At 59.7% G+C, this 113,360-nt stretch overlaps 6 protein-coding genes across 23 annotated transcripts; 2 read left to right on the top strand and 4 right to left on the bottom strand.

Moving 5' to 3' along the window:
- Window positions 1-13,256: 13,256 nt before the first annotated feature.
- On the bottom strand, window positions 13,257-19,197 carry CD40 (CD40 molecule). 3 transcript variants are annotated; one of them, XM_075108791.1, is made up of 9 exons: window positions 19,083-19,197; window positions 17,586-17,667; window positions 16,820-16,945; window positions 16,575-16,718; window positions 16,250-16,349; window positions 15,198-15,259; window positions 14,825-14,926; window positions 14,370-14,395; window positions 13,257-14,048 (listed from the first exon to the last, which is right to left on the bottom strand). In XM_075108791.1, the coding sequence occupies exons 1-9, from the start codon at window positions 19,128-19,130 to the stop codon at window positions 13,893-13,895; spliced, it is 846 nt and encodes a 281-aa protein (XP_074964892.1). In that variant the 5' UTR covers window positions 19,131-19,197; the 3' UTR covers window positions 13,257-13,892. The 3 variants fall into 3 exon arrangements, with proteins under 3 accessions (XP_074964892.1, XP_074964889.1, XP_074964890.1); XM_075108788.1 differs by having other exon boundaries at window positions 14,825-14,923; window positions 19,083-19,185; XM_075108789.1 differs by lacking the exon at window positions 19,083-19,197 and adding an exon at window positions 18,753-18,953.
- Window positions 19,198-21,599: 2,402 nt separating this feature from the next.
- On the top strand, window positions 21,600-41,712 carry NCOA5 (nuclear receptor coactivator 5). 4 transcript variants are annotated; one of them, XM_075109119.1, is made up of 10 exons: window positions 21,652-21,771; window positions 25,115-25,301; window positions 25,836-25,943; window positions 29,942-30,008; window positions 33,504-33,881; window positions 34,146-34,261; window positions 34,409-34,535; window positions 36,753-36,952; window positions 38,890-39,213; window positions 39,640-41,712. In XM_075109119.1, exons 2-10 carry the CDS (start codon window positions 25,139-25,141, stop codon window positions 40,293-40,295), a joined length of 2,139 nt encoding a protein of 712 aa, XP_074965220.1. In that variant the 5' UTR covers window positions 21,652-21,771; window positions 25,115-25,138; the 3' UTR covers window positions 40,296-41,712. The 4 variants fall into 4 exon arrangements, with proteins under 4 accessions (XP_074965219.1, XP_074965221.1, XP_074965220.1 ...); XM_075109118.1 differs by lacking the exons at window positions 25,115-25,301; window positions 25,836-25,943 and having other exon boundaries at window positions 21,600-21,771; XM_075109120.1 differs by lacking the exons at window positions 25,115-25,301; window positions 25,836-25,943; window positions 29,942-30,008 and having other exon boundaries at window positions 21,602-21,771.
- Window positions 41,713-46,726: 5,014 nt separating this feature from the next.
- Window positions 46,727-76,956, bottom strand: SLC12A5 (solute carrier family 12 member 5). Of its 4 annotated transcripts, XM_075109114.1 has the most exons (27): window positions 76,821-76,956; window positions 62,023-62,117; window positions 61,640-61,771; window positions 61,281-61,427; window positions 60,563-60,617; window positions 59,413-59,543; window positions 58,973-59,214; window positions 58,682-58,893; window positions 56,228-56,395; window positions 55,129-55,227; window positions 54,885-54,942; window positions 53,946-54,120; window positions 52,932-53,050; window positions 52,486-52,584; window positions 52,230-52,349; window positions 51,950-52,054; window positions 51,707-51,875; window positions 50,575-50,770; window positions 50,323-50,492; window positions 50,114-50,245; window positions 49,685-49,792; window positions 49,387-49,509; window positions 49,119-49,306; window positions 48,781-48,795; window positions 48,058-48,191; window positions 47,415-47,525; window positions 46,727-47,280 (listed from the first exon to the last, which is right to left on the bottom strand). In XM_075109114.1, exons 1-26 carry the CDS (start codon window positions 76,927-76,929, stop codon window positions 47,434-47,436), a joined length of 3,393 nt encoding a protein of 1,130 aa, XP_074965215.1. In that variant the 5' UTR covers window positions 76,930-76,956; the 3' UTR covers window positions 46,727-47,280; window positions 47,415-47,433. The 4 variants fall into 4 exon arrangements, with proteins under 4 accessions (XP_074965215.1, XP_074965214.1, XP_074965218.1 ...); XM_075109113.1 differs by having other exon boundaries at window positions 46,727-47,525; XM_075109117.1 differs by lacking the exon at window positions 76,821-76,956 and adding an exon at window positions 69,525-69,615 and having other exon boundaries at window positions 46,727-47,525.
- An 817-nt stretch (window positions 76,957-77,773) lies between these two features.
- Window positions 77,774-82,399, bottom strand: MMP9 (matrix metallopeptidase 9). The gene is made up of 13 exons (XM_075108829.1): window positions 82,140-82,399; window positions 81,680-81,918; window positions 81,154-81,302; window positions 80,760-80,888; window positions 80,504-80,677; window positions 80,254-80,427; window positions 79,943-80,116; window positions 79,664-79,819; window positions 79,349-79,574; window positions 79,092-79,231; window positions 78,828-78,978; window positions 78,619-78,722; window positions 77,774-78,350 (listed from the first exon to the last, which is right to left on the bottom strand). The coding sequence occupies exons 1-13, from the start codon at window positions 82,281-82,283 to the stop codon at window positions 78,241-78,243; spliced, it is 2,070 nt and encodes a 689-aa protein (XP_074964930.1). The 5' UTR covers window positions 82,284-82,399; the 3' UTR covers window positions 77,774-78,240.
- An 11,160-nt stretch (window positions 82,400-93,559) lies between these two features.
- On the top strand, window positions 93,560-104,154 carry ZNF335 (zinc finger protein 335). 10 transcript variants are annotated; one of them, XM_075108392.1, is made up of 28 exons: window positions 93,560-93,694; window positions 94,222-94,453; window positions 94,830-95,103; window positions 95,526-95,603; window positions 95,850-96,179; window positions 96,323-96,457; window positions 96,539-96,697; window positions 96,835-97,093; window positions 97,200-97,377; window positions 97,462-97,574; window positions 97,780-97,798; window positions 98,006-98,122; window positions 98,212-98,288; window positions 98,407-98,567; window positions 98,704-98,933; window positions 99,014-99,122; window positions 99,207-99,301; window positions 99,463-99,740; window positions 99,850-99,991; window positions 100,063-100,452; window positions 100,543-100,685; window positions 101,046-101,185; window positions 101,702-101,805; window positions 101,923-102,000; window positions 102,166-102,249; window positions 102,426-102,491; window positions 102,687-102,768; window positions 103,342-104,154. In XM_075108392.1, the coding sequence occupies exons 2-28, from the start codon at window positions 94,253-94,255 to the stop codon at window positions 103,458-103,460; spliced, it is 4,161 nt and encodes a 1,386-aa protein (XP_074964493.1). In that variant the 5' UTR covers window positions 93,560-93,694; window positions 94,222-94,252; the 3' UTR covers window positions 103,461-104,154. The 10 variants fall into 10 exon arrangements, with proteins under 10 accessions (XP_074964493.1, XP_074964494.1, XP_074964487.1 ...); XM_075108393.1 differs by lacking the exon at window positions 93,560-93,694 and adding an exon at window positions 93,712-93,815; XM_075108386.1 differs by lacking the exon at window positions 93,560-93,694 and having other exon boundaries at window positions 94,040-94,453; window positions 103,345-104,154.
- Window positions 104,155-108,464: 4,310 nt separating this feature from the next.
- Window positions 108,465-110,996, bottom strand: LOC142063955 (E3 ubiquitin-protein ligase RNF182-like). Its single transcript, XM_075108410.1, has 2 exons — window positions 110,536-110,996; window positions 108,465-110,033 (listed from the first exon to the last, which is right to left on the bottom strand). The coding sequence occupies exon 2, from the start codon at window positions 109,999-110,001 to the stop codon at window positions 109,276-109,278; it is 726 nt and encodes a 241-aa protein (XP_074964511.1). The 5' UTR covers window positions 110,002-110,033; window positions 110,536-110,996; the 3' UTR covers window positions 108,465-109,275.
- Between the last annotated feature and the right edge of the window lie 2,364 nt (window positions 110,997-113,360).

Genomic DNA, 113,360 nt, shown 5'->3' on the forward strand with positions numbered 1-113,360 from the left:
TGAAAGCAGGAGGCCCATCAGGCCTTTGCTCTGCACCCACATCCCCCCTGCCCTCACGCTGCCCTTCCTTCCCCCTCTGCAGGCAGGGCTGCATCTCCGCAGGTGAGCTGGCAGCACCCGCACCTGCTGCTCTCCACAATCAGGAGATCGTTTTGCACAAGAGGCATCTGACGTGTCTCTTCCTCAATCAGCTGCTCTTCACACCCAGCTCCGTGCCACTCGCCGCTGATTGCCCTTTGTCTCCTGCAAGGCCATGCTCTGCGGCGGCGCAGGCAGCAGGCCGTGGTGCTCCCACAGCAGGCACAGCGCTGCTCCCAGAGTGGCTCTGCCCTGCTCTCCCCATGTTCCCGCAGCTCCTGGTGGCGGAAGATGCTGGTGGTCTCCCACCTCTGGGGGCTTATCCCAATGCGGGCTGGATGGGAGCCCCTGAGACAGGGTCTCTGCCAGGTGCTGCCTTTGGCTCCACGTGGGTGCTGCTTCTGCCCCAGCCCCTGCCCACAGGAAGGTGGCTGGAGAGCACGCAGCCAGCTGGGTCTCTGGGTCTGTATGGAGACCCAGTGTAAGTGGCCAGTCCTGCAGCTGGCAGGGCAGGAGGAGACTTTTCCTTTTCAGACAAGATGATCTCCAGAGGTCCCTTCCAACCCCTACCATTCTGTGGGCGAACAGAGGGCTGGCTGGGTGCAGGGCAGAGCACCCGTGCCCTGGGGCTGAGCTTGCAGCAGGGCAGGAGGGGGCATGGCTGCCCCAAGCATTGCTCCTGAGCCGTGCCACTGGAATGTGTCCAAGGTGCCAGGGAGCAAAGCACCTAAATCTCTCCTATCAGGCCCTCCAGAGATGTCCCCCTTTATTCACAACTGCTTTTTAATTGCCTTTTGTCAATTACAGCGAGATGGATAGGGTTCCTCTGGGAGGCAGTAATTAGTGTGGGGATGAATGCCAAGGCAGCCAAGCTCCCTCTTCACACAGCAATGGTGATTTGTAAACCTGTCACCGAGACACTGAACTCGGCTCCCTCTTGCCGCCACATGGCCTCACAGGGGCTGTGGGAGCACCATGCACGGTGCAGGGAGGCACCCACATCTGCCTGACCCTCCTGGAGTGAGCAGGACCCAGGCACTCATCCCAGCTTCTCCCTGCAAAGAGCCTCACCATACCCCTGTGGCACACAGGGCCCAGAGCACAGCTCCCCAGATGGGGGGCTCGTCAGCCAGCATCTAGGCAGCACGTACCCTGCCGATGGGGAATGGCCACGCATGCGGGGCAGGGGGGGTGAGGACTGGGGCACAGCACCAGGGCAGGCAGGGCCTCTATGGACAGCTGTGGAGAAGAGCTGCTCTGGGCAGGCTGAAGTGCAGGAGCCCCTCTGGACAGGGCACCATTCCCACCAGAAAGAATTAACACTTTACAGTTTCCATCTGGCTGTGGCCAGCCTCCTAATTAGGTATGGTGACAAAGGCAATTAGTCATCCAGGTTCCCAGTGCGGTGCCTGGGACCTGCAGGGAGCTCTGACCAAGTCATTGCCCTCCGTGCCGCAACTCCAGGCATCCTGCCCACAGATCAGCCTGCGCGCATGCTCTGCCTGCCACTGCCTGGCCTCCATGGCTGACTGTCCTTGAGCTCAGGATGGTCTCGCTCATGTTGCCAAAATTCGTCCCTCCAGACAACCTGGTGAGCCATGGGACAACTTGGGCAGTGGTTGGCTTGGCTGCACCCAGAGCCACAGCCTGCCAGGAGCTTGGTCCTGCTTAGCCCTGTCTCCTCCTGGCACTCACTGACGTCTTCCACGTGCATGGGCAGCACAGTCCTGGTCCCAGCTCTGCAGGGCTTTGGGCACCAGGGGGATGTGGCCCCTAGTCATGGGCCATGGCCAGTCTGCAAGGACAAGCCAGCGTGCCAGCCTGGCTTGGCTCGGATGAGCCCAGAGGATGCTGCAGACAGCAGCATCACCTGGCCAGCACTGGGATGGGTCCAGCCTGTGGCCGTGGTCCCAGCAAGAGGGAGCTGCATGACCCCCGCCATGCTTGGTGGCACCGCAACCACAGTGCTTCAGCCTCAGCAAGTACAAGTCACATCCCCAACCCCATCTTCCTGGAGGGATGTCAGGGCAGCATGGATAAGTGTCCTGAAGCTCTTTCAGGTGACAGGTGAAAAGACGGGGGGACAGCCGTGAACACTGTCTGCCCCACTGACCATGGAGCTGGGGAGAGCAATGGCAGCTCATGGCACAGCAGAGGCTTCCTGCAGAGGCAGCACAGGACTGGAGCAGGAGGAGGCGCAGGATGCACGGTACTGACTCTGGGAGGGTGGAGGCCACTGGAAGGTCCAGCTGGGGTGGGGCACAGCTGAGTCCTTCCCACCATGGGGCTCTGCCCTGCCCCGGCTGCAGCATCAGCCATGCCCGTGCTGGGGATGCCGTTGGCCACCACCTGCTCTCTCCGACTACCCACCCCCCCATCCCTCTCTGCTTTTGTCTAATTCCCTATGCCCCTTTCCTATTTTTCTTCTTGACAGAAGAAGCAGGCTCGTGCATCTAGAGACTCCACAGCCCTTTCTTGCAGCTGTGGATTAAATTTCCCGGTGCAGTGTCCGCTGGCCTCTGGCTGAGTCGGTGTGCATGTGTGTCTACCCCATCCCTGGGAGCAGAGTGCAGTCCTGGAAGTGCTGGGTCCTTGGGAGAGGGTCTGTGCAGAGACACACGGCGATGCCTGACAGCTGAGCCGAGCCAAGTCAAGCTGAGCCAAGCTGAGCCAAGCTGAGCCCTGCCAGCTCCCTGGGCCATGGCTGTGAGCAAAGAGAAGTAGTAAATCTTGTGTGAGCCCAGCAGCCAAACTCTGCCGAGCATCCCCCAGCTCCTGCTTCCTTTGCTCTGCTCTGCCCTTGACCCCAGGGAGGGTGCAGTGTGTGGAGGGAGCCTGGCTGCTCTAATTAAACCATGTTTGCAAACTCCCATGGTAAGCATCACTAATTATAATTAGGGAGAGCAGATCTGCCTTTCCTGCCTCTTGGAGACATGAACAAGCTCCCTGCATGCCGACCAGGCTTGGAGGGCACTGAGGGCTGGCACGCGGCGCTGCTCGGCCTCCCGTGGGCCAGGCACGTGCCCCAGAACAGCCCCTGTGAGGCAACAGCCCCATCGGGGGCCCTTGGGGCAGGGGGTGCCAGGTCAGGGTGTCCTGGTGCAGCTGGCATCGACCCCCCCATCTGCGCATGGCGTGACTGCCATCCCGCTCCCTCAGCACACTGGCTTCATGCTTGAACCATTGGCCTAACTATTTCAGGTTTTTCCCCATTTTCCTGTATTATTATTTGTCGTTGCTCCTGTTGCAGTTCAGTGACCATGAATTATTGAACGTCTGCTTGCTCAGTAACTCTTTACTTCCACCTCGGCACACTGCTGCCTCACAGCCTGTGCGGGACAGCCGCCAGCTCCTGCCCCCAGCCTCACCGCCTGCTGCTGCAGGACCCCTTGCCGTGCTGAGACATGCGTGGCCAGGCTCCGCTCACTGGCAAGGCTGCGGGCAAGGGGCTGCGCAGGTTCTGGGTCCAGCAAAGTGCCTTTCCCCACTTCTGGTTCGCTGGCCACAGGGGCTGGGGAAGGCCGGGAGCTGCTCAGCCGTGGGAGCCCCGAGTGAAACAGAGGATGCGCTAGGATGCACTGGGGGGCCATGCAAGCAGCAGGGGCAGGCGGCTGGAGGTCACTTGTGCCCTGAGGGGGTGTAACCCAGGCCATTAGGTGCACATGGAGCTGATTTAGGGCAGTGCTGAACTCATCCTTGACAGGTGGTAAGAGGAGAAGGGGTTACTACCTCCCTGCTAGGGAGGGGAGGAAGCTCAGCCTGTTTCTCCAGGGAAGCTAATGGTGCTCTACAGGCTAGGCAGAATAGGTAGACAAGCATGGAGGGAGGGTACAGATACGGTCTGGCCCTGGGATGTGATGGGTCTGCGCTGCTGCTGAGGACTGCTGTGGGTGCCTGGACCACCAGCTCCCTGCAGCTGCCTGTGTGTTTGCCGTGCTGATGCCATGTGCTGCAGCTGCCGTACCTGTGCAGGTGCATCTGCTCTTGCTGGGCTCCAGTTCTGCTTGCTTGGGGCCAGCAGGGCTGGATTCCCCAGGGGCCTTGCAGCACTTACTTTTGCCTCTCCATCCCGTTTCTCCTAGGGCTGTGCGGTGGAAGGGGCTGGTTGTTGTGGCTGCTGCAAATACAGCACCTCTTGCTGAGCCCCAGAGATCCTAGGTGCTGGGAGGCTCCTTCCCAACAGCCTTGGTAGCTTGCTCTGGCAGGGGCTTTGCAGCAAGTGCTTGCTGGGCAGCGTGGGCAGGCATGAGGGGAGCTTGCCCAGCATCCTGTCCCCACTCTCAGGAGCTCTGTGCCCATCAGTGGATAGAAACATGCTGGTGCTTACTGAGCTGCCCCAGTGCTGGTGGCAGGACAGGGCTGGAGCTGGGGCTGCGCTGTGGCATTTGCAGGAGTGAGGAGGCTCTTGGCAGGTGATAGTGTCTGGCCAGACCATCAAAACACGGGGAAGGCTCAGGCAGAGCCTTCTGGTGCCCCAGGGCCATGGCACCAGTGGCTGGGATGAGCAAGGGTGGCTGTTGCCAATGCCTGGGACGACAGGTCTTTCCTGGGGCATGGGAAACTTCCCTCCCCTGTGCCATGCTCAGCATGCATTTGCTGGGGGCAGAGGGAAGCCCCTGGGTTTAACAGGCCCCACAAGCAGCCCTGGGTGAGAGGGAGCAAGGACAGGGGTATGCCCAGTGCCAGTCTGAGCTGTGCCAGTGGGAGCTGGTCCCACCAGCACTGGTGGGGGGCGGGACGTGCTGTGGCTGGAAGCTGGCTGGCACCTCAGCCCTGCAAAGCTGCTGCTTTCTCCAGGCTGCTTTTGTGCTTAGGGCAGAGCTGAGAAATCTCTACTGGTATTGTGGGATTTCACAGAAGTGAAGAATAAGTCTCTGAACTCCCTACAGCTGCATTTTTTGAGCACTGCAACACTCTGATACCTCTGAAATGCTATTAAGCACCTGGTGCTGGGTTGTCTTTGCAACTGTGTGTCCTAAATAAATCCCTTTCCCATGCTGAGCTGTGCTAATGGCCTATTGTTAAGTGGCCAGCCAACACAGTATAAGATGAAGTCATTATTTTTTTTCCAGTCACTGCAGAAAAAACCCAAAATCTCTCCAGCATCTTTCTTGTAGGGTGAGACTGAAATGGTGAAGCTGCAAATCCCTGTGCAGTGTAATTGCTCAGCTGTGCCCCCTTGCCCCTAAGGCATCAGATGTGTGGGGTGCTGGTTGTTTGGGGCCCTCCTCACAGAGCTCATCATGGGAAGTATTTGTTGGTATTGAGCTGGGCCAGGCACCCTCCGCTGTGGGGCAGGGCAGCCCCTGGCAGTGCCGGGGCACCAGGGCTGGGGAGCAGCATGTGCCCCACTGGCTGCTGGCGGCATCAGCTCTTGTGTCAGGGTGGGCCAGTGGCACCCACAGGGACTCCCAGCCTCCTTGGGCTGTCCCAGACCCACAGGCGCTGCCAGCCTCCCCTGTTGTGAGCCAGGGTAATCACCGCCCACTCTGCCAGGACCATGCCTAGCTGGGCATCCTGCGGGGCCAGCAAGCGCCCATCCTTGCCCACATCCATAGCCCACTCCTGCCTTGACCCTGAGCCAGCAGTGAAGCTCGGTACAGAGCCTCGGCAGCCCGGCATGAGCTGCACCCTGCGCCGGCAGGCTGGGGCCATGCTGCTGGCACATGCTTGACCCTGGCCCTTTGCACTCACATGTGCAAGGCGCTGCCTCCAGCCTGTGTCCCAGCCTGGCTGCTCTCCAGCACCTGCGCGCTTGTCTATCTGCTGCCGTCTTGCACATAAGCGGGCTCTCTGGGAGACTCACTCCATTTTTTTCCTTTAACCTTGAAATGCAATTTCCTCCCCAAAATACCCTTTTTCCTGTAAACAACATCTCTTTAGTGAGATTACAGCAAAAATCCCTGAGCTACTGGGTCTGGGCGCTTTATCACCCGGTGAGCCCCATCCGTCACGGCTGCGCATGTGTTCCCGGTGCCCCGCCCTTGCCGCCGGGTGATGGTCTTTTCATCATTTTTACAGATTTATTTTACAATAATTTAATTTCATCCTCAGCCCTGGGAAGACGAATTGGCCCCTGATGTGACTGGGGATTTGGAGCCAGTCTCATAAATTTGCTGCCGCTACACAAAGCTCTTTCTGGAGTCCCAACCGCAGCCATGAACGAGTCTTTAAACAACAAGGGATGGGCTGTAAATCTCACGCAGTGGCAGAGGGGTGCTGCGGTGCCACCACTTCGCCCCAAGCCTTGGCTGGTCTCGGTGGCTCCAGGCGGCTGGCAGGGCCTGGGCGGGGTGCAGGGCAGGCAGGGCTCCATGGTCTGCCTCAGCAGCTTCCCTGTGGGACTGGGCACTGTTGGTGGCTCCACAGGGAGCCATGCAAGGGCTCTCACTGCACTGCCAGGACGCAGCCTGCCTGCTTGGGCACCTGCTGCTGGGAGCCCAGGAGCAGCCAGTGCCCAGCACCCACCTCTGCAGCCATCCAGCTCACTTTCCTGGCTCGGTGGAGCCGGTGCTGTTGGGTATGGGCTTTGGGGTGGTGCTGCAAGCCCTGCTGTGGAGCTGTGCCCACTCCTGCCCGTGCTCGCTGCATGTGGGACTCGCCGCTCTTTCGTTGTGAGAGGCTTGCCAATGTAATTAAACTCAAGTGACTCCCCTGCCCCCAGGCACAGCCCCTCATTTCCTTTTGATTTATTATGTCTTCTTAATTTATTTAAATGAGTCTCGGTGTTTGCACAGGCTGGGAGGGTGCTGGCTGGAGCTCTAATTGCTGAAGCGAAGGGAAGGCAGCAGGAGGGGCTCTGTGGGAGCTCATCCTGGGCTAGGCAGCCATGTCCACCCACCCCTGGGCACAGCTGGGCCTGCAGGGCCGGAGCTGCAGGAAGGAGCTTCCCTGCCTGCAGCCACTGTACCCCGCAGATGTGCTGCTGAGCGGGGCATGGCTGCCTGCAAGGGTGTGCTCTGTGGGGTAGGGGGGCTGTGGCCGGACACCCAGCTGGGCCCTGGGCATGGGAAGCACCTTCAGAGCAAAGCTCCCTGTGCTGGAGGGGCCTGCTTGGCTCCTGGTGTTGGGCTGCACCGGTGCCTGGGGCCTGGGAAAGGCTGAGCAGCTTTTGGGGTCAGTTTAGGGGCATCTCCCTGGGTCACCATAGGGCAGCAGCTCTGGCTCTGAGCTGGCAAAGGCAGAGGGACAGCAGAGCCTGGGGGGGCACCCCTGCTCAGCCCTGCTCCCAGCATGTGCAGTGGCTGGGGTCCAGCTGGACCTCACTATGGTTTCTGGCTGGCATGAGAGGCATGCAGGACCCCGGGAGAGCCTGTGGCACAGCTCCAAGGGGTCAGTCTGTGCTCAAGGCCAGAAGAGGTTCCTCTTCTCTCTGCAGAGCCTCTCCCTCCCTCCATCCGTTCCTCCTGCCTCCCAATGGGCTCTGCTCCTCTGATTCCCAAAGGACCACCAGGCTGAGCAGGCAGCGTGCCTCCTGCCTGCCCTGTTCCTGCCCGAGCGCCTGCGTGGTCTCATGCCTGGCTGGGCTGCGTGCCGCCAGCCTTGCCATCCCCAGCCTGTGTTTGCACAGCTGATTGTTCCCGGCTCAGCATCCTGCCTTGCACTTGTCCCTGTTGAATTTCATCCTATTTTTTCCAGTCCATTTCTCCAATTTGTCAAGATCATTTTGAATTCTAATCCTGTCCTCGAAGATACTTGTAGTCCCTCCCAGCTTTGTGTCATCTGCAAATTTAATAAGTGCTTTCTCTATTCCATCATCCAGGTCCTTAATGAAAACATTGAGCAAACCAGAACCAGGGCAAGCCCTTGGCCATCCAAGCAGTGCCACACTTGCCATGCTTGCTGCCCAGATGTGATGGGAGATGGTGCCAGAGCTTTGCCACGTTGGTCGGCATCCCCCAGTTCACACGGGACCTCTCTGCTTTGTTGCCCCAGAGCGGTGGTGGGACCACGGTGTGCTGCCAGCTCTGAGGTCCCCAGTCCCTGCTGGGGGATGGGGGTGCCAGAGCCAGGGTAAGGCTGGGAGGGGGCATAGGTTTGTCTGGAGTAGGACTCCAACTCAAACTGCTGCTGGCTGGTGTGGTGCCAACGCTTGGGGCCAGCCCATGGGTCTGCATGACATCCCGTGTAGCAGGGAGGCCAGCGTGGCCTTGCCCAGCAGCTGTGTGATAAATGCCACGGGGCCATGGCCTGCAAACCCCTGCTGCAGCGATGCCAGCGGCGTGAGGAGGGTGTGTGGAGCAGTAGTGAGACACGGCTCTGCCAGTGGCTGCTCCATCCTGGGCTGGGGCGCAGCACTGACCGCAGTGACAAGTGGGGTGCAGAGGGGAGCAGGTGTTCAGCAGTGGGAGGGCAAGAGCCCCTCACCGAGGTAATTGGTGCGGGTGTGGGGGCAGCAGAGCAGCCCCTTATGGGGCCATCCTCCCCCCTCATGGCACAGAAGCAGAGGGCAGCAGCCCATGTCCTTTTCTGCCAGGTGCAGGTTCTCCCCAGCCCTGCAGTCTCCCCGTGCCAAGGCTGCTCCCTTGGGGGCCAGGACTGCTCCTCTGGGCTGCACAGCAGGGACCTGGACCCAGCCCAAAGAGGAGCCACCCTGTGTGCTCCCCCTCCCAGGCCACCAGCCACCTCTTTTCTTTAATTGATTGTAGAAAGCAATTTACAAAATACAAACTGCTGCCTATGCCAAGCTCTGTGTGTCCAGACATAGCTTAATTTCACAGTAAAATTTCAAACGCAATGAATGGCTTTTCCCAGCACCAGTCCATGTCCAAGCCAAGAGCTTTGCTAGCTGCATGGGCTGCGCTGAGCAGCCTAGAAATGGCTCTTGCACTGCCCTGCAGAGCATGCAGCTCCCAGGCCAGCTGTCATGATGGCCGTGGCAGCCCTGCCAGCGCTCACATGGCTGATGCTGCCTAGGTTGACTTGGCTGTGTGGTACCCACCAGGGCTGCAGCCCAGTCTTCAAAGAGCCATGCACTCTGACTCTCAGTGCAGTGAGCTGGATGCAGACCTTGCTGCAGGTATCCCATGCAATGCCGCTTCTCTGCATGGCTCTCGGGGAGGTGTCACAGCAGGGCTGGCTGATGCTGTGGTGGCAGGGGCTCAGCTGAGAGCTGGTGCTCCTGCTCTGGCTCCTTTCATGTCAGAGTTATAATTTCGTGGTCAGGGTCTAGGAGGCTTGTACACACAGATGCATTAGTTCTGCATTTAGTGATACTTGAATAATTGGTGTCACATCAGCTAGATCAGTTCTTGGATGCTGCAGCGATAAGTGCTGTGCAAAAGCCTCTGGGCTGCAGGATATGAGGAATCCCAATGGTGAGCGAGGCTGGTGGGGTTGGTGGGGATGTTGAGTGCTGAGAGAGCAGCAGGGGTATGCAGTGCATTTGTCCTTTGCAGGTGAGTGGCAAGGCCTGGAACTCTTCAGGTGGTTGCTGCCTGGGGCTGCTGTGCTGCATGGGGGTGCAGGTGTGCGCTTGGGGAGGTTTGCCAATATAGCAAAACTTTGAGCTCCTCAATGACCCAGTTGTCTCATCACAGTGCTCCTCCATGTCAAGCCACTTGCTGGGTACCTAGTTCAGCATCATTTGCTGCTTTCCTCATCGCTTTGGGCTGCCATTGCAGCCCATGGGGTGGATTTGCATGCACAGTGGATTCCCTGACACAGTGCTGCCTGCCCTGCCAGCTAACTGGGAGGAGGCTCAGGTGGGTCTGGGACAGCATGGAGAACCCCAGGGCTCACGTGCCTGCAATACAGATCAGCACTGTCAGTTCTATCCCCACTGCAGATTGTAGGCAGAGGTAATTTGCAGATGACAAATATCCCCGACAGTAAATATTTTTCCCACCCTCATCTTTCTACAAGCAGATAAGGTGGCAGCACTGTGGCAATACGGTTGTTGGAAGGAGACAAACTCTTTGGCGGTCTTAAAAGTCTATTGTGTCCCCACAATTATTTATAGATAAACAGAAGAAAGCCAATAAGCACAGAATGGAGCTGCACAGCTGCATTTGTTATGATCATGATGATGTTATCTCCCTCACACCCACACACACACATCTCCAACGCTTGGAGACTTACTGCTGGCAAGAATTAAATCCCCACCCCATACGAGGCAGGACAGGCTGGAGGTTTTGCCCTCTCCTTGCTGACTTGCTGCCAGTCTGTTTTCCCTGCCAGTGACCTAACTGCACAACTCCTCCAGTGGCTTCTCACTCCCAGCTGAGCTGGGGAGCTGCAGGACCCAGAGTGCCGCAGGGTCCTGGTGTCATGGGCACCCTGGGGCTGCTGCATCTCTGTTCCTGGTGGCAGCAAGATGTGGAGACCAGCTGGCCTTCATCCTGGTAAACCAGCACCCAGGGTGCTGGATGCCTTGTGGTGAGGGGTGGTCCTGGTGTTGTTTGCAGGGAGTGTGGGACTGGCTGGGTCCTCACCAGCTTGTGCAGCAGGTCTACCGGGTGCAGGTACTCCCCAGCACTGGGAAGAGCCTGTTGGCTTTCCTTGCTCCGCATGGCCAGGACCTCTTCTCCAAGCCCTCACCACTGCCAGGGACAGAAGTGGGTGTGTTTGGAGGAAACCATGCGAAGGATCTGGCATTAAACAATGTGGCAGGGAAGAGCAATGGAGATTGCAGCTAATGAGCGTGTTTCTCCAGCCTGTGGAGCAGAGATGCTGGGGAGTGAGAAACGCTGATTCCAGCATGGGAAGGGGTTGGGAAGTGCCATGCTCTCCCCAGTCACTGAGCATTTGGAAAGGTCTCTGAGCTCTGTGGGAGCCTGCAGAGTGGGGCCAGGGGCCTGGCAGGGCTGGACCCACTAAAGGAGAGGACAGGAATGATGCAGGCACAGGGTGCCTCTACATCATGTACCAGGGTCCCTGGGTGAGCTGCCGTTCATGTGGCATTGGGGTCCTTGACCAGCCTGTCTTCCCATCTCCTGGGGTGCTACATGGCATTGCCTGGTTCCCACTGGAGCAGGAGCTCTGCAACTCCCTGGGGCAGTCGCTGCTCCTTCCCAGGGCCAGGGGTGCAGGAGTGGTGTGTATCCCTGCTAAGCACTTGGCCTTGTCTCTGTAGAACCTCTGCCCAGGGAAAGCACCAGGATGAACTCTCCAGCTGCAGACAGCATCTGAGGCAGCGACTGGGAGCCCTTAACTGGACTGGAGAGTGGGATGATTTTTCATTGCTTCCTCATAATATGAGGACAGGAGTAAGTGACTAGTACAGTTAGTTCACTCCGTAAAGATTTATACAATCACTTCATCCAGTAATTGGTATTCTGGGGAGAGAGGGAGCTGCAGCTCCAGCATCCGCCTCTGTTTTTTCCTCTGTCTTTCTCTCCCCTTTTCAGAATGAGTAATTCTGTCCCTCACAATCCCATTTAAACAGAGCATTTGCAGAGTGAATAATTAGTTACATTCAATTAGGTCTCATGCGCTCTCCCTTCTCACTTTGGGGGACCGATGCACTAATGAGATGGCACATGTCTGACATGAGGGAGCAGGCGTTAAACACACTGTGTGCCAGCAGGGAGAGGTCAGCATGGAGGGAACCAGAGGGGCCAGCCCGCTGCTGTGGGGCAGCTTTGGGGAGACGGTCCTTTAGGGGCCATTTGGGGCCAAAGGCTCCATGTCTGTGGCCCATGTGATGCTAGCCCTCTCCGCCGGCAGGACTGGCACGGCCAGCAGAAATCAGGGTCACATCTGTCTCCAGGGCAGGTTGCTCACCGGGCTGGTGCCAAGGGGACACTGTCCAGCCCTGGGACTGTGTCCCCAGCACTGCTGGGAGCACCGAGCCCTGAGAGGGAGAGCTGCTGACATACTATTACCTCCCTTATTAAACCTAACATTAGGTTTTAAGAGGAGCCTTAAATAATGTGCCACTGCCTTTACTGTAAAAGTTGCTCTGTGTTCCAGCTGCTCCTGGCTCTGGGATTTATGGCCTTTCTTACGCCATGCTGCATGCGTTCAGGTGGTGGCAGGTCACGGGCTGCAGCTGGCCTCTGTACCCAGAGCCTGTGCTGGGCTTGGTGCCGCTGCAGTCCAGCCCCATGCCAGTGAGTGAGGGCCCATGGCGGCTCTGCTGCAGCCCTCCCTCCCATCACCCCACAGCGCTGCCCTGCAGGGAGACGGGCCCCACACGGTGCATGGTGAGGTGCACTGAGCCTGCTTGCTGCAGGCAGCCCTGCCTGTACACTCAGTCCCCTGCGCTGCAGGGTTGAGGTCAGGGCACCGGTGGTGGGGCTGTGTTGGACTGGAGCCTGTGTGCTCATTCCTCGCAGGCAGTGGTCAGTGGGTGGGAGCTGTCACGTTGTGTGGCAGCCTTGGGGGATGCTGACTGCAGATGCAGGGGGAGCGCAAGGGTGTGCTGGAGGCTGGGGGACAGCATTGGGAGGGTCTGGGGCCACAGCGAGGATCAAGCACCGCTGATGGCGTCTCCTCACTTCCCTCCTCTGGTGGGAGCATCTGTCGTGGGAGCGCCGTCCCGAGCATCCCGCCCAGGAGCATCGGTCCCAGGAGTGCCGGTAGGCATCAGCGAAGCGGGGAGGCCTGAGGCGGGGCTGGCAGGGGCTGTGGGCTGTGCAGTTCGTACACGTTAGGAGAATAATGAAGTTTAATTACAGCTTTTTGTCAGCCGTGCGGCGGCGAATAATCCAGTCCCGTCGTTCCTCCCGCCCCCACCCCCCGCCCGCAGCACCGTGGCGGGGCCGGGCGTGGAGCAGCGCGGCCGCGAGTGCAGCAGCTCCCCCCACGGGTGGCTGCAGGCAGCGGAGCCGCGCTGCAGACGCGTGGGCTGCGTGGCACGTGGCGAGCAGCGTATGCCCCCGCCTGCGCACGTGCCGCTGGGTGCGTGGGTGCACGCGTGGGTGGCGGGTGGGGGGGCGCGGCAGAGGGAGGCAGCGCTGGGCAGCCCCGGCTGAGCCGCCCCACGGGCTCGGCCGGCGGAGGGACCCCGGACATACACACACGCGCACACCCGCCACGCGGGACGAGGTCACGCTCCGCCGCTGCCCGCACGCGCTGGAGGCGGTCGCGGACGGTCCCGCCACGCCACGCGCAGACCCACGCCGGTCCCGCAGCACCATCTCCCGGCCACCGCGCGTCAGTGTCCGGCGGCCACGTCCCCGCTACTGCTCCGTCCCCTCCCCGTGCCCCGGCCGAGAGAGGAGGGCTGCGGGCACTGCCGGGGCAGCGTGTCCTGCCTTTATTTGTCCCCACGGAGCCCACCTGTGCCAGGGCGACACGGGGCTGCTGCCCTGCCCCGGGCTGCCACAGCACCAGCACCCGCCGCAGCCAGCCCCAGCACAGCGCCCTTGTGGAGGGGTCCCAGCTGAGCACTGTAGCTTTCCTGCACGGGTGGCTGAAAGGTGCTCGGCCAGGGTGGTCCCACACCAGCAGCGAGCACTCTCCACTGTGGCACCCCCGGTGGTCAGGCAGATCTCTGCCACGGGCTCTCCAGGTGAGAAGCTGTGCTCTGCTCCACCACGGCAGCCCCGGCCTGGTGGCTGCAGCAGGCTCTGCCAGGGTGGCCAGCACATAATCAGCCACACTCAGCTCTGCTGCGGCACCCCGGGTGGGCGGTGGGACCAAGCTCTGTTCTTGCATCCCCACGCAGGCAGCTGAGCTTTGCTCTGCCATGGCAGCCCCGTGCAGGCAGCCAGACCAGGTGCTGCTGTGGTATTCCCATTGGGGTGGTTATGCCATGGTACACTCGGCATCACATCATTTGCAGCCAGGCCAGCTGCTAGACTTCCTCCCCAGCTGGAGAGGGGACAGAGATGGTCCATGCTCCTGTCAAGAGTCAATGCCCTGCACCCTTACAGCCTCTCCTGCTCCGAGATGCGGCTCTCCTTGCCATCCTCCTGGGCCACGGGCTGGCCCCCGAGCAGGGTCTCCTGCACAGGGAAGACATCCTCCCCGTCCTCCATGGGCTGCCGATCCTCCAGGGTCTCTCTGGGCCTCCCATCCTCTATCTGCACAGGGGCAGGGGTTAGGGGCAGGCAGTATCATCCCCCACCTCTGCAGCCATGTCCTTCCACAGGCTCCTGCTACGCTCCAGTGCAAGGCAGGGCCTTGCTCTCTGCGGGTCCCTCCTGTCTCATCATTTGCCAGCAGCATCCCAGGGTTGCCCAGCCCTTGTCCTGTCCCAGCCAGGCAGCCCTCGGACAGTCCCCACCCCTCCTGCCCTGCAGCGCCACAGCCCCTGTTCTGTGCTCTCTGGGGCTGGCACATCCCCAGCTGTGCCCAGAAGGGGCCTGAACCCACTGCTGGAAAAGGGCTGTGGGCAGACTCACCTGCTTCTGCATCTGTCTCCTGGGATCTGGATGGAAAGAACGACAGAGAAGGCAACAGTCGGAGGAGTGCTCCTGCCCTGCAGTGAGCTCTCAGGGGTCAGAGCCAGGGCTGGTGCTGCTGCACCACAGGTCCTGCAGCTCACATTGTGCCTACTGCTGCTGCCAGGCTGGAGGAGCTGGGGCCCATGGCAGGGGAGCCAGGCTGGACCCCCGGGGCACCAGCACTTTCCTCTAAGAGCTGGCCCAGCTAGAGCTGCAGCAGTGCAAACACACCTGCTCCCAAGAACAGAGCCCACTGACCCAGCAGGGCAATGGGCTCAGGGAGCCATGCCCTGGCGGTGTCCCCAGAAGGGCTGCCCCACTCTCAGCAGAGCACACCGTCCTCCCTGCTCAGCTCCATGGCCCCATATGGCCCCTCTGGCCAAGGCATCGCTTCCCGCGTCCCAGCCCCTTACCTCTGTGGACCAGGCAGTAGATGCAGATGCCCACGATGCATGTGACAATCACGGCAGTGATGGGGATCAGCACTGACAGTGAGGAGCGCCTGCCCGACTCTGCTGAGGGAGATGGGGTCAGTAAGGCAACCTGCATGACACTCCCGCAAAGATGCCAAGTGCCCCAAGCTGCCTCTGCTGGTCCAAGCCTAGTCCTGTGGGGATCCCTCACAGGGACAGAGTGGAGCAGGAAGGCATCATACCAGTAGTGCAGTCAGACCCTCCTCTCCCCAAAACACCTATGGGCCAGGCCAGCTCCTCCAAGTGCTGTGGGAGCTGCAGCACCTGGAGATCTCTGCGCGGCACCGGCCCAGCCAGGGCACAAGGCACTTACCACAGATCACATCCGAAGTGTTTGTCCCTTTTGCCTTCACCACCAGCCCCATTTTCTCACAGCTGCAGGGAAGAATGAGACCATGTAAACATAGCAAGCAGCCTAAGCATGCAGAAAGCCCCTGAGGAGGACTGGCCAGGGCTGGGCAGCCATTAGAGCTGTGCAAGAAAGCATGTGCATTGGGCCTGCCAGGCTTGGGGGGGACAAGTGGCCAGGGCTCCCTGGCTAATGCCAGGGCCTATGCTGTGTGACAGGGACACCAGGTACATAGCAGGGCCAGACCCCGGGGGTCCTGGTCTGGATGCTGAAACTGCTGAAGATGAAGACAAGTCTGGGGACAAGGCACAGGAGGGAGCAGGTATTTGAGACCTGCCCGGTCAGGAAGACCCTGGGGCTTGTGCACTGCAGCTATTGCAGAACAGCTTGGAGATGACTCGATGACAGGCTACAAGTGGCTCCATGGGGAGGTAATTTCTGGGCACAGATAAAAGCAAAGTGAAATCCAATGGCTGGCAGCTGAAGCGAGACTAATTCAGCCTGGAAATAAGGCTCACGTTTCTACCAGGGAATGCAATTAACCCTCAAGCAGCTTTCTAAAGACAGGGATGACCTGCCAGCCCATGGCATCCTCAAAGCCAGACTCCCCACGGAGAGGGCTAGTGCCTTGGCTGATGACTATAGCCAAGGAGCATGCTGGGAGGGAGAGCCTGGACAGGGCATGGGAGGTCCCTGTAGCCCCTCATCCCTTGCTCCCCAGTGCAGACAACAGTGTGGACGTCCCTAGAGGAGCCAGCACTCTGTACATGCTGAGGGACAGTCACAAGGGCATGGATGTCTGCCTCGAGCTCAGCCACACTGCCCTGGACCTCAACGCCCTCATAGTTCTGCTGTGCTCACTCCTGCCCTATGCCAGCCTGATGCTGTGTCCCCCAGAGACCATCCCAGCTGCTGGGCCCCAACGCCCCTAAGGAGGCTGGCAGCAGAGGATGTGCTCACAGAGCCTGGGCACAGCTGGGGATGGGTGAAGGATGTGGTCAGTACTCAGACAATACCTTGTCCAGGGATAGCATGGCTCTGTTTTGGAAGAGACATTGGAGAAGGTGCCTTCTGCACAGGGCTCGCAGGGGGATGACATCCGGACCACAGCCTTGGCTGGAGAGGAGCAGAGGTTGCAGGAAGGTCAATGTGGACTGCAGGAGATGAGGGGCTGTGGGGGTCAGGCAAGCAGCTCTCCCCATGGCAATGCTGCCAGTCACAGCTCTCCTGAAGCCTTGCTAGGGGCACTTTTCTGGGGGGGTCCCCCTTTCCCTGGAGGACCTGAGGTCAGTGCTGCCAGGGCATTGGTGCCACTGAGAGGGAGGATCTAGCTGGACTCACCTGCCACAAAGCCAAAGCCAAGCTGGCAGGGCTGGTTCTCCACGCAGGTCTGGCAGCTGGTGTCTGAGCAGTGCATGCCAGTCTGGCACTGACACACTGTGTTGTGTGTTGCATTTCCTTGCGTCTTCACGATAAGACCAGTGTCTGGGCAAAGGGAGCATGGGCGAGGTGAGGCACCGGACTGGTGAGCCTGGGGGGACACCAGCCCCTGCAGTCTGGGGCTGGCGGGCGCAGGGAGCACTTACTATCTTCACAGGTATCATGGGGGGTACAGTGCCTCTCCCTAGTCCAGCCCTGCTGATAGTGTCCACTCTCACAGTGGGTGCAGACGGATTCTTCTGTGCCATTGCATTCAGAGACCAGCTTTTGCCCTGTAACAGAGGCTGGTGAGGAGGGGTCGAGGGGCCTTCCCCCTCTCCAGGCAGCAGCTCTCCCAGCAGGACAGGGGAGCACTGGCAGCTGTGGATGCCAGGGCTTCTGCAGGATGCTGCTTGGTGGCCTGATGCTGCTCCAGCATGGAGGGCTGCAGGGGCCACCTCGCCTGGTGGCTGCATACAGTGCACAGGACCAGGTCGGGAGGGCTGCTGGGCACTGGGGCAGGAGAGCAGGGGGGCCGTTCACTGCCTCCACCACTCCAAGGACTGGGAAACGATCTGGCAGTGACAGCGGGAGCTGGCAAATACCATCATGATCCAGTAGTGACAGTGGCAGCACTCTCCCTGCAAGCTGCGTGCCATGGAGTCCTGCGGCTGCAGGAGCACAGTCAGTCCCTAAGAGAGCTCTGGCAGATTCAGTGAGGTCCAGGGGGTCTCCCAAGGCACCCAGGAGGTCCCCAGTTGCTCTAGCAGTGAGGTGACAAAGGGAGGTAAAGCTGTCGGTCCTGCCACCAATGGGGCGGGGGGGGGGCTCGGTCACAGGGAACTGGGCTTGCTCTGCTGTGGCTGGGCAGTGGGTTCTGGCACAGCTGGGCCCTGGGGCCCCAGGAAGGGGAAGGGGTAGGGATCTCCGTACCTGGCTGACACCGGTTGCAGCACCTGCCCTTGTGTTCATACTGCTTATCAAAGCATCTTACAGCGTCACCAGGCTCCCAGCACTGGAAGAAACAAGACCTGCAAATTCACGCTGCTCCCCAGCACCCTGGAACCGCCTCACTTCTGCAAGCATGTGTGTGCTAACCTGTGCACTAAACCCACGTCCCAAGGTCAGGGCTCCTTCGCAACACTCTTCCAATGCCTGTGCTAACCACAGACCACAAAGCCGCCTGCGCTGCCTGATGCCACCAGTGCTCTTCTCTTTGAAGTGGGGTGGCAGTGATTCTGGTGGGGTGGCCCCATGTTTCCCGAGATTTCTGAACGGATGCTGATCTCTCATCGCCCCGTGCCCATGCCAACAGTGCTGGGGTCCTGGGCAGCACTGTTTACTGAGCCTCCCACACCCAGAGCACTGCCAGCCCCTCCCCAAGGCTGATGCACTGGCTCTGATGGGCAGGAAAGCCCTGGGCAAGTATATATTGTCCATGAAGTGTCAGCCAGGGCCCTTCTTTGCCCCTCCTAGCAGGGGGCTCTGTGCACGGGGAAGGGTCGGGAAGAGGCAGGGGGAAGCCAGCGGGAGTGCAGGAGGGCACCCGCAGCACCATACCCTCGCACAGAGCAAGCCCCTCAGTGCCCATGCCCAGCAGCCTGGCAGTTCTGGACAGACCCACCCGAGCCTGCCTGTGCCAGGGGGAGGGATGGGGGCTCCAGCAGAGCCCTGGCATGAGGTGACTGCAGGGCTGTGGGCCAGCAGGTGAGGGTCGGGCAGCCCTGGCTCGACACGGCCACAATGGGGCTGTGGGGCACTGCCAGTTCCAACACGGGTATGCCTGACTTAGCAGAGGGGAACTGGCCCCATCGTCATGTACATCTGACACTGGGCAGAAAGGGAAGTGAAAGGGGTGCAGGCGGGCCTGTCCCCGCACCCCTGCAACCTCCCAGGCCCGACCTGTGCCCAGGGCTGGGGGGACCCCGGTCGAGGACCCAGGCTGTGCCTAGGGCTGCGGAGCCCCAGGGCTCGACGCCGCCCGTCCCTGCCGGCGGGGACCCCCGCCCCGGGCTGTGGAGGCTGCAGACCCCGCCGGGCCCTGCTCCCTCGGGCAGAAAGCGAAAGTGAAGTCGGACTGGGGGACCCGCGAGCAGAGACCTGCCTGCCCCGTCCTGCCTTCTCCTCCTCCTCCCACATCCACGCCCGGGCGCCAGCGGGGGGTCCCGGGGGAGACCGGACCCGCACGGCTCCGCACGGCTCGGGCTGTGCGGGACCGGCAGCGCTGCCGCGGCTTCCTCCGCCGCCGCCGCCACCGCCCCTGGCACGGACCCGGCCGGGGGCCTTCCTCCCGCGGGGGCGGGCCGCACCGAGGGGACGGGCCGGATCGGCCGGACCGTGCCCCTTCCCGGAAAGCCCGGCGGCTACGGCCGGTGCTCAGCCCCGAGGGAGCGCCCCAGCCCCCAGCCCCCAGCCCCCAGCCCCACTCACGCCCAGCAGCACCACGCCGAGGAACCCCAACAGCACAAGTCGTTTCATGGCGCTACACCCCGCACAACGATCGCCCGTCCTATAACCTCGCCTCGGCCCGTTCCCGCCCAGGAAGGGGGCGTTGGGCCGCCCTCTGCCGCCCCCGGGGCTTCCCCACGCCTCGCAGGGCGCGGAGAGCCCCGCCAGCGCCCGGCTTTGCGGGGAGGTGCTGCCGCAGCCCCGGGCCCCATCCTGGCCCATCCGCGATGCTCGACCGGGGGCACCGCGGTTGCAGGCTCCGGTCTCTCCCGCTGTCGTCCCGGCGGGGAAACAGGCATCGCTGCTGGGACACCCAGGCGCAGTCCCCCCGCCGGCCACCCAGAGTGTCAGCAGAGCCCCTGGGGCTGGGGGTCCCTGCACGGTGGCTCTGTGCGAAGGACTTGCTGCCGCTGGAGGTGGGAAGCTGGCTCCTGCCAGCTCCTGGCCAGCCCCATAGAGCCGCTGCCCTGCCTGCGCCTTCCCTGGGTGAACGAGGTGCGGGAAGGGGCAGGAGTCAGCTGTGGGCCACGGTGAGGAAAGCATTTGTTCTGGCCCCTCAGCTCATTCCTGAGGCAGAAGTTCAAGGTTTCACTTCATTTTCCCAACGGTAACTCAGAGCTGTGGTCCTGGAGAGCCCCTCGTCACTGCTTGCAGGCCTGCACAGAATCCCCACAAATACGTCAGCCCAGAAACGGGAAGGGACAAAAGCACTGGGGGCCTGGCTGTGCCTCTGGCCAGACACCTGCCTCTGGCTCAGTTCCCTCAGAGGAGTCCCCAGGGGGTCCCCAAGGAAGTTCCACGCTCCTTTGCCCATGCTGGAGACTTTCCTGGGCTCCCCTTTCCAGCACGGTGCATGGCCACACAGGGAGCTGTGTCTTCTCAGCATCCCTCTGCACCCCGGTCACACGCTGTGCTGCCACCCTGTCCCCCCACAGCCACGCTGTGCCCACGCTGCAGCGATGCCTTCGTGGCTGCACTGCAGCAACGGCCTTCCTGGCCACGATCGCTGCCTCAGCCCCAGCTCGGAGGCTGCCAGCTGCCTGCTGCTGGCCTTTGCCAGGTCATGCCTGCTCCTGCGCGCAGCCAGCGGGAGCAGCAGGCAGCGTGCTTCCCCGAGGGCGACAGTGGGGTGGGCAGCGCGGGAACCGCGTGCTCTGGATTCCCCAGCCTGTTGTCACTTCCCAAAACTGACTCACTCGAGAGCATGAAGGGTCCCAGGGGAGTCTTGGGGTCAGAGACGTGGAGGCAAAGGTGGGGAGGGGATTTCTGGGCCTGGCTCCCACAGGCCCAGCCTGGGAAGTCCCCACAGCCCTGAGCACCAGTTGTGCAGAAGGATGTGCTGTGGCTCTGGGCTGCGAGTGAGCCCTGCTCCAAGAGAGCCCTGAGTGGCAGGGGGTGGCGGGACCCCGGTGCTCTGTGCCCGGCAGGAGCCGCTCAGGTGGGAGCAGCCTGCCCCACTCCCAGTGCCCGCCCGGCGGGTCCCTCCAGTGCTGCCTGCTGCTCAGTGCGGCCCCCGTGGACTGGAGGGGACGGCAGCTTGGGTGTTATCCCGAAAAGCAGGTTTATTTACCCGGTGTGCAAAACACCAAACTCTACACAGAGCGGAGGTATCTCACTCAATTCATTTTTGCACAAAGATGGGCGTGAGATGGTAACTCCACAAAGCTAGCACCCTGCACTGAGAAACTACAAGTTATTTATACAGTTAAATGTGTCAGTAACAGCTAGTATTCACACCTCCCAGCTAAGAATTGGTTGGTTTATTTCTCATTTCAACTTAAAGGTACAGCTCCCTTTAAATTTACCATGCATGCTCAGAGAGTGAGGGGTTTTATTTGAGGGAGGGGGCGGTTCTGGCCTATGAGCGTGATTTTTAGTATTATAATGAGGACAGTTCACCTAAAGGACGCTTAGTTTTAGTCCTTATCAACATCCCAATTAGTTGTTCTCTCTGACTGTACGCTTTATCACCCAGTTCTCAGCGTCTTCTGAGGAGGGACGTTCTCCTCTATCAGTCTCTCAGCTCTCTTCAAGGATATAGTCGTAAAACAGATGCTTCCCTATCTCTCAGCTCCCCTCTCTGGCCGCCACATTCCGTTTCGCCAGGCTCACATGGGTCATCGTTATTACTTAGAGAAAAATTCTCTTTCCTTCGGGATATCACGGGGACCCACTCACCACCGGCAGCAGGCCGCTGGCACCACCGCGGAGCCTGACCCCTGCATTGGGCAGGGGTGCGACGGCAGCGGCGGGGACCCGCCCCGGCCCCGGCCCCGATCCCGATCCCGATCCCGATCCCGATCCCGATCCCGATCCCGATCCCGATCCCGATCCCGATCCCGGCCACCTCCCGCTCCGCCTCGCGCCGGGTCTCGTGGCGCCACCCAGCGGCCCCGCCCGGCCGCCCCCCGCGGGACTACAAATCCCAGCCTGCCTTGCGGCGGCGCCTCCCGGGGCATGCCGGTAGCCGGGGCAAGGCGTGCCGCTCCGTTTGCCTCGGTAGGCATGGCGGCGGGCGGTACGTCAGCGGGTCGCGCCGTAAAGCGTGACGCGTCGCCTTACCAGCGGCGCTTCCCTCTCTGCTTTGCGACGGCGCCGTGCGGCGGTAGAGGCGTTTGGCGCCTTTGTCCTGGCGGGCGGCGGCCTGTGGCGGAGCGGGCCCGGCGCGGCGGTGAGTCTGCGGGCGGCGGCGGCGGGGCGGCGGCGGCTTCGCGGGGAGCGCTCGAATAAAATACGTACCACAGCAAACCTCGTGGAGGGCTGAGTCCTTCCCGGCCGCCGCGCCGGGCTGGGGCCGGGCCGGGCGTGCCCCGCGGCCTGCGGGCCTTCCGCCTCACCGGCTGGGGAAGCGGCAGCGGGGAGGGCCGGGCCCGCCGGGCCTGCTCCGCTCCCCTCGGGCGGGGGCACGGTGCTTCCCGCGGTGGGGCCAGGGGGGTGCGGAGAGTTAAAGCGCCTCTTCCCCAGTCACGGTGTGTAGCGGGTGATGTCGCTGTGGCGGCGTCCACCGGGAGCACCCGCGGCCTGCTGCGGGAACCGCGGCCCCGGTGAAGCGACAGGCGGCCGGTTGTCCCTCACCGCTGCTGGAGAAGGCTGGGAGTAGCGAGCAGGGCGAGGGCGCCGGCCGGAGCAGCGAGGAGGGCCTTGGGCAGCCGTGGTTTGCGAAGCCCGGCTCGCCTTCTCGCGGCGCGGCGGGGTCGTGGGGAAGGAAGGGGAAACCGTTCTTCGTGCTAACGTTTTCCCTGTGGGCAGCTCTGCCCGGGTGCAGAGGGCCAAGGCGGGTGGGTGCTAGTGCTTCCCCAGAACAGCTCTCCTGGCCTTTAGGGGTGTGGCTGCCCGGCCAGCCTTGGCTCCGAGGTGCTGGGTGGGAAGCTTACAGCTCCTCAGCACCGTTCCTTACGGCGCTGGCTGCCTTTATGTTTGGTTTGGGTTTTTTTTTTTTGCCTTGCCCAGGAACTTGCAGACTTCTGTCTTCAGTGTTTCACTTGTGTCAAATTAATTTCAGCATCCTGCTTCAGCTATCTCTAACTTTCTGAAAGCTGTAGGCCTACTAGTAAATAACTTTGGTTTTAAATGTAAGATTCTTAGGGAAATGTGGCTTTAATTAAATTCCAGAGGATTTATTGGCACATGGGCTGTCCTGTTGTAGGAACCTGCTCGGCCTGGTGCCCGTTTTCTGCAGGGGGGGATTGGCACCTTTAAGCTGCCCAGGTGTGTAGTTGGCTTTCCTGGCTGTGTTTGTAGAAACAGACTTAACGTGGAAATTAGCTGTTCACGTGGTGTGCTTAAAGCTGGGATGACATTCACTTATTCTGGTCTTATGGCTGTGAAGTGGTCTTTAACTATGCAAGGAACCAAATGGTAAGAGGCAGTAAATGCTCTTATATGAAAGCTCTTTGTAATTCAACCTGTCGAAGTGTTTGGGATTTTCTCTTTTGTTTTGAAAGCAACATGAAGCGGAAAAATAACTCCGTTTTTCTTTGTGGAAAGCTCTTGCACCCTCTTCCCCAGCTGTCCCCTACTATCTTCACTCTTAAGAAAAAGAAAAGGGAATTTCTTCCTGCTTTTTAATCTGAAAGTGAAACGTCCTGCCAGCAACACTTACGGGTCTTGTTGACACCTGTTTGCTGTGTGTATACATCCTGTTTGCTATGCATATACGTGATGTCCTGAGACTGCATGTATGGGCTGTGCTGCCTCAGCAGCTGATCGCAGAGGCTCTAAGCCCCCATTCCTGGTGGTGCTCAGAGCCTGGCTAGAAAAGGCTGTGATAACTGGATCCAGCTTGGATGTCACCCTGCTCCGCATGGGAACTTGGCCTAGATGGGTCTTTCCGTGTTTTATAGCCTCTTAATAATTTTGGGAGAAATTTGGAAACTTCTTTTCCATCAGCTGATGAGAACTTGAGCTGCAGTAGTAGAATAGAAGGGAAGCCTAGTCCTTCCATACAGATAAATAGGACAAGATTTGGTACTTCTGACAGGGAAGGTAAAGCTCTGTGTGTATGTGGACAAAGTTACAGGAGCATTGAGGCAAATGTGTTTGAAGAAATTACTTTTTTTTTTGGTTTTGCTTTCTTTTTTCCTTCCTCCCTGTTCTGTCAGTTCAGTTCATTTTCAAAAGTTTATTAGACTGGGATGTGTTGTCTGCTTCCTGCCCCTGCAGGGTTTCCTAAAGGAAGGAGAAAAGTGATATGAGTGTAAAGTTGATTTATCTTAAAAAAGACCCCAAATTTTATGCCTCAGGTCTGGAGTAGATGGATTTTTCATGCCAATTAAGTGTAGTAGAAGCAAGGCTATTTTATATTTTTGGATATTTGACTTGTTTATTTACAGGCTACTTTTAAATTGTAACAAATATAGGTTACTGTTAGGGAGTGTGTTGGTTGTAGGAACCTCATGATTAACAGTAGATGTTTCTGTTGATACACTCATTTTCATCAGCTTTCTTTTTCCAGGTTTCTTGCATGTTATAAAGTCCCATCCTGCATTCCTGTAGGTGAATGTTTAGGAAGTATGACAACTTTACTAAATAGTTTTCAGCCTTTCAAGTTGATCTTGAAAGTTTCAGTGTGTTTTTATTTTTTTTTTAAGCTTTATGTAACAGTTACTTTTAAGCCAGAAAGCGTGAGTCCTGGGTGGGGTTTGATGGCAGTTTTTTGTTGGCTTGGTAGAGTTCGTTATGTTGGCTTTTTGTTTGGTTGGTTGCAGTTTGGGGTGGTGTTTTTTTTGTTGTAGTTCTTTGGGTAAGTTTGTGCAATGAATGTGGCTGGCTGCCCCAGCTTTGTCTGTGATGGTGTGGGTTAATGAAGTGCTTTTTTGCTGTACTGGGGGAGATGAGGTGGTGGTACAGCATTTATGTGGGGGTGGTTAAATTCCCAGCTGTGGACCCGCCTTCTGTGGGAGCTGACATCTGTGTGGTGACAAGGATGTGCTGTTTAGCAGGGAGGGGTATGAATGAGAAACTGGGTTTTCCTGGTATTGGAAAGCTAAGATTTCACATTTAGTGAAGCGATCCAAACATGGTCACTTGAGCATTTAAACAATACTTCCTAATTCAAAGCCTGTATTGAAACATTTGAGTCCTCTTATGCAATGTTGAGATGAGTGTCTCTGCTTATTAAAATATTGCATAAATTTCAACACTTACTACCGGTGGACTGAAGAAATAGCTATGACAACAATGAGTGTATTGAAAAGCTTAAAAATTAAGATGTTTTAGTGGAAAACAAGTTTTATTGGTATCTTAGTTTGGAGTTAAACCATTAAAACTTATCCGCAAAATAACTAGGTTTACTACCTTTCAGTATTACAGAAAAGCTCAACCAAAACGCTGCGGTATACTTTTTTGCCAGACCTCTGTATCCCTTGCCTTGAGATTTCTCTGGAGTGAAGTTTGCATCAAGCAGACCCAGTTGGCTTCTAGTCTGCAAAGCTGTTAAGTTTAATCTTGTTCCAGTGTAATTTTAATGTCATGGATTGAAATTATATGCATGGCCATTTTTCTTTTTTGCGAAGAGTTGGATTTGGAACGAAAGCAAAATGGCTCGAGGACGCAAGAGCAATAGCATCAAACAGAGCGACTTCACTAACAGCACCAATCCTCAGGATTTAGAAAGAAGACTTTTTATCGGCAATTTGCCCACAGACCACATGACTCGTGAAGAAATGGAAGAGATATTTTCAAAATATGGCAAGATCAGGGGTTAGTATATTATCTTATGCCTTTTTGTGGCTGGGAATTCAGTGAGAAATATAACTTTCATGCTTGTCAAATGCTATTTGATGATGGTGATAGGAGTGACTAATGTTGTTCCTAAAAAGTGACCTTCTAATGATAATTTTCTCTGCCTGCATTTTCTCTGAAAAAGTGATTCCCCAGTACAGCTGAAATGTAATGCGTGTGTATCAGCTGTGTTATAGCTTTTGGAGTTGCAGTGTGATGTAACAATCCTCTTCCAAGTGACTCCATAGTCTCTTAATCGAATCTTGGTCACTTCACAGGCTATATTTTGGTCACTGTGTTGTCAGAAGGAAGTTGATCTATGAAATATATTTCAGAGTCTTTAAGCTCTGCATTTTGATCCTGGTAGATTTAGTTTTCCCAGGAGATTTGCATAGTCGTTTCTGGGTAGGGCCTCTTTACTTGTTCATCTGGTGGGGTTACGTGATGGCCTGGGTGTGGGTTAGTACTGTCCCTTAGTTGTAACTGGTCTTGCCCTGCTGTTAACTTTTCCAGCCCTCAGCATGTACCATGGCTATGGGTTCGTGCAGTATGACCGTCTAGAAGATGTCCAGGCCGCTCTGGACGGTGAGAAGGGTCGCCTTTATAAAGGGTATAGATTAGGTAAGGAAAACTGATCCGTGCTCTCCTACTGACCCTAGCATGTGTTCTGGTAGAAAGAGTGCTTTTTTTTTTTTAAAGCTCTCTTGAAAGATCATTATGTGACACTTGCCTGGTGCTAGTATAAAATCCCTTTTACTAGGTATGTATTTGCCTTCTGAGTTATTTGCTGTAAGTGCAATGTGGTTCATCTGCAGCGTTTTGTCTTGCCACGTAGGTCTTACTCTGAACTTATTTTTAAGTATTAGTATTTGAAAAGCTCTGTTACCCTGTGTAAGAAACTGTTCAACATGTAAGCCCTGGAACGCAATCACTGAAACCTCATACAGTTTTAGAGACATTTGTAAACCAATATCGGGCTTCATCTTGACAGGTTCAGAGGAACTGGTCACAGCACTTTGCAGCTCCTTAGATAAGTAATCTTAATTTGGATTTTTTTGCACATGTGAATTCAATCTGTAAGTAGTGCTATAAATACTGGGTGCTTTAAAAAGGCCATTTTCATAAAGATGAAAATAATCCTAAATATGCTGGGAGCAAACAAACAGAAATGAATGCTAAGAAGTCTAAGAGTAATCTACTAAATGCAAGCAAAAAAAATTCGCTTTCAGGGTAAACCTCTACTAATTTAAAGAAAAAGTTTGACGTAGGAAGAAATGAAAGGAGTAATAAATAATGACTTGTGGGAAGGTGTGTGTACAAGAGCAAATATGAGCCTGAAGGTGGAAATGGAGACAAATAGACAAGGAGGCTAGAAGGATACAAGAAGAAGTAATGGCCAGCTTTGCTAGAAGCTTAAACAGGAACAACTGCGGCTTTTTTAGAAGCTGAGGTGTAACTGTCTGGAAATTATAAAATTTCTCACTGGAAAGGACCACCTAGTCTTCGGTTAATGTTTCTGCTGTCTATTTTTGAAGAGGCAGAAGGTGTTGGTTTCGATTTAGTTTCCATTTCAGTAGCAAGCTAAGAAAGGTAAAACAGCAGCTACCAAAACTAGACCTTTCAAAAAATTAAATCAACGTCTTTGAGGCTCAGTGAAATGAAGACCTGCCTAAGCTATTAGTGTTGTTTTTCCACAAACGTCGGAAAACTAGGGAATTTCCAGGGACCTAGCAGAATACTGCAGATGTGCCAGTAGGCAGTGTAAATGGGATGAGCCTGGCATCAACCCCTGATAACGAAGGGATTCTTTCACCTGACTCTCAGTGAGAAGTGAATTAATGCCCATAAAAATAATCCTGTCAAGCTAACTTATTCTTATTATACTGCAAGTTTTATGGTGGGAAGTAGCAGTGTTGATGCAAGAGTTCTGTAAGATGTTTGATTTGATTAAGGAACTAGAACAATTAAAACAACATAAGGCTGAATGGATTTCAAATGAATCTCTGTGTAACATAGATGAAATTCCTCAGTGCTTTGAATGGTGTGCTGGAAAAAATTGATTCCTGGCCAGACAGTGCTTTTATAAGTGACTTGGAAAGAAAACTCACAGTCATGTTTTAAAAAGAGAAAATGAAATAATGAAGATTAAGTCACTGATGGTGAAATGACTTGGACTTCTTCCTAAGCTGGTTGCAGGCAGAACTGAGCTATCAGTAAAGCCAAAAGAGAAGATCTGCACCTAGCAGCAGTGCTTTTGTCATTCTTAGCTGTACAAAACACAGATTTGTAAGTAGAGAGGTTTTGGTACCTGTGGGGTTTTGCTGCTGGAATACTGTGTTCAGTTCTGGTATGTCTGGTTCAAAAAGGATAATGCTAAATTGGAGAAGCCTCAAAAATCTGAAGAAGGCTTAAAGAATCGAAGAACAAGCCCTAGAAAAAGCCTCAAGATAAAGGAGAGGTGTGATCTGTGTGTTACAGACAGACCTGGAGACAAGTGAGTTTTAATCTAATAGGCATAGGTCTGACAAGTCCCTAAATGGAAGTAAATGGTTTTCTTTAACAGCAAAGTAATTTACTTCTGGAATAACTTATTGGAACTTTGGTGGCTTCTGTGCTCTGAAGACTTTTAAATTGGAATTGGATGTTTTGCTAAAAGTTAAGCTCTAGCTCAATGCCGCTGCTGCACTTGAGATAGGAATGTGATTCAGGAAACTCTTGTCACCTGTGTTTATTGAGAAGGTTATGCTGTATGATTACAGTGGCCCTGTCATCTCAAAATCCTACAAAACATAAGACTATTTTTTTTCTCAGTTTTGTCGATGTTCAAATATTTAACCTGTAAATGCTGTTGGCATTAAATAAAATGTTATTAAATCTCTTCGTTTTGCACAAGAGAAGGATCCCTGTCAAAGGTGTTTTTTCTTCTAGTAAAGTATTTTTGTTCAGATTTAAATACTTTTTTTTTAATTTGAAATAAATGTATGGTATTGAGTGTAAAAAAATCACAGGTTTCTGCAATGGCATCTTAAAACAGAAAATAAAAATAATCTTAAACCAAAGAAAGCAGATAGTGTCTTGCTTAAAGGTAACACTTGACTTTGGGGTGGGGGGAATTCTCAACTAAAAAAAATAAATGCAAGGAGAACAGTTGCTTCAGTTATGCAGTCTGACTATTAAATATAATTGCGAATAACACAACAAGGTAAAAGGCTTTGGGAGAGTTTAACTCCAGTATTGCATTATACTAAGGCTTCCACAAATGCGTAGAAGTGTTTTCAGATCTTTAATGAGAAAATATGTAGGGAATAGATGTCCATCAAATTTGGTTTGTGACAGTAGACAGTACAGCTGTACTTGATCCTGGAGAGACTGCTTTGTGGTCCTGTGAATGTTGTTATGCTGCATTTGTAGCTAATGTTCTGATGGCACTTGCTTCTCTCCTCCCACAAAAAGAGAACATGCTGCTTCTTGACAAATTTAGCAAAATTAGAACTAATCCCTTAATTCTAATTTTAATCTTGAAAGTAATGAAGGATGGTTTGGGAAGTTACAGAAGATTTTAAAACTGAGTCTGCCTAAAGACATTGTAGCATGTTTATTCTCTTGCAAGAGCTTTGAAAGTAGTTAATGTAAACAACTAATAAGAAATTTTAATTGTTGATAGATTCTCAGGGGGCAGATAGGACCTAGATTGGTTTTGTTCTTTTCCTTAAAAGGCTCTCTGAGTAAAACACCTGAAGTCATTTCTGTTTGTTCTTGCCCCCCCCGCCCCCCCCCTCCCCCTCGTACATTATTTCATCTTCAAACATCAGTTATGGAAGGCTTTGTTTCTTCATGGTAGAACAGTACGGACCCCTGCCAGTTCTGGGCAGCTTCACTTTTTCTGGTTAAGGACAAGACTGTTTCTTCAGTTTTCTTACTTCTTTGTATTTCATTTCATGGTGTTTATCATGGAGATGCTCAGAAGCCAACCAGTTTTCAAATTTCTGATCTGTTGCATCAGTTTGCATCATGTTAACAGTAGTGTTTTGAATGCACCATGCTGACTTCATAAGGAGCTTGTGCTTGAGGCTCCTTGGATCCCGTTTCCTCAGTGGTGGAGGCTGTGCAACTTAATGCTGCAGCAGTCCCTTGGAAGGCAGTTGCATGTGCCACTTGAGAACCCTTGGATTATATTCAACAAGGGTAGCGGCATGTTCCATTGAACAGGACTGGCTGTGAACTTAAGACTGTGCTGGCCATCAGCTTCCTTTCCTGGAGGTTTTCAGACTCTGCTTTTTCTCCTAGAGTCCATGAGTCGCTTTCTGCTCGCTCATAGACTGCAGAAGAAAGAGGGTTCTCTTATGGAATGAAGAGTCTGGATGTAGGCCTGAATGTAAAGGGTTAAAATTTCACCCAGGCTGTCCACCCTATTTTGAACTCAGAAATCCATGAAAATTTCATTACATTGTACTATCTAAACTTAATAAAAAATTGTCAAAGTGACAATGTCTCTCTGCTGAATGGACTTTCTTGCACCATCTGGATGTTGTTGAGCTTAAGTTGCTTTCATTTGAATTGTGCTGATGATCTTTTTTTGTTCCATAGCATTGAACAGATGGGTTGATTATTCTTTACAGATATTAATAAAGCAGTGGAAAGAAGAAATATGAATAAGGCTTCATCAAGGTCCAGTCCGGCACGAAGGTAAAGTACCTGGAAGCAGTGAGTTATACTAGGAAGGTCAGGCTTTTAGGGCATGAGCCCAGCGGCCTGTGCTAAATGTCTGTGTCTCTTCCCTACCACCACCTCCCCAGTCAAACAGAGATGCTCAAGCGAGGCAGTTGGGACGTGGCCGCTCCACCTCTAAGAGCCCTTCTGGTGCTGACACCTCAGGAGGCACAAGGGAAACCTCGTGTCTGCTGCTGTTACTACAGCTAAGCACTGTGTTTTGCAGCACAGGTTGTAAGAGACTTGTGAGGAAGAATACACTTGATGTTTGCTCCTGCCTCAAGTGTCAGAGAAGCCAAGGCATATATAGACAACGCCGAGGGGCTGTAGTATTCCCAGTGCCATGCTGCAGAGGACTTCAGGATCTTGCCTCTTCTGATGTTGAAAGCTTCACTTGCTGAAATGAGACTGGAAAAGACACGTGAGCAAATCACAAGACAGAGCAAACATCTCTATTGCACTGTCCTGTCTGCATGTGTGCTTGTATTCTCAGTACCTGGAACCAATCCCCTCTGTCCAGTTAGTGATGTGTACCTGCAGCTTCTCCTGGTTTCCCATCCCTCGGTAGGCACAGTGTGCGCAGCTCCTGCACATCCTCTGTGTGTGAAGTTACAGGCAGGTGGAGAAGACAGACTGTCCTGTCGCAGGAAGACTACTTCAGTTCCTTTCCGTGGCATTACTAGGGAGAACACAAAGACGTGCTGTGGTTACAGTTTGGTATAAGGTGTGCATCTTCTATGCCTATACTGTAAAGCTTTCCACACAAAGGAGTGTTACATGTTGGACTTGAAGGTAATCAAGCTCTCCCGTGTCTGGTGTGCTCTACTAACTTGATCTGTTAAATTACCAAAAATGGGGAAAAAGTGCAACTAGCAAGACATCTACCACCAAAAAACAGCGACTGAGTAGCTTCAGTTCTTGGCATCATCTGGGTCTTTTGTATGTTGTGCACTTACCCTGCACAGGGCCAAATGTGCTTGCAGAGACAAGCACGTGGGCATCACCCAGGAAGTGCTTCGGACACACATCTGGGGGTTCCCATTACAGATGCAGCAAGCCTTGGGCCTGGGCAGTGTCAGGTGTGCTCAGTGCTGGTGTGAGGCCCCCAAAAACACTGCAAGTACAGGAACAGCAGGCAGTGATGGCACACCTTCTGCCTTAGTGGCACTGCAGGTGTGTAGTGGAGGTTACAGACCACATTGCAGAGGGTCAAGCGGCAGACACTGATGCCTTGGGACCTGTGTTATCCTGCATGTATGCAAGAGCAGATGCCCATGTCGTGGACCCTGAGGAGCACTGAAGGTGTGTGAGCCATGGGCAGTGGTGCTGTGGGCACTTGGCTGTGGACTGGACTACTGCCACAGCTGCTGAAGTGCTTGTCACAGTGGCACCAAAGCCTGGATTCCAGCTGACACTGCAGGCACCATGGCCATCCCCTGTTGCTAGCGCCAGGTCCCAAGCAGCACCATGGGCATGGGTGGCAATGAGGTCACGGGCACACAGACAGTGGATGATGGAGCCTGGACCACGCTGCGGGCATGTGAACAACAGCCGCTGATGCTGGGGTGCAGAGTCCCATGCTGTACCACAGGCAGTGGTGCTAAGCCAGTGGTACCGAGTCCTGAGCAAGTGTGGGCAGCAGTGCTGATGCTGCTGAGGAGTTGGACTATGGTGACAGAGGCGTGGAAGCAGAAGGCTGCTGTCCCTTTGTGCCGCTGCCTCTGCAAGCGGCAGGGCAGCAATGCAGGTGCAAGAGCAGAAGACACCCGCACCACGTCTGTACTTCTGTTGCAGTTATGCATTGTTCATTCTGGATCTTTTTGTCTCTGCAGATAATGAATGTGGCCTGTTCTGGTCACCCCCCACTCCAGCTGGAATAAATGTCATATGCCAAACAATTACACTGCATCTGGCTGTTTTGCTATGTAGTCTTACAGCTACAGAAAGATCAGTTACTCAATATCCATTAGAGCAAATCAGAGGTTTCCCCAGAGCTTCTGCCATCATTCGCTGTAGGCTGGGGGGAAGGGGACAATGATGTGTTTTTCCCATGGGATGTGTTTTCAACGCCGATCACAAACAAAAGTGGATTTGTGTGTCCAAAAAGCTGAAGGAGTTTACACTTGTTTGTGTGCAAATACAGCATTTCTTTTACAGGAGGAGGTTATATATGCTCTTGGTGGCAACACTGTAGTTTGTCCTAAGATCTGTTTTGTGTCTGACACAAAAATAGAGAACGCCAGCACTCCTGCGTATCCCCCAGCACAGCTGGGTGTCTAACCACCAACGTCCATGCACAGACTGCACATCCATCACATTACTGTCCGCTCTGTCTGACAGTGAACTTGGGCACATCTGTCTTGCTGCTTCCGCTGTTCTCTCCAGCTGACTGCTACGTTAATGCACTGTACTGCAAGCAGGCTTATATTCTGCTTACCATTCATAAACTAGATCAGGCTGGTAGAGGGCTCTAAAAATCTGTCAAGTTTTGGAAATAAAAAATTCAAAAAACTGGGGTTTTTTTTTTAATGGTTGTCAGTATCTTGGGGAAAGAATATTCCAAACACGAAGCTCAATAGTTTCTCTGCAAGACTTTTTTTATGTTTGGCTTAGACTACAGTGAAAGTTATGATTTTTTCTGGAAAACAAAATATGACCTTGGAAAAAACCCTACTGTTTTGGGAAGAGATGAAGACTGGAATGTTATTCTTCCTTGACTTCGAAGACAGTGCAGTACAAAGTCTGAATGACGTGGATCATTCAGATGTGACAAAGAAGCCTGTTCCTGCTGAGGATGCCATTCTCGTTGGGTTTAGTACCCTCTTAACATGGGGCATTGTAAACATAAGACTGGCTTTCTACAGAAACTATCCCTTCAAATCCAGGACGCAGTGGTAGCTATCATTGTTTTCTGCTAGCAGCACAAACCCAACTGCAACATGGAACCTACAGTGTCTTTGGTCACAGCAAGCTCCTTTTTTAATCATATGCCAGTAATGAATGAATTCAGGTATTCTGCTGTCATTAACTAGTGAATTTAATGGATCCCTTGAATGTTCCTGGCTATTGAATATTTGTGGGTATTGGGATCCAGCACCTTAAATTCTCTCAAATTTGCAAAAATTTGTTGAGTAGATGACCTGTGGTTGATGTTAGAGGCCAGAGGCCTTGAAACAGTAGTTTCTGAGGTGCTGGTTCTCTTCTTCCACAGGTGCTCTGCACTTCTAGTGATGGTCCATTAAGGAGCTTTCTGGGTCTTGTTTGGCTATGATAAATATTGGGATTAAGAAGCTTCTCTAGGCTCCTTCTTCAACAAATATATTTTTTTTTTGGCAATTCTTGCTATAGTGGGATAGGAGGGAGGATTCAGCTGCTGAGAAGGGTTGCTTTGGCACCTCAGGTAAGAGATCTAGGGGTAGCAGTACTCGTGTCATTAGCAGTCTAATGGAATTTCCCTGGTGTTTTCCTCAGAGAGCCATATGCCTACGGGGATGGCCGAGATGCCAGACGCGACCGCTCCCCTCTTCGGGGGAGCCCACGGAGAGACCCCAGAGATGGCAGGGATGGTAGAAACGGGCGAGATTCCAGAGACACTCGAGACATTCGAGCTAGAGACATGCGTGATGCCAGAGACCACAGGGACCCACGGGACCTGCGAGACCCACGGGATATCAGGGATCCAAGAGACTTGCGGGACCCTCGTGATGTTAGAGATCTTCGTGACCCACGGGAGCCACTGTATGATCGATACAGGGATCCACGGGATATGAGGAATCCACGAGATGTGAGGGATCCACGGGATATGAGGGATCCACGGGATATGAGAGACCCTCGGGACCCTTTGTACAGGTAATTTCCACGGGATCGTATTTGCCAACACGTTTTTATGGTGATCCTGCCTCAATGGCTGCACTAGTTTGAGTGGTGTCAGGCATTTAAGATCAGGGAATTGCTTTGGCTGGGGACAGTTGGGTGCCTGCTTTGTGTCTTGCGAGGAGCAGGTGGGTACTTCAGAAATTAAACTTGAGGAAGGTCTGTGTGTGCTGTATTGGCAAAAGTTACTGCCTCAGACTGTGTGGAGCATGGAAATCCTTGGTTCTTTAAATGTTGCAGACGAGATGAAGCTTATGACCGTTACCTTCGCCTTGAAGACTACTATCGGCGGAAGGATGACTCTTACTACGACCGTTACAAAGAGCATTTTGATAGAGCACCAGTGAATTCAGAAGGTGAGTACCTTTAACATTATAGTGGGCAGACTGATGTTCTCCCTCTGGGAGGATGCAGGAGATGCCTGCAGTGCCAAGTGCGTTGCGTTCTGTGACGCTCCAAGCAGCTCCAAAAGGCATTGTTCTGTCCCTGTGGCTCGCTTTCAGACCGTCTGAAGCGTGAGGAGCGGCGCCGAGAGGAGCTGTACCGTCAGTACTATGAGGAAATCAAGAGGCGATTTGATGCAGAGAGACCTGTGGATTGTTCTGTGATAGTGGTGAATAAACAGACAAAGTAAGAAAATAGTTATGACCCATTTTATGTTTGCATGGTAGAAGAACATGGAATTAAACTTAGTCCTGCCTTGAGACTGTTTGTCTTACAGGTTGCTTTTGAGGAGTGTGGCTTTAGAGCCCTCAGAAAGCTACAGCTCTTGCTGCTGTTCTGAGAAGATATGTTGATGAGACGGAGAAATGTTGTATCTTGTGCTTTACTTTTATTTCCTTCTTGTCACCTATCACTATACCTTCTCCTGATACTTTTCTACCTACTTTTCATATCAGCCTACTGTCGCGACAGGTTATAGTGGCCTGTACTTGTTATTCATGGGTTGAATGATGTGGAACTTATTAATATACGCCAACCAGCAGATAGTACAGAGCAGTTGTCAGGGTGGAGTTGCGGGGGTGTTCGTTTCAGAGCTCCTCTCAGATCAGTGATTAGGTTAGACACCAGTCAATACTGTTAATCCAATGTGCAAGAAGCATAAAATCACTGCTGGAAGTAGTCATGAACGATATCAAGAGCATGTGTAAGTAGTAACCAGGGTGATCTCATGCAGCAGTGCGAACACTTACTGGGGTTTCCCCACACAAACACAGTGTGTCTTTTTATTGTGCTAAATGCAAGATTGTTTATCTAGAAGCAAAATTCAGGCCATCCTTGTAGAAAGGTGTGCTTTCTCTTGGAATATAAGGACTTAAAACAATTTTAGGAGTCAAAGGGACTTGTATCAAAAATGTTAGTATATCCTTAGTTTGGAGAGCAGGCACTGTGTTGGGAAGAGAGGGGTACACCTATGCCTGGTACAGTGGGAGGAGGGCTGTAATGATGGCACCAGTCTGATGTCTTTATCTCTACAAATAAATATATTAAAGAACAGCAAAGATGTAAATAAATCATAGATCTGGGTTAGGCTCTGAGGAAAATGTCTGCCAAGGGGAAATTTAAAGCTCTGTCTCCTCAGCCCTTCAGAAAAAAACATCATGAGTTGGTTTTATTTAACTTTGCTGTGTCTGTGAGGCAGGAAGAGAGAGCTGTGCTTGCCTGATCTGGTGGTAGAAGACAGAACAGGAAATCGGAACAAAGGAAGCAGTGAAACTAGAAGTATACTTCTGTGGTTTGCTTTTAATGGGGTTGATTACCTATTGGAACAAATCTTGAAATTTTACATTCTTTATCTCTTGGTGGCTAAAAGTCTTGGAAGGTATTTTAATAGACCACAAGTTATTGTACTCGATACAGGGAGAATTTTTTGTGCAAGAGGGTCAGCTTAATATCCTAAAGATCTTTTTGGTCTGTAACATCTACAAACCTTAAGAGCTGGAGTATGTTAACAAGTCTTGGGTGTTGAAGCATTAATGTCACCTACTATAGACCTGTTGAAAGATGACTCCCAAATAACTTAGATACACAGTTGGTGTGACTTAGAAATCCTTAAAAAGACAGTTGGTGGGGGGAACAGTTTTAGTCACCGTTATAATGTTTGCATCCAAAGATGATAAACTGAACCTCTTTCAAAAGATGTTGGTGCACGCAGACTAAATTTCTCAGAATGCACATGCAGTCAGTATTGCAGTTTTGGTACTTAGTATAGTAAGCTTAGAGAAAGGCTTGAAAACTTTAAGCTCAGCTGTATGAGCCATGGTTTGTTGTTTGGAATGGGAAGTTTGTAGGCTAGTGGACACAGGAACAGTGGCTCCAAGTGAATGTTTATGGATGGGTAGCTATCCTCTGAAAATTAATCTTCTAAGTCCAGAAGTTGGTCTGTGCTACAGTGAGTTAGGATAAGGCGCATTTGAAAGGTTAAGATACTGAATGTAGCACAAGTAGCTGACTTCTGTAGGTTAGCTGCTCTGCTGTGTACTCCTGAGATCTCTGCAGGCATAAATTACCTCACATAATGAATCCAGTTTAAACACATTTATACATAAGCAAATTTATAATAGTGTCAATCCCTTTGCAAACACTCTGTTTCCCAGCTAAGCTGAGGCTTGGTTTGTAATCTATTTCAGTTAAACTGAAATGACTGATCAGATCAAAATAAAGGTAGGTTATGGGCTTTTATGTTATTGTAATGAGATTGATTTAATACTGTCCTGTCAAACATTATGAAGTTTGGCAAGCCATCAAAAAAGTGAATCTGAGATGATGGAGAGGGTGGATGTGCCCGGATTTCTCTTTCTGTATGTGACTGACTTGTTAAACTCTGCTGGCTTTGCTTTGTGGTAGGGAGTACGCGGAGTCAGTGGGGCGGAAGGTGCGGGATCTGGGCATGGTAGTGGACCTGATCTTCCTCAACACAGAGATGTCACTGACGCAAGCCCTGGACGATGTGAGCAGAGGAGGGTCTCCTTTTGCCATTGTCATCACCCAGCAGCATCAAGTTCACCGCTCTTGCACTGTTAACATCATGTTTGGCACCCCACAAGGTACTGAGGTCTCAGTAGGCTGTTTAGCTCTGTGGTCGCTGAACAGCTCTAAATGCTGCTTTAGAACACTTTCAAGCAGAATCATGCAGGACAAAGCTCAATCTTGCTGTGACATAAGTAGTTATTAAGGCTTGACACCATGTCATAAATGTAAATGTCATTATTTACAAGTTTCCATAATACTTTATTTGTCCCATGTCAAAAGGACTGTCTAATTTCTGCCAAGAGGGAATCTTAGCTGCATTCTTAGCACCTAACATCACCAGCCTTTGCATCTTAGGGCAAGTCATGAACCCCGGCTCTAGAAATGACTGCATTGCATTGGTAGATTTCTGAGTAATACCAGTCCAACCTCAGTTTATCACTTGTTGCTCTCAAAGAGAGCCTGTTTGGAATGTGATGAATTACAGAACAGATTTTAAAACCAAATGTGAATTAAGGAGAACGGAATAAGGATAGCGTATTCGGTCAAGGTAAAGATCTGATCGTGAAACTGGGAAGATACACATACAAAGTGATTTGGTGTACGTGCACCACTTTCATGGAGCTAAAATGGCATTTTAGCACCATTTACACTCATCGCATCACTTTCCATCTCAGGGTGTGACTTAGTTGTTGCGAGTGTGAGGGTGGGTGTAGGTATTAAAAAAAAGTCTTGTCAGAATGTGATTCTGGAAAGCTGCCTTTTGCTCTGATCAGGTTCTCTCTCCCTTATTGTGTTCTCAAGTGATGTTTTGTGAGGTTCGTCTGGGAGAGTAAGCTTCTGAATGCACAGTCACTGGTTTTTGTGTGCTTACTGACTGAAGAAGCCCGGTTTCTTTTAACATTGGATGCAGATGTGAGGGGAGGGTTCTCTCATTTCCTGCACAAATACAGCTCATGGAGAATTTCACTGGGCTTTCCACTGCCCTTGGTTTTAACTCCAGCTCCTTTGGTTTAACACCCGTCCTCCCAGCAAAGCTTCTCTTCTTCTTTACTGGATCTAACGGTGTATCAAATCTGATAAGAACCTCAGTCATTTGCTCATATCCACAGCTCTTTCTAGAGAGTAAATATGCTCACTTGAACGGCCGCAGCCACCTTTCCATTCACATTAGTTTCATGGAACTCTTTCATAACTTGTGCACAGCGTAATGTTAAAATGAACCCCAGTTTTCTGTTCTGAGGAAAAGGGTGGTAGGATTTGATGATTTGCAGGTGATCAGAAGGTAAAGGCCTTCCCTTCACCCTTGGGTCTCCCTGCTTAAATCTGTCTCCAGGGAAGTATTTGCATGTGTGCGTTGTGAGGTGGAAATAATGACCTCAAAAACTTTAAAAGGCAAGTGCAAAAATTGGAATTGACCATTATTCATTGTATTACAGAAGAACTTGATTGCTGCTTATTGCGCCAAATCAGTAAACATGAGCAGCAAAGTGACATTGAATCAGTGCTGCTTCCCTCCCCATCTCCTGCAGGCGCACGTGCTGTATTAAGGCATTGGCAACACAGAACCAAAAAGCATTCCCATCGCTGACCTGCTCTGGGAAGCTTTAGCAGCCTTCAGAGGGCAAGTTCTGGATCTGTCCATGACTTTAGCAGTAGAATGGCTGGAACTGTCTCCTCTTGGAGCACAGAGAATTTATGTGAGAGGTAGAGGGAGCTGCTTTCCCTTTTAATCGGGTGAGAGGCAAGAAAGACATTTCTTGGGCTGATACGATATCTTCTCAGAGCCTTCAGCTGTGGAAGTAAAGGATGGCCTTGCTGGGTGATAGCCTTGAGCCTTTTGTTGGGTTAGGAAATTGAGTGTTACTGCGTGCCTGGGAAGCTTCCCAAGTCTACGCTTGCAATCCCAAAGTAGCGCCTGCCTGCTGAATGAGATGTGCTGGTGTGTGTGAGGCAAGGCACCTCCTGTTAACATCACTTTGGTTTACTTAAGACATCTATTTCCCTTGTGCAGAACACCGCAACATGCCCCAGGCTGATGCCATGGTGCTGGTGGCAAGGAATTACGAGCGCTACAAAACAGAGTCACGGGAGAAGGAACGCGAGGAGATTGCCCGGCAGGCTGCCAAGATGGCAGATGAAGCAGTTCTGCAGGAGCGGGAGCGCCCACCCCCCATGGAGGAGGGTGTCAGAGGAGGTCACCCTCCAGGGATTCAGACTCTCTTGAACCTGCTGGCAGACAATCGCTATCTAACTGCTGAGGAGACTGATAAAGTAATTAATTACTTGAGAGACCGGAAGGAACGGTTACTGAGGGGAAGCACTGATTCTCTCCAGGGTAAGTTTCTCAGCCCCAGACAAGGCTATTAATGGTATAGTTTGTGGACCCTTTGGGCTGGGACCCGAAAACAGTCCTGGTACTGCAGAGGAGTCTTAGTGTTGTAACTTCCTCACACACTGCCTCATTTTATTGAGGTGGATGTGTCCTTGGGAGTCCTGAGACAATTCAGATCTTTCATGTGAAAGACCTTTTCTATTGGATTCTCTCAGGGAAACCACGGGACTGTCATAACTGGCTTGGCCGCTACACAAAGGGCAACAGTTGTGCTGAATGGCTTGGATTCCCCAAGCTGTGCAGCTCTCCTGTTCAGAGGGTGGCTATTCATAGATGCTTGTGTCTTTGGTAGCTGTTTCGCTGGTTTTCTTTAGGTGCCCCTTCAAGGGCATTTGCAAGAGTTTTAACCCTTGTTTCTTTCTTTCCCAGCATCCATGTCAAGACAGTCTTTGGGGGCACCTTCAGGATCGTCTCTGGGTAGTCAGTCCAGCCTTCCAAGCTCTCAGTCTCATCAGGGTTCACAGCCTCTGGTCTCTGCTCCTTCTGTTCCAGTGTCCTCTTCTAACCCTCAGCAGGAGCTTCAAGCAAAAATCCTCAGTCTCTTCAACAGTGGGGCGGCGGCAGCAGCAGCTGCTGTAGCAAACAGCAGTTCTGCAGCCTCTGCAGGCACTTCAGGTGGCACTCCGAACCAGAACTTTGCTAACATGGCCAGCGGTCAGGCCCGGTCAGCACAAATGAGTGCTGGAAATTTAAACCAGGCTCAGCAGAGATTGCAGACTCCAAGCACACAGCTTCCTGCTCTCCAAGGCCCTTCAAGAAATGCAGGTCCAAGACCTGGAGCTCCTCCACAAGCTCAGCCGCTCTATGGTCAGCACCAAAATCGCCTCCCTGCACCTGGCAATGTACCTGCTCAAAGGCCAGTATCTTCTGGTATCAACTTTGACAACCCTAGTGTACAGAAAGCCTTGGACACCCTTATCCAGAGCGGTCCTGCACTCTCCCACCTAGTGAGCCAAACCGTGGCTCAGGGGAGAGCAGGGTCCTCAGCCCAGCAACCTATGGGTTCCTTCCAGCGACACTATTAAAGCTGAGCTGTCAGGCCCTTTCCCCTTCCCTTTGCCATTCCATACTTGTAGCCGTTTAAAGTGTCTCCTGTCCTTGACATGGGACAAATGCCCCTGGATATGCATGTCCTCTCCACTTTGGCGAGAGTGTACCCCCAGTGGCATTGCTGCTGACTGTTGCTAGCGCTACCTTTCCTCACCTTGGTCTGGTTAGCAGTTTTGGGAGAAGAATGCTTTATTTTCTCAGCGGCACAATGTGTTAAGAGCCGCTTTGGATAATCGGTTGTTTTGTCCAGTCCCAGAAGCTGCTGCAATGACAGTCCTGCATTTTCCTCACTCCCAGTAGCTGGTGTACCTTCACATTGCAGTGCAGTCTGGTCTCGCTAGATGGTCTTGGTAGTTTTGCATCAGTGGTTTTGAGGAAATAGGGACTGAACAGAGCGGTACGCTGACTGGGCCTTCTTGGAGACCCACCTTTTTGGAATGGGCACTATTTTTCTTTGGATTTCTTTTTTTATTTCTTTTTTTTAATGACATATAAGCCAGTTGGAAAGTACAGTGGTAGCGCTAGCAGCTGAAATCATGAAGCACATGCCTGACCGCTACTTGGTAACCCAGGACCGTGCCATTTGGTCCTTCTGTAGCTGGACTGTCATGTCCTGGCACAGCGAGGGCAGAGGAAGCCTCCTCACCTCGCCCAGCTCACGGAAACTGGCAGCTTTGGTCTGAGTACTGTGGCAGATCTGAAACACAAGAGCTTCCAGCCAAGGCAGAGATTTCAAATGGTCTGTCAATTTTCCTACACCAAGTGTTAAGATCAATCTGTTAAATTTGGCCTATAAATTTCCTTTTCTTATAATCTTGTTTTGGGACAGGTGGTTACTGTAGCCCAACAGCTCAGCCACAGCCACACCGATGTGCTGCTGGCCCTCCCTTGGGAATACCTGCAGCCAGTTAGTAGTGGTGAATGTCTGCTCTCTGAAACTTCATCTCACGTTGGTGGGTGTTTTGTCCATCTAAGGTGCAGAGGCAGTGCCAAGATGCAATACCATGATTTTATACATTTTTCTCAACACTTTGGTAGCTGCAGCGGACAGTTGAGTGGAAAATCGGGCAGTGATTTCACCGTGTTTTTAACCAGTAACTTTGATACCAGAAAACATCCCTTAACTATGTGGTCCTCCCCGTCACGGCCTTCTTAGAGTCTGTAGGTGTCCTTCAGAGAACCAAAAGAAACTAAGAAAGCAGTGTTCTTGGAGCAGAGGATTTTCTTTGTCCCAGGTGGTTTGTGTTGTAGCATTTTTTCTTTCCTCTCTGTGCTGTTAACAAGAGGACATTACTTTTTAATAAAAAGGCAGGAAAAACGTTTTGTTGTTTTTTTGACACTTGACAGCCCAAGTATTACTGGAATACAATATTCCACTGCGTTTGCCATTACTGTCTTCTTCCAGATGAGTTGTGTCAGACGCTCCCTGGCACGGGATGCTAAGCAGAAAGCATACGAACCTTACTGTGACCCACTGCGAGAATATTGTAGTCTCAGTTTATAACGCTTTGGTTTTAAAGTACCTCACAGGTACTTATTCTGGCACAGTGGACTTGGACGATATCGGGCAGAGCAGCCCACATGTCCATTGAGGGACCTGCGTTCTGGAGCAGAGCATGGCAGGGGTTGGTGGGAGAGGTCCGGAGCGACTCCGGCGGCTGCTGGTGGTGGGAGGGGAGGGTGCACGCTTGGGCCAGCGGTGAGCTGGTCCGGTGTCTGTGCCGCAGCTGCTGTTCATTGTATGGCTGCTGCATGAAGCTAGGGCTACAAGTCCCCGTGCATTTAGCACTGGCCTTCCTTGACTTTGTGCTGCCGTCACTACACAACCTAAAATTGGATCAACATATGTGTGTCTTCCATCTTTATTCCTTCCAGTCTCTTTTTATCAGATCCCTTTCTCCATCCCTGCAGCCCTGCAGACAGGTAAAGCATCTTTTCTGGGGTGATGAGAAATTTGATTTAGCTTAAACATGGGAACTGTGGTATGTGGGAGAGGCTGTTCCTCTCCTGATGTTTTGCTTCCTCTGCCATCTGCTGCTCCTTGTCGGGCCTTGGTCCTTGTTATGGAAATGGTAGCAGCCAAGTGCAAAATAGCTGTGGAGACTCTGGAAGCAAGTGAAAACTCCCTGTGCAAGTAGTGAAGGGTGTAATAAAATCATTTATTGCATTTTGTGCAGACTGGAGTCTAGAAAAATGAATACAGGAAAGCAGTAAAGCATTAACAGGGAGCATTCAACAGCTGAGGAGCCACTCCTCCATTAATACCTGCACAGAGAACACAGGGTCTGTACTGAGGCGGCCGAATGCACAATACTGAAACACTCACAGAAATTAAATGCAAGCCTAATACTCTTTTTTTTTTTTTTTTTTTTTTGGTTTGCAACCTGTTTTATTTACAAGGTTTTAAACTTCATTGCATTGCTCTGCACACAGATTCTCTAAAACACAAAGCATACTGGTCACTACATGTCTATTGAAATATTGCACTCGAATAAAAGTCACTTGAATGGACGCAGAACATCTAGCTACAGTGATTAAAAGATTATTGAATGAACTGACTTTGTGATAACATTCATAACAAATATATTGCACATGTAGCACAGAAAGTGTTGTAACCAGCAAATCTCAGACCTTTTGGTCTTTGCCAGTTTTTAGTCCTGCTACACAGAGGAGGGTCTTGACTCTTGTAGTGCAACTCTTACCCTCGTGCAGTACCTTGTCCTTCCTCTCGTCCAGCCACGGACCAACACCGGCCCAGGCTGGACGCTGCCTGTGCCTCCTGTAAGTGCCGTCTTGTGGCTTGTTGCCTGTACCGTGTGGTGGCTGCAGCCGTGTGAGCCGCCTGCTGCTGCTGCTGCGTGCGGGGGCCTGCGCCTGCCCCCTGACAGCGATAGGACAGCTCAACGCTCGCACAGCAGGAACCAGAGCGTGCACCGTCGCCGGCCCAGTGCTGTGTGCTGGCCGAACGCAGCTGTGGGTACGCGTGGTCCCCACCTGCTGCGGGCCACGCTGCCGTCCCACCGTCCTGGTGGGTCACGTCTGCTCAGCGCTGCTCCCGGCAGCAGCCTGCCTCTGAAACTAACCTGGGGGTCAAGACCTTCCTGTCTGGAACAAAAACTGAAATGTGTCTGCACATGTGCCAAGGAGGAACTTGCATGTCTACCAGAGGAGGACACTGTCTTCACCAAGGTGGAATGGCAGAAGGGTGCTCCATGGGGAAACTGAACACTCACAGAGGCCAAACGTGCAGGGCTGGGTTTGTAAACTAACATGCAGTGCTGTCTGCTAAAACTGGCCCTCTCCAGCCAACGGCGAGTGAGAACTCGCTGTGGAAACCAGCACCTTTCTTGCCACAGCCAAATTTTGCCTGGCAGGGGTGTTGAGGCAGCCCTGGCTCTGTCTAGAGCTGTGCTCCTGCTCTTGCTGGAGGATGAGGAAGGGGAAAGCCTTTTTTCAGCAGTAGTGATGGAAAGGGCTGACCTTCCTGCTCCCTGGGGGAGCTGGGACTGCGCCTTTACCATGGGGGGTTGAAGTGGTGCTGAGGGGGAATGGGATCTGCTGGTGCTGCTGGAGAGGCAATGGAGCAAACCTCTCAGCAGAGAAGCATGCCCTGCCCCGCTGTCTCACCACTGTTCTGCAGAAAATGTCATTCCCTGGTGCCCTGTACCTGTGGCCGAAGGAAGAGCTCTTTACCCTGATGCTGCCAAGGGTGGATGCTGCCTGCGACCTCAGCAGAGGCCAGGCACTGGTGGCTGCAGCTGCTGCTGGTGCTGCAGGTAACCTGCCTCTGCACTTGGCCTTCGGTGCTGACCTGCTCCGTGCGCCAGGGCAGGAGGGGACCCGGCTTGCTGCTGCAGGACAGCAGTTGCAGCTGCAGGCCCAGCGATGCAGCAGGGCAATAGCCAAGCTGTAATTAGAAGGTGACTGTAGGGAGCGGATGGGATCTTTTGAAGAGGCAGAGCAGCTGGCAAGCATCCTAGGCCCAACAAGCATGGCATTAGCACATGAGATGAGTGGGCAGGTTGCTGTATGCGCCTCCCCCATGGCTGCAGAAGTGCCTCAAATAATTTTGGGAAGCTGGGAACAGCACGTGAGCTTGTGTGTGGTGGTGTAGGGCCAGCTCCAAGGGGCAGAGCAGCTAGACACCGGCAAACCCTCATTCCTGTGGGGCTGCCCATCCCTACGTTAAAGGAACTTTTCACTTGCGGACACCTGCCTGGTCTTTCTGCTGAGCCAGTAGCAGGACCAGAGAGTGGTACCCTGTGCATCTGCACCATTCATCAGCCTGGAGCTCCTGCACGGAAACCAGGTCTCAGCTCACCCTGACGGACACCTCCTGTAAACACTGAGCTCGCCATGCCCTTGGGACTAGCTTCCACATCAGAGTCTACAACGCAGGCTGATGCAGCCGTGCAGATAGCTGAGCTACCGCGGCAGAAAGTCTGGCTGCAGGTGGGGCTGCTGCTGGAGAGAAGGGAGGCACTTTGGGAGTGATGGAAATGTAGGAGCAAGGTATGAGCAGGCACAGATGTGCAGCTGGGGCTTGGTTTTGGTCTGGGAGTGTGTCCAAGTACTATCTTAAAGCAAAAAATAACCCCAACATCAAAAAAACCCATTTTTTTATCCAAGCAGCCCTAAATAGCTTTGGCCTGGACCTGGAAGAGTAGAGGAGCTCTGCAGAGGGAGTGGGTCCCGGAGACTTCCAGTGCAGAGGGAGTTTCCTACCCTCAGTGAGGCAGGAGCCGAGGGCTGCAGCCGCTCTCAGCAGCAGGAAGGACAGCCAGGCAGGGGGCTGGACACTGGGACCAGCCATGCTGGGCAGGAGGCAGCCACTGCCAGGCCATCCGTGGGGACACTGGCAGCACCCGCTCCCTCTGCGCCATCCGGGAGGCCGCTGGGGTGCGGGGTGGCACTGGGGAGCAGTCTGGGGGGGCCGAGGAGGTGAGCACTCCAGCACAGGGGCTCAGCTCTGGCCAGGGGACAAAGCGCTGCCACTTCAGGCCAGGCTGGTGCAAAGCAGCCAGCACTGCCAGGAGAGGGCAACTCTTAGCGGGCTGCACTTTGAGTGGAAGCTCAAATCTGCTGTGAAACAAGTTCAGAAAAGTCTGTGACTTCTATTCCCTGAAAACTCTTAAGAAGCTAAATTGACAAGAGAATGAACCTGCGACGTGGCCCTTTCCCAGGGGCTGCCGGTGGCCGGGGAAGGCTGTAGCCTTCACCACTGCTCCAGAGCACTCGGTGCGATGGATGGGTGCCCATTTTGTGCAGGAGCAGCCCATCTGGGCTCTCCGTCCCCACAGCCTGGTGCTAGCAGAGCCCTGCATCTCTCAGAATAGATATAGATCTATATATATATACTTCATCTGGTTCTATTAACATAAATATGATCACTTTAAAAATACACGTACTGTACTATGTACACTATGTACATGGGGCCGGGGCAGGCACCGGCGAATGCTCTGGCTGCCCTCAGCACCGCTTCCTGCGTGGTTCCTGGAACCATTCACATTTGTTAAAAGCTCCTCAGTTTCTCTGGCGTGAGAGATGCTGGGGGGGACGACGCGGGGGGCGGCCCTGCAGCTGCTGCCGAAGGTAAGACGTGTTTGAACTGCCCTGGTGCGCCCTGCTGCCTGCGCGCGGGGGCTGCTTGCTGCGGCGCGGGCCGATGGAGGGGACAGGCTTTGGGCTGCCGTGGCCACGTGGCCAGCGCCTGGGCCTCCCTGGCCAGCTGGGTGAGGGAGTGCTGTGATGCCGGGGCGGGGGGGCGGGGGGACCCCTACAGCCACCACTTGCTGCGGGGTCCAGCCCTGTCGGGCCAGGCAAACAGACTTTGCATATGTTAAAACTACGCACAGACCTGGACTTTTCCTACAGTCCCACAGTAACGCCTGCAACTGCCTGGCACTGGGGCCGGCTTTGGAGTGAAGCCCTGGGGAGCAGCAGGGAGCACAGCAGGGCGTGGGGGAACCCAGACACACGTGCAGGTGCTGGGACCAGCTGGGCTGGCCGGTGCCAGGGGCCCGAGAGTCCCCCATGCCCCCCGGTGCAGTGTGGTGAGGGAGCAAGGAGGGGACAAGGGGTGGGCTGGCTCCTCCATGCCTGGGCCAAGAGCAGGCGCTGGTGCCCCAGGGGTCAGCAGCACCCACACAGCTCCAGCAGCCGGAGAGCAGCTCCAGCTCATGATGCACATGGTGGGACATCTGCTGAGCTCTGGCCACTGCAGCTCCATGCCGTGACCGCTGCGCAAGCACCAGGAGAGCACCAGGGCAGAGAGAGCCTGGAGTCAGTGGGAAGGGGTACAGGGAGCACCCCCTACCCAACCGAGGCTGGGACTCGTGCTGTCACAGGATTGCTCCCAGTTTCCGGGGTGCTCCAGCACCCAATCCCCCCGCAGCTGCCCCCCCACCCTCTGCCCCCTCCAAACCATCACGCTGCATCTCCGCAAGCTTAACCCACGGCCTCCAGAGACGGGTGGCACTGAGGCAGCAGCAAGGTGGGGCTGTCTGGGCCCATCCTGGCGAGGGGCAGCTGGTGGGGCAGCGCTGTGGGAGGCAGCCCCGGGTGCTGCTGGAGGTGGGGAGAGGAGTGTCCGGCTAGGAAAGCGTGCTGGTGGCCTCTCTCTTCTCCCAGAGCCTCCATGGGGAGGCAGGGCGCAAGTGGCAGGCGGTCACAGGGCACAGATGCATCCAGCCAAGCTCTGTGCAGGGGTTGCAGCACGGTGGGGCCGGGCGCCCATCTCGGCACAGCCACCCTCCTGCCTGGCCAGGAGCTGCAAGCAGCAGTGCTGGGGCTGGCGACAGGGCTGGCCCTGCCAGGGACCCGCGGTGGCAGCAGCGCTGGGCTCTGGTGCTCAGTCCGCAGTACAGTGTATATATTTATATATAAACAAGGACAGCAGTGCTGTGATGTTGCAATGAGGAACAGCTGCTCTGATGCTGGATGCTCCCGGAAGATCTGGTGCTGCAGTTCGAATGGAGAGATCAGGGGCCAAAGCCAGGTGAAGTTTCTGCACACCGGCTGCCATCAGGCCTTCCCTCCTCCCCTCCAGGAGCACGGTGCAAAGGGGTGGCGGGGCTCTCAGCGTGCAGACAAACCTCTCTTGCGCGCCATGTTTCAGGAGTAGATGGTGATGACCTCCCGGCCCCCACCACGCACCAGGAGCACTCGGTCCAGGTGCTCCGTCAGCACCTCCAGGAACTCCATGTCTGCTCAGCTGTCAAGGAGGACCAGAGCTGTGGTGGTGCAACGGGGACAGCCCGTGCCATCCCTGCCCGGAACTGCACCTGGGGAGCTGAACCTGTGCCATGACACGCCTGCACCAGAGCTGGGAGCTGGTGGGGTCAGGCCTGAAACAAGGGGCCAGGGGAGCCCACCCGCACTGGTGTCAGATGATGGGGACTGTGGCTGAGCCCAACCCAAGCAGGCAGCCAAGCTTCACGGAGCTCTGCCTGCACCGCTGCAATGTGCCATCACACTCACACGTGTGGCCCCTACCACCCGTCCCACATGTGTCACCTCCGCCAGACAGGCAAGTTGGTGCTAACAACTGCTCTTGGACCCATCTGGGGGCAGGAGGCATGGAGAGGTCTGGGATCAGGCACTGGACCTGTGCCCTGACACTTGCCTACAAGATCCACCAGCCTTGGGAGAATCGCGGCCCCCTGGCCACCAGTTCCCTCCCCCCCAAAGAGGGGTCTTGGTGCCAGCCCTGAGGCAGCAGCCCTGCTGGAAGGATACAGTTTTCATCCCCTTTCCGGTTGCGGGGAGGCCCTGGCATGTTCAGCAGGACCAGCTTGGCATCCTGGGACTTCTTCACAATCACCTCATTGAGCTTCACGGCTGTGTGCATCCTCCGCACGTTGGACTGGTTCCTGGGGGTGACAGCACGTGTGGACATAGAGACAGGCATAGACAGCCTCCAGTGCCACACTGGACCCAAGGGGCCACAGCGCGGGCTGGCCTCCTGCCCCAGAGGGGTCCAGGGCTGAGCTGCAGCATGAGCTCGGGGAGCAGCAAGCTTTGCCTGGCACGACTGCTGGTGAATCCGAGCCCGCACCCATGGCCATGACCTGCAGGGCCATGCATGGTGCCCACAGGCAGCAGCACACTGTGACTCCTGGGGGCCAAGCCATGGGGGAGTGAGCAAGAGCAGACGGTGTGAGCGTCACCACCGGTGCCCGAGCCCAAGCTTGCAGGACGCTGCCGGCAGCGTAACAGGGCAGACAGGGAGCACGTGGCGCGGGCACCGCATGGTGCACAGTCTGCGCGGGGCTGGCAGCCGCAGCCCCCACACGTTGCCTGGGTGAGCAGTCTAGCACCGTGGTGGCAGCAGCTGTTGCAGCACACCAAGCCACCCTTGTGCACGGGGGCAACCCCGATGGCTCCGAGCACGTTGCCCCATGAGTGGTGGCCAAGCTCCCCCCACCCTGGGACCCAGCACCCAGCCAAACCCAGACTTACAGGTTCTCCCACTCCCTGCCAGGAGCACCACGGGGCCAGGTGGGGGGAGAGAGAGAGAGAGAGAGAAGAGGTGAGTGCTGGGTGTGCACCCCGAGTCTCCACAGTGCACACTGCCCAGGCACTCCGTTCCTTGGCAGCACGGGTCTGCGCAGGGACCCCACCCCACCTCCCACCCAGACCCTCCACAGGGACAAACTCAGGGCACCCAGGCTGCTGGACCCTCTTCAGAGCAAGGACTGAGCCAGCGCTGCCAGGGCCCTGCCTGCACCCGCCTGGCCAGGGCAGGCAGGGGTGGCCGGGGCACGGGTGGGACAGGGTGGCAGCATGGGGGGCCGTACGGCTTCATGTTGAAGAAGTCCTTGATGCCCTCGGGGCTCACGGGGCTCTTGCTCTTGTTCTTCTCTGCGACAGACTTCTCCTTGGTCCAGGTGAGATGCACCTTCTCAGGAGCCGTCTCCACCTCATCACCAGGGGACTGGGAGCTGCTGGAGAAGGCGGTGGCATTTTTGTCATGGATGAGCTGGACCTGTATAGAGAAGAGGGGAATAGTGGGCAAGGGCCAGGGTCCACCACCTGCCCGGGCCCCGTCGTGGCACAGTGCCTCACCTCCTCCTCCGGCTTCTCCTCAGCATCTCCCACCTGCTCCTCAGGGACGCTAAGGCGCAGGCGCGTGTTGGCCGGGTTCTTGCGCCGGATGGAGCCGCGGGACTCGTCTGTGATGCTCTGGATCTGTGCAGGACAGGATCAGCCAAGGGAGCGGGGGAGAAGAGGGCTTAGCTGGGCAGACCCCAGCCTGCAGCCCCAGCTCCACGACAGGATGAGTGCGCAGAGCCATAGGGCAGCTTGACTGGTGGCACAGCCACCAAAGGGACCAGATCCCACCCAGACTGTCCTGCATCCTCACCTCTCGCTCCCGCTCATTCTTGGTGAGGTGCATTTGCTTGAGGATCTGGGAGCGCTGCTCCATCACTAGAGTCTTCTCGTAGGTGTAGGCGGAGATGTCGCTCTCATGCTGGGGGGGGGGAAGGGGGAACAGGAGAAACCATGGAGGAGGGTAAGCTGCCTGGCCCTGCATGCCCCTGTGGATGGACCCACATGTCCCCATGGTGCTGTGTCCCCTGTGGTGCTGCGTGTCCCTGTTGTGCTGTGTCCCCTTTGTGCTTGTCCCCATGGTGCTGCAGTGTCCCCGTGGTGGTGTGACCCCTGTGGTGCTGTGTGCCCCTGTGGAACTGCATGCCCCTCCCCATGGTGCTGAGTCCCCCGTGGCAGGGTCTGTCTGGCTCTCCCACACACAGCATCCCAGACTGTCACATGCCCCTGTCCTAGCACTCACCATCTCCACCACCTCCACCTCCGCAGTGATGCGCAGGTGGTACAGGAATGTGGTCAGGTCCTTCTTCATCTGGATGCTGTTGTCGTCCATCTGCGCCACCGTGAAGATACGCATCTTGCACTTGCGCCAGACCTGAGGGAGGGAGGCATGGGCATGGCTTGGCAGGGATGGCCCCAACCCCCTGCCCCATGTCCCAGGGCCTGAGCTACCTTGTGGTGCCGCAGCAGGAAAGGCAGAAGCATGAGCATCCCCCCATCGTGGACAATCCACCAGACGTCAATGTGGCCCTCTGAGAATCGCTCTTGGTTGCCCGGGAACATGGCGACATTCTTGGCCACCAGCAAGGCCAGGTGCCCAGCTGTGGTCTCTCGCACCAGCTCTGGGAGGGGAAGGGCCACGTCAGCTGGGGTGGCTCACAGCCCAACCCCAGCCCAGCGGCACCCTCTCTCCGTGCTGCCTACCGATGAAGTTCCTCCAGGTCTGGTGGTCCTCCTTCTGGCGCCAGCTGCGGGGCCAGCCCACCAGCACTGTGTTGTGCTGCAGCCCGCCCAGCCCACTGGACTGGATGAGGTGGGACATGCCATCCCGCAGGTTGGAGGAGATCACCACCTGGCAAAAGCCCTTCACCTTCTCTGCTTCCATCAGGCGACGGATGGACTGGTGGCAGGAGAGGACGGTCAGGGGCCACAGGGCCTGGGGATGGGTGCCTGCCACAGGCGTGGTGGCCACCAGCACGGCAGCAGCACCCCGGTCAGGCGGGGTGCAGGGTGTGGGGTGCAGGGTGTGGGGTGCAGGGTGTGGGGTGCAGGCCCTTGCGGGGTGCCCAGGTCTCCGTGCCTCACGGCAGGCTGGCGGTTCTGGGCTGGGAGGGGTGAGGCCCGGCAGCGAGCAGAGCTGGCGCACAGCTCTGCACCGTGCCGAGTGGAGGGTGTCTCCGTGCCAGGGCTCTGATGGGTGGCAGAGCAGCAATTAGAGTTATTTACTCAGAGAAATTATAACATGTCTGCATGGGAGAGAAACTGTTTGCTTCTGAGGGCTTAATCTCATTAATGTGCTGACCGGCTGGTACAGAGGTGCAGGGAATGGGGAGGGCTCTCACTCTGGCGGGGAAAGGATCCCGTCTCCCACCCTGCCGGGCACCAGGGCCACGGGGGCCATGGAGGCTGTGGGGTCTGTGGGGAAGGTCAGGGGTGCAGCGGGCGCAGGGCAGCTGAGGGGCTGCTCAGCCCAGCCGCACAGCAGCCCCTGGCCAGGCGCCATGCCATGCTGTGCTGTGCCATGCCATACCATGCCAAGCCCTGCAGCAGCTGGCCAAGATGGACCAGTGCCAGACTGCCAGACTGGTGCTGGTGTCTCTGGTGTCTGGGGAGGGGGGCAGGGGTCCAGAGGTCCCTGTGGTGCCCTGAGCCCCGGTGAAGCACGGAGTCTCTGAGTGTGCTCAGTGCCACCCTGGAGCGCTCCCAGCCAGCTGGGGACGCCAGCCCTGGCCACGGGGCAGAAATGCCACCGAGCTCCTGGGGATGGCTGCAGGTTCCCGCTGCTGGCAGAACCTGGCCCAGCACAGGCGGTGGCCCCAGTGCAGGAAGCTCTCACCTCCTCTGCCCTCTGCGCCTGCGGGTGGTTATCCAGGAAGGTCCCTTCCAGCACGGAGGCCACGATGGTGAGGCCCTTGCCAGCCTTGAGCTGCGACGTGAAGGACAGGAGCTGCGGGTGCACCACATTCTGCTCCTGATCCCCACGGACCAGGACCAGCAGCTGTGGCCTGGAAGGACGGTCCTGCAGTCAGCACCTGCACCCTGGCCTCCCCCAGCCCACCGCCCCCCAGCCCGGCCTCACCTCCAGTTCTTGGTGTGTGGGGGACCCTCCTCCAGCCGCAGCAGGGCATAGCGGGCTGCGCTCAGGGACAGCCCCCGGATCCCATCGCCCCACTCCTTCTCTGCCCTGCAGGAACCGGCAGCACGTAAGGGATGCCCATGGGTCCAGCCATGGAGCTCTGTGCCAGCGCCCCGGAGCATCCCGGGAGGAGCATCCCAGGGGAGCTGAGCAGCCCACACCGAGGGTCTGAGGGGCTGCTGTCTGTGGTGGGCAGGGCCTGTGGCCCCACAGCTGCCCTTACCCACGGTACTCGATGTATTTGTAGATGAGGCCGGCAATCAGCATGGCAACCAGCGCGTAGTACCAGGAGCAGATGAACATCAGTGCAAGGCAGAGGCTCATGCCCAGGAAGGACAGGGTCCTGTGGAGAGCACTGCGCCGTCAGCGCACCCCAACCCCCACAGCCGTGCCAGGGTCCCTGGCCTGGGGTGGCCCAGGGGGTGGCAGAAAACCCTGTCCCATCCATTCCCATCCCATCCCATCCTGTCCCAGCTTACCAGTGATAGTAGCGGAAGCGGGGCCGCCAGTTGGGTGTCCGCAGCAGTGTCTGCACCGCACACGCCAGGTTGACAAACATGTAGCACATGAGGAAAAACCTGTAGGAGAGAGCAGAGGCTGAGCCAGGCATGCTGGGCTGGACTGGGGCCACAGCCAAGCCCTACTGCACATCCCAGCCCCGGGGTGGCCAGTGCTGGAGCAAGCCCTGCCAACAGACAGGGGAGCTGGGGCTGTGGAGCAACCAGGACACAATGCTGGCTCAGGAGGATCCCTGGGCTCCCTGTGGGGCTCCCCTCTTCCCAGGCAGGGGCCAGGGCAGTGGGGGCATCCATCCCCTGCCCCCAAGGAGCAGAAACCCCCACACACCACCCGCCTGGCCGGGGCGATGGGGCACGGGCCCATCCGCCACTCGCGAAGGTGCGGGTGGACAGAGCATGCTGCCTACATGGAGAGGATGGGAGCCACCTCGTCCAGGGAGGCGATCAGGATCCCGATCTCGCAGATGCAGGCTGTGAGCAGCAGGGCCCAGGTCGGCTCCCCGTTGGCTTTGCCGTGGCCAAAGACCTGGAAGCAGGGAGGGTGGAAAGGGACATATCAGGGCTCTGTGATGCCAGTGCCACACAGCCCTGGGTGAGGGTCCTCAGCACAGCCCGATGGGGCTGGACCCTGCCATGCACCCAGTCCTGGCCAGGAGCAGGGACCAAGTGCACCAGGGCCACAGGAGCTCTGCCACGAGCTGGCACACATCCTGAGCTGGGTCCCACTGGGGAGCAGTCCCAGGGCCAGCAGGACTGGCTCCCACTGCTGGTACAGCCTCGTTCCCAGCAGACCCCCCCGGGCCCTTCCTGCACCCAGAGCAGCCCCTGTCCCCCTGGGATCCCCACCCAGGAACACCTGGCCACAGCCAGCATGGAGTTGGGCACCCCATGTCTGGGATGGACATGCTGCTGGTAAAGAGCAGCTCCTCCTGCAGCTGCAGGGACACTCGGGAGGCCGGGATGCTAGGGCGGGCGCTGGGGGCACGTGTCCAGATTCATTAGAGGGTGCGGGCGGCACGAGTGAGCGAGAGCTCAGGCAAGGGCTGGCAGGGTGAAGGAGGAAGGATAAAATTAGCCTGCTCTTCCCTGGGGGGAGATGTCGGGTTGGATTTGGAGAGATGAGGTTGTGAGAACGCGTCTTCAGAGAGCAGATAAAATATGAAGCGGCACGGCAGCAGGGGGAGGGGATCCTGACCTTTCCCAGCTCTCTCCTCCCACCAACACCACGGCCAAACCCACCATAGCTGCCAGTGCCAGCAGGACGAGGGCAGGGTACCTGGGCTGCTCCGGCAGGCAGCGGTGCCAGGAGGAGGCAGCACGGGCAGCATGGGTCCCTGCTGATCTCCCATGCTGATGGGAGCTGTGGCTGTGGTGGGTGTGGGTGCTTGGGGCCAGCTGTGCTGGGCTCGGGGGATGCCTACCCTGAGGAAGGGCACAATCCCGTCCCTGGAGATTGCTTGCAGGAGGCGGGGGGCTCCGGTGAGGCTCTGCAGCCCAGCCCCACACGTGGAGAAGAAGGAGCCGATGACAATGACCCACGGGGACGGCCACGCCAGGGTGCCAACCACCAAGTTCCCATTGACAGCTTCACCAAACCTGCAGGGCACCAGCATCACCCGCAGCTCTGTCCCGTAGCCAAGCCCTGAGAGCACCAGCACCATGGCGGCACAACCCAGCCCCACAGGCAGGTTGGCCACTGAGGGACACCACTGTGGGGGGACTGGACTGGAGGCAGGCCCTGCCCTGACTGCTGATAGCCATCGCCCCCCACACAGGGTGAGCAAGGGAGAGGGGGCTCAGGTAGCTGGTGTCCATCCCCACCCCCCACCCATGACTCTGGGGAGAACAAGGGGGAGGTGTGGGACAGGGGCTCCCCATCCCCTGTGCTGGGAGGAGGCCGGTGGTGGCTGCATGCAGTCGGATCCCATTCATGTTGGTGCTGGCGACCCAGAAGTGTCACCTGCCGCGTGCAGTGAGCTGGGCTGCCCCAGATACACAGGCAGCACAGGCAGCCCTGCCTGTTGACAAACAAGCACACTGCCTGCAGCCCTGGAGCGGGAGGAAGAACTGTGGATGTGCAGCAAAACCTGGAGTGGGGAGCTCAGGGCCAAACACAAGCCCCCAATGCCTGTTATAAGCTTGGCCACCACTGAGAGACCCCTGCAACCCAGTGCTCTCAACCCGGGACCCCCACGGACCCTCCAGTGCCACTCCATCCACCCAGTGTGTCCCAGCTGCAGCCCCTGTGCCCATCTCCCCCCAGGGCTGCCCCTGCCCCAGCCTGCCTGTTCCCAGGGCCTGCTCCTGGGGGGCTACCAGCTTCCCCCCATGCTGGCCCCACACGACCCTGGGACACTCACTTGTCACGCAGGACGACCCCCTCAATGCACGCCCCAAAGAGGACAACAGAGCTGATATCTGCCAGGTGGTCAAGGAGAGCCAGGAGAATGCAGAGTCCCACCCGCCCACCTGCCCATCCCCCACCAGCAGGGTTCCGGTACCCCCATCCCAGCCTGGCAGGGCACCCAAGCCAGCCTGCCTTGCACAGCAAGCCCACCTGCCCTCAGCCCCATGACTCAGGCTCAGGCAAGCCCTGAAGGATACAGACAGCAGAGGTGGTGGCGATGGCCAGGATGGTGCCCGTGGGGATGGACTTCTGGGCATCCCGCAGGTCTCCGGAGCGGTTGGAGCCAGCCATGATGCCTGGGGAAAGAGGGGACAGTGCCACCGTGGGCCGAGCTGCAGCCCTTGCCCGTCCCAGCCGGCAGGATGGTTAATGCTGGGCACCACACAAGCCCTGGGTACGGCAGGGTACTGGCTCCACAGTGTGCCAGGACGGGGAGCGGGCACACAGCACCCAGCCCGATCCCTGCATCCTCCCAGCACTTCCCCCACCCCGAGCTGCAGCCTGAGGCCACTCAAGGATTAGGCTCAAAACGCTCTTAAGTAACTTGTCTCATTAGCCCCTAATTAGCTCAAGCAGGGATGGTGACTGCAGCAGTGACAGGGACAGAGTTCAGCCCTGGTGATGCTCTGGGAAGGCAGGAGGCCAGGCTGGGACATGGCTGGCACTGGCAGGTCCGGCACAGCCCGAGGGACAACCCGTGCTCCCACTGCGGCAGTGGCCAGGGTGGCCGTCCCACTGCTCCCAGCAGGGCAGGACCCCACAGTCAGAACGCAGCCACCTGTACCTCAGCCCGTGTCACTCAGGGGACATGCACCATGCAAAAAATGGGTCCTGCCAGTAAGTGGGTGCCTGGTGGGAGGGTGCCAGGGGCCATGTGCCAAGCAGCGTCACAGGGGCTGTCCAGTACCGGACCCTGCCAGTGATTGTAGTGCCTGGGACAGCCTGGGGGTCCCACCGGCTCTGGGGCACTGGCATAGCTGCAGGCAGGACCCAGGCGGCTGTGCCCCACAGCATCGCTTCAGTGGGACTGGCGGGTGGGGGGGGGGCGCTCCTCCACCCCCGGGGAGCTATAAATACTGGAGCCACAGGACGTCAGCACGGCGCCCAAGCGGTACCATCAGATCTGGAGCGTGGGCGGCTGCGTGGGAGGCACAGGCTGTGATCCACCCCCACGCTGCCGCCGCCGCGCCCAGCATGGGGGGCGAGCACACGTGGGGCTCTGCAGGAGCACACCCGGCCGCATGTGCGCCAGCCGGTGCCCCACAGAACGCAAGCGGGGCCGGCGGCAGCTCCCACCTGTGACCGAGGGGAAGTAGATGCCGACAAGCAGGGTGAAGTAGGAGGTCATGTCGCTGAAGACATACGGTTGGTCCATGTCCACTGGGGTGTCAGGGGGGCTCACGGAGGGCAGCCCCCGCTTCTCCACGATCACGCCCTTGGTCAGGTATGAGCTCCAGAGGTTCTCTGCAAGGAGGCAGGAGACCAGGCACCACCGCCGGCGTGAGGAGGTGCCGGAGACCTGCCCGCACTTGGCACAGCACCCTCCTGCCCCGCAGCCCAAATGGATGGAGCACGGGGGCATCCAGCGCTGCCTCCCCCTGCCCTGGCCTCACTGAGAGCCAGCACAGCCGCTGGCATCTGTCAGGCAAGGGACGGGGTGTCCCTAGCCCGTCACAGACACGCAGAAACACCCAGCCTGGGGACAGGCCCCACAGCATGGGTGGGCGACCAGAACAGGTCCGTCCTGCTGCTGGCACTGTCCCTGCGAGATACTGGAGCAGCTGACATGGGATTGCGGTAGCAAATAATTAAGAGGGTAATATAATTAATGCTGATCAACACAGGTTTAAGGAAAGTGGATCGTGTCAAAGTAACTTGATAATGTTTTTGATGGGATTACGAGTGTGGGGCTGATGTAACAGGCTTAGTGTCCCTCCACGTGCTGCCTTGGCCACAGATTGCGGTGAGAAACTGGAGCAGCAGAGAGCAGCCAGCGCCCGCGCACATCGGGGAGAGGCCGACCGCCCTCGGCCCAACATTGCAAAGGGGCAGCTGAGCGGGTCCAAAAGGGCCCCTCAACTCCCGACACTGAGCACCCGTCTCCAGCCGCATGACCTCCCCGACCGCTCTCAGGTGACAGATGGGGCTGGCAGCCCTCACCAACACAGCCCTGCCTGGCTTATCCTCTCGGAAAGGCATCTTTCTCCCCACAGGGAGACCCAGCACCTGGGACACAGCTAGCCTCAGCCGCCTCTCCCAGGGCCACACAGTGACACCCTGCCTTGAGATGCTGCCAGCCATGTCACCCTTGCCACCAGCCGCCTCAGAGCCGGGTCCCGGCTCTGCCCTGCGTGCCCCAGATGCAGGACCATTTGCTGTCTGCTGCCCTGACAAAGACTGGCCGGGCCAGGCCAAGCGTCCACGTCCCCTCCCTGGGAGGACCATCACCAGCAGGAGCATACTGTACGCAGCAGCCAGGGTCTCCTTATCTGCCCTGGGATGCCATTGGGAGCCTCCCGAACACGCAGCGAATGCACTCCACCACATCACCGTGACACAGCCTGGCAGCCATAGCCCTAAGTGCCATGTGCTTAGCAAAGTCCGAACTCCCATGCCTGGGTCCCCGCAGCCACCACAGCAGGGACAGGCTGGAGCAGGCCCGCAGCCCCCCTGGCACAATCTCGGCCTCGGCACCCGGTGGAGGCACAGCTGGGGCTAACCTGCAGCAAAAGCCAGCCATGTCCGGACACCCCAGTCCCTGCCCTGCTCCGCAGGACCTACCAGAGACAGAGCCACTGCGAGCTCACCGTGTGCACCCGGCGTGCAGCATGACCAGCACAGCCGCCACCCCAACACCCAGCATGGCATCGCAGGAGCACCCAGCCCAGCTGCTGCACCAGGGAAGGGCTGACCCTGATCGTGGCTCCACAGACAGGGAAGCCTGACAGGGTGCTGCGTCCTGAGCCCCAACACCAGCCCCAGCATGGGAGTGCCCAGAGCAGGTCCTACCACCACAGCCCCACAGAGCAGGGGTCTGCAAACGCCCTCTGAGCATGGCACTGAACATTGGCCTCCACCGCCCACTGTGGAATGTGAGCACCTGGAAAATGTACCAGCAGCTCTGGAAAAACAGGTCAAAAGTGGCTCCTCCCATCAAATTCACGAGTTTTTCTGCGGCCCTGGCTAGTCTCCTGCCGTGGCTGTGACCGCAGCAGCAAAGTGCCCCCAAGGGGCCATCGCTTCTCGCAAAACCTCAGATCAATACCAGCCTTTCCTAAGGCCAAGAGGAAACAGAGGGAGGATTTATTCCCCCTCAGCCTTTGGGCATCCTTCGGAGCCGTCCTGTTGTGGTCTGGCTGGCACAGACTGTGTGCAGGCGGCTGCAGCACCCAGCTCAGTCGCGCAGTGCAGGAGTCCGTCCTGCTCCCTCGCACAGTGTGAGCATGGCTCACTATGCTCGAGGGGCAGAACAGCCCATGGCAGGGATCACCTGCGTGCCCCCTCACTTGGACCCAGCATTGCCCCCTGCCCTGCCTGGCTTGCCCAAGGGACCAGCTGCCCTTGTGCATGATGGACCCTGTGGCACCAGCCCCTCCACCAGCCCTGCCGGTGGAGCTGCCCCGGAGTCACGGCCGCTGTCCCGCCGTGGCTCTCCTGGGGCTTGCCCTGCGCCTCTGCCCCACACCCACATCCCCATGCATCCATCCCCATTCCTCCACCCCTGAGCCTCCATTCCCATGCCGTGCCCACCTTGGATGAGGCCACTGGCAGCGCCGGGGATGCCCTCAATCTCGGTCACATTGTTCATGGTGAAGTACTCATCACAGGTGGCGTTGAGGAAGCGGGAGGTGCAGAAAAGCTCCCAGAGCTTGGAGCCCACCGTCTCGTTCCCCTCCACCACCATCTTGGTGCAGAGGTCGAAGCCATGGCGCGAGAGGGTCCTGTTGCCCAGAAGGCAGATCCTGGGCGAGGAGGGCAGGCACTAAGCCATGCACCTGTGTGCCCTGGCCCCGCCACAACCCCATGGAATGCTGTACTCACGGGAAGCTTGGTGGGTCGAAGGCCGACTTGATGACACCGGCATAGATGGCGAGGATGGAGAGGATGACACAACCCAGGAAGACCAGGGCAAACTTGTTGACGTACTTGACCCCCACAAACACCACGGTGGCCATGCAGGTCAGTACGCAGGTGCCATACACACGCATGTTGTTGAGCATCGCAGCTGCCTCCCCACTGGCATCCTCTGCCTTGAAGATGGCCATGGCCGGGAAGATGTAGGCCTGGGAGAGAGTCATGGCATCACTGCCCAGCTACGGCCCCACAGAGGGGACCCCAGGAAAGGGTCCCTCAGCCCCACTGTAAAGCCTCAGCTCCCTGACAGGCCACAAGGAGCAGACAGCATGGATAGGTGAGGGCAGAGCTGTCCTGCCAGGACCTAAGCCCTTGGCACCGCGTGGGGGGAAGGACCAGGCACATACCAGCAGGATCTCGATGGTGCCCAGGATGTACATGGCGCCGGCAAAGGTGGTGCCCAGGTAGAAACAGAGCCCCACAGCCCCACCAAACTCGGGTCCCAGGGAGCGTGAGATCATGTAGTAGGAGCCACCCGCTGTCAGAAAGAGCAAAGGTGGGTTCCAGCCAGACCCCAGTGGCACCCCCAGCCCTGCCAGGAATCCTGGAGGGCAGAATGGAGCCAGGGCAGCCCTGCACCCTGCTCCAGCAGAGAGCAGGATGCAGTCCCCAGGGACACGGAGCAGCGGGAGCAACCATGCTGGCAGAGCCATTCCCCAGGAGCCCAGCAGCCAGGTGTGATGGCCATGGGGACATGTGTCCCCTGGGACACCAGGCACTGGAGCCCAAGGGATGTGGGCCACGCCCTGCTCCATCCTCCCAGAGGAGCCCTTAGAGCCAGACTGCCAGGATTGATGGTCCTGCTGCAGCAGTAGGATGATAAATAGCTTTAATTGCACTCTATGCTGGGGCTGTCAGTGCTGTGCCCAGCCTGGCAGACCAGCCAGGCGAGTGCAGCTTGCCCACTCACCACTCTCTGGGGCTCTATGGGCCTGGGCATGCTCTGGGCGAAGGCTGCCTAGGGGCACCTGCACAGCCAGACCCCACCAGTGCCTCCCCAGGGGTAGAGTCTGCACAAAGCAGTGTCCTTGCATCTGGTGTGGCTTGGAGAGGCCGGGGGAGAGGCTGCCCCACCACCCAGCCCGTGGCACCCATCCTCCTGACAGCGTGTCTCCCTGGCTTCCCCACGGCCTCGCCAGTCTGGCGGAAGGAGGAGCCGCGGCTAGCGGCTCTCGCTGCCATCTGCACCTCGCAGCTCTGGGGATGGGTGGCGGCTCCAGCTCCACTCTCCCCTGGGTCATAGGGAACCCGCACAGGCTGGTGGCAGAAGGCCAGGGAGCGGCTGGTGGCGACGTCCGCCCTCCCATGCACGGCAGCCCGAGCTCGGCCAGCACAGCCCAGGGAGTGGGACAACCTCAGGGGATGCTCTCTGGGAAAAGCCCTTTGCCACACTTGGCCAGCTTTTCTGGGGTAAAGGGGCCCCCACAGGCATGCGACCCGGCAGAGAGCCACCTCCCCTCACCCCCAGCACGCACACAGACATGGGCTCGGCTCTACCTGGCACCACGCCGTTGGTGGCAATTGCACTCATGGAAATGGCTGTCAGCATTGTCTGTGGGAAGAAACACAGTGTCAGCACCTGGCAGAGCTCCCTCCTCACTGGGGCAGAGGGACAGGGGAGCAAGAAGGGAGAGACGGGGCCATGCTGGGACATGGGGCTCCCCGGGGCCACACTGAGATGTGCCATAGGGCTGGGATGTCTGGGAGGAGAGTTGGATGGATGGATGGATGGATGGATGGATGGATGGATGGATGGATGGATGGGCGGGCAGGGTTGCTGGCCAGCAGTGCAGCTAGGGGGGGCAAGCCTCTTGGAGGGACCAGCAGTGCTGTGAGGGTCTGGGGGGTCCCTGGGCTGCCCAGGATGCTGCCCATGTTCAACCCCCCTAAGCCTCTGCCCTGGGGTCACGGTCCTGGCAGGATGGCCACTGCAGCACAGAGTTCAGGGCCAGGGCAGGGGACCCCCACCACATCCCCCCTGCATAGCATCTATGATCTGGGTCGCCATTTGAGCATCGTTCTGCTGCTGATTCCTTTGAGAAGCTGGAGACTTCTCCTTGCTGTAAGTGGGGCAGGAGCAGGGGCAGGAGCAGGGGCAGGAGCAGGGCGGGGTGGGCCAGCAGCTAGTGCACCTCTCTGCAGCCCAGCCAGCCTGGCTGGTGCCCCCCAGACCCTGGGTGAGGCCAGTGGGGACCCGGCCGGCTCCATCACTCACGCAGGAGCAGCAGAGGAAGACCATGCAGAAGGACTCCATGATGCCGGCGATCCCCACCACCCAGGTGAGGCGCAGGAAGAGAATGACCCCAAAGATGTTCTGGAGGCAGGGCAGGTAGACGCCCATGAAGGTGCCCATCCGTGGGGCCTGCCAAGGGAGCGGGCAGCCGTCAGGGCTCACGGGCCTGGCTGGCAGAGGAGCGAGGTGTCCCGCTCCTCCTGCAACATAGCCAGGGACCCTGGGTGAAACTGTCCCCCCAGCAAGGGCCAAGGGACCCAGCTGTCCCAGGGGCAGCCCATGGCCCAGCACTGCACAGACAGGGGCCAGGAGAAGGGGCTGCATCTGTCTGTGTCCCTCACCTGCACTGGCTTCTTCTTGCCCCCGTCATTGTTCTCAGCCTCCTCATGTTCCCGGCTGCCCTGCGGCAGGTTGGTGTAGTTGGCCAGCCCGCTCAGCAGGGACGAGACCATGGGGCTGGTGTCCATCTCCTCCTGCAGAGAGCAGAGCCCCAGGCCGTGAGGACAGTCCCTCGGGACCCCGGCCATCCCTGTGACCCAGGGACTTTGCCAGATGCCACCCCACTGCCCACCCTGCTGGGCACAGCTGCGGCAGTGGGGGGACCCTGGCCTGGGGCTCTGGCAAGTCCCAGTGCCCAAGGCACAGGTCGGGGTGCTGTGGGACAGCTACCCAGCTCTTCCCTCTCCCCAGGGAGCCTCCCTGCCCCACCACCCATGCGTCCTACCTCAAAGAGGGCCATGTTCTTGCCATCATACTCTTTGCCCTTCTCCAGGTCCGTGCTGTTGATGAAGGGGCTGCTCTCCTTGGGATTGCCATCGCCTGCAGAGACACCACCAGGTCAACCAGGCAGCCCCTGCCCCAGCCCATGTCAGAGCATCCACCCTACTGGGCTGCCACTGTGAGGGGTCACGGCTGCACCCCAGCTCCCACGGGGGGGCTGCCAGAGCCGTGGGCACCATGCTTGTGCCCAGGACAGACAATGGCAGCCCCTGTGGCCCAGCCACCAGCATCACCTCAGGCACCACACGGGGGCAGGGGCTGCCCATCCCCAGAAGCCACGCACTGCCCTGCCCGTCCAGGCCAGCGCACGGACCCACCGGAGCGCATCCACGCAGTGAGGTGAGCGGTGTGGATCCAGGGGGAACCCTCCCAGCCAGACAGCTGGCAGCAATAACTCATGGCATGGGGCGCCCGTGGGTGAGCATGCCGGGGCTGCCTGCAGCTCTACATCTGCAGGGTCAGGATCTGGCCAGCTACCCAGCACGTCATGCAGAGGGGGACGGTCCTACCACAATGCCTGGGATCAGTGTGACCAGGCAGATGTCTGGTCCTGCTCCCCAACATGCACCACAGGAGCAGGGGCTGCAGCCCCACTGGCTGTGCCACAAGGTGGGGAGGCATCCAGTGATGCCACCACAAAGGGCAGGTGCTGCTGCTCTGCCCGGGGCAGCAGAGCTGCCTGCAGCAGCACAGAGCCCGCAGAGCTGCTGGGACAGGGCCGCGGCTGCTCGCTGCATTAACGACCTCGTGCAGAAGAAACCCAGAGTCGGCTTAATAGCAAGGAAAACAGTGGAGCTGCAGAGCAGCAGAAATAAATCAGGCTGGAAATGGAGCGGCAGTGAAGACGGTGCTGCTGGAGCGGTGCAGCCCTGAGCGGAGGCCCAGAGGGGAGCGGGGGGCAGGGACCATGCAGGGCCAGGGAGCGAAAGGACATGGTGCTGGGCAGAGCAGCTCAGTGGGTGACCAACCCAGCGGCACAGGGAAACCTGGGCGGCTGAGCCTGGTCCCTGGCCCTGGGCAGGAGAGGGGCTCCCCACCATGCACCCACCCCCACTGCCATGGCCCTACAGCCAGGGCAATCGGACTGCCAGAAGCAGCAGCACCACCAGGCAGGCTGCCTGCATGGGCAGGGTTACAGACCTGCACACCAAGCCCACAGTGAGAGCCATCCCCTCTACCAGCCTTGAGTGTAGAGCCCAGCAGTGCCCAGGGGTGCAGGGATGGTGCAGGAGCCACCCATAAGCCAGGGCAGTGCAGCCACCCATGCACCACGGCAGCCCAAGACAGACCCCGCGACCATTTGGAGCAGCCCAGTCCTTTGAAGACTGCTTGCCTCCTGCCAGTTGACTCATATTTGGGATCCTGGGAGCCAGTTTGCCTGTGTGCAGTGGTGATTCACCATCTGCAATTTCGCCGGCAGATGCGGTGCTCCTGGCTGACCAGGAGGTGAAGCCCTGAGCGCCACAGGTGATGCTGACTGACCCCCCCACCTCTTGCTGGTCCCTGGGCTCCTCTGGCATGGGGCAGCAGGGCAGCAGTGTCACTGATGGTGCAGCCAAACTGTGGGGCAGAGCCCCACAAGCTCCTCCTGCACAGGAATGGTCATGGCGGCAGCAGCGGGACACCCAGCCCACAAGTCCAGCTGGCCTCACTCTGGAGCCCCCTTGGATGCATGAACAATACCATGCGCTGCACCACCAGCATGTGCCCTGCCGTGTGTCACCCACTGAAGGGTGCATGAAAGGTTCCCAGTGTGGACCTAACACTCTCCTTGCTCAGGGTTTGGTCTAAAGCGCTGCACCCAGCACTCATTAGGTAACAGCAGCGGCACGGGCTGGCACCCACCGGCTTGCCACGGCTCCCACCCACCGCACCAGCTCCAGGGACCGTGTGGACCAGAGGCATCCACCACACCAACAGTGATGCCCTCCAAGCCAATGGCAGGGCCCGTCCACAGCATGGGGGCAAGAGGGTGCAGGACGAGGGGTATCCGGAGCCCACCTCCCCACGCCCCAGGATGGAGCGGGGCCGGGTGGCACCTCAAGGGCACAGGGGTGGGGGCAGCCTGGCAGGGGGGACATGCCCACAGCCTGGTGAGGCCCTGGGATCCCACTGGGAGAGCGGAACCCACAGGGGCCTCGCCTCACCGCCTTGTAGCCGGCAGACGACATCACCGTGCTGGTTTCCATGGCAACAGCGAGCCACGGCCGCCTCGGCTCCCGCTCTTATGTAACGGCGCAGGCGGCCGGACGCCGGCCCCGCATGGCACCCGCGCCCCAGCCCACCAGCACCCGCCGGACAGCACAGCTGTGCCCCCCGGCCCCCCGACCCCACAGGACCAGCACCACCCAGCTCCACATGACAGACACCAGCAGCACCCCGGGGTGCCCACGCTCCGACCTGCCAGCACCACATCAGCATCCAAACCTCACACTCCCTCCATCCCCCAGGCCAGGGCACCACCCCTCTCTGGCACTGCAGGCACTGTGGCCCAGTGCTGGCATCACCTGGGCGGCCAGGGCTGCCCCGGGGCATAGGAGCCCCTCGCCTGCTGGTGCTGCTGGGAGGACCGGCACTAGAGAGGCCCCAAGCTGGTGAGAGGTGGGGACACAGGGATGTGCATGGAGCACAGCTCCAGCATCCCCAGGGCATGGCTTGGGGGGACCCCCCGCCATCCACCTCGCCCCTGGCCCCACAGGCTGGAAGGAGTTAAGTGCCCGGGCCGCGGGGTCCCAGGTGATATGTGGTCCCCGCTCCTGCTGGAGACCATTTTGCCGCAGAGGGGCTGGTGCAGCTTCTCCCCAGCAGCTGCCACAGGATTTGTAGTCTGTGAAGGCAGAGGCAGGCAGGGGCACCGCAGCCCGTCCCGGGCAGGGCCCACCCCGTTCCCCACCCACTACCACCACAGTCAGACCCTGCCCAGCGGCACCGAGGGGGTGACACCTCCTGGCTGTGGGGGCATGCGGGACACTGCGAGGTCCCACCAGTACCTGCCGGGCCTGACTGTATCCCACTCCCCCAGCACAACCCAGGGATGAGTGGCACCAGGACAGAAGCACAGGACGGGGCTGAGCAGCACCGAGGCCAGGCAGCCCAGCACGGGAGAATTGGCACGAGCAGAGCAGAGCCAAGCCGTGCCAGGCTTCGATCCCAGCGTTCAGCCGCCCCCCCCTCCCCAGGGATCACTCAACATGAATCGGCCTTTTAATTTGCTGCGGCGGCTGGAAGGGCTCACGGCGGGATTGCTGGCAGGAACCCGCAGCCCCGCTGTGGGCACTGCACGGTCCTGCTTGTGGCAGGGGTTACCACTCCCCCTGCCTGTCCAGGGCATCCCACAGCTAACCCCGCTGCCTGTCCAAGGCATCTCACAGCTAACCCCGCTGCCTGTCCCAGCAGCCCAGGACCCCCAGAGCCAAGGGACCACCCGTGTGTGCCTGGGAGCTCACCTGCCCCAGAGGGCAGCACTCAGGCTGCAGCACCAGCCACAATGTGATCTCCTAATGGCTTTTTACTCAGCCCTAAATTGGGTTGGGAAGCGTCATGTCCCTTATCCCAAATCCTCCCTAATCGCTTTACATAGCACAAGGCACTGAGCATTGGCTGGGGGGAGCCCAGGCTGCCAAACCCTATGGGCTAATTAACCAGAGCTGCTGCCGGGGCTGCTGTCTGCTCCTGCCCAGCTGCAGCCAGCCCGTCCCTGCCACGGCACACCACGAGGGCCAGCTCCCTCACGGCTGCCATGCACAGCAAGCCCTGGCCAGGGACATCGGGCACTGGGGCTGTGGTGCCAGCCAGGAGGAACAACGGGTGAGGGGGGACACAGTGGGGTCAGCTCCAGCCCCACACTGCCCCTGTGCCTCCTCCTCTGCTCCTGCAGTGCCCCAGGGCCCGCCAGGTGCTGGCACAAGGGTGCTGACAACTCAGGGACCCCCGTGCAGGCCTGGCCACTGGCCCCTCATGCACACCCCCCCCAGTCCCACCAGCCCCAGGGACAGCAGCAGTGTGGCGGCTACTCACAGTGCCTGTGGATGCCCCGGGGCTCCCCTGGAGGCGCACAGGGCACCTTGACTTTTGCCAGAGCATTCGATGGCACCAGCTGACAAGCAGCCTCCTCCTGCTCCCCAGGGCTCTGCCCGCATCCAGCAGCAAGGGACACCCCAGGGTGACCCCGGCAGCCCAGCAAGCATACAGGTGAGCACGTGGGCCTGGCTGATGTCCTCAGCTGCTGCCGTTTTGCAGGAGCTGCTGGCCAGGAAGCCACAGTTCTCTTCTGTCACTCCTGGCCATCAAGGGGACTTGGCTGCACAGCCACTGGTCTCGTCCTGGGTTGCTGGCCTGGGGGTCCCTAAGGCAGATGGGGATGGCCAAGGGGCCCTTATGGCAGCTGGTACCTCTGCTCCCACCCAGGTATCCTTCTTCCCTGAGCAAGGGTATCTGCCAGCTGCCCTGGGTAGGGTAATCCTCGGAGAGGCCACAGACCCCACTGTGGCCCCCATCAAGGCAGAGACCACCGGTGGCCAGAGCAGCCCTCACTTCTGTTAGCAGTGTGCACAGCAGTGCCAGCTCCCTGCTGCAGCGTGGCGATGGGGTGGGGTGTGGGGGGGTGGTGGGATGCTATCTCCACCCCAGGGCTGCGCTTTCCCCCTCCAGCCAGCAGGCACACCAAGTGGCCTTTCGGGCTGGATTCTTTCGCTGCCTGACCCAAATTGGACCAACTGCTACTTCAGACCTATCCTCTTCCTTCCTAAACCCGGGATTATCCTCCCTTTGATCAGCCGGCCCTGCAGGCGCAGGATTTCCAGCACAGGCGCTTTGACTGGCTGCATTTAAACAGCTTCCCAGATTCTCCAACAGCCCATGCCCTGCCTTGGAAATGGCCATGGACACAAGCTCCAGCAAAGCTCCCAGCCGCGGGTCTCCCCTCCTTGGGCATCCCGGTGCCTCCAGGCTGGAGCACCATCATGGCAGCCTGCAGTGGGGTTGCATCTGACATTTCCACACCCCAAACAGAGCAGTGCAAGCTGCCAGCCTGGACACCACAGGCAGCATCCCTGCCTTCTCCCCCGCTCCCCACTGCCTCCCCAGAGGGTCTGCCACCAGCCCAGCCCACGCCAGGCTGCCAGGGCTGGAGACCTTCCAGCCCTTGTCAGGAGCCTCTTGCAGGCTGTCCAGAGTGGGGACCTGAGTAGGGACACTGCTCGGCCTTTCTGATGGAAATGGCCTAAGTGGTACCCAAGGCCTCAGCAGTTCCACTGGGCTCGGCAAGTTGCCGGCCAGCCAGTGCTGGAACAGCCAGGACATGGGGGGGCCCGCTGGCATGCAACAGTTCTGCCCCTCCCCCAGGTCATCCATGGTCCCCACAGACAGAACCCTGCAGGGAGCTCAGTGCGACCCTTGGTGGGGGGGGCAATCCCACACACCCCTGCAGCAGCCACCCTCAGCACGGATGCAGAAGGCCCTGCTGTGCCCCTCCCTGGAGATGCTTCCCTGCTCTCCCAAGCACCCCAGGGCCCCTGCCACCTCCAGCCCTGCACCTGCCAGCACACAGGGCACCATCTCGCCAGGCCTGGCTCCAGGGACAGTCTGCCTGGTCCATCTGTAGCAGCACTGTGTCCAACCCTCCTGTCAGACCCCAGCAAGGCAGAAACGCCTGCCGCCACACCGCTAGCACTGCTGTGATGGAAACACAGCGAGTGGGGTAGATCCTAGTGCTGGGGATGGTGACAGCCCAGGGAAGGGCACTGTCCGCGGCCAGCACAGCTCTCCCCAGCTCAGCAAGGTGCCCCAAGAAGACTCCTGCCAGCCCTGACCTTGAGTGGAGCCATGAATAAACAACCAAATAAACAGGCTCAGGTCGGCGGAGCAGAGCGAACACCAAAAGCCTCATCGTGCCTGTGCCCAGAGCCTCACTGCAGGCAGCCAGGGACTTCTGCAGCGACTGCCAGAGTTGGCTGTCCCCTCCTGGCTTGAGCTTTCAGCAGACCCCACGAGGGGACCTGTTGGGGGGCTGGGGGGAGTCAGACAAGCACTGCAGGTACCCTCGGGTACATCGCTGCATTTCCATGGCTCCAACCCACCCCTGTGCCCAACAGAAACACCTGCAGGAGAGGGTGCTGCACTGGCCCAGCTGCCTGGGGCTGGATGTGGCCCTGCAGCGGCCCGACGACCCTCTGCAGCAGCTCAGCTGTTGGCGGGTGCCCCAGGGAGAGCTCAGGCCAAAGCGCCAGCAGTCGCACGGCCGCTGCCAGGGCCTGGCAGCCCCACCACCCGCGGGGCTGCAGCCCCGTCCCCTCGCCTGCAGCAGCGCTGCCCGCCTGCACTGCACCGGGGCTGCAGCATGCCCAGCATGGCATGGGTTGGCAGGGAATGGCACGGCTTGTACCGGACTGGCAGGGCACGGCATGGGCTAGACCGAGCCGACCAGCTCGGCTTGGCTTGGCACGGCACAAGAAGGCACGGCACGGCTCAGCTCGGCACGGCACAGCTCGGCACTGCAGAGCGCAGCGGACCCGGACCCAGCGGCTCCTGCCGGCCCCGGCGCAGGGCCCGGACGGCCGCTTCAGCACCGCGGACAGCGGCGGCGGCGGCAGCGGCACGGGGGGGCTGAGCCCCGGGGGGCGGCGGGTGCGGGGCGGGGGGGGGGGCGGCGCGGATGGGGGGCGCCAGCGGATGGGGGGCTGCCGGGGATCGGGGGAGGCGGCAGCGGGGCGGGATAGGGGGGCGGCAGCCGGAGATGGGGGGCGGCAGTAGGGAGGGATGGGGGGGCGGCGGTAGGGAGGGATGGGGGGGCGGCAACGGGGATGGGGGAGGCGGTAGGGAGGAATAGGGAGAAGGTAGCCGGGGATGGGTGGGCGGCAGCCGGAGGGGGGTAGGCGGTAGGGAGGGATAGGTAGGAGGTAGCCGGGGTAGGGGGAGCGGCAGCCGGGCGCGGGGACCCCTGCGGGGGTCCCGGGCGGGCGGGAGCACGCCGGTGCACGGGCCGCCGGAGGCTGCCCGGGAGACGGCAGTGGCCGGCACTCGGCGGGATCGCCCGGAGCGCAGCCCGCAGCCCCCGCCCGGGAGGAGGCTCCCCGGGAAGCCCCGGGCACGGCTCGTCCCCGCCGCGCTGCTCCAGCCGCGCCGCCTTTTCCCGGGGATGCCGCAGCGGCGGGAGCGGGTCCGGGGCTGCGCGGAGGCGCCGGCAGCGGAAGCAGCCCCGCACCGCCCGCCGCAGCCCCGCGGGGCCGCGGACCAAGAGCCGCCGTCGCAGCCGGTACCGGTGCCGGTGCTGTCCGCCTGCCCCGCGGCGGGATCCGGCGTCCGCGGCACCCCCAGCCCCCGGCTCCGCGCCGCCTCCGCCACCCGCTCGGCGCCGAGCCTCGGCCCCCAGCCCAGCAGGGGCGGGCGCTCCGGGATCCTCCGACCCGCGGGTCCCCCCCGGTCCCGGTCCCGGTGCCGGTCCCTCACCTTGGCTGGCGCCGCCGTCGCCGTCCTCGCAATCGGCCAGGTTGTTCAGCATGGCGCCGGCTGCCCGCGGCCGCACGCTGCTGCCCGGGAGCTGCGAGCGCCGCGCTCCGCAGCCAGCCGCGTCCCCGCGCCGCCCCCCGCCGCCGCCGGTGGGAGGGGGCTGCAGTGCGGAGGAGCCCGGGCTCACGGCTCGCTGCTGCCGGCGGAGCCCAGCCCGGCCGCTCACTTCATCACGTATGCAGGAGGCATTGCCCCCGCCGCTGTGGGGAGGGGAGCAGCGGCAGGCAGGGGCGAGGCGGGGGAGGGCGCGGAGCGGAGCGCACGCCGCCTCCCGGCTGAGCCAGGCGCGGGGGGGGGGGAACTAGGGCACGGCAGCGCTGCGGGCCCCGGCTGGCGCGGGCGGGACAGCCCCGCATCCCGCACACCAGCCCCCTGCATCCCGCACACCAGCCCCCTGCATCCCGCACCGGCCCCCGGTGGAGCTCCGGGACCGGGCAGCCGGCTCCGGGTGTGCAGCAGGGCAGAGACCCTGCGCCTGCGGGACCGACGCATCCCCAAGGGACACTGAGGCCTGGGGTCAGGGCAACCCCCTGCCCAGGCAGACCCCGGCCCCTGCCTGTGGCGAGGCCAGCGGCGAGCAGCTCCCAGCTGTGGGCCACTCCCGGGTAAGGCAGTGCCAGCCATGCTGAGGACCCCTCTGCAGGCAGCAGGGCCACGGCTGGGGGTGAAGCCCCCCCAACCCCAGCAGCAGCCACCATCATCCAAGAGCACCTCGGAGAGGAGGAGGATGGCCAAACCACCCAGCAGTGGGGCCAAGGGTCCGGCAGAGGCTGCTGACACCTCTCTGCCCAGCTGGGCTGCAGCAGCCCACAGACAGGAGCAGGCTTGGCCTGACACCCCTCGGGTCTCCAGGGGGGACAGAGTCACACCGTGCCCAGGAACACCCTGACACAGCCTCCCCCCGCCCCCCTCCCCGACCTGCAGCGCAGCAGGTCCAGGGCTGACCCTGGAGAAGGGCTGTGAAGGAGCTGACCCCCCCCGGGCCCTGCTGCCTCACGCGAGCCCCCGGCCCTCACAGCCTGTCCCCCGACATGGCCACGGGGCTCAGGGCCACCTTTGGATTGAGGGCTGCTGGCAGGACCCCGCACTGACCCCGCAGGGCCACTCGCAGCCCACCCTTCTCTCACCCACTTAATCCAGGAGGATCCCAGAGCCGTAGCTGGCTGCAGCTCCCGGCATCTCCTCCGGAGCGGGCTGAGATCATGACAGCCCGCTGGCGTTAGTTACTTCTTGACGGCTGTAATTAATTGTTTACTTTCTCCTGGTACGGGGCCAGCTGCTCTGCAGCGCAGAGGCTCCCTGGCCCTCACCTTGCTGGGCGGGAGGGCTCGTACCCCTTGCACTGGCCCTGCCAGCAGCCCCAGACCCTGCCCAGCCTGCTGCAGCCAGGACCCCTGGGCCTGGCGTACCCTGGGAGCCACACCGGCACAGCCCCAGCTCCACGGCAGACGGTGCAGGATGGCCCACAGGCAAGGTGGCCAGCTCAGGGCTGCCCCAGCAGGGGCAGAACACTGCCACCAGCCCCCTTGCTCAGCCCCCACCCTCCCCTCCCTGCCCAGGACCCTGCGCACCGTCCACAGTGTGGGGCTGCCCCTGCCAAGCCACAGCAGCACTGTTCCCTCACCCCCACGTCCCTTGGCCTTGAGCGGGAGCCAGCACTGGAGCAAGGGGCTGGCCTGCTCCCAAGGGACGGGACTGGCCCCTGCACACTGCACAGCCAGGGCTGCAGGCAGGATGCAGTGGGCAGAGCCGCTCTCCCTGGTGGGTCCAGGGGGGGTTTGCAGAGCCCACCCACACGCAGAGGCCACGGCTGGGCAGAGGGGCGGTGGGCTGGGGGCTGTGTGGGGGCCAGACAGCCACGGCAAGTGCCGAGCACCAAGAGGGTGGTTTTGTGCAGGAGGCCGCAGCGCGTGGGCTCCGCACAAGAGGGATTTTCCTGCTAAAACAGATGGGGGGAGGGAGCACGTGAAAGACCACGAATCCCGTAATCCCTGGATTATGGCTCCATTTCAGGGGCTGGGATTTGCCAGCAGTGCAGGGGGGCTACACTATCGACTGCACTTGCTGAGCCCATGCATAGGGTCCCACCAGCATGGGGGGGCACACTGAGGGTGTCCCTGGAGCAGAGCCAGACCGAGGGGGCTCGACCCACCAGCACAGCACTGACCTAACCCTGGCCCGTGAGCGTGATTCCCCAGGGCTGGGGTAGGTGGCTCCAGCGTGCTGGGAGCGGAGAGGCTTGACATGGCTTGGGCAGCACCCGTGCTCTTGCGCTGCCTTCAGCTCTGATGCCAGACCCCCTTCCCAGCACCCTGCAGTGACCAGGGTGCTGGGAAAGGGGTCTGGCACCAGAGCTGAAGGCAGCGCAAGGGCATGGGCAGAGGAGCTGGGGATGCAGGGAGGCAGAGGGCTTTCCCTGGGCATGGGGGGTGATCAACTGCAAATGGCCCCTAAGCCCAGGCACAGGCAGGATCCTGGCATCAGTGCCTCACTTAATGCAAAGAATGATGAGGGAGAGCTGTACAGCTCTTCCAGGCCAAGGGGTTGGCACAGCACAGCCGGACCACCCCCCCACAATGCCTCTGCACACCCCCAGGATGGAGACTGCTGGGCTGTGTGAAACCCCCAGAGCCAGAGCTGGTCTGGGACACAGAGCATCCCTGCAAACCACCCTGTGCCACTGCAAACCCCTCAGAGACCCCAAGCACGTCCCAGACCCCTCTGCACCCACTGCATCATGCAGAGCCCAGGTGGGGAGAACTGTCCCTGCAGCCCTTCCCAGGGCCGGCGTCCCACCAGCCGGCTGCATAGCTCTTGCCTGTCTTGTCACCAGCAGTGGTCAAACCTCCCAGGAGCAAGGCACGTGCCAGAGGCTCTGGGAAACCTCCTGAGGGCACAGAGTGGGCAGCCTGACAGCAGCCCAGGTGGGAGGCAAGGGCAGCCATGCTGTGAGGATACTGGTGGGCACACTGCACTGCCTGCAGCAATCCCTGGACACCATCAGCAGCCTGCCTGACCCACATCCTGCCTGAATGGGAGATCCCGCGGTCCCAGCTTGGCAGGGTGCTCCTCACAGCACTGGGGGCTTGAGGGCATGAGGCCAGCAGCCCCCAGGATAACAAAGAGCTGGGGCAGGAGAGACCTCAAAAGATGGAAGGGGGGGAGCTCGGAGGTGCAGTGGGGCATGGAGGGTAGCGATGCACACACACAGCCAGGGGCTGTGCTGGAGGATTTGCATCATGGCGTGCCCTGCACCGCTCTGTTCTGCCAGCCCCATGAGCCTGGGAGCAGCACATCCTGCAGCACCTCAGCAGGATGGAGGGGCCTTGCTCATCCCCATCCAGACAGGTCAGGGTCCTGCAACCAGCACCAGGGCAAAAACAGAGCCTGAAGGTGACATGGGTGTCAGCTGGGACCTGCCACCAGCTCCAGTGGTGGGACAGGATGTGGAGGGATGGTGTCGTGTGAGGCTGGGAGCAGAACCACAGGGAGCCAGGAGCTGGTGCAGCTACCCAAGGCCAAGAACAGAAGGGTGGCAGTGAGGCAGGGCAGGAGGACATGAACTCCTGGGCCACAAGAGCCCCGCACCATGCACAGCTGGTACAATATCCTGGCTGCCCTGCCCAGATGTCTTGCCAGCAGTGGGGCTGTGGCAGTGGTGGCCGGGCAGCCCAGCACAGGGATCAGCCATGGAAGCAACCTCCTCCCACCAAGCCCCATGCCCAGGTAGCGCAGAGAAGGAGCCCCACCGAAGCAGCCCTGCGCCGGCTGCAGTGCCCCAGGGATGCCAGGCTGCCACAGCTGAGTAAGGGCTGGAGGGCGCAGTGCCGCTGAGAAGCAGTTGCACAGCTATCACTGGCTGCTCTCAAAAGGGTTGGGCGCAGGAGCACAGCTCACCAAGGTGCTGGGGTGTCCTGTGTCCCACACGGCACCCCCTGCCAGGACCACAGCTTGTGCAAGCTCCCCCAGCCCCTAGTGCCCTGCTGGAGCATCCCGTGGTGGGTTTGGCTGCACGGAGAGGCCTCAGGAATGTGCTGCAGGTGGCAGCTGGAGCTTGGGCTGCACCAGCCCCCCCCGGGAGCAGTCCTACATCCCCTGTGCCATGCAACTCCTCTATGCACAGCCCCTTGGTGCTTTTAACAACCTCTCCCAAGGGCATCCAGTCTCCCACAAACCTGCCTTTCATGGCTCTGGGCTGGGGGAGCCAAGGGGACTGGGGGAGCTGGGGCGCCACAGCAGTGGGGGGTGGTGGGCAGGGGAGGCAGGGCCCCCCGTGCACGCCGCCTCTGCAGAGCCTGTCCCTTGCATGCACCGCTCTGCACTCAGTGCCTGGTGCCTCAAGCGTGGGCTGCCCTGGCAACCCACGGGGGACCCTGCCACAGCTCTGGCACCCCGGCCCCCCAGGGCAGCGGCCCGCAGTGGGGTGTCCCTGCAGCCGGTATGCAGCTAGGGCTGGTGGGGCCCACACGGGCACCCAAGGCCCACCCCCTACGGGTGCCCACCCCCCGCCCGGGGCCGGCCCCCAGAACGGCTGCCCCACACAGCCCTGCCCACGGCCCCACGGCCCCGCCCTCCCCTGGCGGGTCTGGGAGAGCGCTGAACTCCCCCCCCCCCCCAGCATCAGGAGCCGCCGGCAGGGATGACACCGGGCCCGGTTTCCATGGCAACGAGAGAGGCTCCTTAACCAGTTCGTTGCCATGGCGACTGCCGCCGAGCCCGGCTGCCTCGGGATACGGGGGGGCTCCGCTCCAGAGGTGCCCCGGTGTCCCCCCGAGCCAGGGCAGCCGCCCCACGGCCAGCGCCCCGGGGCGGGGGGTCCCAGGGGAGGCCCACCCGATCCTCGGCTCCGCGGAAGGCCCAGCCCTTCCCACGCCGCGGGTGTTGGGGAGACTCTCTTGGGGGCGGCCGCAGCGGCCGGGTCCCGCGGACGGCTGAGGGGCGGGACCGGGTGGGGCGGGGCGGGGCAGGGTGGGGCTCACCACCACCCCCCCGTCCCGTCCCGGCAGCACCCCCTGGCGGCTGCGAGGCCCTGCGCAGCCCCGGCCGCCCCCACCAAAATCCGCGGGCCCCGCACAGACCCCGCGCCGGCCGCGGCCGTCCCGTCCTGTCCTGAGACCCTCCCGGGCCAACCCCAGCTCCGGCCGTGCTGCAGCAGCAACCTGCGCCCGGCCCCGGGGCCCCGCTGCGGGGCCCTGCCCACGCTCTGCCCGGCACCAGGAAGTCCCTTCCCGCGGCCACCCCGACAGCCCCAGGCCGCCCCTGCCCGGGGTTCGCATGGGGCTGAAGCCCCACCCACCCAGCGCCACCCGCGTGGGGCCGCCCACGGGCAGAGCCGGCCGGGAGGAGCAGCAGCAAAGCGGCCTCACGGTCCTGGCATGGCACAGGGAGCACGGCACCAGCCCGCTGCGGCACCAGCCCACCGGGCCAGGATGGTGGGGAGCAAGGACTCACGGGGGCCGGGTGGTCCTGCAGGGCCAGGGTCTATACTGGGGAGAGGGTCCCCACGCTGCCCCTGGGGGTCCCAATGGCTCCCCAGCACCAAGCAGCACGGCCGGCTCCAGCCCCACCTGTTCCCTCCCCAGGACCTGCGCCGAGGTCCCTGGGGCTCTGTCACCCCGTCCCAGTGTGACACTGGGAAGGGCCAGGCAGCACCACACACCCGCCTGGGACCTGGTCTCTCCCCAGCACGGCACAGGCAGCTCTCCCATCCACAGCCCCATGCCAAATCCGCAGGTGCCCAGCCCCACAGCCCTCCCATCCATCCCCCCCAGGGAGGCTGCAACCACAGCCCCAGGGCCACGGAGCAACACAGGGCATGTACTGGGGCAGCCCAGGGGCTCTCTGGCATGCTGCACCAACCCCTCAGCATGCACCCTGCCATGGCTGTGGCCAACCCACGGCATAGGGTCAGTCCCTGGGTGCCAGCCGGCAGGGCTGGGCCACTGGCTGTCCTCTGCAAGGGCACAAGGTCACAGCTCAGCTGGGGAGGGAGGCCGTCCCTGCACCTCCCCTGCCACGGCCCCTGCAGCATGCCCACGCCAGCTCTCCCACGGCCAGGCCTGCTCCTCGCCTGGCCTGCCTGTCCCCCCATGCCTGCCAAGCTGATAAGCCATTCCTGGAGAGCCACGGGCTCCAGCCACAGCTCTGGCTCAGCACCGGCTGCTCTGCTCCTGGTGCAGCCCATGGGCCAGGCCCAGCCACCCTGGGATGCTGTGGGTGACAAGTGGCCCTGAACCTGCCCACCACTGGCTCTAACCCTGCACCACCCCGCCACAGCTGGGGTCCTGGTCCGGGTGGCCCAGCGGCTGGAGCCCACTCACGGAGACACAGCATGGCCTGGCCATCGCGGCACCCGTCCGGCTGCTCACCGCCTCCCACCAGCGCCCTTCGCTGAGGGCGCAAGGTCACAGCTCCACACAGCACGGTGCTGCCATCGGCCGGGTTTCTGGGATCAATATGGCTCCGGTGACAGTGCAGGCCTGCCACCACGTCCCCTGGGCACCGTAAGGCAATGGCCTACCAGCCCCCACACCAGCGCCCACTGCAGCCTGGTGGGCCACCGCTGCCGAGGGCTAACCGCAGCCTGCCCTCCCTGTGCCCTCGTGCTGGCCCAGCTGCAGCCCCACAGCCCACCCTCCTCCACAGCTCCCCAAGGAGCAGCAAGCAGCCTCGCACCCCACAGCCATCTCCCCACATGCCAGCCATGATCCCAGCTCCATTCCGTTGCCAATCCTGCAGGAGCAGGGCCTTGTTCCAACATACCCCAGGACGGGGACTGGGCAGGGGAGCTCCCCAGGGAGTAGGAGCAGCCCCAGGGGAGAGCCTGGGAATGAGGGGTCCTGCCTGGGCAGCCAAGCCCCCACTCCCTGCTCCACACCCACCAACCCCTGAGCCCCACAGCCCCACATCAGCCCTGCTCTGGGTGTCTCCACCACCTCCGAGGGACCCGGCCAACTGACCACCGGCCCAGGGCAATGCCGCACCCCCCCACGGTGGCCTGACTGCCCTGTCCTTCCCTGCCCTCTGGACCCTCCCCGAGGACCCTGCCCCGGGAACCCTGCCCCATAGACCCTGTTCCACCGGTTCTGCCCTACCGGCTCTGCCCCTCAGACCCTTCCCCACGCACCCTACCCACAGACCTTGTCCCAGAGACCCTGCTCCACGGAGCCTCCCACGAGCCCTGCCCCACCGACCCCCCCAGAGCGCCCGCCCCGCCGGCCGTGCCCGGGCGCTCACCTCTGCCGTCGCGGCCGGGCTGGCGGCCGCCCCCAGCGCCGCGGTCGGGTCCGCGGGCGGCCGTGGGGCCGTGGCGGGGCAGCGCGGTGACGGTGAACCGCCGGCTCATGGCCCCGCCGCCTCCACAAGTGGCTCCGGGCCCCGGCGGCCGCCGAGCGCGGCCCCGCCGGGCGCTGACCGGGGTCCTAGTGCCCGCGGCACCGCCCGCCGCGCCGCCCCCGCGGCTGCAGGGCTGGCTCGGCTCGGCTCGGCGAGCACGGCTGGCTGGGCTGGCAGGGCTCGGTTCGGCCAGGCAAAGCTCGGCTCAGCTCGGCTCGGCTCGACGGGACGGACCGCGGGGTCGCGCAGCCCCGCAGCAGCCGCCGCACGGAGGGTGCTGAGACAGGACCGCGGCGGGACGGGGTGGCACTGGACGGGGCCACGCTCTGCCCCCGCCCTACGCGGAGCTGCGGCCGCTAATTGCAGCTAATTACAGCCCCGGGGCTGCGGTCGCCCCACCCTGCCACGGCCCTGCGCAGCACCCCGGACACGGCCCCGGACACGGCCCCACCGCTGGCCTCCGCGGGCCAGGCTGCAGCGGGTCCCGGCCACACGCCGTGTCCCAGCCTGTGACAAACGCCCGTCTCTACACCACCGGTGGAAAGCCGGGGATGCAGCGGAGGGCTGGTGGGGTATGGGGGAGCCAGACCCTGCAGGGGAACCGGGGGGCAGGAGAGTGGAAGGGCACAGGGGGCTGTGCATGGTGTGGGGCAGGTGGCGGAGGATGTTGGGACCAAGGGATGCCCTCCCGGTGGGACCTAGTGTCCATTAGGGATCCCAGAGCCCTCAGCAAAAGGGAGGCTTGGCTGCAGCCCCCCACTCCCAGCACCCCCTTCCCCACCGATGCTGGCACCCCACACCTTGGGGGTTTGCCATGCCTTAGCCCCAGCAGGCTGATGGAGCACACAGACCATGTCCGAAAGATTGTCTTTATTAAAAACAGACAGATGGAGGTTGGCAGAGCCCCGCTTCCCCGCCCCGGCCAAGTACCCGGGTGCCAGCTCCCAGCGGAGCCCAGCCCGACCCAGCAAGGCTGGCTCAGGAAAAAGACAAAGTCTTTACAAATCCATGTGTGGTTTGCACCAGGCAAACGCCTCTGCACGGTGGAGCCGGTCCTGGCAGGGGTGGCACGGTGCCGGCTGTGGCGAGAGTCCTGCTCCCCAGCCGGGGCTCCCCGGGCTGGGCAGCTCCCGAGGGGTGACCCCAGGACTCCCTGCCCCTTCCTGCCAGGGAGACAGCAAAGCCTCCACCTTGGTAGGGGCTGCCCCACTGCTGCAAAGCTGCATGGCCCCCAGCACCCAGGGGAGTCAGGCTGCAAGGGGGCTGGGAGCAGTGGACAGGGAGCAGCATGCCAGCTGGAGCCAGGCAGCCAGTCGGGTGTTCAGTGCTGGGGGCACTGCAGGATGTCGTATTTGACATAGCCCACCCGGTCCACCTGGTAGCGTGGCGTCATTCTCCAGTAGAAGCTGCCCCGGCAGAAATAGTACTTGTCTGGGTAAGGAGGGAGACAAAGGGAATGGAGGGTCAGCAGGAGGATAGCCATGCAAGAACCCATCCTGGCAGCTGCCCAAGTGGTGCAGGCAAGCAGACAGCTCTCGCCAGGGCCTGGCCAGCCCCACCACAAGAACCTGCCCGGGCTGTTCCCCACACCTGTGAGCATCCTGAGCCCAGCACCAGGGTGATGCTGCCCCTGCCCACCAGAGGCTCAGGGCAGCCTGGGGGTCACGGCACAGTCCCCATCCAACAGGACGCCACTCACCTTGGTAGAGGAAGACATTGTGTGCATCAAGGGGGACACCAGTGAAGACATCATCGGTGGCACGGGGGTAGCCCTTGTCCACCCTCTGGACCTTCACATCCAGCCTGTGGGGAGAGCAGAGCTGTGCTAAGGGCTGCCACGAGCCCCCTGCTCCAGCCCATTGCAGGGGGAGCCAGCAGGTGCCACTGCAGCCATCTGGACCCGCTCACCTCCAGTAGCTCTCCCCACTGAAAAGCAGCACTTTGCCACGGCCTCGCTGCAGGGCTCCCGAGATGCGGCCAGCTTCCTTCCCAATGCCCAGCTTCTCAATCCTCCGGGGCCCCAGCATGCTTTTGCCAGAAAACACCCAGAACTGCCGACCTGCAGCCAGGAGAGTGCACAGGCATCAGCCGGCCTTGAGGACATCAGGGCAGGAGCTGAATCCTCATGATGCCAGCAGCACGAGGGCCAAGGGCGGCAGGGGCAGAGCTCACCAGCGAAGAAGAAGACCCTTTTGGTGAGCACATCCTGGAAAGCAGCGTCGATGACAGGTGGGAGGCCAGGCCAGGTGTCTGCAACGGAGAAGGCGCCCTGGATGCCCGACTTCCAAAAGGATGAGTAGGTCCAGTATTTCCTGGTGGGGAAGGTCAGCTGTCCTGGTAACCTCAGCCTGGCAAGCCCCATGTCCCCCCACACCCCCTCCTCACCCCAGCACCTGCCAGGACAGGAGGCGCTGGCTGCTGCTGCTCACCCATCCTTGAATAAATGTAGCTCCCCATTAATCTCTGTGATGGCATCAAAATTCTTCTCCATGCAGGCATCCTGGCTGGGGTCCACAGGAACAGGGTTGGCTGTGGGCTCTGGTGTCTCCTCTTCTTCCTCAGTGGTGGAGGTGCTGCCAGCCTCAGTGGGCATGGGCTGGGGCTTCTCAGTGGGCATAGGTGCAGGGGCTGTGGGTTCAGGGCCAGAGCCACGACCTGAGCGAATATAAGGGAGGGCGTGATGCTGGGGGCCAGCCCAGGACTGTGGGACCCCTGCCATGCCCAGCCACAGTGCAGCTGCTCACCATAGAGGTACTGGATGCCCTGAATGTCATCTGGGTCCAGCTGGAAGTCCTGGACATAGCTGTACATGGGGTACATCAGGGCCTCACGCACACTGGAGTGGTCCAGCCCCAGCGAGTGCCCGAACTCGTGGGCAGCCACCAGGAAGATGCTGTAACCTGGGGGAAAGGACCAGCTTCAGCACCCAGTGGGATGGGACATGCCAGACAGGGACTGTGACCCCCGTGGGGACCACGCCAGTGTGACAGCACAGCATGGGGCCAGAGGGTGTAGACTGGTACCTCTGTCTGGGCAGAAGCCCCACTTCTTGTCAGTGTCATAGTTGCTGGTGGTGGCACACCAGAGCTTGCCATCCTGCCGGCCCTGGCTTGTGCAGGCACTGTAGGACTGTCCCAGGAAGGTGAAGGGGAAGACGCATGGGTCCCCTTGGGAGTTGCCGCCGATCACCGCTGTGTCTGCAGTGCAGTGTCAGTAGGGCTTGCCCCAGTCCCCAGGACAGCCCTGAGACCCTTCAGGCACCCACCCTGTGCACTACACCTAGGGACCAGCCACCCCGTGCACCCATCCCCACATGTTCCCTCCCTGTTCGCACCTCGGTTGGGGCAGAAGCCATATTTCTTGTCCTGGTCGAAGTTGGCAGTGGTGGCACACCAGCGGTAGCCATCGGAGCGCCCATCCGTGGTGCAGGTGTTGTAGGAAGTGCCATCAAAGATGAAGGGGAAGAAGCATGGGGACCCATCACTGTTGCCGCCATTGGTGTAGAGGACTGCAGGGCGAGGAGGGGTGAGGACAGCCCCAGGCACCCACAGGGCCGGGCAGGGGCTGCAGCCACTGCTACTCACGTTCGCTGGGGCAGAAGCCATATTTCTTGTCCCGGTCATAACTGGCGGTCGTGGCGCACCAGGGTAGCCCATCCTTACGCCCCGCCGTGATGCACTGGGAGTAGGAGTGGCCCTCGAAGATGAAGGGGAAGTGGCAGTTGGCCCCGTTGGCATTTCCATGGCGGGTCTTCACCACTGCTCAGGAGAGGGGTGGCTCAGTGACAGGGCTGGGGTGGGCACCATCACCCTCCCCCAACCCACCAGACCCTGCCCTTACCTAAGCCGGTTCCCAGTGTCCAGAACTCGTCGTCATCGAAGTGGGCATCACCCTGGATCCCCTGGCCCGGGGGAAAGGCGTGGGCCAAGAGCCCATCCTTGCCGTCAAAGGGGTACCCGTCCCCGTGCTCTGTGGGGACAAGCACACTCAGAGCTAGCCCCACCAGAGGAGCCCCCATGCCCCTGGTGTACACACAGACCCTGAGCCCTGTGCACCCCCTGTGTGCCTGCACTGCATGTGTCTGTTGGCACACACAGGGGCAGAGAGATGCTGGGCATGAGGGGACATGGCCCAGGAAGATGCGGAGTGACAGTCCTGCGGGCAGGGCATGTCACCAGCCCTCTCCCTGTGGATGAGCCAGCCCCCGGCTCCCTGCCTGCGCACAGGACATCACCTTGGCTGCCGAACATGATCATGATGTCTGCCTCGCCACTGTATATCTGGGTGAAGGTGAGGGGGGTCACGTCACTCCACACTTTGAACGCCCGTTTGAAGGCATCATCAATCACGGCAGGGTCCAGGTCAGGGGAGTAGTTCATCACCCTGCCGGGGAGGAAGCAGGAGGGTCAGCACTGCCAGGTCCCGGCTCGTGCCGCAGGAGTGACCCTGCTCCAGGCACATGGCAGGGACATGCCCCTGCCCTGGGAGGGGACAGCAGCGCTGGCACTGCCAGGCAGAGCAGCCGGCCACCACCCTCAGGCGAGGACTCAGATGTTCTCCCAGGCACCGGGGAGCAGATGCTGCACTGTGCTGGCTTGGCCCTGGCTGCACTGACACCCAGCTGTGTTGGCAATGCTGAGGCATGGCCAGTGGGCTGAGCTGAGGCTGTCGTCCCGCCTGGGCCCTTGCGCCTGTCTCCATCCCCCAGGCAACTGTTGTTCTGTGAGCAAGAGGCTCCATCTCCTGCGGCAGAGACTCACCGGTATGTCAGGTCCATGTGGTCCCACTTGAGGTTCCCCTCGAAGGTGAGGAAGTTTCCCACATCAGGGACACCGCAGCGGGGGGCTCGCATGGCTTCCAGCGTGCTGGCATCCAACTCCCCCGTCTCCTCCAGGCCCAGCTGCTTCTGCATCTTGCGCAGCGCCTTGGCCATGGACACTTGCTTGCTGCTCGTCCTTGCCTCTCCCTCTGTGGTGTAGCCAAACCGTAGCAGGTAGCTCTGGGGAGGAAAGGCAGAGGGAGGTGCTGAGCAAGGCAGGAGGGGGCTTGTGCAGTCCCAGGCACCACACATGCTTGGTGCCTGACCCCCACCCAGGCACTTCCCAGGATGCAGGGAGACAGGCAGCCCCCAGGCTCAGCCTGCAGCCCTGCACTGCTGCCCCGGGAGCCCCTTGGGGTCCTGGATGCCAGGAGGGGGCCGTGGGGCTGCACTCCCCTCACCTCTGCCAGTTCCAGGTCTGAGAGGGTGCTGACGAGCTCCCCCGGGAATGTGACAATCGCCTGCGGCTTGCTCTGGAGCGGGGCTGCGCAGCAGGATAGGGCCAGCAGCCCCATGGTGAGCGGGGCCAGGAGGATGAGCACCATGGCGCGGCGGTGGCAGGAGGCCTGTGGCTGTGCTGGGTCCCTGCCGCTCACTCTGGATGCTGCTGGGCTCCCACTTCTATTTATGCAGCAGGAGAGCAGTGAGTCACCCTCAGACCCCTCAGCGACTCACGCTCCCTTCCCACAGTGACGAAACACTCACTCAGGCTCCTCCGTTCCCTTCCTTAACTGTTTCATCACCTTGTTTACTAAACACACTCAGTCCGATGGCCACGCAAGGCGCGAAGATGGGCAAGAGGGAGAGCGGCCGGGCAGCTGTGCCAGGGCACAGCACAGCACAGCTGCTCTGGGGCTGCCCCGTGGCGGGGTGGCTGGCAGTGAGAGGCATTGCCCTGCCAGCCCCAGGGCCGTGGTGGCAGCAGGGACAGCAGGGGGTTGCAGAGGCCAGGGGGCCAACTGGGGACTCAGGACCCTGCAGCCGTGTTGCTGCACTGGCCAACACTGGGCTCCGCTGGCCAAGGGCCAATGCTGCCAAAGCCAGACACACAGGGGTCTGGGTGGGCACTGGGGTTGCACAGGCAGAGCCGGCAGGACAGCCCTTGCCCAGAACCTCAGCACATGCAGAGCCAGATGCCAGAGCTCGGAGCCTCACTGGGCTGCAGCATCCATCCCCATATCCCCCACTGTGGCTGCATCATCTGCAGGGCAGAGCATGGGGTAGAGCGTTCCTAACATAAGAGGTCCTCGTGCCTCATCACCCCACAGGTGCCTCTAAGCCCAGTCACCAGCAGCTGCCCGGCAGAGCCCTGCAGGTCTGGGGGCAGTGCCTGCCCAGGAGCAGCTCCCTGCCTGGGGACACCCCAGCAGGGCCCGCTAGACATGGGGGTGCCCTGTCCTCACGGCCAGCTACTCCACAGGGCACTGCTGACTCAGGTTCCCACTCGGCACAGCAAAAACCTCACCATGGGATGGTGTTTTCCTGCTTCTCCCAAAGTGCCGACGCTTGTGGGAACAGGAGTGGTAAAGGGGAAAGCAAACATGGACAAGGAGTGAGGAAAACAGATGGCAGAGCAGAGAGAAAGGTGCAGGATCAGCTGGGTGAAGTGGGAGGGCTGGTGCAGCCTGCGGCCCCAGACACAGGTCCCAGGGTGGGTCCCCCTTCCCCAGCTCTCGCTAATCCCAGGCTGCACTCCTGCAGCCACCCCTGGCTCTGCATTACCCCATGCTCTGGCTGAGTTATGCTGCAGTCCAGCAAGGCTGGGGGATGGTGAGAGGAGAGGGACCACACTCCCCTGTGCCATTGCAGAGGAGCCCCCACATCTGAGGGAGGGCTCATCCCTGTGGGAGCATCGCCAGTGGGGGGCAGACAGGCTCACTGAGGGGGCTCACCCCAGGCACAGGCTCTGCCCTGGACCCCTTCACCACCCAGCTGGGGTCCCACAGCCCCACTCCCAGCCCAGCCACGTGCAGGGGAGCTGCCTAGTGGCAGACACCCAGTGCCGGCAGGATGCAACCCCAGGGCCACAGTCATATGGGCCTGGGGATCTCACAGGCAACGTGAGCCGCACCAGGAGGAAGCGGAGCTGAGAAATCGTGGGGTTGCCTCACTCCCTGCCACAGACCTGCAAGAGCAGCCCTGGTTCCCAGGCGGAGGAAGTTGCTCCACAAGCAGCTGCCGTCTTGCGCCCCAGCATGACAAACACGTCCAGCCCGCGATGCCCACATGCAGCCCCCTCCTGGCAGGATGCAGGCCAGGAACTCCTGCAGCCAGGCCACCCCCACTGCCTCCCCTCACTGAGGGGTCCAGCCTGCTGCCCCTCACCCCTGTGCATGGCCCAGCTCTTTGCAAAGCAGGGGACAGCGGCTCCCTGTGCTCCCTGCCTGGCCAGCAGCTGGGGTAAGGATGGGTCTCTGCCAAGGCGCCCTGAGGACCCTACTGCAGCCAATGGCTCCTGGGATGTGCAGGGAGCAGGCATCGCTCCATGTTCTCCACTCTCCAGGCTGCCAGGACCTCAGCCCACAACATACAGAGCCGGTGCCAGAGCTGGATGCAAAAGCACCACCGGGAAGATGCAACACTAGGACAGCCCCGGCAAGGGGATGTCTGACACAGGCTCTGGGGCGCAGCCAGGGAGGAAAGATCTGGCTCTGGCCCCCCCGGTGCTATGGCAAATCCCTGGGCCTTTCCCATGCTATTCCTATCCCTCATTTCCACCACATGCAGAAGCCACAGCTCTTACAGCCTGGGCACTCTGCCATGGCACCGCCTGCAACGCACCGCACCACCTGCAGCACCCCTGAGGGCAGAGCAGCACCCCTGAGGGCAGCGCCATGGCCGAGCAGAGCAGAGCAGCACTGACCAGGACAGAGCTCAGAGGAGAGCAATGTCAGGAGGTGCCAAGCGCCAAGGCCCGACACACTGTGCAGCCTGTCCTGGCAAGCCCATGCTTGCCTGGCCCTGGCTGGCTCCAGGGTGTACCAGTGGGTCTATGGCCAATGCCCTGAGCATCCTCGAGTTGGGTAGACAGTGTCCCAGCGGGGGGGCTGCCAGCCACAGCTCTGCCCACCAGCCTGGCCTCTCCCACTGACTCATGGACCCACTTGCCAGCTTCCTCCTGGCACCAACCCCAGGGGATTTTCTGGTGACTCTCTGGAGACTCCACAAGGGAGTAGGGGCAGGGCCAGGGCAGCAGGGAAAACCCCGTGTCTGGCAGCACTAGCAGCCTCAGAGTTAGGCTGGGGAAATCCATGGGAACAGGCTTGGCATTGCCAGCACAAAGCCCACTGGCAGCCCCAGCCCCGTGCAAGGCCAGCCCAGGGAGCTGGGGCAAGGCACAGGTCCCTTGGCACAGGCACATGCACAGGGATGCTCGGGGCAGCTGCTGCTGCTGCTGGAAGGGGCGGGGGGCAGTGGTGAGTACAGGCAGAGCAGCAGGCAGGAGAGGGCTTTTGACTGCCAGGGACCCCAAGAGCATCTGGGTGCTGTGCCCAGCCTATGTCTGCCCAAGGCCACTGTTTACACCCAGAGCCCCCATAAGGAAGAATGATATGGAAAAACTCATGTGGATGTTCTCCATCCCCGCCAGCTGTCCGAGCCACGAGGCTGCCTGTCACTACCGCTGCCGCCAAAAGAGGAAGGAACAACCACCATATCCTCTTCTCACGCCGTTACTCACAGCCAGCGTCACACAGGCAGGCACCACTGGGAGATGCCTATGGGAAACAGGTCTGGGACCCCCGGCTGGGGCCAGATGCCTGCCTGGATCCCTGCTGTTGGGGAGGCAGCAGCCCTGCCCAGGGCAGAGGCTGACGGGACACAGCGGCACCTGGGCCAGGCTGCAGCTCTCCAGCTGGGCCACCAATGAAGTTTGAGGAGGCTGGGTGGAGCCAGGGACACCCCGAGCTGAGCCTGGACCCTCCCCAGCTCCATTCCCCCAGCGCAGGCGAGTGGGGTGGGGGCCAGCTGGGGACAGGTCCGACAGCCATGGCCATGGGGTGCACCAAGGTGGCAAACATGGTGGGAGAGGTAAGGAGTGGGGCTGCAAGGGGACACCCAGCTGCTACTGTCACTGCCTCACACCTGCAAGCCCAAAGGTCTGGGCAGGAGACAGGGGGATGCAGGAGTGAAGGACAGACCCAGGCATGTAGATGGCATCGGATACCCTCCTGGCGCACGGGGCCGGGCAGGAGCATGGTGGAGCACAGCAGAGGGGAAGCAGTATGGGAGGGAGTCAGCACCTTGTGCGGGTGAGACAGCGCTGGGTTGGGAGAGAAGCACCAGTTGCCGCAGGGAAGCACAGCCCATGCGAATGCAGGGAGCTTCTCGGACCTGTCAGCTGCCACACACAGTGCCAGCGCCACAGCCACCACAGCAGAGCCAGGTTCCCCAGCTAGCAGACAGGGTACCAGCAGGTGCCCCCAGCCAAGCCGGGCAGCTGCAGCTGCCAGCCCCACGGCCCCGAGCCCAGCCCTGCTCCCATCCCACAGGCTCTGCAACACCCCGTGCCCAGGGAGCAGAGCTGCCACCCACATGCCAGCTGCCACAGCCAGCACCAGTCCACCATACGGTGCAGTGTCCCAGGCATGGGGACAGTTGGCACAGGAGCAGGACCGAAGGCACAGGGAGCAGCTCTGCGTCAGAGGCTTGGAAGCCCCATTGGTCCTGCTCAAGGGCTCCAGACAGAAACAACATTCCTGCACACGCTTCCCATATCTGCTTCCCAGACACCGGGCTGCGCGTGGGCTGGGATCGCGTCCTCCAGCTGGGCCCAGGACCCTTCTTGGCAAACTGCACCGCATGCCATGGTCCCACAGCGCTCCCGGCATGGCTGGTCCCCAGCCCCGCATGCCTTCCCTGCCTGCCTGGTGATCATGGATGCGCCTGCTTCTCTCCCCTGCCTGTCCCTACCAGACCCTGCCTGTCACTTGCCTCACCTGGGGAGCTCTCCACCCCCTCAACACCAGCTTCTTGTGAATTCTTTGCCCCTGTTTGCCCAGGCAGGAGGTGGCATCCTGACCACCAGCCCAGCTGCCCCACCAGCCCCAGTAGCCCCAGTGCTGCTGGTCTCAGCAGCGTCTTGTCTGGGTGAGGATGATGCAGCTGGTGTCAGCTGGGTGGATCACCTCCACCCTGCAGGCACTGAAACCAGCACTGCAGTTTCATCACTTGGCAGCACCGATCCCAGCTGCAAATGGCACATGACGGATCCCCCCAGCCGTCACGCCAACTCCAGGCACCCAGATGGGTGGAACAGTCATCTTGCCACATCAGGCTGGGACATCCCCCCTCCGTGCCTTCCCCATTCCCTTCACACCCCAGGAATCCTGTCTGTCTGAGTCCCACAGGGATGCTGAAGCAGGAAACTCCCACCCAGTGCTCTGCTCCTCTGGACACCAAGGCCAGTGGCGGGCACAGCAGCACAGCCTGTGCCAAGGCAGCCAGGCAGCCTCCCTGCTGGACATAGCCCTCTCGATGCCAGGAGGGGACCCAGTGCCTTGCAGACACCCATGCAGAGCCCTCGCTGCATGGCACAACCCCTGCGCTCACCTGCATCCTGCTCATCTCCATGGGATGGAGAGGAAACTATGCTCCCACCTGCTGGGAAGCCCTTGAGGTAGGAAATCCAGAAAGGATTTGAAGAAACAAGTCAGCCTGTGACAGAGGCCTCTGAAAACACCTTGGTATTCAATACAGAGGAAAAACAGCCCAGACCATCCCATTTGCCAGAGAGCAGCACGAAGAGCATGACAGCCCCAGGGCCGTAGGAAACGGGTGCAAGACCTCCAAACACTGTGGGGTTTTTGTGCTTCATGACTTGCTTTGCTGTAAACTCCCATCCCTTGAACCTCATCCTGTCTCAGCTTTTGCCTCTGGCTTTGGCCAATTTTTGTTCTACCGATCTTTCCCCACCTGCCAGGAGCAGGACCACAGTGGGTTCAGGCACGTGAGAGGGGTGCAGGGCCCAGGGCTGCCCCAGCTCCCACAGGCTGCGTGGGGCAGCACCGAGACTTTGTCACCTGTGGTGGCTTTGGGAAGGGGGTATCCATGGGCAGCCCTGCTGCTATCATCCCCTGAGCCACCTGGGGCCATACCCTCTGGGGTGACCTGCCGGATCAGGCCTGTGGAGGCTGCCTCCTGCGCCCCACAGGGGTAAGGCAGGGGCCGAGGGGGGAGTGGGGCCGGACAAGGCTGGGCGGCTGCAGGCTCCTCGAGGCACAGCGGCTGCATCGGTCCATCAGCCGGCATGGCACGGCACGGGTGGGCAGTGCTTTGTTCCCCAGCAGTGAGATGGGCACGGCAGCTGCCTGCTAAAACGGGAAGAGCAGCAATTGTGACAATGACGGCAAACCTGCCTGCCTGTCCGGCACATGAACGGGACAACTCAGTGCCAGGAACCCGCTGACTGCCAGTGATGAAATGGCTTAGGAATAAGAAGCGGGGGTTTGTAGAAGGTGAAATATGGGCAAAACTGGTTTTATTTAATTGTAAACTACAAGAAGCAGAAGGAAGAGTGGTAGATGCAACATGCTTGGATTTCAGTAAAACATTTGACAACTGTTTAAACGCTTGCTGCCAAATTAATTCAGAGCAGCTCAGTTGTCAACATAGGCATATGGACAAAACCCAGGCAGCCCGGGGAATGGCAAACGGCCTGGCCGTCAGCTGGGAGCTGCTGGGGCTGCATGACCCTTGGGGCCTTTTAAAACCTCTTCTGCAGGCACAGGTGTTGCAGGAGGGGAAGAAGGTGGCCGCCAGGCTGTGGGAGCACTGGGGATGGAGACATCTGCTGTGCTGCCAGAGGATGAGAAGGGCTGGAGAGCACCTGGGCAAGAGCCACCAGCCCTTCGGGAGCTGCCGTGCCCTGCAGGCACCTCTGAAAGCCACATGGCAGAGAGCAGCCCTGGACCCCGCCCGCTTGGCGTGGAGGTCTGGTAACCCCCTTCCATGGGGCAGGGACCACTGACCAGCCACTGCACCCAGTGGCTGCCCAGTGGGGCTCAGGACCGCTGCCATGTGACAGCCGTGGGGCCTCTCTGGCCTCTGAGCAGGTCCAGTCATAGGCAAGGCTGTGGGGCCAGCACAAGCTGGGAGCCCCTGCAGCAGCATGGAGGTGCCGAGCTCCCCCGCTCCATGGGTGCTCGGCAGGGCGAAGCTCTGTACGGACACTGAGCACAGGCAATGGGAACGGCATGGCACAGCACATGTTTAAGGCCTCTGGGGGCCTGCTATACGCAGTTCTCCTTCCCACCCTGTTTATTTAACTTATATTTCAGTAATTTGCTGATTACCACTTTTTTTTAACTAACCAGCAGTGATGAATCAGCAGCACAGGAGAGGATGGAAGCCGGCGGCCTTGGACCATGGCTCCGAGGTCTCAGGTTCTGGGAAGGAAGCCACAGGATCCCTCCAGAAGGGGAAAAAAAACAAGCAGCAGCAGCAGCACTTCTGGCAGGCGAGGATGAGCTGGGAAGGGCCACAGTCGCTGCTGTTTGTGTTTCAGCAGCTCCAAACACATCCTGGAAAGGCCATTGATGGTCCCAAAGCCCTGCAGGAATGGCAGCCATGGCTCCGACCCGGGTGCAAGATGAGATGCTCGGGACAAGCAGTGTACGGCACAGCTCAGCGCTGCCATCACTCCAGCCTGCGTGCAGGATGGTGGGCACTGATGGTCCAGGAGGCAGCGGGACACAAGGAGGGCACCGTGGCCCTCTCCAGCAGGCAGAGCACCCAGCAGAGCAGTAGCGGAGGCGCTGGCAGGGAGCTGGGCTGCACACTCTGTCTGGAGCCGCCCCAGCTATGCAGCACCACCTCACCCCAAGGACAGCCCCTCTGTGCCCACAGCACGGCTGCCAGCAGCACCTCCCAGCCCAGCCGGGCTAGGCAGAGCCAAGGCCAGCAAGCCGCCTCCTGCCAAGGGGACCTTGCAAGGATAAAAGTGGCCTTGCCACGGGCTTTCAGCAGCTCCTCCAAACCCCTGGGGAACAGCTGGGAGCGGCTCCTGCCTGTCTCGGGAGTGCCCTGCCCGAGCCCAAGGGTGGCATTACAGCTGAGGCCGCGGGTTCAGCTGCAGCCTTGGCAGCCACAGAGAAAGGGCATTATCCTACGACACTCCCACCCGTGCCAGCGCCCTGGGAAGTGGAGATCCCAGCAGGAACAGCCAGCTCCGGAGGGAGGCTGCTCCCTGCAGAAGCACTGGTGGCCCAGCAAGCCCCCGGCACAGAGCAGAGGGGCTGGTGCAGTGCCTTGTGGGAAGCTGTCCCGGCTTGCTGCCATCCCAGCATGGAGCAATCCCCCAGGAGAGCCCCAGGCGCCTTCCTTAGGAGCTGCAGTTGCTGGGAAGGAGCTGAGTGGTGAAGCAATCTGGTGTGAAGAAAAAAACCATTTCCTGCAGCAAGGGCTGTTTTGCTCAACGTTTTACAAAATGTGCTGATGCAACTGCCCTTCCCAGGTGGGATATAAATACGAGCCTGGTTGATGTGGATTAATGCCCTGCAGCTACACAAACATCGCCAGCAATGTTTTCCTTAAAAAGGAAAAAGGAAACAACGAGGAATAAACAGCACAGACGACAAAATTACTGACAGTGGAAGTCTAGGGGTTCAGGTTGCAGAGAGGCTGTAGGGATGCAGCCCTGGGCACTGTGCTCAGCACAAGCCACCACCTATTCTGGGACACTGACCGAAGCCATTAGCTCATGGAGAAGCTATTGTGGGAGCAGGGCAAGCCCGTGAGGCAGGTCAGCACACAAACAAACCGCCACTGGGGACGAAGCAAATCAGCACAGCCGAGGGGCGCCGGCAAAAGCGGGCTCCCGACCAGAGTCGCTTGATCAGCACGCTCTCACCCTGCCCTGAGCCACAGCTTGTCTGGCGGTAGCTCCTTCCGAGCACCATATTCAGGCTGGAGAGCATGGAGCTGGGAAACCTTCCACTTCCTGGGACAGCCTGTCAGTGCAGCTGAACAACTGGCCTGTTAAAAATCAGCTTCATATCCCACTTGAGTCTTATCACTTTATTCTCTAGACACAAGCATTTGTGTTGTCTTCTCAGCCCGTTCCCAAAAGGCCTTTAACCTGGCGCTCCCCCGCTAAGGTATTTGGACGCACATCCACTGCATGCCGCATCCATTTCTGGATTCTCTTAAGCCTCTTGCCGAGATTTCTTTGTTTTCTTTGGCCCTGAAATGATTTCAGGGACGGGAGCTGCCACGGCAGAGCATTATCAGAGAGAAGCTGTGCCTCCAGAGCATAGTATGGGAGCTGTGCTTTCCCTGGCTTGGAAATTCTCTGCTCACCCTGCTTGGGGGCATGCAGTTTTAAAAATAGCAGGTTACCCATCTCAGCAAAGCTCCTGCTGGTACAATCCTTTGAGACAGAGGACATGGGGTATCTCTGCAGGGTAACAGGGAAGCTTTAAGAAACTTTCCAACAGTCAAGCCAGCATCAGGAGGGTCCATGCTAGCCCCTGAGGCTCCCAGAGGTGAGGCTGCTTTGCCCCAGAACCATTGTCTGTTAGGATAATCCTTCACTTGTTTTAGACACTGGCTTACTGAAGGCAGAGAGGAAACCTGCTAGCCTGACATGAATCCATCCCATTTCCTCTACTTGGGAGGCAGCTTTTACCAGGGGCTCCTCTGACCCTCCCCCCTGACAGAAACATGGAGCTTCCCCCAACAGGGAGCACAGTGATGCCCCAAACCCACAGATGGAGCTGGCACCACAGCTGGTCAGAGACAGTGCCAGGCTCCTCCGGCATGAGCTATGGAGGGAGGACATCAGAGAGGGGACATTGTCCACAGGAGTACCCTGGCTCCACTTCCCCCCCCAGCAACAGCAGAGCTATGCAGGGCTGCTTTGTAGAGGAGCAATGGGGAAAAAAAACCCAACCCCTTGGTCTCTCTCAGCTTCTGGCACAAGTGATTGCAGCAGACAGCTGTGTGCAGCAACTCGGCACCCAAGTTATTGGCAGGCAGCTCTACTGCTGCTGTAGCAAGAGCGCTTGTGCAGCCAGCCCCTTCTCAGCTCCCGCCAGCCCAGGGATGGGCTTTGCTGGTGCTGTCACCCCATGACAGACAAGGGCATAAACCTTCAAGGATGTATTTATTTAGCTTGAAAAAGAGCTGGAAGATGCACACACACCAGCCTGGCAGTTCAGCAGCAGCTCCTCTGCTGCCTCTACCAGGCACACGGCACCTCCGGGAAGTTTCACCCAGGGCAGGAGGCGACAGATGGACGCGAGGGACCCGCAGAGCCCCACAGAGGGGCCCTGGGCTGCGGGGGGATGAATCCAGCCACCATCCGCCTTGCCCTGGACCAGAAGCACCATCACCAAACGACAGAGTGGTGATCCAGCCCAGCCCACCCCACTCATTCCACACCCATCCACTCGGATTTCTGGCAGGCTAACTCCACACTCGCAGACTGCGCCAGACAAGACACTGTCTGTCCTTCTGCAGCTGGCACCATATCAGCACCAGCTCTGTACTGGCCGTTCTGGCCAGCGACACAATGAACTGCCTGCCGAGACCTGCTCTGGACAGAGCTGCACTGCGGGCTGACTCAGTCCTCGTGGCCCCGGGATGCAGCTGGGATGCAGAGCCTTGGCCCCTCACTCAGTGAGCGCATCCCTTCCACAGGGGGCAAGCAGCCAGGTTCAGCCCAAACGTGTCCCAGCCTCGGAGGAGCACAGGCACAACATGGCCACCCTTCTTCCATAAAAAACCCAGGATAGAGATGTCCTCAGTAGAGCACTGCAACATGAGAAAACATCAGTGAGAGCAGGGAGCCATCCAAGCCAGGGGTTCATTAAAGACATCAGTGCAGAGCATGGGCCCTGTGGTCCAGGGGCCTTGGCCAGAAGAGGCTGAACCCAGCTAGAGAAGGTGGCACGCCACCGTGCTCGACAGCACCGCTGGAGAGCTGGGGCAGCAGCAGGCTCCCCAGCACATCCCTGCAAGGATGCCACAGCATCAGGAGATGCCAGCAAAGCCCCACTGCCTGCCAGGAGCCCCAGGCCAGCCCAGAGCTGCCCCCTAGCTTGTGAACCTCAAGCACAGGTACCAGCAGTGCTGCCAGCAGCAAGCACAGCCAACCAAGGCCTGCCAAATTGGGCGCCTGTTGCCATCTGCGGTAGGATGTAAAGCAACCCGGATGGCAGATTGGTTAGCAAAACGGAGGAAGATGCCATTGTTCAGCAGAACTGCCATCAAAAGAGGCGAGTTTGGCTTCTGTAAGACAGAGCAAACCTACAGCACCCATCAGGCACCATTCCCACACTGGAGAGCAAGAGGAAAAGTGCTTGACAGCCCGAGCCTGCACGGCCACGGGGGCTGAACACAGCAGGGCCCCGGGGCAGGGCACGGCCAAGGTCCCCGCCGCTCGGGGGCGGGGTGGCCCCAGCTGAGCCCGCAGAAGCGACCACGAGCCGCGCGGGGCTCCGTGTCCACCACTACGGGCTACAGACAGGGAGCGAGAGCGCCGGGGCTGCGCGGCACCCCGCGGGATGCGGCCACCGGCTGGGGGGAAGCACCACGGGGACGGGACCGCGCCGGTCGGTACAGCAGAGACCCCGCAGCGGGGTGAGGTTCCGATTGGGGCCTGCAAGGGGATCGCAGGGAGCGGCCAGGCCGGGAGGGGAACGGCGGAGCCAAGAGCCCCGAGCCCCGGCCCGCCTCTACCGCTTCCGCCTTCTCGTCACATGATGGGCGCAACCCCGTGCGACGCCGACGCTCAGGGCCCGGGCGCCGCTTCGTGACGCCATGACGCAGATCGCAACCCCTTCTCCATGCTCCCTCCGCGGAAAAAGTAGTCCTCAGCAGGGCTCGGAGGCCTCTCCCACCCCCCGGGCGGCGGGTGTCGCCACTCCGTGCCGGGAGCCGCCGGCGGCGGCCGGAGCGGGAAGCGCCTTCTCGCCGCGGCCGGAGCTCCCCCGCGCGGGGCGGGGCGGGGCTCTGGGTAAGTAGTCCCGGCTCGGGTCCCGCCTGGACATACCGCTGCGCGGCGCGAGGGCGGGGGGGCATGGCGGCCGTCGTGATGCCGGCTCCGGCGGAGGCGCGGCGGGGCCGCGGCGGGCTGGGTGAGGGCGCGGGCCGGTGGGCGGGCGTCGGGACCTCCTCGCCCCGCCGCGACGGCGGCGGCGGTTCCCCCTCGTCCCGGCACCCGGGACCGCCCCGCCGTGTGCGCGCGCGCGGAGGTGGCGGGGGGGACCCCGCGGCAAGATGGCGGCGGGGCAGGGCCGCGGGGCATGATGGGACCGGCGGTGGCGACGGGGGCCCCCCGTGAGGGCGGCGGGACCCTCGGACATGGCGCCGCGGAGGCTCTGGGCTCTCCGCAGGTGCCCCGAGGGGTGGCCCGGGCTCCCCGGGCCGGGTGAACCGGGTGGCGCGGAGCCGCCACCCCGCGGGCCGGGACCCCCGGAGCGGCGGGATGCGTGCGGCGGGGTGCGGCTCTGACGGCGGCGACGGCGGCCTCCCCCCCCTCAGGTCGAGCCTAGGCGGCCCTGGCAGGGCGGGCATGGAGGAGAATGCGGTGGAGAGCAGCAGCGACGCGGCCCAGCGGGCGGCGCGGGAGGAGCCCTCCGAGAGCGGCCTGGGCATTGGGAGCTCGGAGGCCGTGTCGGCGGACAGCAGCGACGCTGCCTCGGTCCCCGACCCCCTCTCCCGAGAGGATGACTCCAACGTGGGCCAGAGCTCCGACAGCAGCGGGGGCTCCTTGGTAGGAGCTACTGGGGAAGGGGGGGTGGCAGTCAGCTTGGGGAAGGGAAGGGCAGCTGTGGTTCTGGCTCCTGAGAGTTTCTCTAGACGTTTCTGGTAAGCTGAGGGTCAGGAGCTCAGCAACCTCGGCAGGCGCTGTTATGCTGCCAGTCAGGTGTCTGCTTGACGGTCTGAGGAGAACTCTTCTCGGTAGCAAGAGGAGTCCTGGAGATCTAGGGTCTTTGGCAATACCAAAGGAACTGCTGTAATGCCTTTCCTGCTAGTTCTGCAGTGATAAACCAGTGTGGCTAGCATACACTGGCTCCCCTAAGGTCTTGGCTGGGCAAAGGTCTCTCAGCTGAGCTCTTCTGGACTTTTTTTTTGTTTTTCCCTGCCAGGAAGAGGTGTCGGAGAGCAGCTCCAGCACAGATGTCGTTCCCCGGATTTACCTGCCAGATTCATCCTCCATTGCCCAGTCCACCTTGGTCTCCAGCGTCTCCACTGTGAGCCAGTCCATCATGGTGTCAGAGTCCCCACAAGTCCTGGTCCACTCCAGCATTATCACTGATGGAGCCGCGATCGTGTCAGACTCCACCACGTCCACTTCCTCAGACCTAGGTTCTGCCATCGACAAAATCATCGAGTCCACGATTGGGCCTGACATCATCCAGAGTGAGTGCACGCTCCTGGCTGCTTGCGCATGCAGCAGACCTGCCTGTTCTCCCTCTGGAGTTCCCCATGTGCAAACGGTTCATGGGGCTGGGGAAGGGAGCTGCTGCTGTGCCAGACCTTGAGAGGTGAGGGGGAAACATACATGCATATGTATGCAGCTTGATCGGTGGGGCTTTCTCTTTTTACCCTGCTGTAGTAGCTGGAGGGTTTGATGAGGAGCTTGTGGCTGCTGCAGCTGCTGGACAACCCTCCCTTTGTATGGCTGCTCCTTCGGCCACAGTGCCAGCAGCCCAGGGCAGGCTCTGTCCCTGGAGCCAGATCTTCCTCACCCCTTCCCACTTGAGTCTGAAGCTGGGAGAGCCCCAGTGACTCTACAGTCCCTGCATCTGGCCGTTACCATTCTGCTCTCCTCTTCCTCCCAGGCTGCATTGCTGTGACCAGCGCGGAGGATGGTGGGGCAGAGACTACGCAGTACCTCATTCTGCAGGGCCCCGATGATGGTAAGGGTGTGTCCAAGGGCATCTGGTGGTCACTGTCCCTGCCCCCAAGTCTTTTCTGCGGGAGTGGGACCTGGAGTGGGTATCCCAGCTCCACTGGCCACAGCGCCTGTACCAGAGTCCCTGTGGATGTGCTGACTGTTGGGAGCTTGTTACTGACCTCGTGTTTGGCCCTGTGTCCCAGGTGTGGGTGCAGCCTAGATGCAGGTGAGGGTCTGCTCCTTGGCTGATCTGGTTTTGGTGTTTCAGGTGCCCCCATGGTGTCCCAGATGGCCACCTCTGCTCTGGCCAATAGCTTGGCGATAGAAGCTGTTGCTGATGGGCCTACCTCCACATGCCTTGACCAGCCTGGCCCTTCAGACCCTTCCAAGCAGTTGGAAGTGCTGGAGCTGCCTGCACGGCCAGATCAGGCCCAAGAGGAGGATGGTGAGGAGGAGCTCGGCCAGCCAGACATGGATGCCCTGGAAGAGATGATGGAGGTGGTCGTGGTGCAGCAGTTCAAGTGCAAGATGTGTCAGTACAAAAGCGTCTCTAAGAAAACGCTGATCAACCACATGAAAGAGCGGCACTTCCAGCCAGGTGCGTGTTAAGGGCTGAGGAAGAGTTATCTTACTGCCGATGGGCCTGCTCTCTCCACGGAAGAAACAAGGGGAGGAGTACCAGTAAGGACCTGTTTGGCAGTACAGTCTGGTAAAGATTTTTCATTCTGTTCTCTGTGGCAGTGGGTTCAGCTCTGGTTTTGAAGAAAGGACGTCCACGAAAGGGGGGATCTGCTTCAAAGACTGCAGAGGAGGAGGCCCCAGAAGAAGAAGAAGATGACGATATCATGGATGCTGGTGCTATTGATGACCCTGAAGGTAGGACTTGTCCTCTCCGCATCTTATATAGCTTAGTGTTTTCCAAGTCTCTCTCTGATGTTTTGGGCTACTTACCTCCAGAGGACAGTGACTATAACCCAGCTGAGGATGAGCCCCGTGGGCGACAGCCCAAGTACAGCCGCACTGTCCCCACATCCAGTGAGGAGAGGCCACGGAGACGCCCGGGGAGACCCCGCAAGTTTCCTCGTCTCGATGACATGACCCAGGACATGCCTGAAGGTGGGGGAAGCAGGAGGCAGGAGCCCTGTGCTGGGCTGGAGCAGGGAGCAGTACTTGAACTCCTGGGGGCACGTAGGGAGAGGCTGTGTGATGGAGCTAGGCTGTGTGACGGAGCTGTGCTCTGTTCTGTCGAGCAGGAGGGGAGGTGGAGCCCTTGGTGACATCCCAAAGCACACCGAACCATGAGCTGCAGAACTCGGGAGAAGCCAGTTCCTCTGGCCAACAGAACAGGACCAGCGATAGCCTGGCGGAGCCCAGCATCAACCAATCTGACTCCGAGAACAAGGACCGTTCCTCCAGCACTGGCCCCGAGGAGGCAGACATCGTCCCCAGGAGGCGAGGGCGGCCCTCCCGCCGCTTCCTGGGCAAGAAATACCGCAAGTACATGGGGCGCAGGTGAGGGGTGTGTGCCAAGCCAGCGCTGGGCCCTCTGGCCTGTGCCCAGGGCTGGTCCAGCCCCTGTTGGCCACCACAGCTCTGAGTCCTGGTCCTGTTTCCGCAGATACTACTACAAGTCACCCAAGCCCCTGATGAGGCCCTACCTGTGTCGCATCTGCGGCTCACGTTTCCTCACGCATGATGATCTGCGTTTCCATGTCAACTCACACGAGGCCAATGACCCGCAGCTCTTCAAGTGTCTTCAGTGCAGCTACCGCTCCCGGCGCTGGTCCTCCCTCAAGGTGAGTGCTGTCCGCCCTGCTCCCATACCCACAAGAGTGGCTGGTGGCCCCAGGTCTCACAGATGCCACTCTGCCTCTCGCCAGGAGCACATGTTCAACCACGTGGGCAGCAAGCCCTACAAGTGTGAGGAGTGCAATTACACCAGCGTATACAAGAAGGATGTCATCCGGCACTCCACAGTGCATAGCCGGGACAGGTAAGGGAAGTGCAGTCCTAGAGACTGTCTTGCAGCCTGGCTGAGTGTCACTAGCACTGTTCCTCCTGCCCTGGGGGGTAGCCATGACTGCCCCTTCCCCTGACCTCTGGCCCTTTCCAAAACGGGTAGTTTTGGTGTCTGGGTACAAGAGAGCTTGGACTTGGGATGTGGCCGACACAAGGGGCTTTTCTTTTTTCTTTTTCAGGAAAAAGAGAGCTGATCCGGTGAGTTTGAGTACCCTGTTGGCTTCTCTCTCAGCACTCTTATATGGGAAGAGGCATGTCTGGGTCTTCCACAAACTCTTGGTGCCTTGTTGAAGGCAGTGTTTCTGGATCACCTGATGAAAGGCAGCCCAGGTCCTGCAGTGGGGAGAGGGTAAGGAAACTGGTGAGCCCTTCCCAGGTGAGCTCATCTTCATGCTCTCCCTCCAGCCCCCAAAGCTGAACTCCTTCCCATGCCCTGTATGCAACCGTATCTACCCCATGCAGAAGAGGCTTACGCAGCACATGAAGACGCACAGCACAGAGAAACCACACATGTGTGACAAGGTGAGGGGGTGGGACACAGCCTGGGGAAGGGCTGGTGTCAAGTGAGGCTGGACCAGAGGTGAATGCTGCTTTTCTTTGTTTCATTACAGTGTGGGAAGTCCTTTAAGAAGCGCTACACCTTCAAGATGCACCTGCTGACACACATCCAGGCCATTGCCAACCGCAGGTAGGAGCCTGGCAATACCCTGTGGCATGCCTTGGTAGAGCCCATGTTCCAGCTCCCCCTCAGAGGGGAGGACAGAAAGTCCCTGCCACCCGTGTGACAGGTGGTGTTGTCCTGGCAGGTTCAAGTGTGAGTTCTGTGACTATGTCTGCGAGGACAAAAAGGTCCTGCTGAACCACCAGCTGTCACACATGAATGACAAGCCCTACAAGTGCAGCTTCTGCAAGTACTCCACCTTCCGGGAGGACTTCCTGGTTTCCCACATGGCTGTCAAGCACACAGGTGAGAGGAGCTGCCCGCCCGCCTTGTGCCCCGATGTCCTACGCACCACTTGTCCAGGAGGTGCTCAGAGTGCGTCTGCTCTCCCTGCCATCCCTCGGGGACACCCAGCTTGACTCCTGCCTCCTGTGTCCCACAGGAGGGAAGCCATTTGCTTGTGAGTTCTGTCACTTCACCACCAAGCACAAAAAGAACCTGCGCCTCCATGTGCACTGTCGCCATGCCGACTCCTTCGAGGAGTGGGCCCAGAGGCACCCTGAGGAGCCACCCTGCCGCCGCCGCCCCTTCTTCACCCTGCAGCAGATTGAGGAGCTGAAGCAGCAGCACAGCCAGGTGCAGGCCCCAGCTGAGCCAGAGGCCAGTGCGCCGGTGAGTGCCGTTGCCCATGCCCCAGCTCCTCCTGGTGCTCACAAGCCCCGGCCATGCTGTCAGCTCTCTCTTTCACACAGGCACCTCTTGGCCCTGTCACCTACCACACGATTCAGGCTGTCACAGGAGCAGAGCCACCCATCCTCTCACAGGATTCCCTGGGAGGGGCCACCATCATATACGAACAAGGTAAGTGAGCTTCTAGGGAAGGGGGTGGGGATGGGGAGGAGGTGGGCAAATGCGTGCCTGACCCTCTTCTTTGGACCCTGACAGATGTGGCAGGATCAGCAGAACTGGCCACACAGACTGCCCTGGATCTCCTGCTGAACATGAGCACTCAGCGGGAGCTGGCCACAGGCTCGCTGCAGGTGAGCTGGGCTGGGGGGGGGTGCTGTGCCTGCTGTGGGGTGGCAGGGGGAGGCTTCCCAGCCCTCCACAGTTCTTCCACAGTGCTCAGCCCTGTTCTGCTTGAGGGGCTGTCTTGCAGAGCCTTGCCTGCCTGTGGCTGAGCTGCTCTCCCCTCCGGCAGGTGGCAGTGGTGAAGCCGGCTGATTCAGGAGAAGCACAGGCTCCCTGTGAGCCGCAGGCACAGGAGGAAGAGGCAGAGATGGGCTCTAAGGAGCAGCAGAAGTTGGTGACACTGCACGTGGCAGAGCCTGGGGAGACATTGGTGCGGGAGGCTTACGAGGAGGCAGCTCTGGGTGGCTCGGAGCTGCAGCAGATCACTATTCCTTTTGGTGGGACGACAGAGTACAGCATCATCACACCCATCAGTGAGGAGATTCAGGCTCCAGGCACGCTGTACAGGTCAGCTGTATGGGAGGAGTGGGGAGACAGAGGCATTTCTGACCTCAGATGAGGAGGCTTTAGTGGTGCAGAGAACAAGGCAGATGCTCCCTGACCCTGTCCTCTCCAGCAGTGAGGAGGAGAGCCCTGTGGAGACCTCCCACGCAGTTGTGGTGAGCGAAGCTGTGCTGACAGAGGAGGCCCTGAAGGACCATAACAATCACTATATCATGTCATCCAGTGTTCCAGGGAACCAGTTCCATCAGATTGAGGTAAGAAGCTGAGCTTTCTCTTGGTCTCGGGCAGCAGTGTGAGCAGGTGTGACTGAGTGTTTCTCTCTCAGCCCCTCAGTGGGGATGCCGCCTTTCCCTCGGCTGCGGAGGGCCAGGAGGCACAGCCTGCCGGAGTCAAGTGGCCCCTGGTGCAGTGTGTCACCAGGCAGCTCCAGAAGGACTCGTCTTTATCCCCAGCCTCCGAGGGGCAGGAAGTCTCATCCCCAAAGGTCAAGTGGCCTGCGCTCCAAGGCATGGCCAAGAAGCTCTCGTGCAAGGTTTCCACAGCCAAGAAGCTCTCGTGCAAGATTTCCACAGCCAAAAAGTTTTCATGCAAGATTTGCACAGCCATGTTCACAGGGAGAGCAGAAATGGAGAGTCACAAGAGAGCCCACATGGGGCCCAGCACTTTCAAGTGTCCCGACTGTCCGTTCACTGCAGCCCTCTGGCCGGAGGTTCGGGTAGGTTCCCTGGCCCAGATCAGCCCTGGGAACAAGAGGTTTGGAGAAATTGGGGTCTTTCTGACCCTGCGCTTGTCCTTCTGCTCCCAGAGCCACATGGTCCAGCATGCCAGCCTTCGGCCACACAAGTGCACCCACTGCAGCTTCGCCTCCAAGAACAAGAAGGACCTGCGCAGGCACATGCTGACGCACACCAATGAGAAACCCTTTGTCTGCCAGATCTGTGGGCAGAGGTGAGTGAAGCCTGCTAGGTTGTTGCTGCTTCGAGAGATCCTGTAGAGTTCTCCAAGGCTCAAGAGGAGATAGGATATTGGCAAAGAACTGGCTGCCCTGACCCTACCCCTGGGAACAGTCCCCTATTAGAGGGGACTCTGCCCTTGAACGGTTTCTGCTGCAGGTTGGACCCAGCTTTGTCTCCAAGGAACTCCTCTACAGGAGGTTCAGTACTTGGGCACTGATGGAAGCATTCTGGGAGCTGGGACAGGCCATGTCATAGGATGTGCTCATGGTGCCTTTGGCCTGTGTCTCTGCAGAGAGCACAGAGGCCCTGTGCTGCCCATGGTGAATTCTACCTCTCTGTGGTCCTCCCATAGGTTCAACCGTAATGGGCACCTCAAGTTCCACATGCAGCGTTTGCACAGCTCAGAGGGGAAGAGGCCGGGGGCGCCTGCAGCTGCTGCACAGCAGACCATCATACTGAAGAGCGACGAGGACACGCTGGCCACCCTGCAGAGTAAGACATGTCCCTGTGACCAGGGGTGACCTGCGGGTTTCCTGTAGCCAGAGCTCCATATGGGGATTCACCCAGCCTGTGGGCCAAGCAGAGCTGAGAAGGGTCGGGGCCAGGAGATGCCTGCTGAAGGTTAGGATTGCCAGCGGCAGCAGGACTTAGTGGCCTCAGAGACGAGGAGGATGAGCACAGGGTGCTGACCACTGCGTTTCTGTGCAGAACTAGGGGACTGATGCTTCCTCCAAGCAGGTCCCAATAGATTGGTGTGTTGCTCTGTGAGCAGCTTACGGCTGGAATGGGAAGCAGAGTTTGTGGCCTCATGTGGAGGTTGTGTCTTGCCCACAGCGACCTCTAATTTACTTCATGTTGAGACAGTTTGGTTTAGCTTCTGACCTTCTGTGAGCAGAGCCAAGAGACTCATGTGCTCCTCATTGGGGTGGGCACCTGGCAGGGGCTGCTTGGGAGCGGGGCCGGCCAGCAGCCTTAGCAGTGTCCACACCGCCTTTCCATGCATTCCAGCGGCTCTGCAGTCCGGCCAGGCAGTGCTGGCTCCCGAGCGGCTGCAGCAGGCTCTGGGGCAGGAGCACATCATCGTCGCGCAGGAGCAGAGTGTCACGAGCCAGGTGAGTCAGGCGCGTTGGTCTCATCCTCCCATCGTGTGCTCCCCACAAGCTGTGCAGGCTCCCTCCCGGGAGGAGGGCCATCCCTGCTGACAGCGCTGGGCTCTCGCTGACCTGCAGGAGGAGGCTACGTACATCCAGGAGATCACAACTGCCGACGGACAGACAGTACAGCACTTAGTGACCTCTGACAACCAGGTGAGGGGGGTGGCAGGTCCCAGGAACCAAAAGATTTCGCACAGCTGGAGTGGGGAGGGGTGGGTTGGAAACAGGCCCAGAAGACAGACAAGAACCAACCCTGTTGCAGTGGGGGGTTGGGCAGTGGTGACCTCTTTTTTTGGGTCTGAATCCCTGTGTTTGCAGGTTCAGTACATCATAGCCCAGGATGGTGTACAGCACTTGCTTCCCCATGAGTATGTTGTTGTCCCAGAGGGACACCACATCCAGGTAAGCTTCAGGCTGGCTCCTGCTTCCTTTGCATGGTGAATGGGGCTCATGAGGCTGCTGTGTGCAGGGCTCAGCCTCCTGCTCCCTGTGGCTTGCTCCGTTCGAGTCACAGCTTTGTTCAGGGGCAGGGATGCCTGCTAGCCCTACCACAGCCTCACTGCAGCTCTTGTCCCCAGGTACAGGATGGTCAGATCACCCACATCCAGTATGAGCAGGGCAGCCAGTTCTTGCAGGAGCCGCAGGTGAGGGAGCCAGGCATGGTGGCTGGGGCTGACAGGGCTGCTGTGAGATGGGCTCTGAGCACACAGCCGATGTGGGAGGGATGTGAAGTAGAAGGTGCACGTGGGTTGGTGACTTGGTGCAGTGACTGTGGCCAGAGCAGTGCTCCAGGAGGGCCACTGCCCCTCCTGGACTCTCCTGTTCTCTCCTCCCTGCAGATCCAGTACATGCCTGTCTCACCTGAGCAGCAGCTTGTCACCCAGGCGCAGCTGGAGGCAGCTGCACACTCAGCAGTCTCAGGTAGGACCAGGACCCCAAGGGTCAAGCTCTGGCTTAGCTCCAGCAGTCCCATCTCCCTCCGGGTCTCAGAGTGCCAGTCCTGCTGGGCAGTTTATGATTCCTGTTAGCAGCCACAGAGATGCCGTGGTCTCAGCCCAGCTCTGCCTGCAGAAGCTGCTGGTTTGCTATGGGTGCCAGGAGTGCAGCAGCCCTTGGCAGAAAGGCTGGGGTGGGCGAGGCTAGACTGACACCTTGCCTGCATCCCTGTAGTTCTGGGATGCCCAGCCTTGGTGTCCAAGGGGAAATCTTTGCTGGTCTCAGCGTATCAGTTCTGGAACAGTACCAGCTCCCTTCCCCTGGACGTGAGTTGCCATGCTGGGAGGTGAAGCAGCTTCCACAGGGTGGAGACACACTGATGTGTGTTTGCAGAGCTAACCGGAGCCCTGTGTGAGCGTGGTGGCCCTTGTGCTCATGGTCATCTGCCTGCCTGTTCCCCTGGAGGCAGGGGGCGAGTGTGGAGGGGGACCCTGGGCAGCCACCTGCTCCCCCCTGCCCTCGGATGCAAGGAGGCACTGATCCCCCTCTCCTCTGCAGCAGTGGCTGATGCTGCAATGGCCCAGACGCAGGGCGTATTCACCACCGAGGCAACGGCCGAGCAGATCCAGCAGCTGCAGCAGGGGATCCACTATGACGTCATCACGCTGGCGGACTAGCACCAGGGCCAGGCCCACTGGTGCTGGGACACCCGTGCTGAGCAGGACAGCTGCACGAGGCAGGAGCCTCCTCAGCCAGCAGTTGCCTTATTGCTTTGGGGCTACGAGGGACATGCCGCAGCAGGGGGATGCTGCCGCTCAGCTGTGCGCTGCTCGGGTCCTGTGCAAGCTCCCCGGCACAGGCAGCTGCCTCCAGCAGAGACTACTCTGCAGCTAAGGTGCTGAGGCAGGCTGAGCAGCGGCAGCACTCTCGTGTGGCCGGTCTCTTTGCCTGTTGCACTTCATGGTCTGAAATCCCTTTTCCTGAATCATGTCTGTGTGGGCCAGACTCAGATCGGCGTCTGCCTAGCACGTGAGGTTCCTGGGAGAGAGCTGTGGCGCTGAGCACAGCCATGTGGTACGGTGTGAGAGGGGTGGGTGCAGCTGCAGCCACGTGCTCCGCAGCTCTGGGGCCTGCGGTCCTGGCGTGAGGGCAGCCGTCCCGCCCTTGGCTTCTCCAGCCTGCAGGCAGGCAGCAGTAGGGCTTTGGACTGGAGGAACCCGGAGTAGGAAGAAACATAGGTGGAAGATGTTCTATTTTTCTTCTGAAGAGAGATGGACTCTGGAGTTGGTTTGTAGGTGGTTGTGGGAGGGGTTCGATTCTGACATTCTCAAGCTTTGACTATGCTTATGAATAAAAAGGGATTGAAACCAGTGCGTGTGCCTGCCTGCAGTTTCTGTGGTCCTCACAGCACCCAGCCGGTGGGGAGGGGCAGCCAGGCCTCCCTGCTACCTCCTCTGGCATGTCCCTCCAGGGCTGGGGGGCGCAGGGGTCCCAGAGCCTGGCCCTGGGACTGGGCAGGTCCCTGCTGCCAGATGCAGCTGCCCTGTGCTATCGGCTTCCTCCTGCCCGAGTGACCTTGACTTCTGGGAAGTGAGCCGGGCATCTGGTGCAGCAGTGGGTTTGGGGCTGGAGTCATGAAATTAATCAAGTGGTAAACAGCCTAAATCCCGTGTAACTCTGTCCCAAACTACACACGCTGCCCCTCCCTGAGCGGATTGTCTGGAAGTATTTACATGTGATTATAACAGCTAATCTCAGAGTTTTAGTTCTATGCTTTTGCATTAAACTGATTATCTGCGGAGGGGAAAAAGGCCTAGAACCACCCAACTTCACCAAAAGCTTCCATGAGGCCGGAGCCCTGCGGCTGCAGGACTGGTGCGGTGTGCTCACCAGGTTCACAGCCGGGCTCCCACTCAGGCTCACGCAGGGGATGGGAATGGCACCAGGGCCTGTGTTGTGGACACAGACCCTGTGTTCTGCCCAAGATGACAACAGCACCCAACCCCTCTGGCTGCCGGTGGTGCTTGCTGTCCCCAGGAAGCCCATTGCTCATCCCCTGCCTCAGGACTGCAGGCAGCAGCCTGCCTGCATGCCAGGCGCCCAGGCCGCTGCGGGCTGGACCCTCCGACCTTCCTGTCCAGCCGGGGAAGTGGGGTGTGGGTGGCCCCACGCCTCCCCATGGCGAGCAGCCTCAGTTGTCGTGGGCTGTGGCTGTGTCCCGCCACATTCACATCCGGCTGCACGTTTGCGTCCGGCTGTAGCCCTGTCTGTGCCCAGCTGTGCTTGTCCAGCCGTAGCTCAGTCACCGTCCAGCTGTGTGCGTCCACCATGGCACGCTGCAGCAGTCCACAGGCGCTTTCCTAGATTACAGGCCATTATCTGATAAAGCGGATCCGCAGCGCTGCCGGCGGTGCTGATTAGGGCTGGAGGAGTCCTGTGGGGACAAGGTTATGGGGCCACTGGAGGGCTGTGGCCAGGGCCGGTCCCAGCCATCCAGCCCAGCGTCCCCTTGCAGCCCATGGCACAAGCATCCATGCTTGGCACTGCCGAGAGCACAGGACCAGCCTCAGGCGGGGATGGTGCTAGGACGGATGGGACTGGGGCTCCCAGCTGCTGCACATGGGGAGCTCTGGGTGCTGCTGGGGCTCTGGGTAATGGGGCACAGCAGGACTGTGGGGCCTCAGGGGCCCTCAGCGCTGGCACCTCAGCCCTGAGACCTTCTGCAGTCACCAGGGGCCTGCAGGGAGCCTGGGTATGCAGCAGGGCTCATTAGCACCAGTGACCTTCCCCTTCTTGTCCCCAGCCAGTGCTAAGCGGGTTTGTTACATATTTAATATCCTGAGAGCGTTATTAGTCGGTATTTAATGATGGATACAACCTGTGGGATAATCCCAGTCTGAGCAGGGAGGCACAGCGGCAGGAGCCGCGCAGCTCGGGGGGTTGTGGGCTTTCGGGGCCCCTCGCACAGCTGCCCACCACTGCCCTGCCCGCCTGCTGCCCCCGGTCTGCCAGCAGCCAGGAATGCCCCGGTGCCTGCAGGGTCAAGTCCACACCCAGGCAAAGGGTCCCCAGCCATCTCTGGGGCTGCAGGGCCCCTTCCCCTCTGCAGCCGGGAATCCAGCTGCAGGCACGATAGCACTGGGGCTTGGGCAAGGACCTGGCCAAGCTGGATGAGGAGCAGGTTCTGGGGCAGCACCTCACACCACCCACACCCTACTGGGCCGTGCACAAGTTCTCCCACCAGCCCCCAGCCCTCCAACCTGGCCCACCGTAGCATGGGGGGCCCTGGCAACCCCTGTCCCAGGGCCAGGTCAGGGCTGGGGTCAAGGATGGGGGACCAATGGCTCTTGGCACTCCAGTAGGGCCCGCATGTGCTGTGTTCCATGAACGTCCCTGTGCATGCTGTGGTGCCATGGGTGTCCGTGGGGCTCACGTGGGCCCCATGCACCAGCCCCTGATGCCGCTGCACCCCATCCCTGGGGGCTGCACGGGCTGTGCAGGGGCCACACAGGATGGGGGGGGCGGGGGGGGACGGCATCCTGGTGTGGGTCCTGAACACATCCTTGCTAGTGGTGGGCAGGCAGGGAGGATGGTCCCTGCCAATCCTTGCCTGACAATAGCTGGGGAGGGGGCAGCTTTGGCTGCCCCAGATCCCTGGTGCCGCTCTCGTGGGTGCTAATGCTCCCTAATCAGCTGTCAGTCACCACAGACCCCGGCAGCTATAAAACGCCTGAGAGCAGCTCCCCGGTTCCTCTCCCTGCAGCAATGGCAGCTCCTCGGGGTGAAGGGAGCCCAGGCCAAGAGCTGGGGGACTGCAGGGGGCCCTGGGGAGACCTGCAGAGGCCCCCCCAAGCCCTGCTGCCCTGTCCCTGCCCCTGCCCCATGCTGGCCAGCTACAGCCTGCTGCCACCCCACCTGAGCCTCCTGGCGCCCTCGGTAAGTGCCACATGGGAGCTCCTGGGGGGCCAGGATATAGGATCCCTACCAGGACTGGACTGGGGCTATGTGGGGCGGTTGGGGTCAGGGCTGGGGAGTTGCTGTCCCAGGTTCCCTGCCCCCTCCTACACCCTAGCACCTTGGGGACTGCAGTGCCGGGCACGGGAGAGGACAAGAGCAGACAGGACCTAACTCTGCCAAGCCTCTACATCCCCCAGCTCCTCTCCTCCAGCTGCGGGTGCCCCCCACCCCATCCTGTCCTGACACTCCTGTGCTCCCTCCAGGTCTCACCAGCCTACGAGGTGCCGCCGGGGCTGCTACCCAGTGCCAGGCTCTGCCCGCCGTGCTGCCGGCAGCCTCTGCCCGTGGAGCCGGGGCGGGCAAAGGTGGTGGCACGGGAGAGCACCGGAGCACTGAAAGCCTGGCTGGCACGGCACCCCAGAAATCCCTACCCCAGCAAGGGAGAGAAGGTGATGCTGGCCGTGGTCAGCCGGATGAGCCTCACCCAGGTCTCCACGTGGTTCGCAAACGCCCGCCGGCGCCTCAAGAAGGAGAACAAGGCTGGCTGGGCACCGCGTGGCGCCTCGGACAGCGAGGACAGCGAGGGCGAAGGGGCCCCACCGGGTGCCCGCCCTGGCCCTGACCAAAGTCCCAGCCCTGCGCAGGATGTGTGTGGGGGCAGTCCCGAGGGGGGCGCAGGCCCTGGGCAGGGCAAGCAGCCCCAGAAACCCAAGATCTGGAGTGTGGTGGCGATGCTGGCATCTTCCCCCAGCGAGACCGAGGGCCGCCCAGGGGTGCCAGTGGGGCCAGAGCAGGGGTAGGGCTGCGGCAGTCATGCTCTGACCCCAAGGGCCAGGCAGGGGCTGGGGCTGTGGCCGTGAGGCAGGGAGACCCTCATGGCCAGGCACAGCAGGCCAGACAGCCATGGGACCTGGCGGCTGCCTGGACAGGAAGAACAGGAGGTGTGGGCAGGGAGAGACATGGGGCACTAATAAACGTGACTCTGTCTTGGACCGCCTGGTGTTGCCTGTCTGCAGTAGGGATACTGGTGGGGATGCTGGCAGGGGTGGGGTTGGGGGCTGGTGGGGATGCAGACATCACCACTGCCAGCGCTGCTGTGGGTGGCTCCACCGCCCCTGGGGAGCCGGGCAGCTCCTGCCCCAAGCCCCTCAGGCTGCCCCTTGCCTGGCCCCCTCTGCTCCACCGTGATGTCCCCTCGCTTCCTGAAGCAAGACCCTCCTGCATACCCATCCAGGCTGCTGGGAGTTCACCATCCCCACTGCTGGTGGGGCTGCCCCCATTCAGCAAAGGAAGAGCTGCAGCATTTCAAGGCAATTTGGTGCCTTCCTGATGCCCCCTGCCCTTCCCCCTCCCTGGAAGTCCAGGGTCACCCATAGGGTAGGCTCACACTTGGGGCACAGGGCTGGGGTGGCTGTCACAGCACTGTGCCATGGGGCAGCACAGGGCAGCACAGGGAGAGGCATGCAAGGACAGGGACACACATTGATGAGGACACGCAAGAGGCAAATGAGGGGACGGGGGAGTGGGAGCGGCAGTGCCTGTACACTTGCTGACTGGGACATTGGCTGCTGGGACTGGGCTCAGACCTGCTGGGTTCCCCATGCCCTGGGGGGCTGGGCTCGTGGTGGGCGGCTCCGTGCAGCCATGGGGTGACAAGTGGGGCTGGGGAGCTGGATGGGGAGGGGAGAGGGGACCAGGAGCCCTGAGAAGGCACGGACAAAGGGCAGAGCTGTATGCTGGTTTTTAATGTTCCTAAGAACTAGGAAACAGAAATCAAAAATAGACTTTGCTCTTCTTGGTAAAAGTAATAAAATGGTTAGCGGTGTTAAATTAATCCTTACAAAACAAAACCCAAGGAGGTTAAATAAAGCCCGGAGGCTCCGCATAAAAACCACAACGACTACAAAACAGCTGCAAAGACGTCTTTACACACCAAAGAAACTCCTCTTCTCCGCTCCTCCCCTATACGGTACACAGTGCCGGCGAACACGGGACTCACGCATGTGGGAAAGAAACACGATGCGATGGGAGCAGCCCTGCGAGGAGCACGGGCGCCACGGACAGAACTATTTACACTGTGGACATGGAGCTGTGCTGGTGCCAGCCGGCCGCAGGAGCCCCCGGGCTCTGCCCGCCCTTCTCCTGCCGGCACCGGGCTGCGGCCAGCTGCCGGGGCCCTCCAGGCGCGGCGCTAGGCGCCGAGCACTCGTGCTTCCTTAGTTGGGATTAGTGTCCCAGCCGCTGCTTTGCTATCAGCCCAGCTCCTGCTCTTTGTGTGCTGTGAAGGAAGGGGATGAGGAACTGAGGGTCTGGTCTGAATGCTCGTAGGCAGCAACAAGCTCCTGCAGCCGCTCTGGCGTGAGCTCTCACTAGGCAAAGCCCACACTGTTCTGCAAGGGAAGGCAATAGTTGCTGAGCATCTCCCTGTGGTCCAGGCACAGCGCCATGCTGTGGGTCAGCCGTGGGTTGGGGAACACCTGTAGCCAAGGTGCCTAAAGCCTCCCCAGTGTGGGCACAGGGCTTGGCCATGCAGGGTCAGGAGTGGGGGAACCCGAAGACCTCCCGGCACAGACACTGGCAGAGGCTGTAGACAATGCAGAGGAGGAGGGTGGAGGGCACAAGGCTGACCAGGACGATGCCCAGGCTGTGGTGCTCGATGAGCAGGAGGTAGATACCAAAGGGCAGAGAACTGAAGTAGAGGAGGCAGAGGACACCCAGGATGAAGCGGGGGACAGCTCGCCACCCCCAGGAGTGGCACTTCTGCCCAGGGCTGTGGCAGGGCAATGTGCCCAGGCTGGCGGAGCGGTACAGCCGCACCACCTCGAGCCTGCCCAGGCCCTCCGGCGGGGCCACATCCTCCGGCACCTCCAGGATAGTGACAACCAGGCAGTCAGGGCCAGGCACGGGCTCCAGCACGCTGGGGCAGAGGAGGACCTCAGGGGACCGGGGAGGACCCCGCTTCTTGGCTCGCTCACGGCCTGTCAGCAGTGCCAGCGCCTCACCATCATCCTGCAGCTGCTGCACATCCCCACTGGGCACAGGGCTGTGCCGGCGGCAGAAGGGGCAGCGGAGCTGGCAGGGCGACGCTTGCCCCAGTACCACCATATTGCACAGGCACTTGGCACAGAGGCGGTGGCCGCAGCAAAGCAGCTTGGGTCTGCGGGCGCGGGCATCGTAGCGGCTGTAGCAGATCTTGCACTCCAGCTCGGGGGCTGCGAGTGCCATCGCCTGAGGTCCCCGCTCGCCATCCTGCTGGGCCATGCTCCCACAGGGCTGGCTGAGGGCTGTCCAGGCTGCGGGGAGAGGGAAGCCGCTGTGAGCAAGGGCTGGGGGCGGGGGCGGCGGGGTGGGGGGAGCAGGTTCCCAGGCCCTGCTGCACCCCGTGGGCAAGGTCCTGGTCAGCCCCTGGGGCTCCGTGGCAGATAGGGGCTGAGGGAGCAGGGCATTGGCAGCAGCCCCCCTCCCAGGGCCAGCACAGCCCATCTCTAACCACCAGCTGATGCCACCACCGCTGGGACTTGCCCCCATCCTGGCCTCTGCGTCTGGGTGGGAGAGAGACATCTTTCCCAGGGCACAGGACTGACTGCACGGTGGGGGCCTGAGTCCTGGGTGTAGCTTGTCCCTTCCCGTGCGTGCAGGTTTCTCGGTGCCCTGGGGCAGGGACGGCTCCGGGCACCGGATTCTGATGGCTGCAGGGACGCCCCCCCTTCCCTGAAGCCACCCCTCCCTCTACCCCCCCATCCCCGAGCAGTGGGGTGAGCGGGCTCCCAGCCCACACTCCCCGCCCCTCCGTACCTGTGGTCCGCGCCGGGGATCTTGGGTGGGACGCAGCCGTGGGTCAGTCCCTGGCCCTGCGGCCCCGGTGGGCCAGGCTGCGGCCCTGTCCGTGGAGGCAGGCAGGGTGCCGGTGGCAATGTGCGCCCCATGGAGAGGCGTGGGGCACGCTGCCCGCCACGCTGCGGAGGCAGCCCCGGCGCAGGGGCTGCCAGCATCCTCCGCGGCGTTGGCCTGGCAACGCGGAGCGGGAGGCGGATGCTCGGCTGGCCGATGCTGGTGGCGTGCTGAGCCCCGCTTGGGTAGGGTCAGGCCCACCCATGCCGCAGGGCACAGCGGGGTCCCCCGGTCCCCCACCAGGCTGCAGCGTGTCAATGCGGGGGTGGGGGTGGGTGAGTGCAGCTCCCTGCAGTCCCTTCACTCCCACTCAGCCCTAATGATGCTCCTTCCCTGCCTACAGGCTGCAGGCAGTGACCCCTGGGGGCCTCGGCCCAGGGGCGAGAGAAGCCTCGGGGGTGGGTCTTGAGGGCTCCTGCAGCACGGGCAGACCTCTCTCCCCTTCCATGGCTTGGGAACAGGCAGCTTCTGCTTGGCCCCAAGGAGAGAAGCAGCTTCAAGCATGAAGTGCCCAGCGAGGAGGGCTCTGCACACCCATCCCAGGGCCCCACACATTGCCTGCAGGATGGGGATCCTGGGGTGCAGAGAAACACTTAGCACTACCATGTATGCCTAGCCACCTTGCCCCACTCCTGCGCCCCAGGGAGCCGGGGCCAAAGGCACCCGAGGGCTGCAGCGCTTGCTGGAGCCAGGCTGGGCATGGCCAAGCTCTTCCAACATCCCTCTCTGTGGCTGGGTCTCCCCAGCCTTTCCAAATCCTCCCCCGCAGCTGCAGACCCTGCAGGGGTGTTTCCAGCAGCCCTGAGGGTTGGCAGCTGTCAGAGATACACCACCACCACCTCGCCCCTCCCCACACACACCCCCACACACCCCTCGCTGCCCAGGGCTGAAAGGCAGGCCGGTAGTGCTGATTCCTCCCCCGCACAGAGAGGGCAAACCTCCCACCAAGCCTCCATCCCACTGCGCTGCCAGCCGGGAGAGCAGCAGCAACTGCCCACCACGGGTGGCAGCGCTTGTGGGGGTGACAGCGGGGACCCCATGCAGTGATGGCCGAGCCAGGAACACACTTGGGCCCAGGGGCTTGCAGGGGGTTTCCAGCCCCTTGTCAGTGGCAGACTCACAACTTGCTGCTCTCAGCCCCCTCGGGGTGCAGGACAGGGTGTCTGTGCTGGTTAACAAGGAAATTATGGTGTTTTTTTTCTCCATGCAGGGCTCTACCCTGTTCACTGAGCTCCATGAACCGCCCAGGTAATTATTGTCCACACCCTGATGAGCGCAGTGCTGGGCGGCAGCTCTGGCCCACGCCAGAGCAGGCACTTGGGCTGGAGCAGCATCAGCGAGGCGCCCTTCTTTAGTTGTCAAGGTTTGGAAGAGTCTGAACGAATTTACTCCACGTGACCAGGCAACGTCCAGCTCCCAGTGTGACCACTGACCTTCCAGTCCTGCTTGTACCCCCCACCATTCCCAGCTGCACCCCCTGGCTGCTCCCACCACTGCAGCCCCTCATGCAGCCCTTGCAGGCCCAATCTCCATCACCTGGCCCTTGGCTTCACCCTTGGTGCCGGCTCGGGTGGGCAGTGAGCAGCCCCACGCGCTGCGGGACAGCCACTGCCGAGTGTCTCGGTGGGACGTGTCACATCCCGTCTTGGCATCAGGCTGATGGGGGTGCTCCATGCAGGCCAGTCTTGCAGCCTTGAGGATCGGGCACAGCGCAGGCCTGCGAGCAGAACCTGCTCCTTGTCCCAGCCATGCACCCCTGGCCCCTACGCCCTCACTGGACCCTCCACCAGCTGTTGCTTCGTCCCTGCGCTCCTCTGAAGCCAGAGCCCACCGACCTCCGCTGCTGGGGCTCGGCTCCTGATGTGCTCCTGCAATTAAATACATAACAAGATAATTGTCTTGCTCCCTCAGGTGATGGCCAAGGGACTCAGTGAGGACAGACAGACCAAGGAGCAGGTTTGCTGGACTTGCCAGCACCAGCATGTCTGTGTCACCTGCACTTCAGGAACAGCCTGCCTTGGCTCAAAATGATGAATAAAAGGACGAAAAGGCTTTACAAACTTCTGCTTTCACTGACGGAGTTCCCAGCGGTCCTGTGTTGTTAAAAGAGGTCAATGACCTCCTCGTCTCTTGCCCTTGAAAGCAGCCCTGGAGAGCTGCGGAGATACTGGGAGCAGGCTGAGCATGGGGCTGGGCTGTTCCTGCCCACGGCGGAGCACCACCGGCACTGCTGCGGCACTGGTGCCGCTGGCTGCAGAGCACCATGTGCCCAGCGCAGACCCAGGATTCGTGGCACTTGCTCATCTCCCTACTTTTAATAAACCTCGTGACTTGTTTGATCTGTGCCAAGAAACGCAGCCCCGCAAGTCACCAGGATTACAGGCTTCCAGGCAATGCTAACCCACTCCAGAGCTGTTTTCCTTTGGGACAGCAAAACCCGGGGCTGGGGACAATGGCTTCCATGGTGCCTGCAGCCTGTCCAGAGGCAGTGGGGGCTCTAGGGGTAAAGCCAGGAAATTCCCAAATCCCCCAAAAGCCAGGTAAGAGAACTACCACAGCTTTTAACCCCCAGAGTTGCCCTCATCTTGTTAGGCCAGAAGATACTGGTGGTAGTAAACAATTCTTTAATCCCGTGGCCAGGGACAGGGTGAGATCAACGGCTGGAAGCTGAAGCAAGACCAGTCCAGCTGGGGAAGGCCTGCGCTTCAACAGCACAGTGCATTGACCCC

The sequence above is a fragment of the Phalacrocorax aristotelis genome, chromosome 13, assembly GCF_949628215.1.
Source record: "Phalacrocorax aristotelis chromosome 13, bGulAri2.1, whole genome shotgun sequence".
NCBI classification, from domain to species: domain Eukaryota; kingdom Metazoa; phylum Chordata; class Aves; order Suliformes; family Phalacrocoracidae; genus Phalacrocorax; species Phalacrocorax aristotelis.

What these genes read in the sequence shown, in the direction of transcription:
- CD40 (XM_075108791.1), bottom strand. Translation starts at nt 19,130, where the DNA reads ATGAAACGACTTGTGCTGTTGGGGTTCCTCGGCGTGGTGCTGCTGGGC. An exon ending in CTGCAACCGGTGTCAGCCAG is followed by an intron (nt 16,946 to 17,585) that starts GTACGGAGATCC and finishes CCTCTGTTACAG; the next exon opens with GGCAAAAGCTGGTCTCTGAA. An exon ending in GGAGACAGATGCAGAAGCAG is followed by an intron (nt 14,049 to 14,369) that starts GTGAGTCTGCCC and finishes GCCCCTGTGCAG; the next exon opens with ATAGAGGATGGGAGGCCCAG.
- MMP9 (XM_075108829.1), bottom strand. Translation starts at nt 82,283, where the DNA reads ATGGTGCTCATCCTCCTGGCCCCGCTCACCATGGGGCTGCTGGCCCTA. An exon ending in CACATGGACCTGACATACCG is followed by an intron (nt 81,303 to 81,679) that starts GTGAGTCTCTGC and finishes CCTCCCCGGCAG; the next exon opens with GGTGATGAACTACTCCCCTG. An exon ending in CAATGTCTTCCTCTACCAAG is followed by an intron (nt 78,351 to 78,618) that starts GTGAGTGGCGTC and finishes CTCCTTACCCAG; the next exon opens with ACAAGTACTATTTCTGCCGG.
- LOC142063955 (XM_075108410.1), bottom strand. Translation starts at nt 110,001, where the DNA reads ATGGCCCAGCAGGATGGCGAGCGGGGACCTCAGGCGATGGCACTCGCA.
- SLC12A5 (XM_075109114.1), bottom strand. Translation starts at nt 76,929, where the DNA reads ATGAGCCGGCGGTTCACCGTCACCGCGCTGCCCCGCCACGGCCCCACG. An exon ending in CACCAACGGCGTGGTGCCAG is followed by an intron (nt 59,544 to 60,562) that starts GTAGAGCCGAGC and finishes TCTTTCTGACAG; the next exon opens with CGGGTGGCTCCTACTACATG. An exon ending in AAATACATCGAGTACCGTGG is followed by an intron (nt 52,055 to 52,229) that starts GTAAGGGCAGCT and finishes CGGTTCCTGCAG; the next exon opens with GGCAGAGAAGGAGTGGGGCG.
- NCOA5 (XM_075109119.1), top strand. Translation starts at nt 25,139, where the DNA reads ATGGCTCGAGGACGCAAGAGCAATAGCATCAAACAGAGCGACTTCACT. An exon ending in TTATAAAGGGTATAGATTAG is followed by an intron (nt 25,944 to 29,941) that starts GTAAGGAAAACT and finishes TATTCTTTACAG; the next exon opens with ATATTAATAAAGCAGTGGAA. An exon ending in AAGCACTGATTCTCTCCAGG is followed by an intron (nt 39,214 to 39,639) that starts GTAAGTTTCTCA and finishes TTTCTTTCCCAG; the next exon opens with CATCCATGTCAAGACAGTCT.
- ZNF335 (XM_075108384.1), top strand. Translation starts at nt 94,166, where the DNA reads ATGCGTGCGGCGGGGTGCGGCTCTGACGGCGGCGACGGCGGCCTCCCC. An exon ending in ACAGCAGCGGGGGCTCCTTG is followed by an intron (nt 94,454 to 94,829) that starts GTAGGAGCTACT and finishes TTTCCCTGCCAG; the next exon opens with GAAGAGGTGTCGGAGAGCAG. An exon ending in CGCAAGTACATGGGGCGCAG is followed by an intron (nt 97,094 to 97,199) that starts GTGAGGGGTGTG and finishes CTGTTTCCGCAG; the next exon opens with ATACTACTACAAGTCACCCA.